The 128,803-nt window shown below is 60.0% G+C and overlaps 4 protein-coding genes, 3 long non-coding RNA genes and 1 other non-coding gene across 20 annotated transcripts in view; 5 read left to right on the plus strand and 3 right to left on the minus strand.

Annotated features, from left to right (window-relative positions):
* Positions 1-7,492: 7,492 nt before the first annotated feature.
* Positions 7,493-10,764, minus strand: GRINA (glutamate ionotropic receptor NMDA type subunit associated protein 1). Its single transcript, XM_031439854.2, has 7 exons — positions 10,631-10,764; positions 9,294-9,651; positions 9,097-9,209; positions 8,826-9,026; positions 8,561-8,689; positions 8,320-8,463; positions 7,493-8,238 (listed from the first exon to the last, which is right to left on the minus strand). Exons 2-7 carry the CDS (start codon positions 9,625-9,627, stop codon positions 8,089-8,091), a joined length of 1,071 nt encoding a protein of 356 aa, XP_031295714.1. The 5' UTR covers positions 9,628-9,651; positions 10,631-10,764; the 3' UTR covers positions 7,493-8,088.
* Positions 10,765-12,039: 1,275 nt separating this feature from the next.
* Positions 12,040-20,025, plus strand: PARP10 (poly(ADP-ribose) polymerase family member 10). The gene is made up of 12 exons (XM_031439851.2): positions 12,040-12,180; positions 12,663-12,724; positions 12,855-13,039; positions 13,121-13,375; positions 13,448-13,684; positions 13,769-14,397; positions 14,513-14,734; positions 14,859-14,955; positions 15,167-15,877; positions 15,980-16,113; positions 19,232-19,406; positions 19,482-20,025. The coding sequence occupies exons 1-12, from the start codon at positions 12,055-12,057 to the stop codon at positions 19,826-19,828; spliced, it is 3,180 nt and encodes a 1,059-aa protein (XP_031295711.1). The 5' UTR covers positions 12,040-12,054; the 3' UTR covers positions 19,829-20,025.
* Positions 20,026-20,500: 475 nt separating this feature from the next.
* PLEC (plectin) lies at positions 20,501-76,590 on the plus strand. Of its 10 annotated transcripts, none has more exons than XM_064476731.1 (33): positions 20,501-20,603; positions 21,846-22,044; positions 52,914-52,975; positions 53,411-53,500; positions 54,340-54,417; positions 54,500-54,592; positions 55,472-55,638; positions 56,244-56,359; positions 56,436-56,542; positions 56,628-56,747; positions 56,819-56,914; positions 57,079-57,206; positions 57,452-57,545; positions 58,081-58,235; positions 58,317-58,587; positions 58,671-58,748; positions 58,834-58,995; positions 59,168-59,272; positions 59,392-59,487; positions 59,726-59,851; positions 60,997-61,149; positions 61,228-61,382; positions 61,466-61,592; positions 61,680-61,863; positions 61,941-62,098; positions 62,191-62,369; positions 63,506-63,644; positions 63,749-64,105; positions 64,184-64,267; positions 64,452-64,556; positions 64,664-64,762; positions 65,701-69,081; positions 69,175-76,590. In XM_064476731.1, the coding sequence occupies exons 2-33, from the start codon at positions 21,852-21,854 to the stop codon at positions 75,391-75,393; spliced, it is 13,677 nt and encodes a 4,558-aa protein (XP_064332801.1). In that variant the 5' UTR covers positions 20,501-20,603; positions 21,846-21,851; the 3' UTR covers positions 75,394-76,590. The 10 variants fall into 10 exon arrangements, with proteins under 10 accessions (XP_064332801.1, XP_064332810.1, XP_064332806.1 ...); XM_064476735.1 differs by lacking the exons at positions 20,501-20,603; positions 21,846-22,044 and adding exons at positions 37,967-38,002; positions 51,073-51,148; XM_064476740.1 differs by lacking the exon at positions 65,701-69,081 and having other exon boundaries at positions 20,502-20,603.
* A 26,672-nt stretch (positions 76,591-103,262) lies between these two features.
* On the minus strand, positions 103,263-109,012 carry LOC116148984 (uncharacterized). Its single transcript, XR_004132630.2, has 4 exons — positions 105,056-109,012; positions 104,518-104,606; positions 104,279-104,397; positions 103,263-103,433 (listed from the first exon to the last, which is right to left on the minus strand). It is a non-coding gene; the product is annotated as an uncharacterized LOC116148984 (long non-coding RNA).
* A 1,107-nt stretch (positions 109,013-110,119) lies between these two features.
* LOC135318706 (uncharacterized) lies at positions 110,120-111,231 on the plus strand. The gene is made up of 3 exons (XR_010376989.1): positions 110,120-110,634; positions 110,725-110,847; positions 111,078-111,231. It is a non-coding gene; the product is annotated as an uncharacterized LOC135318706 (long non-coding RNA).
* A 269-nt stretch (positions 111,232-111,500) lies between these two features.
* LOC116148982 (uncharacterized) lies at positions 111,501-112,505 on the plus strand. The gene is made up of 3 exons (XR_010376988.1): positions 111,501-111,585; positions 112,122-112,284; positions 112,370-112,505. It is a non-coding gene; the product is annotated as an uncharacterized LOC116148982 (transcript).
* LOC135318705 (uncharacterized) lies at positions 112,294-119,694 on the minus strand. 4 transcript variants are annotated; one of them, XR_010376984.1, is made up of 4 exons: positions 119,297-119,674; positions 116,102-118,584; positions 112,912-113,914; positions 112,294-112,567 (listed from the first exon to the last, which is right to left on the minus strand). It is a non-coding gene; the product is annotated as an uncharacterized LOC135318705 (long non-coding RNA). The 4 variants fall into 4 exon arrangements; XR_010376987.1 differs by lacking the exon at positions 112,294-112,567 and adding an exon at positions 118,890-119,070 and having other exon boundaries at positions 113,538-113,914; positions 119,297-119,673; XR_010376985.1 differs by lacking the exon at positions 112,294-112,567 and adding an exon at positions 118,890-119,197 and having other exon boundaries at positions 113,538-113,914; positions 119,297-119,673.
* Positions 119,695-119,727: 33 nt separating this feature from the next.
* EPPK1 (epiplakin 1) overlaps positions 119,728-128,803 on the plus strand; it is an 11,749-nt gene continuing 2,673 nt past the window's right edge. Inside the window, exons 1-2 of the mRNA XM_064476741.1 lie at positions 119,728-119,934; positions 121,968-128,800. Of these exons, the coding sequence (XP_064332811.1) occupies positions 122,021-128,800 (6,780 nt within the window). The 5' untranslated portion in view covers positions 119,728-119,934; positions 121,968-122,020. The remainder of the gene's footprint in view (positions 119,935-121,967; positions 128,801-128,803) is intronic.

Genomic DNA, 128,803 nt, shown 5'->3' on the forward strand with positions numbered 1-128,803 from the left:
TTTTTTAAATGTTCTGTGCTTTTCATGTCTTATATGAGAAATCTGCCAACTCTAGGGCTATGAAGATACTCACCTAAATTTTTATCTAGAAGTCTTTAAAATTTTAGCTTTTACATTTATGTCCATGATCCATTTCAAGTTAATTTTTGTGTATAATGTGAGGAGATAGTTGAGGTTCTTCCTCTTTTTCTTAAAAAAATTTTTTTTTACTTATTTTAATTTATTTATTATTGTGTTTTTGTTTGTTCGTCATTGTTGTTGTTGTTTGGCAGGGGAGATAATTAGGTTTATTTTTAATGGAGGTACTGGGGATTGAACCCAGGACCTCATGCATGCTAAGCATGTCCTCTACCACTTGAGCTATACCCTGCCCCTATCTTTTTCTTTAATATTGATATCTAATTGCTCCATTACCATTTGTTTGAAGAAATATGTGTATGTCTATTTCTGGATTCTCTCTTCTGTTCCGCTGATCTATATGTCCCCACTTATGACAATATCACACTGTCTTTTTTTTTTTTTTCACACTGTCTTGATTATCTTGAAATCAAGTCCTTCAACTTTGTTCTGCTTTTTCAAAATCGTTTTGGCTTTTCTAAGTCTTTTGCATTTCCACATAAATTTTAAGGTGTTTTGTCAGTGTCTACAATAAAGCCTGCTAGGATTTTGATTGGGATTGTGTTGAATTTCCAGACCGATTTGGAAAGAATTGACATCACTATTGAGTCTGATTCATGAATATGGTACATCTGACCATTTATTTAAGTCTTTAAAAATCTCTCTCAGAAATGTTTTGTAGTTTTTAGTGGACATGCATTGCACATATTTTGTTAAATTTACCCTGTGAAGAAGAGTTAACATAGCAGGACGGAGACTGCTTGCTATCCTTAGAAATGTCTGCTTGGCCCTTGGTTGTCATCTGGGAATTTGATTTCAGGAGAGTTCCCACAATTCTCAGAACTGATGAACTGATAAGAATGGCTCACTGTGCCTGAACTATTGATTCAAACAATGTGCCGAGCTTCTGAGTTCCTTCTGAGAGTCTGGAATTTTGGTACATGCTAGGCAGAGGGTGCCTACATCACCAGCCCCTATAAGACCCTTGGGCACTGAGTCTCTATGAAGCTTCCTTGATAGACAGCATTGCACACGTGTAGTCACAACTCATTGGTCCAGGAATTACATTCATCCTGTGTGACTCCACAGGGAGAAGACTCTTGGAAGTTTGCGCCTGGTTCTCTTCAGGTTTGCCCCAAGTCTTTTTTCTGTGCTGATTTTGCTTTATATCCTTTCTCTGCAAGAAGTCAGAGGCTGGAGCAGGAATTTATGCTGAATCTGTGAGTCCTCCTAATGAACTGTCAAACCTGGGAGTGGCTTTAAGGAGCCTCTGCCACAATCCCTAAGCATTTTATGGTTTTTTTTATGTGTATACAGTTTAATTTTTCATGTTTGTAGCTGTATATAGTTTATGATTTGTTATTGTTGACCTTGTATCCATGACCTCGTCAAAGTCATTTGTTATTTCAAGTAGATTTTTGGTAGATTTCTTACGATTTTCTATGTACATGATCACGTTGCTATAAACAAACATGACTTTTTTTTCTTGCCCTATCGTACTGGCTAGGGCCTCCTAGTAACATCATTGCTGTTGTTTTTGAGAAAAGTGGGCAGACGTCTTTATTTTTGGGGGTGGGGGCAGGTTGTGCTTTCTCGGTGGGCAGTCCGCTTCCTCTTGGCCATCACAGGCTTCTGGCCGCACAGGATGGCGCTGGCCTTGCGCAGAGCAGGGCGGTACTTGGTCTTGCAGATCGCTGCAGGATGCAGCAGAGGGTGGCCCAGCATCCTTGTTGTCGGTGGTCAAAGTGTAGGATCTCCGCTTCCTGACAACTATGCTGCTGGCCGTCTTGCAGTGAGGCAGCCTGTCCTAGGGGAAGGTGTTTTGGGGCTGCAGGTCTGCTTGTTCCTCTTGCTCAGGAGGCCGCAGCGCTTCTGCAAGACCATCCGTGGCTGATGCGGGCAGAAAAGGCACCTGTGTCCAAATGTCCTCTTTTTATAAGGACACTGGTCGTATTGGATTAGGCGCCCACCTTACTCCAGTATGACCATATCTTAGTTAATTACATCTGCAATGACCTAATTTCCAAATAAGGTGACATGATAAGGTACTGGGGATTAGGACTTCAACATTTGAATTTGGGGGGCTCAGCTCATAATACTGGGATCATAAAACAAATTGGAGGATTTCAGCACTTAGTCTATCCTTTTTGTGTTGACTTTGGTAGATTGTGGGTTGATGTCTTACTGATTTGGGGAAATTTTCAGGCATTATCTCTCAGACATTCGTCCCACATTCTTCCTCTCTTCCCATTCTGGGACTCTATATGTATGTATTTTTTACCTTCCTGTCACCTGTTTTACTTTTTTCTCTATTCACTCTCTTTTTCTTTGTGAGTTTGAACATTTTCTGTTGACTTTTCAGTTCACTAATCCTTTCCTCTAACCTGTCTAATCTGCTCTTAAAGCCACTTATGGAATGAACTTTTAGTTTCAGTTAATTGTATTTTTTCATTCAAGATGCTGTTTGATTCTTTTCATACAATCTAATTCTCTGGGAAATCACTGTATAATCATCCATGTTTCTCCATTTCCCTGTGCATTTTCCTTAACATATTAACATATTTATTTTAAAGTCATTTCTTGCTATCTCCAATCTTTGAGTCACTTCTAGGTCTGTTTCTGTCATCTTACTTTTTCTCTTGGTTTTCGGTTATATAGTCCTGGATTTTGAAATGCCTAGCACTTTCTAATTGACAAGTTGTGTATTAAAAACCAAAGAGGTTCTGGATGCTGCTGCCTTCTTCCAGAAAGGTAGGGTCGGGCAGACAGAGTGGGGCGGAGGTGAGTCAAGTCTGGGCTGTGGTTTGGGTGAGGCTCTGTGCTTGGGCTCCCGGGTGGAGGCTTCTGGCCATTGATGGAGAGCCTGGGGTCTCTCCCCGGCTCCTTTCCCTGGTGGGTCCTGAGTGCTGGTTCTTGTGTCTTCAGCACACCCTCTCCAAACCCCACAGCTTCCCTCACAGTGCGGGACTCCCCTCACAATTACCTCTTGCATTCTGGCTCAGCTATGCATATTTACAAGTTGAAAAGTATTTTGTCTAGCAATCTTATGTGTTAACAGTGGGAGTCAGGATCCCAGGTTGGTCAGTCCCTGGTCTTGATCGTGAGTCCTCTGAAGGAGTTTAAACAGGCACATGCCATCATTGCTTCGTCTGTGGTGCTGAGGATGGGTTGGGTCTGCTCAGAGATGACCATGGCCTTGATTTCAGACAAGGGCATAGAAGTGGGAGTCATTGGTAAGCTAGAACCTGAAATGCACCAGTTGGGGTAGAGAGGAGGGTTCTGAAACTGGTGCTCAAGTCCTCCCAGAACCAGGGAGCTGCTGGGTTATAGAGCAAAGCCAGAGGGGGATGAAAGAGAGGAGAGGGCGCAGGCTTCAGAGGAGGAAGTTACTGCCCAAGAGCCCAAACTTCTTGAAAGGAGGCAAGGGAGGAGACGTGGACAGTGCTGTGAAGTGGGTCCAGAGGGGTAAGAGGATGTGGGGATAAGAAGCCTGTAGCAGTGAAGATGGGGGCTGAGGAGTTGGAGTGTATGTGGTTAGGGGGTGGATTGTTTGCATCTGGGGCATTCTGAAAGGTCTCCAGTGCCCGACAAGCCTGACACCAAGAAGACATTTAAGAACGTAGAGTGTTTTGGTGGCGGACGGGCTGAGCCATCCTGCTGCCCGGGATGCAGTGTCTGGGCCCTGATGGGGAAGGGGCGCTTTGGGAGTGACAGCACTGGCACCCGGACTGCCGTCAGGGCCTTCCCATCCACACGCCCTCTACCCCAGGCCAGGCCCTCTGTGCCACCCCGTCACTGTAGTCCTTGCTGGTTGTCCTGCTTTTACTCAAACCACTCCCAGGCTGAAAGATTCCAGTGGTTCATCACTGCCTGCAGAAGAGAGTTCAGACTCTTGAGCTTTGCATCCACAGCTGTCCACTCGCAGCGCTCCCACACCTCTTCTTCCTCCCACCTGGCTCCGGGAGCGCCTCCCGCTGATGTTGGGACTGAGCCAAAGTCCCAAAGCCCGCAGCGTCCTCTGCGCCCAGTCCTGGGGCAGCTCGTGCTGCATACGGTTCATCCATTCACTCTGCGTTTGACCTCGATGGCATGCCCCTTTCTGGGCTGGGTGCTGGCTCGTGGTAAAATGCAAAGGTCACAATCCCTGCTCTGAAGGAACTCCAGGTCCCTGGCAGTCAGAGGGCAGGTGGCAGGGGCACCTGTGGGTTGGCCGTCCTGTCCTGGCCGCTCACTGGGTTTCCAGCAGGCACCACCCATAGTGCTGCTCTGCAGGGCAGGGAGTGTGACGGAGGCTTTGTGCCTTTTAATGTTCATGACAGGAATGGGCTTAATGAGTACTCATGTATGTAAGCATTTTTTATTGTAGAATAAATTGGTCTTCCTTGGCCTTAGTGTAGTGAGCTGTGTCAAGCTCTAGTGGAAGCCCGCTGGATCCCTGCGGGTAAACAGGTCGGGCTTGCCGCTAGTTGTGGCAAGGGGGACGCATGCCACGGAGCCACCAGGTTCACAGGAAAGGCTGGGAAGGATGTCCTGTGGGACTTTGCTGACTCGGGGGAATTGGGGCAGGTTTAATGAAGCAGTGCTTTCCTGGGGATTAGATGCTGTCAAGAAGTGGGGTCCTTCTGTGACGAGTATCTTAACACATCTTCCTTGGAAGGAGGAAGGATCAGGGGCCAGCTAAAGCTGTCCATTATGAAGAGATGAGGCAGGACAGGGCGCACACGGCAGGTCTTTATGGCTTAGACAATGCCCACGTTTCGTCTGTGTTCAGACATTATCATGGAGGGGTCTTTTTCTGTGGACCCATCCCAGTCACAGAGGGGCCTTATGCTGGTCTTGTGTGAAACTGTGTATGTTCTCAACAAGAAAACATGAGGGCTTGTATCTGAGAGTGCTAGGCTGGCTCCTACCACACCAGGGCCTAGCTGATAGGACCACGGGCCTTGTCTGACGCCGGTCTTAGGGCAAACTGTGTCTTTGCTGAACAGGAGAACACCAGGGCCTGTATCTGAGAGTGCCAGGCTGACTCCTACCACACCAGGAGGTGTAGGACTGGCTGATAGCACCGGGCCAGCTCCCGGACGGTGGGGGCTGCTTCTTTCTGCACCTGAATTATCTCTGTGGCTGACCTCACAACTGCTGTGGCTCCACTGGGCTTTGTGGGTACCTTCCACACACTCATCCGCCCAGTCAGATCATAAGCTGCCCCTTCTCCTTCCTGGATTGGACATGGCGGACGGCAGGTGGACTCCTGCCCACCTCACCTGGGCCCACCCTGACCATAGGCTGCCCCAGGCCGAGCCCCCTTGCAGCTGCTCCGAGGTCTTCTCTTGACAGCTCCTTCTGCTTTCTTCACCTGTCTGCACCCACCCCTTCTCCTGGACGTTCTGTTGCTGGACTCCTCTTCCTGAACACAAACAAGCTGTGGCTCCTGCCAGGGTCCCCCTCACCTGCAGGACAGGCCCAAGCCCTCAAGGCCTGGCCTTCTATCTTGCAGCAGGGCCTCTGCTCTGCACCCCTAGCTTCCCCACCCCAGCCCTGGCCCTGGCCAACACCTCCAGACCCCAGTTGTCCGCCCCGGGAACCTCCCCCAGGGATTCGCTCAGCCTAGAATTTGTTCTCCTCAAGCTCCTGGAGGAGATGCTGTCCTAGCACGTTGCACGTGCCTTTTATTCTGGAGCTCCTTCTCCTGCCTCCACTGGGACTCTAGCCTCACGAACGCTCCGTGCTTCCTCCTCCGTGTGCAAGCCCCAGGGGTCTTCTCTGTGAGCTGACACTGACCAGGTGCCCCCATGCCTGAGTGCTTGCGGGCAGGGCGCCCTGGGTGAGGAACCGCACCTGCTCGAGAGGTGGGGGAGGGGAGCTGCACTGCCTGCCCGGTGCTCAGCATGTGAACGAAGCAGAGACTAAGGGTAGCGGTGCCAGGCCTAGCAGGCAAATGCCGCAAAGGGGAGGTGGACTCTAGGGAGGGCCCAGGCAGCCGGGAAGGCATTGCGCATCCCCTGGGGCAGTGGGGTGTGCCTCTGGCTCCAGCTGAGCAAGGTCAGGCCTTGGGTTGAGGGGCCAGGGGCCAGCCCAAGGCCAGCTGGAGCAGCCATCAGGGATGTGGACTTCATTCCGCCAGCAACCATCCAAGGGCCTTAAGCAGGCAGGTGGTGTGGTTAGTGGGTTGGAAGTGCACCTGGCAGTGGGCAGAGGGTGGTGGAGGTGAGCTGACAGGTGAGCACAAGGAGGCCTCAGGAGGCAGGGGAAGGTGGGCAGTGAGAGCTGGTGGGGCAGTATGAATGAGGGGAGAGAGGACAGATCCGTTTTTGGCCTGGGCCCAGGTTGGACACTACTGACGGAGAACACACAGGAGCAGCAGGTGCCGGGGAGGGACTTGGCTGTGGTGCCCATGGGCACGGGGGGTGCTGACTCACACGCCGGCTGTGGGTCCCTTCACAGATGCTGGGCTGCTAGCACCAGCTAAAGGAGTGGGTTGATGGGCTGGCGGGGAGGAGATGGGGTCCTGGGAGGGGGTTCTCAAGCCAAGCTAGCCACAGTGAGGAGTGTCCTCTGGGGCCAGGAGCTTAGAGGAGCTCAGGGCAGGGAGGTGCTCAGACTGCAGTGGAAGGGCTCTTTGCAGGGAGGCTGTGGATGTTACAGCTGGCTGGTTGAGTGAACATCTGAGAGCAAAGGTGGGTGGGTGAGGGCTCCAGAGCTGAGGCAGCAGAAGTCACAGGGGAGGACATGCAGAACAAGCTGAGGCTCAGGGCCATGGAAGGCTGGGGCCTGACTAGGCCAGAAGATGGTGCTGGAAGCAGGCCAGGCCCCAACTGGCCAAGCCCTCAGAGCCTCTGTCCAGCTCTTCACCGGGGGCTCCAGTCTGCAAGTTTCCCTGCTGGGGTTGGGGTGAGGAGGTGCAGAGGGCCATTGTCCACGTCAGGCCTGGGCCACGTGTCAGGTGCCGGCTGATGGGCTCCCTGGGGACCTTGCAGAGCCAGAGCAGCAGGACAGACCTGCCCTGGGGTGGTCAGTGACCTATACTGCTGCCTCTCAGGCCCGGGGCTGGAAGATGAAGGTCTCACAGGACCCTCCATCATGCTGTGCAGTTCCCAGGTGTGAGTGGCAGACATCATGTGACCCAGCCACCATGCTTAACCTCTGGGAGCCGCAGGGTCCCCAGCCATCAGCTGGGGATCCCAGCACTCGCTTCACAACATGGCTGGGAAGACTGTAAGAAGGGAGGTGGAAGTACAGCTGGAGAAATGTTAGCTCCTGTCGCCGACCTCCAGCCTGAGCCCCCGTCCCATCAACACCTGGTCCTACTGTCTTCATCACACTGTGAGGCTGAGACCCCTGCCCCCTCATGGAGGAAGTGGCAGTGACAAGGGAGTGATGAAGGGAACGGAGAGCACTGAAGGTCCCATTTATTGGAATTTTAAAGACAGCAGAACGAGAGGAAGGCGTCCTCCTCCCCTGAAATGTTCCCATCCTCTCTGCCCTCAGGGCTCAGCACAGGGATGAGACCCTCACCCTCAGGTCCCCCAGAGGACAGCGCTCCAGCGTGGGGGTGGGGAGGGGAAAGGGATGCTCTATGCCAGGCAGGAGAGCTGGGACAGGAGGGGAGACGTGCACCCTCACCTCTTGGCTCAATCCCTCTCCCCTGGGACCTGATGTTGCCCCCCCAGGCCCTGGGGTGGGCTGGCAGATGGGGCTCATGCAACAGTAAGTGGGCAGGAGGTGGCACGGAGGCCCAGCCCCGCTACCCTTTGGCGGGGTGGGAGGGCTAGGAGGGGCCATGCTGGCCACAGCGGGTCTGAACAGAGGCGTCTGCAGTATACACACAGGAGGGTTGGAGAAGGGTTCCCTCTGTCCCAGGCTGTGCACGGGTATCAGAGAGGGGAGGTACCGAGGAACGGCCACATCAGGGGCAGGGTCCAGGCCAAGCACGCCACCCGAGTGGGGCCCCACGTGAGCCAGGGGCTCAGGCTACTCCTTGGCGCGGCCAATGATAGTGAGGATGTACAGGAAAATGTTGATGATGTCCGTATACAGGTTCAATGCGGCGAACACATACTCCTCCGGGCTCAGGGACAGCTGCTTGTTCCCCAGCAGCAGCTGGGTGTCCACTGCCAGGAACTGCGGATGACAGCACGGGGTGCTGAAGGACAAGCCCACCTGCCCAGCATCCTGCCCCGGGTGGCCCACCCCGTCACTCACGCAGGTGAAGAGCAGAGCGCCGAGCGAGGCATACACAATCTCCAGGATGCGGTTCCGGATGAAGATGCACAGGATGGCAAAGATGATCAGCACCACCATGCTCACCAGGAGCACGCCCATGCAAGAGGTGAAGTCGTAGCGCGTCTGAGGGCACAGGGAGGGACAGGAGACCCTGGGTGCCACACCCCCGGAGGCCTCTGGGCCCCCAGGGCTGGCAGCCCTGCCCTGGGGGGTCCCTCACCTGCATGGAGAAGATGACCACTGTGAAGCAGACGGTCGTGGTGATGCCTACGGCCATGATGACCGCCTCGGTGTCGTAGAAGCTGGCAATCATGCCCACCATGTAGGACAGACTGACGGTCAGGATGGACTGTGGGCAGACGTAGCCTTGAGTGTGGGGAGCCGCTGCCCCACTCCCACCCCTAGGCCCTCTGTGGCTCCAAAGAGGGAGAGTGTGTGGTGGGAAGGCTGGGCCCCAGGGGCTAAGGGCTCAGGTCTTGGGTTACCAGTGCAACGAGATTCCAGGGGTGCTTTCGCCGGAAGTCCCCACAGCAGCTAAGGACAATGAGGGAGATGAAGAAGACGGCATAGGAGACATAGTAGGTCCAGACATTCTCCCGGACAAAGCCCTTCACCTTCCCGACGAAGGTGAACACAGCTACGGTGGACAGAGTCACGGACAGCTGCAGGGTCAGCACCAGGAACACCTGGGGAGGGAGGCAGCTCAGAGCCCTGGCCAACGCAGCTGCCTGGGCCCTCCCCAGCCCCGCAGCCCACCTTCCGGATGAAGGCCTGGCGGATGCTCTTGTCATCCCAGTTGGTGGCAGGGAAGTCCTGGTTGTCGTAGTAGGATGGGGGCCCCTCCTCGTGGTAGGTCCCATGCTGAGGTGCTGAGGAGCAGGATGGGCTGGGTCAGTGCCACTCACTGGAGCCGGGAGCCCCTGCCCTCGCCCTACCCCTGCCCCACTACTCACAGCCAAGGTCCTGTGCCGGGAAGGCCTGTGGTTGTCCATAGGGGTTGGGGGGAAAGGGGCTCTGCGGATATGGCCCCTGAGGGTAGCCCCCTTGGGGGTAGGGGCCCTGAGGGTAGCCCCCTGGGGGATAGGGGTCCTGAGGGTAGCCCCCTTGGGGATAGGAGCTGGGGCCCTGGGGATACCCTGGCTGGCCATAGGGGGAAGGCTGGAATGGGGGCTGTGGGTAAGGGGCCCCAGGGTAGGGAGGCATGGAGGGCTGGGGCCCCACAGGATATCCAGGGTTGGGGGGAGGGTAGCTGTCCGCAGACACTAAGAAACTCTTTTCATGGGACATGGCCTCAGATTCTGCGGTCTTCCCCTAGAGGAGAGAGAGAGAACAGTTAGCCCTGCGGTGACATGAACAAGCCGGGCACCCCACCTGCTGCAGAGAACCAGGATGGAAGGAGAGGGATTCATGACCTTCGCCACAGGGCCATGGGGAGCCCAGGAAGAGGGGCCAGGAGAGGCGGGTGGGGACCGGGTGGCTGGGCGTGAGGGTTCAGAAGGGGGTCTCCAGGCCGACCCCAAAGATGGAGGAGGTGATGGACTAGGGGATGACTTTATCAGCCTCGGGATTTTTGGCTTCAGCTCTTTCTCACAAGCAACCGGAGGGGCTTTCTCACATCTGTTGACCTCTCCTGGGTCAGAGCTGCGCCCGGGTCTGGGCTGGTCTGGGCTGGGGGCGCGGTCGGGGAGGTGTGGGGGTGTGCCCAGACCCTCCTCTTCCATCCCGCCCCTTAAGCAGCTTTAAGGGGCCAGAGCCGGCGGCTATTTCTATCCCAGGAAATCCCCACGCCATCTGTGACCAGCTGGAGCCCTGAGCCCTCTCCAGGAGCCGGCCCGAGCGTCCCTCGCTCCCAGGGTGGGGGCAGCAGGCCTGGATCGGCTGCCGGGGTGCCTACCAGTGGGGCACGCCAGGAACAGCAGGTTGCGGGGGTGTGTGGGGGATGGAAGCGACAAGAGGGCGTGCGGGGGAACAAAGCAGACGTAGGGGCGAGGCGGTTGGTGGCGGTGGCCACCGAACCCCCACCGAGGGCCGGGTGGGTCCTCGGGCCGTTCGAGGGGCGCTCGAGCCGCAGAACCCGGCGTCGTCGCAGCGCGCCGCCCCCGCCCTCCCGCTCCTGACCGTCCGGCCCCCACCCCCGCCGCCGCCCGGGCCCCCGCGGGCCGCGCGCCGGGCCCGACCCACCGGCTGACCCCCCGCGGCTCCTCTCGGCTGCGAAGGGCCCTCGCGGGGGCGGCGGCAGCCGGCCAGCTGAGCCAGGAGACACGCTGCTGGCCTGGGGCTGGGGACTCACCACTCGCGGGGCGCCTCAGGACCCTGCGCACAGTGTCCGCTGCGCGGCCGCGCGGTCGACAGCCGCTGCGCCCACACCCGTGCCCGCGCCCGCGCCCGCACCCGCACCCGCACCCGCTCGGCGGCCAGCTCGGCTGGGCTGGCGCCTGCGGCTCGGGAGACGCAGCGGGGCCTTGTGACGGGGCGGGGCCTGGGGCGGGGCTGGCGGCGCAGGGGCGGGTCCGCGCGCTGGGCTCCGCAGAGAACGCGAGGCTGCTCCCGGACCGACTGTGCCTGATCTGGATTCCCTGCTGGCTTCTTTCCGACACACAGGCCCGAGCCCCGCGGTCCACACTTGGGCCCTGAGGGCTGTGGACCCCTGGAGGCTGATACCTAGCCTTGCCAGTTTGCTTAAGTGATTTGCTGAGTCTGATGAGCACCCTCCATCCTTCCTTGGCCTTAAAATCTTACTTTCCCTTTCAAACAAGTCTATCTCAAATCAAGAGACCTAACTGCTTAATTGCTGCACCCTCTCTATCAAACTAGTCCGAGCCCCTATTAGACCAATTCTCACTTGTTTTCATGACAGATCCACAAGATACAAGGGTGGCATTTCTAGCCCTGTTTCACTGCTAAGGGGCTGAGGCTTAGAGATGGCCCAGGAAAGTTAACTTTCCTCAGCTTCATGGGTCTTGAGGAAGTGCTAGCTGCCACAGTCAGGGACACCCCTACTGGGCTGTCTCCTGGAGCCCCTGCAGGAGTGTCTCCCCACCTGGGGCCTAGGGACCCTACTGGGAGGGTCTGCTGTGCCAGACAAGTGAGCATCAGGGATGCAGGGGGATGCAGCCAGACAGTGCTGGGGCCCTGTCAGTCCAGCCTGGCAGGACATCCAGAGGACCTTGGCTTTGCCACGGCCGGGGATCCAGCAGCTGCTGCTGCCACTTACAAGGCTCACTCTGCCCTCTTCTGGGGATGGACAGTAGGAGTGGGCAGGAGTGGCAGAGAGAGATCGGTTAAGAAGTTAGCGTCATGATTCAAGCGAGAGATGATGAAGGCTTGGACCAGGGTGGGAGCAGCCAAGGTGCTGGGTGTGCAGCTTGGGGTCAGGCTGGAGAGCTGCTCCGTCCCCTGGAGGAGCAGCAAGGGTGGAGGTCGGGTTTCAGTGGCTGAGCGGTAAGTGGGAGGTGGGAGAGCAGGAATGGGCACAACTCTGAAAGGCTGGATGCCACTGGAGGAGGAGCAAAGGGGGGATTAAGTGGCAGAGGGAGTGTGGGTTCTAAAGGTGCACCTGAGCGTGAGGGTCAGGACTGCCACAGGCCCTGTCTGCACCTCCATGTCCCCTTCTGCGATGAGGGGATTTGCTGCAGCAGGGCGTGTCAGCACAGTGCCTGCACCTTCTGGGGTTGGCCTTGGTGACAACTTTGACAACAACGACGACAACGCAGGATGGGACGGCTGGGCAGGTGCATGAATCAGAGAGAGAGCCACCGGGAAGGGAGTGCAGGAGGTGGAGGAAGGCTGTGCTGTGATGTTGAGAGAGCGAGGAAGCTGCTTGCCCTCCGTGCTCATGAGGTGGGAGTGGGTCACTTGCTAGCTGTTTAAGGGTGAGCACGGTTGCAGTTGTGAAGGTTGCTGGGGAGAGTGGAGAGCCTGCCCCAGCCAGGCTAGGCCTGGAGAGTCGAGGGGTCATGCTGCCTGCAGTGGTGGTGGTGGGGGGGTGGTAACAAAGAGGCTAGAGATCCTTGAAGTGGGGGCAGCGACTCGAGTCCCCTGCTGGATTTAGCAGGGACTGTGGTTGGACGTTTTGCGGTTCACAGGGGAGGGCCAGTAGGAGTGGAGAACTGCCAGGAGCCACTTTACCCACTCTACCAGCCGGTGGGCTGGGGTGGGACAGATGGTATTGGTGGGTTGGGCTGCGGGCTGAGGAACTGGGGGGTGGGGCTGGAAAGTTCTAGAGGAGGGGCCTGAGAATGGAAGTACCGAGAGGCAGGCACTCAGCCCCAATACCACAGGCCCCTCCCTCCAACACTTTCACTTTTGTTTTCCTGCCCCAGGCCTTCTGCTTCAGGGCCGGCGAGGGAGTCCTGGCTGACGGCGGCCCAGGTAGTGGGGGAGTGTAAGTGAGGGGATGTGGGACGCCCTTAATGACGAGGGGTGCCAGGAATGCCACCAAGGGGCCTGGAAGGGGCTGGGAGGGGTGAGGCAGGACTGTGGGACTGCTACCCTACCCGCTCTTCCGGCCCCAGGGCTGTGATGGGGGAGGCAGAAGCGGACGTGGGGGCAGCAGTGGAACTCAGCGGGCTGCCCCCTGACATCCCGGACGAGCTGCTCACACTTTACTTCGAGAATCGCCGAGGCTCTGGGGGAGGACCTGTGTTGAGTTGGCAAAGACTTGGCCTCGGGGGCATACTCACCTTTCGGGAGCCTGCAGGTGAGGGGACCGATGAAAAGGGGCAGTCTGGGCCCCCCACCCGCAGTCAGCCCTGACACCCCACTCTACCCCTGCCTGCAGACGCAGCAAGGGTCTTGGCCCAGGAGGCACACGTGCTTCAAGGTGCTCGACTGAGCCTGCGGCCGGCCCCACCACGCGCCCCGACACGCCTGCTGCTCCAAGGGCTGTCTCCTGGCACTGCACCCCAGCACCTGGAGCAGTATGTGCAAGCCCTTCTTTGTGCCACAGGGCACCTGGAGCAGCCCTGCCACAGCCTGGCTAGTCCCCGACCAGACCGGGCCCTGGTCCAGCTACCTGTGCCCCTTTCTGAGGCAGGTGAGAGGCAGGGTTGGGGCAGATGTGCCCGTTGGGGGAAATGCCCTGAGCTGACTCGCATCCTCCCCGCAGAAGTCTGTGTCCTGAAGGAGCGGGCCCGGGCCCTGGACCTGGATGGGGCGGAGGTGTCCCTGGCCTGGGTGCCCTGGGCCCGAGCCGTGCGTGTAGTGGAGAGCAGCCCCCCTGCAGACCTGCTGCTGCTGGAGCTGTACCTGGAGAATGAGCGCCGCAGTGGAGGCGGGGCCCTGGAAGGCGTGCGCAGCCTGCCTGGGGGCCTGGGCACCGTCGTCTCCTTCCAGCAATGGCAGGGTGAGTAGGGCTGCACAGACCCAGCCCAGCCCCCGCTGTCCCTCGGAGCCCTGACGGTCTTCTGGCCTTTTCCCTTCCTCCCAGCGGCTGAACGGGTGCTGCAGCAGGACCACTGGCTGCAGGGCTCCGAGCTGAGCCTCGTGCCCCACTACGATGTCCTGGAGCCTGAGGAGCTTGCCAAAGACATCAGTGGAGGGAACCACCTAGCCATGCTGGGGCCTGGGGCCACCGAGCATGCTCTCCTGGAGGCTGGAGGGCCAGTGAGGGCACAGAATTGTGCAGGGGACATGACACCGGGCTCTGAGGAGGCACCAGGGCGATCGGGAACCTCTCTGAGGGCAGGTCCTCTCCAGGACAGGTCCTCTCTGGGACAAGCCGGGCCAGTCAGCCTGGAGCCCATGGGGTATTCAGAACAGGAGGGGCCCCAGGTGAGCCTGGGGACTGTGGGGTCTCCAGAGCAGGCAGGGCTAGTGAGCCCGGGGCCTATGGGGTCTCCAGGCCCACTGGAGATTGCCATGGGGTCTCCAGGGCAGATGGGGTCGGGGAGCCTGGGGCCTGTGGGGTCGCCAGGGCAGGAGGGCCTGGTGGAGACGGTGCTGCTGATGGAGCCGGGAGCGGTGCGCTTCATGCAGCTCTACCACGAGGACCTTCTTGCTGGCCTGGGAGACGTTGCCCTCTTCCCACTTGAGGGACCAGATATGATTGGATTTCGGGTGAGTGACCCCTGACGATTCCTCCTTTGACCCTCCTCTCCTGCTGGGGGCTCTGGTTGCCTATCCTGTGCCCTAAACCTGAAAACTGCCCCCACCCCACCCTGTGGTCCTGCAGCTCTGTGGAGCCCTGGCACCGTGCCAGGCAGCCGAGGAGTTTCTGCAAAGTCTGCTGGGCAGCATTAGCTGTCACGTACTGAGCCTGAAGCACCCAGGCAGCGCCAGGTTCCTGCTGAGCCCAGAGGGGCAGAGCCTTCTTCAGGGGCTGGAGGCTCAGTTCCAGTGTGTCTTTGGGACAGAGCGTCTGAACAGGGCCGCCCTGGACACAGACCCTGGAGAGGTAGAGATGGAGCCCACTCCTGCCCGCCCCTTTTCACTCCTCAGCTCCTGGTACCTCCACCCTTGCTCAGAGGCCCCTGGGGCGGGGTATGCACCAGGTGAGCCCTGACACTCCCTCCCAACAGGCGGACCTCGCTGAGACCCTCCAGGCCCTCCCTGGCCACTCCCACACCCTGTGGCCTCCAGACAATATGGACAGTGACCAGGAGAACGTGAGCCTGGGTAGGGCTCCCTGAGGACACCAAGCACATCCTGTGGCCCTTTCTTGAGCTCATGGTTTGTCCTACTGCTCTGCAGTCCCACCTGTCTCGGTCTCGTGACCATATACCCTCTAAGGCCTCCTCCATCTTCCACCCATTCCTGGCTCGTCCTCTCTCTCAGCCCCACCCTGGCTGGGCTGGACCCCTGACCCAGTGCCTCTCCCTGCCCCCAGAGGAGGTCCAAGAGCTGCTGGCCACCCTGGAGGGCCTGGACGGGGAAGACTGGCTGCCGCTTGAGCTGGGAGAGAAGGAGTCTGAGGGGCAGCTGGAGGAAGCGACTCCCAGGGCTGGGGAGGGGCCCGTGGCCCCCAGCACTGGGGTGCCTGAGTTGCTGGAAGAGGAGGAAGAAGTGACTCCCAGGGCCGAGGAGGGGCCCGTGGCCCCCAGCACTGGGGCATCTGGGCGGCTGGAGGAGGAGGCTGCCCTGCAGCTGGCTCTTTACCGGTCACTGGAGCCACGAGGCCAGGTGGCTGAGCAGGAGGAGGCTGTCGCACTGCAGCGAGCCCTGGCCCTCTCCTTGTTGGAGCTACCCACCTTGGAGAAAGAAGAGGAGCTCCTGGATTCAGACTCTGGCGGCTGGGCCCAGCTGGTGGTGCATGCAGCCTTTGAGCAGGATATGGATGAGCTGAACCGAGCACTAGAGGCTGCCTTGGAGGGGCACCTCTGGGAGGAGACAGTGGGGCCCCAGGACTGTGTGCTGCCCGCAGAGCTGTGTGCCCGCTTGGAGCGGTGCCACGGCGTGAGTGTTGCCTGTCGCGGTGACTGCACCGTCCTCCGTGGCTTTGCGGCCCAGCCCACCCGTGCGGCCCGCCACTTAGCAGCACTGCTGGCTGGCCCCCAGGATCAGAGTTTGAGCTCTCTCTTGGTGGCTTCGGGGCCCCCTCGTGAGTCTGCCATCCAGACTGGGGGGTGGGGGTGGAGTGGGCCAGCTATTGGGGGCTGGTGCCCCAGGCATGGCCTCGACCCCCTTCCTCTCTGTGTGTCAGTGCCACAACAGAGGCTGAGGGAGTCCTTGGGCAGGCTGGAGTGTCTGGCTGAGAGCAGCAGCGAATTCCAGATGGTGGTACAAGCCTTCTACGACACCTTGGACGCACCCCCTGGCAGGATCCGCATTGTCCGGGTGAGTCCACACTCTGTCCTCCCAGCCTCTGGCCTCCCAGGCTCATGGCACCATTTCTGCTTTGCAGAACCTGGGGGCCATCAGCCTTACCTATGCTAGGGTCAGCTGGCCAGAAGCTGCCCAGCAGGCTGGAGGCTGTGGGGGACAGAGGAACACTGGGCCTCCCCAGCCCCGTTCCCCGCCTGAAATGTGTTGACAAGTCTGGGACAGGGAGGCGGAAGGCTGTAGAGGTTAGGGGGTCCCAGCACAGGACCCCACTTTGCCAGTGATAGCCAGATGGCCGTGGATAGCATGACCATCTCCATGCCACAGTTCCCGGCTCTGGAGCGTGGGGTGGTACTGCCATCTTGTGGCTACTATGAGGATTACTCATTCCGCGTACTGCCCCTCGCGCAATTCTCTGCACTCCTCTGCCTCCCACGGGGTGGGCTCCAGCAAGGGGGCCGCTGCAGGGAGGCAGCTTCCTCCTGCATTTTTACTTGCAAAATGTGGCAACTCTGAGTGTGGGTGTGTTTCAGGAAAGGCTGGGAACAACTGGTGAGGGGCCAAAGTGAAGCTCTGGGAACCCCAGGAGCTCCTGGCTGTCCAGGCAGGAAGGAAGAAGGGGCCAAAAGGAGGGGCTTGGGAGGCAGTGGGGGGACCCTGGAGGGCTGCAAGGCCCAGAGTTTCTGCACGGCCAACTGGAAGGAAGGACTGAGGAGGAGGCTGCGCCAGGCTGGTTTGCTGGCAAGCAAGTGTGAGGGCAGTGCCCAGTGACCAAGAGTAACTGGGAGGTGAGAGCAGGGACAAGTCTGAAGATGAGCTGGCCACGGAAGGAAGGAGGGGGATGAGAGCGGAGCTGGAGCAGAGTGCAGGGCTCAGTGCTCAGGACTAAGGGGAAAGAATCTCGGGGGGTGTGCTGGCCACAGACCGGCAGGAAGGAAGGGACAGTGGCAAGCTGGTGCCCTGTGCTGTGAAGGCAGGTGGCCCTCTTGACTCTACGCACAGAGTTGGGGGTGGGGGACGACTGAGCAGCAGCAGCAGAGACCTGGAGCTGGCCAGAATTGCAGAACCTCGGGCCTTTGCCAGACCTGGCCCAGTCAGCCACACCGCCACCACTTTCCTGGAGGTGGTCACTGTAATTTGCATGGAGTACTTTTCCTGCATTTCTGGACTTAGCAGCTGCCACTTTTGCACTTTGAGGAAGGAAGGACACACCAGTCATGCCCCACACTCTCGAGGTTCTGTTAGTCACATGAGTTTGATTCTTTGTGACTTTGTGCGGTACACTTGAGTCTTCTTTCCACGTAACAATTTTAGAGACCATTTCTTGCTTTTCTGCATGGAAGATGAGAATGGGCTTCCCTTCCCCTTCTTTCACCTCTTCCTCCCTTGTCCATTTCATAGTTTGGTCAGTGACATGATTTTTATGCTGGTAAGGTTGACAACAAATGTCACCTTCTAATCTGTAACTGTCATGAAGCTCTGTGCTGGGGCCAGAGGCTTTTGAAAATATAATGGTAATGAAAAATGTTTACCACTGGACCAGAGAGGAAAAAGGGAAATGAAATCCTAGCTATTAAAACCATGTTTCATGAAAAAGAATATTCTAGAATTCAAGGTCTAATGGCTCCTAATTTTGTTTACTTTCTTCATTTTTCCATGTGGTGCTTGGCTGCTGGGTTACTTGTGGTGACCCATCACCCTCTTGCATAGATTCCTTTTTTGTTTAGTAGGAGGATGTCCTTGAGTCAGTAGTAAACAACTTGGACTTTTAAATTTATTTGCCTTTTACAATTTGAGGTAATTTGCAACTATAATTTGATGTTAGTGTAATACTGTTTTTCAGACAAAAGATGCTATGTTTTTATGAAGACATTTCTGTTAACTTAAGCACAGCTGATTCTTGCATTTCTTAATCTGTCCTTATTTTTCCTCACTATTAATAATTTGGCTGGATATAGGGTCCAGGATCAAAATGTTTCCCTTCAGATCTTTGACAGACTTAACTCTTTTTCTTTAGTCTTTAACATTGTTTGTTTTTGGAAAGGTTAAAAAAATCATTCCGAGGTCTCTTAGCATCCAGTGTTGCTGGTGTGAAGCCCAGTATGAGAATGTGAGATTTTTTCCCCACATTTGTAAACTGATTTTGGGGCATGTGTGTGTAGTGTGTGTGTGTGTGTGTGTGTGTGTGTTTGTGTGTGTGTGTGTGTGTGTGTGTGTGTGTGTGTCTGGACACTTGTAGAGTTTTCTTTCACTTTGAAGTTTGAAGTTTTGCCAGCAGGTAGGTGCTGGGGCGTGCCTTCCCCATTGTCCTTGGTATTTTGTGGATCCTTTCCATCTGAAGATGCCACCTTCAGCTCAGGGAAACTGTCTCCCCTTAAGCCTTCACTTGCTCCCATCACCTGTGTGTCATCTTCTTGTGAGGCTCCTGTTACTCAGATGTTAGACCTCCTCTGTCCTCTCCCTGATCTGTCCTCTCACAGTTTCCAATCTTCTTTAGCTCTGCACGCTGAGTCACTTCCTGAACTCCATCTTCATTATCTTATTATTCGGCCTTCCACTGTATGCCGTGCAGCAATTCCATTCTTAATGTTAAGAACTTTCTAATTTTCAGACTGTTTCTTTTTCACTGGAGGTAGTCTTGTTTCATGGATATAATATTCTTTTGCATCCCTCTGAAGTGACTAGTTAGAATTTCTTGAGAAACTTTTTGGGTCCTGGAATCGACTCCTCCCCGGTGATCACAGGGTTGGTCACCTTGGTCTCCCCATCACTGAGAGGTGGGGGGAATCTCTGGGTGTGGGGAGTACAGTCCTGTGGGCAGTGCAGGCACGGAGCTCAGGTGAGTTCTGGTGAGTGGTTGGGTTGCCCACTTGCAGGCTTCCTTGGAAGGATCAGACTTCCCTGGAAGGGGCGGCTCCCTGGTCCCCCCCCAATGCTACCTGGCACCTCAGTAAGATGGCTGACACCCACCTAATGCCTGCTACTGGGCAGAGCATGACGGGAGCTGTGAGGTCTCCCCAGACCCTGAACTCCTCCAAGAGAGGCCTCTTGATTTCTGGGCACAGCTCTGTCCTATGGCCCAGGGGGTGTGGAGGGTCTCCAAACAGCCTGGCTCTGACCGTGGCCCCCCCAGGTGGAGCGCGTGCTGCACCCGCTGCTGCAGCAGCAGTACGAGCTGCATCGGGAGCGCCTGGAGCAGTGCTGCGACCGGCGCCCAGTCGAGCAGGTCCTGTACCACGGCACATCCGCGCCCACCGTCCCTGACATCTGCGCACACGGCTTCAACCGCAGCTTCTGCGGCCGCAACGGTGAGTCCTGGGGCCCCGCAGGAGCGTGGGGTCGGCCGAAGGAACCACACTAACCCCCGCCCATCCCGCCCGCAGGCACGCTCTACGGACAGGGCGTGTATTTTGCCAAGCGCGCCTCCCTGTCGGTGCAGGACCGCTACTCGCCCCCCAACGCTGAGGGCCACAAGGCGGTGTTCGTGGCTCGGGTGCTGACGGGCGACTACGGACAGGGCCACCGCGGGCTGCGGGCACCTCCGCTGCGCGCTCCGGGCCACGTGCTCCTGCGCTACGACAGCGCGGTGGACTGCCTCCGCCAGCCGAGCATCTTCGTCATCTTTCACGACACCCAGGCGCTGCCCACCCACCTCATCACATGCAAGCACATGTCCTGGTCTCCCACTGGAGAGCCCGCTAGGCACTTGGGCGACTCCCCAGCCACCTAACCCCGGAGACCCTCCCCTCGGCGCAGCCTCCGGCCTCCTCCTCCCCAGGCTCGGCTCTGCACCGCCCTCTCGCCCCCTCCATTGCCTGGGGACATCCCTGTGTCCTGCTGTGGTGCCTGTACGGGCGGTCGGACCAGGAGGTTTGGGGCTGTGATCCCCCCGGGGCCAGGTCCCTGCGTTGGCCGGCCCAACTACCAGGGGTGAGCAGCGTCCAGGATGAAGGTGGGCCGGCCCGACACCGCCCGCCTCGGCCCTACCTCGCCCGAGCTTGGGCGCGACTATGTCGTTTGAATAAACGTGTACGTGAAACTAGGCAGGGAGGCCTGCTGGAGTCCGGGTCCGACCTCTGTTTGCGGGGTGGGGAGCCTCGGCGTGGCTAGAGCCCGCTGCTACTTTGGGGCGGCCCTGGGCGGACGGCCGAGGCCGGACCCAGCGCGCACCCGAGTGACCCCACGTCGCCTTAGTGTCACGCACGCTCCCCTAACAACGTCTCCTTGCCGACCAGCCCGCCTTCTGCGCGCGGGGAGGGGGCCGTGCCCAGCGGTAGGGGTGCGCGCGGCGGGGGCGCTGTGGAGAAGTCGCGCTCGCGCTCCAGCCCCGCCACCTCGGTGAGCCCCCGGCTCCGCGCGCACTCGGGTGCCAGGACCGCACGGGCGGCGCTCGGTTTGGGGCCAGGGCGGGGTTCCGGGCTCGCCCCGCCCGCGCAGCCTGCGCAGCTCTCCCGGCAACGGCAGTCTGGCTGCAGCGGCCGAACCCAACTGAGCTGAGCCACCAGGCACGTAAGGCCGGGGCGAGAAAGGGAGGCGCGGCGAACGGGAGATGCGGGGTCGGGTCGGGGCTCTCCTGCCACAGGCATCCCGGAACTGGAGGCTGCGTCGTGGCCCATCCTCCCCAGGAGGGCACCACTTCTGGGCGCGGAGACTGCGGAACTGGACGGGCGGTGCCCCGGGTGTGGGCAGGAAAGGCTGCTGGGGAGGTGCGGCTGCCCGCCGGGCGCCGCGCGGGGGGCTGGATCAGAGGCGGCCTGCGGAGGAGCCGGTGGGAGGCGCGGCGGGGTGGCCCCCAGCTCGGTGCCCGCTGTCTCCTCCTCGCCCTTAGCCTGAGGGCAGAGGCACAGAGCCCACATTGTGCCCCCACGCCACCCCACCCTCGCCGGGACAGAGCCCCATTCACCTCCTGCACGCCAGCTCTGGTGGGGAGGGGGAGCCGAGGAGTGTGCACGCGTGGGTGTGGGTGCGCTTTGGCGGCCCGGCAGTGCGGGTGTGCGGCCGCACAGGGTGGGCTGCTGGAGGGGCGGCCAGGCTCCCTGTCAGTTGCCGCAGCACAGCTCCCGCGGCCCACGCCACTGCGGCTCCAGCTATTTATAGACTTCCACTGCGGAGACCAAGGTGGGACAGCGCTGGAGCTGGGGTGGGGTAAGGCTACAGGAGTCCGTTGGTTCAGACAGCTTGGAGGTACAGCCAGCGTTCAGGACGTGGGGTCTGGGTCCTTCCCTGAAGGCCGGGTGGCTCCCGATGGCCGAGCTTGCTGGCTGATTGAAGATTAGAGGAGACAGGGTCCAGGTGTGGCCTGGACGGATGAAGAGTGGGATCAGTGTCTTCTGATGGGGTGAACCCCTGGGGGACAGCGTGGAGGGGCCAGTATTTGGATGACTAAGAGAAGGGAGTGGAGATGAATGTTGGGGCTGGGTCGGGGTTGGTGGTGGTCAGTATCCTGGTGATAGACTGAAGGGAGTGAGGTCAATGTCTTGGAAGGGGTCACTGTGTGGGTGTCTGGGGCATGAGCAAGGAGGGAGTGAGGCCAACTGTGGATGAGGGGAAAGATCGTCAGTGTCTGGCTTGAAAGGGTGAGGGGGCTCCGCATGTGGATGAGGGGACATAAGAGAGGTGTAGGTGTCAGAGTCTAGGTGATAGTGTGGCTGGGGTGGGCTCAGGGGCTAGGTTCAGGATGTGATGGGTCAGTGTGCAGTATCTCCCCCATACACAGAGGTGTGACCCCCCTCCTTCTCCCTTTCCAGGAGGTCATGTCGGGCGAGGACCCCGAGGTTCGGGCAGTGGTCGAGGATGGCTCCAATGGAGGCAGTGGCTCGCCCAGCCCTGGGGACACACTGCCCTGGAACCTGGAAAAAACACAGCGGAGCCGGCGAGGCGGAGGCGGTCCCGGGGGGAATGGGAGTGTCTTGGACCCTGCCGAGCGAGCGGTCATCCGCATTGCAGGTAATACCAAAGGGCTTTGTCTGTCCAGTTCATAAGCACTTGCTGGTTGACCGAGCACCTGCTGTGTGCTCTGTGCAGGTATGAGAGACCCGAGAGGGGGCCTCTCCTGTCCCAGGTGATTGCCGACCCCACAGCGCCACCTGCTGGCTCCACCCGGTCAGCTGTATGAGGCCTGAGGTTGAACTTGCTGTGGGGCCACCATTGCAGGCCTCAGGACGAGGGTCCAGTGCCCAGGTGTGATGATGGCACTCCAGAGCACAGACCCCAGTCCATCAGCAAGGGCGGAATGATGATGAGGTGCCTGAGAGCCAGGCTGGCCCCTGCAGAAGGCTGAGAGGGTGGGCCGAGGCATGTGGGAAGAGGGCTGGAAGCCCAGTGCCAGGCGAGGATGGTGATGCGGGCAGCGAGGAACTTCGTGGGTGGAAGCACAGGCAACGGCTTGTGGGAACACAGGACAGCCGCTGTCTGCCCCACCCCCAGGGGCTCGTGGGGTCATGGCGGATGTCAAAGAACCAGGTTCTTTTTCACCCACGTGAAAGGGAACCCTGGACGTCCTCTCGCAGTCCTGGTTCTCCAGTGTCAGCCCCTGCTGGCAGGCGGCAGTGGTCTGCATGCGGCCGCGCCCGTGGCAGAGTGTGTGCATCTGATGACACTCCTAGTACTGAACCCTAGGCAGGGCTTCTGGTCACAGGGCGTGCAGCGTTTAGTTAGAGGAACACTGCCGCGCATTCCGGAAAGAGGCTATTTGCCAACTCTGGCGGACGGGGCAGAGGGCGGGTGGCTTTGCCAATATGATGAGTGGAAAAGAAATTTTTTTTTTAACCAAGCATTTTTTCTTCTGTAAATCCCCTATTTCAGTCCTTTTAATACATAGTTAAATTTCGTGTGTGTGTAAGGGTTTTATATTGAAGACACCAGCTCCGTCTCCCTTGTTGCAATGGCAGGGTTCTAAGGTGCGATGGAGGGAATGGGGGGAGGGGCGCGCCTGGGGCGGTAGGGTGGCCGGGGAGATCGAGGCTGGTGAGGGAGGGGTCCCCTGCAGGGCTGGGAGCCGGGCGAGGAGAATTCAGGCTGTTGGCAGGCCAGCGACCCGGGCGGGAGCGGGAAGTGGATGTGAGCCCACTGGGACCAGCGTGGGACCGAGACTCGGAGCATCAGAGCCCGCTCGGGCCAGCCAACGCCGGGAGGCGCCTGGGTGCGCGGCTGCAGCTCCCCTGGGCTCCGCGGGCCCCGCGCTCCGGCCCCGCCCCGCCCGTGGGGCATCCTGGGTGCGGGGCGGGGCGGGGGCGGCCCCTTTAAGCGGCGCGCCGGGCCTCAGGGACAGAGTGGCCGCCGGGGGCTGGAGGCCCGCTCAGCGCCGCAGCGCCCCGCCCGTCCCGCGCCCGCCGGCATGGCCGCCCGCCTGCCGCCCGGCCCGCCGCCCGACGAGCAGGACTTCATCCAGGCCTACGAGGAGGTGCGGGAGAAGTACAAAGGTACGGCGCCGCGGCTCCCGCCCACCCTGTGGGCTACCTGCCATCCGGCCGGCCCTGACAGATCCTCCAGCCTGACAGTCTGGCCTCTGACACCTTGTCCGTGGTGGCCGTCCGGATCAGAGCCCAACCCAGCGCCCCTGCCAGCCTCGCTCGACCCGCGAGGCCGCTGGCGCCCAAGGAAGAGGCAGCACGCTAGGCAGAGCCCTGTGGTCATGCCCTTAATAGGGCATCCTGCGGCCGGGTGGGTGGGGTGGGCCACTCTGGCCAAATGTCGTGTGTCCCGAGCCTATGCACGGCCAACACGTGGGTCAAGGCTGAGCTGTCCCCTGCCCCTCAGCTGGGTGCTTCCCCGAGGGGTGGGGATGGCTGCCACTGCCTGGCAGTGGGTCACATAGTTGCTGCCTCTCCTCACGTCCCCAAATTGGTGAGCACCTAGACTGCCACCCTTCCTTGGCAGGGACTCCTGTTACACCCCTTTCCTGTCCCCTGGGGAGCAGCTGTGGGCGTGGAGGGTCAGCACGCCCTCTTCCTCTTTAGAGGAGCCCACCCTGTGGCTTTGACAGCCCCTCTTGCCCTGCTCCACACCCCCTGGCCTGGGGCCTTGGGATCTGCCCAGGCGCTCACTGATGTCAGCTGCCCACAGCCCAGTTGCCTGGTCTCTGGACTATGAGCAGGCGTGGACGTAGCCCTGGCCACTGGCCCACAGAGGCTTAGGGGCCTGGGCGTGAGCTGCTAGAGGGGTCAAGGTGGGGCCCTGGGCAGAGCTGGCCCAGAGCAGATCTAGCTCCGCATGGCTGGTTATGCTGGCTCTGCCCCCCAAGGACAGTTCAGGGAGAGAGGTCCTGCTGGGGCCTTGCCTGGAGCCCTGGACAGTCGCTGTCCACCCACTGATCTCATGCAGTCAGGGCAGATTTCCCAGGGCCCAGGGCTCATCTCTGCTAGGCAGTCCTCCACTAACAGCTTTCACTGGGTCCCGGGCAGGGCGAATGCGCTGTATGGCTCTCCTTGTCAGTGCTGTGGCCGACCCGTTTGCCTCTGTGACTCGTGCACTTGGGCCAGGTAGAGACACTCCTGTGACAGTGGATCCTGAGCCTGACCACTGCACCTCCAGGGAGGGAGGGCACGTCTAGAGGGGACTCCACATGGCTGGCCAGGCCTTGGAGGCTCCATCTGGACAGGTCCAGGGCAGAGAAGCATCCGCCTACTTGGGCCACAGCTCTTCTGGCAAACCCTAGGACAGAACTGATTATGAACTGGCTGCTCTGGTGTAAGTGGGGACACCTTCACAGAATAAAAAGTGCTTTGTTCTAGAATCCTCTTTGGTCTGATCACGTCCAGGGCTCTGTGCGATTCCAGAGCCTGTCAGGGTATCACGCCGGTGTGCCCCGGCCTGTGGAGCTGTGTTCTTCTCTACTCCCTCCACTGAGAGGCCTACCTTGCAGGAGTGAGGCCTGACAGGACCCTGGGGCTTTCCCACCTCAGTGCCCCGTCCCAGCCCAGCTTCCCTGATGCCAGGGTTGGTGTCATCTGGCCCGTGTCTGCCTCCTGGGCTTGCCTGCTTCCTCCTGTGGAGGCCGGGCACCTGCCTGAGGTGGACCTGCTTGTGCCAGGGTGTGGCCGCCTGAGTTGTGGCCCTGGCCTGAGGGTGGCTGAGAGTGGTAGGAGAGCCGGTCCTGGGGTCTGCCGTGCAGCCAGGGTAGGGGAGGCTTCTGGGGCACCTTAAGTCTCTTCAGCTCCTGGCTTGAGCCAAGCGGATGGGTAGGGGGCTGTGCTGGGGCCACCGCCAAGACTCAGAAATGGCCCAGAGGAGGCCAGAAGGGGCCAGGTTATGGGCCACAGGCCTGACCACTGCAAGCCCCTTGGTCCTTCTGGAGGCCTGAGGCCCTGGTGGTCCATCCCTGGAGTGGAGGGCTACCCCCAGTGAGGGAGGGAGGTGGGGTTCCTAATTCAGCTGTTGAATGACTGCTGAGGGCTGGTCTGGGGGACTGGAGTTCCCTTCTCCTGGGGCCCAGCAAGCACTGGCAGGCTCTGCCCCCGGGGACCCCTGCCTAGCCCTTCACACCCACTCCTGGCCCATCACTGGGCCCATGCAGGGCTCTGGCTTCTGCCTCCTGGCTTCTTCCCTGTGCTGGCATTGCCCGCTAGCCCTGCCCTCGCCCTGCTCTCACTCACAGGATGCGCTTTCCCTGACTGCCTCCAAAATCTGGCCTCTTAGCCCCTCAGCCCAGTGGCCCTAAGCCCCCACCTCCGCAGGCCCTAGCCTACACACTTCACTCCGCAGCTCTCCCTCTGGAATTCCCCAACCCTCCCCACATGATCAGTGCTCTTCCCAGAACATTCTCAGTTTCCTGTCTGCCTGAGTCCCTTGCCCCTCCCCATCCTCCCTGCTTTCCCTGCAGGGTGGATTCCTGTGAGGCTAAAGGCCACTGGGGCCTGTGGCTGGAGAGCTCTGGTGTTCCATGGGTGGGGCCTCCCACGCTGAGGACTCTGTGGGCTGGTGGGGGTCTCCGGAACCTGGCCTGCGTCAGTTCAGAGAGACTGGGCCAAGGGAGCCTGGAGAGGCCTGGGGTCAGGTGTAGGAAGGCAGGGTTGGGGCAGGGGAGAGTCCAGAAGATGCAGGTGAGTGGGGCAGTGGGGGTAAGGGTGTGTGGTGAAGGAGTCCCCAGCCCCCATGGGAGGTGCTTTGTGCCTGGGGCCAGAGGCCTGTCCAGACAGACAAGGCATAAAATACAGGGCAGGGAGTGGGAGGGCCGGCCAGGAAGGCCTGGGTAGAGACTTCGAGGCTGTCCCATCTGGTCTGGGAGCAGGATGGCAACAGAGTCAGGTTGGGGGGACGGTGCGGAGGGCAGTGTTTGACGGTGCAGCCAAACCTGCTGTGGTGGTCCTGAGGGGGCAGTGGTGTGGAGAGGGGAGGGCAGAGGTGAGTACCGCCGGTGAGAGGGTGGGATGGCTGTGGGCCAGGTCCTCCAGGTAGGTGTTAGAGTGGGGAGCCTGCAGGAGGTGCCCACCTGGGAGACCTGCCCCGGTCTAGAGGAGCAGGGGCTGGAGAGAGACAGGAGCCATGGTGGGCAGCGCCGGCGTTTCTGCGGGGCCTGCTGAGCACACGGAGCCGTGCTGCTTCAAGGCTCAGCCGCAGGGGCTTCCCCACCTCCCTGCCAGGCTGCGGCCTGCCCCATGCCACTGTGCCCGGCACCCTCCTCACGTGTCCCGCCCTCTGCTGTCCTGGACTCTGAGCCCAGTTATCTGTGACCCTGGCACTGGCCCCAGGCTCTCAGCAGCCTTTGCAGGGTGCTCGCATGGGTGACTGGGTGACAGCATGGGGTGGGGTGTCATCTTCAGTGGCCAGAGCTCAGCTAGCAGGATTGGAGGCTAGGGGTTATTTGGGGCTCTTTGTAGAGGGCTTTTGGTCTGTGTTTTTGGTCAATAGCAAAATGTGCTAAAAACAAACAGGCACTCTGGAAGTATATAAAGAAAAAAGGTGGGTCACACCTCTGGCCCCTAGTCTTGAGGCTGGGGTTACCACAGTGCATGCGTGTGTGTGTGTGTGTGTGTGTGTGTGTGTGTGTGTGAGAGAGAGAGAGACAGAGAGAGAACTGAATGGTTTTTAGCTATTAATAGACTTGTGAAATCATCACCACAATCGATTTCAGAACATTTGCATCATGCCCCTGGCCAACACTGATCTACTTTAGGTCTCAATGGATTTGCCTGCACTGGACATTTCATATAAATGGAATCAAACAGTTTTGTGTCTGGCTTCTTTCACTCAGCATGTTGTCAAGGCTCACGCATGTCCTGGTGTACTACATCAGTACTTCATTCCTTCTTGTGGTGGGATAATAAATACTCCATGGTATGGATAGACTACATTTTGTTTATCTTTTTTATGTTTCATGTTTACGTTTGCATGAGTTGATGGGTATTTGGGTTGTTTCCACCTTTTGTCTATTTTGAATAATGCTGCTTGAACACCTGTGTGCACGTGTCTGTGTGGATGTGTGTTTCCCTCTCTCGGGCCCAAGGCCAGGAGTGGAATTGCTGGAGCATGTGCGAACCTTACATTTACCTGTTTGGAGAGCTGCCAGGTAGTCTTCCAGAGCAGCTGCACCTTCTGCAGCCCCATGATTGTGGATAAGGTTTCCAATTTCTCCACATCCGCACCAACACTTATTATCATCTGCTTTTTTGATGATAGACATTTACTCCTAGTGGGTGTGAAGTGTTCTCTCTTGATTTTGATTTGCATTTCTGTTGGCTAATGACGTTGAGCATTTTTGGTACATATTGGCTGTTTGTATGTCTTCTTTTGAGGAATGAATATCTAGAGGTTTTATCCATTTTTAAATTGGGTTTTTATCTTTTTATTATTGAGTTTTAAGTGTTATTTATGAATTCTAGATACAAATTGCTTATCAGATAGGTGCTTTACAAAAAATATTCTTCGATTCTGTAGATTGTCTTTTTATTTTTTGATGGTTTCCTTCAGAGCACAGGTTTTCGTTATGGCGAATCCAATGTGTCTGTTTTTTCTTGGTTGATTGTGCTTTGGTGTCGTATCTAGGAAACTATTGCCTATTCCGAAGTCATGAAGATTTATGTCTATGTTTTCTTCCAAGAGTTTTATGATTTTAGCTCTTACATTTAGGTCTTTGATCTGTTTTGAATTAATTTTTGAGTATGGTGTGAGGTAGGGGTCCAGCTTTATTCTTTTGCTTGTGGATGTCCAGTTGTCCCAGGGACATTTGTTGAAAAGATTTTTTTTCCTCCATTGAATGGTCTGGGCACCCTCATGCTTTTTAATGGGTACTAAATATTCCACTACATGGAAGTACCTCAGTTTATTTATCTGGTCCCTTTACATGGAAACTTGGGCTTATTGTTAAAAATGATTGTATTTCTAAATTGCCTTCCAGCATCGATGAGCTAGCAGATGCAAGGCAAACTAGGCCCAATGCCTTGCCTGGTGGTTGGTAAGTCTAGTGTGTTTTAATTTGAGTTTTTTGATTATTAATTAAAGTGAGCATCATTTATAGTTACTGTTTGTACGTTTTCTTTCATGAGTTCCCTGTTCCAAAGCATTGCTTGTTTCTCTACAGGGTGTTTTGTTTGCTTTTGAATTAGCAGAGCTCTTTATATATTATGAATATTAACTTCCTTGTCTATTATCAATGTTTCAAATTTTTCTCTCAGTTTGTTACTTTTTTAAAGTAAATTTTTAGCTGAAATATAACATTCCTACAGAAATTATACATATACAGCTTAGTTAAAACTCAGAGTTGCCTAGTAACCAGCACCTAGATCATGAAACAGCTGTTTTGCCTCTTAGAAGTTCCCCAGGGTCACCTGCCACTTAATTCCATGATGTCCTTGCCCACATGCACTTTTAAGTTCACCAGCCTCTTATTTTACGGCTCTGGAGTTCTGTGTCCTGCTGAGACCTTCTTCCAGTTCTGGTGCGTGTTTCTGTTTTCTAACATCTTTGTCTTTAATCCATCTGGGATTTGTTCTGGGTTGAGGTGTGTGGGACACTCGGGGTGTCATGCCCAGGGTCTGGACATAGATCAGTGGGTGACAGAGAGGATTTTAAATATCTCCCAACCCACCAAACGCAGCTCCCTGAGGGCAGGGTCCACGTCCTGCTGCATCTCTGTTCTGTGGTTTGCAAATGAGCCAACAGATGGGCGGGAAGGTGGACCCCGAGCCAGACCCTTGCAGAAACCCTGACCGGGCGTGAAGTCCTGTAGGGGGCCCCAGAGAAGGTGCTGAGGACAGACCCAGTGGCGGTGACAGTGGGGCCTGGGAGCAGCAGGGGGAGGGTGGCACCTCTGCAAGGAGGTCAGTGGGAGAATAGGAGCCCGGCCCTGGGGGGAGTGCACTGGGGCCGACTGTGAGACCCGTGTGCAGGTGGCGATGCCGAGATGCTGGGAAATGCCAGGCAGAGCTGGGGAGACCAGGCTGGGGACAGTGCTTTGGGGCCTTTGCTAGGAAGAGAAGAGGCCTGAGCTCTGAGCCGGAGGAAGCCAGGGAAGCAGAGCAGGGGGCTGGGGCAGGGGCAGAGCCATGCCTGGGGTCTGGGCACAGGGAAGGGGAAGCTGCGCTGAATCAGGAGATGGCTGCCTGGGCAGGAGCTCTCGAGTGGGATGAGGCCCTTGGTGTGCCTGGCTTGGTAGTGAGGGACGTCAAGGACCCTGGTGAGACCTGTTGGGGGGGCGTGGTCAGATGGGAGGTGCTGAGAGTGTGGGGGGTGAGAGGGGAGGTGTGAGACTGTGGGGTGTCGAGGGCGTGTGAGAGGGAAGCTGCCCCCCAGGGCGGAGTGGCAACACGGAGGCCACACTGTCAGCAGAGCGCCTGGCCCCAGGGCTGGTTATGTTCATCTCCTCTCCCGGCCTCTGGAGGTCCTTGGCCTGTAGCTGTGTCACTGCAGTCTCTGCCTCTGGTGTCAGCATGGCCTACTCCCCTGTCTTCTCCTCTGTCTCCTGTAAGGACACTTACGATTGATTTAGGGTCTCCCCTAAATCTAATCCCTTGCTCTGAGGTTAGTAACCCTGGACGACCTCACCTCAAGATTCTTAACTTAATTGCAACCACAAAGACCTTGCTTCCAAAAAAAGTAACATTCTTGGTTCTAAGGATTTGGAGGTAGACAAGTATTTTTGGAGCCACCATTCAACCCAATGCAGTCTGCCCTCTGGCCCCCTAAAATTCATGTCTGTCATGTGCAAGATACATTCACCCCATCCCAGCATCCCCCAAAGTCTTGATCCATTACAGCAAGGAAGCTAAGTCCAAAATCTCACCTCAATCTTACCAGTGCCAGAGCCCCATGTCTCATCTAAATTGTCTAAATCAGGTATAGATGGGACTCTGGGTATTGGCCCACCCTGGGACAAAATTTCTTTCCATTTGTGGGCTTGAGAAACTAGAAAGCACATTTTGTACTTCCAAAACACAATGGTGGGACAGGCATGACAGACACCCCCATTCCGAAAGGGGGAAATGGAAGGAAATAAGCAGGCCGACAGCCCCATGCGAGCTGGAGGCCCAGCAGGGCGGCTTCCGTTGAGTCAAGGGCCTCAGCACAGCTCTGTGGCTGTACAGCTTCGCTCTGCCAGCCTCGGCCTCTGCGCCCATGGCTCCATGCTGGGGCCAAAGCTCTGCCCTTGGAGTCATTCTCCCTAATTGTTTGGGCAGGTAACATGTGCCTGAAGCTCTGTTCCCCCATTTCCTGCATGTAGAGCCCCAGAATTCCAACAGCTCTCCTTCATTTCGTCCTGTGTCTATCCTCTGCCATCCGAGCTGGCAGTGCTTCTGCTGATCCTACATTCTCATAAGCTGTGTGGGTCTCCCGTGTGTGCCACAGGAATCTGTGTCATTGGGTAAGAGGTGTCCCTGCACAGCTCTTTGGGATGCGCCCTCTCCACCCCTTATTTATGCTCAGATGGCTGAGTGGGTCTGTGAGTCAGACGCCAGATCTCTTCAGTGGAAGCTTGTCCAGTCACATCCTTGGCTTTCTCTCCAGAACATGCTTTCCTAACAGTGAGTCTCCCCACATAGCCCCTTCTGCCATCAGAATAGGCTGTGAATTTTCCAGATCATCATGCTAGTTCCTTTTTTGTTAAACAGTTCCTCCCACAAGTTATGTCTTTCCTCCTGCACTTTACTGTAAGGAACAGGAAAAACCCAAGTCACACCTTCCACATTTTGCTTGGAAATCTCCTCAGCTAAAGATCCAGGTTCATCACTGATAAATCCTGCTTTCCATCCAGCAGTGGAATGCAGTTCAGCCAACGCCTTTAACACCCGCATTTCCACCAGCAGCCTGTTCAAGGCATTCTAGGCCTTTCCTGTCACACTCCTCAAAATTCTCCAGCCTCTGTCCATTGCCCAGTTCCAAAACCAGTTCCACACTTTCAGATGTTTGTCGCAATAGTACTCTGTTCCCAGTAACAAAATCTTTATTAACTTCCTGTGTCTGCCAAACAAATGACCACAAACAGGCGGTCTAAAACGACAGAAATCTATTCGCTCACAGTCTGGAGGCCAGAAGGCCAAAATCAAGGTGTTGGCATGGCTGTCCTTTCTCTGAAGGCTCTAGAGGGGAGCCGTCCTGCCTCTCCCAGCCCCTGGCAGTGTTGGTGCTCCTTGGTCTGTGGCTGCATCTCTCCTGTCTCTGCCCCATCTTCACACGGCTTTTCCTCTGGGTATCTCTTCTGTCGCTCATAAGGACACTCATCGTTATATTTTAAGTACCAGCCAGATATTTCAGACGACCTCATCATGACACCCTTAACTTAATCACATCTGCCAAGACCCTATTTCCAAATAAGGTCACGGTCACAGTTGCCAGGGACTGTATCTTTTGGGGGCCACTGTTCAGGGCAGTCCCTCCAAGTTGCCCTGCCCAGGTTGACTGATGTAAAACTGCCATATCTTTTTGTCTTGTGCTTGTTGTTTTTAAAAAATGTGCGATCTTTTATAGTGTAAATTAATTTACTTACAACTTTGTGATTTAGTGTTATGGCGTATTTTAGATACATGTAACTTCTTTTTACTTAATGTTACAGCAAACACATCTTTCTATGACATTAATTTACAGTATAATATTCTTTTATATGATAATCATATCCCACTTAAATGAATCTCTCATGGAACATTAAGTTTGTTTTTGTTTTTTGATATTGGAAACTGCTACACTGAACAGCTTTGTACTGGGATCCTTGTGCACCTATGATGGTTGTTAGAAATTAAATTTGTGGGTCAAACAGCATGCAGAATTTAAGCTCTAGCGACACCAAGGTGCCATTTCTCACCTACTAGATTGGCGAAGACCCAGAAACCTGGATCTCTGGATTGTATTGGTGAAAGTGTGGGAACCAGGCCAATGGAAGTGTCTATCAGATCTAAGAACGCAGTGTGCGTGTCAGAACAGGGGCGGCTGCCACCCACCCGAGTGCCCACTCCGGTGACAGGCCTCCCAGGGCAGGTGTGGCTGCGCTCCACGGCGCAGACCTCCGAGTGTGGGGTGATGGAAAACAGAGGGTCTGAACAGTGCGCGTGAGGCATCACTTTTTGTGTTAAAAGAGGGAAAACCAAGAATCTTGTTTGTATTTACTTGGTTTTCCATAAAGAAATTCCACGAGAACAGACAGGAGGCCAGTACTGACTGACAGTGATTGCCAGACTGTGTGTGGCAGGGCGGGGAGAGGAACTTTTCACTGTCTGCTCAGGGGCTGAGTCAGGTGAATATTTCCTATTCAAACACAGTATTTAAAGAAAGTTTCTAAGATGTGTGCTAGGGGTTACAGCAGCACCCGAAAGGGCTCGCTCCCTAACCTGCCCAGCAGCCAGTGTTATGGTCTCAAACCAGCGACAGAACCCCGCCGGTCTGAGACACAGTCACGCGAGGGAGTAGGCGAGGCAATTACTAACCGGGCCGGCGGGCGGCCCGGCGCTGCCTCGGTGCCAGAGGCCGGCTCCCGCCCTGGGGGCGCTGTGGCGGGCGCGGGGCCTTGGCGTGGGGGGCGCCTCCTGCCCGCGCGCCTGCGGGGCTTTCTGCACTGAAGCGCTGGCGGATTTTCATTTGTCTTATTCCCGAGTAGTTTGTATCTTGCATTGCCAGTGAAGGGTGTTTCGCCATCACATCCTCCTAGCTCCTCGTTAGCCTGTAAGATCTCTCGGGTCTTTGAGAAGGGTGCGTGCCGCCACCACTTCCCTGAGCTCTCGCTGGTTCTGGCGGGCGGGCAGCGCAGTCGGTCTGGCCCAGGGGGCAGAGACGAGCGGCCGGGAGCGCCCTGCGCGTCCTGAGCTGCCCCCAGAGCCGTGCTCGGACGGCCCCCTTCCCCCTCACACACCCTGGGCCGACCTCTGTGAAGAAGACTGAGCCCAGAGGCTGGCCAGGGCGGGAGTGGGTTTAGGAAGTGTCCTGAGACACCATGCTGAGCCTCACAGCCCTGCCTCTGTTGCCGCTGAAGGCACACCTGCTGTCTCTGCTTCCCACACTCCTGTCCCTACTGTGCCAGGTTCTGTGGGGCTGGTGGGGAGGACCCTGGAGGGTGTCACCATTGGACTCAGAGGGATGTCTGTTCCCACGTTAACGATGTACCGCCAGCCCTCTGTATCTGAGGACTTTAGCCTCAGATAGAAATGCTTGGGCGGGAGGATTCCAGAAAGTTTCAAAAAGCAAAACTTGAATTTGCCCTGCGTGCTCAAAGGCCACTATTCACATAACATTTACATTATACTTACAACTATGTACGCAGCGTTGACACTGTGCCAGGTTATATGCAAATACTTCTCCAGTTTATCTAAGGGACTTGAGCATCCCAGGATTTCGGTATTGCCTGGGGTCTGAGAACCAGTTCCTCTCAGATACTGAGGGATGTCTGTACTGCCTTTCCTAGTCGCTGGACCACTTTTTAAAAATCAGAAATGCTGGTGGGTTTTTATCCAATGAGTTGTCAGCATTTTTGAGATCAACATACCAGTCTTCTCCTTTAATCTGTTGATGAAGTGAACCTCTGTTAACAGAGCTCCCGGGAAGTACCTCATCCTTGAACTGCAAGACACCTTTGTGTCCAGGCCTGGGGTGCAGGGACGATTAGACAGCGCTCCAGAGGCCCAGACAAGCGTCCCTGCCTTAGAGGGCACTGTCCTTGCTGGGAGGAAACCACAGGGTTCTGTGCAGCAGGACAAGGCAGGACAGGAGGGGACTCGCCCCGAGGCAGCAGGGGTGGCCGCAGGGCTGGGGCAGGACCTGACGAATGAGTGAGAGTCCTCGACTGCTTTACACAGAGCCCCTGGAGGCGGAGGGCAGTGCGGTCCTGGAGGGGAAAAGGGTGGCGGTGGGGACCGCGGGGAGAGGATAGGCTTGAGAGATATCTGGGGGCCTCCCAATGGATGGAACATGGGGGTGGGACCCAGGACCCCTCCCCAAAGTCTCCAGGTGACACCTGGTAACGGTGCTGTTTTTGACCTGGGCTGCAGCGAGGCAGAGCTGGACAGGGCCCCAGAGGGCAACCTCTGTGCCTCCCGGCCTTCACCAGGACCCCCTGGAGCCTAGGTGGCTCCCCACCCCGGCCATGTGTTGGACCTGTGTGTGGTGAGGCTGCACACGGCAACTGTTCTGGCTGAATTCATGCTGTCGGTGCCCAGTGGCTGCCCAGATGGAGCAATGTTCTACCCTAGCCTGGCAGCTTCCCCAGAGGTCAAGGCTGATGCTGAGCTGAGGCTGAGGGGCGAGGCCTGGTGGTGCAGGGGAGCTGGCCCCGTGTTCCCATTGCAGGGGAGCTACTTGTCAGAGGGGACATCATCTGTGGGCATAGTCTGTCGTGGGGTTTCACTGGGCCTGGACTCCCTGGGTGACTGATAGGGCCCTATGTGGAAGGTGTCTGCTGGCAGAGCCTACAGCTTGCTGTCCTGTGTCGCCTGTCCAGGATCACCCAGATCACCTGCCCATCAGGCACTAGTGGGCTCCAACAGGGCAGCTGCCCCGGGAGCTGGGCATGGGTCTGAAGCTGGGGAGCACCAGCTTGGAGGCAGGCAGGGCCTTGGGAGCAGTGGGACAATCTGAATGGTGGGTGAGGGGTGTGGGGGCAGGGACCCGTCCTAAGGGTCACACCTGCCAGGGCCTCAGGGGGCTTGTGAGGAGGAGGGCTTTCCCAGACAGATGGGCTGGGAAACGGGAAGGCCCTGGCTGTGGTGTGAGGCTGAGCTTGGGTTCCAGGGACCACGAGGGCATGAGATGCCTCCTGGAATTTGTAGAAAGCTTTGAGACGGTTCTGCCTGGCCCAGGGTGTGAGTCCTTGGCCTGGGTGACCTGACAGGGCCCCAGCTGGGCGTGGGGAAGCTGTGCTGGGTTAGACCACCTGCCCTCTTGAGGACCCTGGGGTTAGACCTTCTGGGCAGCGAGGCTGTGAAAGCTGAGGTCTGGAGGGAGGGCTGCGGCCTTTGCTTCTCACCCACCGGAGCCTCACTGCCCACATCTCTTGCCCCCAGGCCCTTGTCCGTGGCAGTCTGAGGGACCTCCCTGGCCCAGTGTGACCCCCCCCCCCCACGGCTCTGTCTCCAGCCTCCCTCCCCACCTCCTTTGGGATTGGCCAGACTCCTTTTCTGTCTACTTTGGGACTTTGTGTGTGTATCCATCTTCCTTTGCTGTCTAGCTGCAACCTGTCCTTCCACTCCGCCTTGGCTGCCCTGTCCTCGAGGAAGCCTGCTCTGAGAAGAAACCAGGGAACAGGCTCAGTGTGTCCTGTGGAGTCTGTTTAGGGGCTGTGGCCATGCCCACCTCCCAGGCCTCAACTCGTGGCTGCAGTTTGGGGCAGACTGGGCAGGACAGGCTGAGGGCCTTTTCACTGGGCCTTCCAGCTGCCACTCCTCCACAAGCCCCTGTCTGCGAGTGGCTGCAAGTGACTGCAGTGAGTGGCCTGATTGAGGGGCCAATTAAGGGCTTGGGACATTCCTTCTCTGTCCTGCATGGTTCTGAAAAGTTAGGAAAAGCCACCTAATTGTGCCTGACCCCTGTGTTACCCCATTACTTGCTTTCTGCTCTCACCTTTTCAGTAGCTTAAAATTGGGATCTTATAAAATTCAGTTATATGCAGTTTGAAAACTAGAACAAGCACCGAGTTTTTCGTGCAGGTGAGTTTTCCTATAGCTTTTAGATCTGTTTGTTTAACTATCAGTTTCACTTGAGTTTTTTTTTTTTTTTAACAGGGGGAGGTAATTATGTGTATTTATTTATTTTAATGGAGGTAGGTAGTGGGGATTGAACCCAGGACCTTGTGCATGCTAAGCATGCGCTCTGCCACTGAGCTACACCCTCCCTCCTCTCTTGAGGTTTAATGAGGAAGTGCTGTTCAGTCACAGGCTGAATTTAGGTTCATCTGGAAGTAGCTAATAAAAAAGTAAATAGGAATTTGGGTGAAAGGAATCCCAAAGTCCTGTGTTAACTTCTCACATTACTATTCGCCCCAGGCTTGCTACTGTTCTTTCCTGAGGCCTGCCTGTGCCCTAGATGGGTTGAGTCCTGAGAAGGGCAGGGATGGGGTGTGAGGGCCTCCAGAGCAGCCAGGCCTTGAGCCCATGTGGGGCTGCACCTGCTTCTTTGTTCATCAGGCTGAGCCTGTACCTGTGGGCACTGCTGGCTTCGCCCCTGTGCCGTCCTAATGTCCTGCCCACAGTCCAGACCTGACACAGTGGGCCTGCCTGCAGAAAGGTGCGGGTGCCTGAAGGAGGCGGCCTGGCTGGGCAGGGTGTGGGTCCCAAGAGACCAGGAGGGGCCTTGGGGTGAGGATGGAGAAAGGATTTGGGAAGTGGGCCTGGCGGAGACTGAGGCTGTCAGCACAGGGGATTGGGGTGGAATGGGAGGGTCCAGTCCTGGGGCCAACGTGGACGTGGTGTGTGCCGAGGTGTGCGCAAGGTTTGCGCATCTGTTTATGGCTTCCTGTAGTACCACGAGTGAGGCAGTGCTGGTCCCACTGGGCAGCGCTGCGCTGACCCTCTACCCAAGGAGCAGGCAGTGGCCAGGAGGCTGATCCTGTCAGCAGTAGAGGTGGCACTGCAAGGGGACCCTGCAAGGTGCTGGGCCTGGCCAGGTGGTGGCAGGTGGACAGACTGGAAGGTGGAGCCACCAAGACCTGCGGGGCTGGCCATGGGGATGATGACCACAGAGTGTTAGCCTGAACCACTGGGTGTTAAATGGTGGTGAATCCGCAAAGCTGGGAAGACAAGAGCATCCCAAGACAAGCCTGGTGGGGATTTCCTCAGTGGGAGAGGCCGAGGCTGGGGTGACACTGGATGTGTCATCTTGGGAGTCAGGGAGTACAGGGTATCTTTGAGTCACAAGATGGAATGAGGTGACCCAGAGGAGCATGTGTGGAAGAAGGCCCCCAGCTGAGGCAAGAGGCCACAAGGCAGAGACAACGAATGGGGCATGGAAGGTGGGGAAGTGAATAGTGGTGAGGAAGGAGCCTCCAGCCTCTGCCCTGGTGGGATCCACCTTCCCTCCTCACCCAGGGTGCTGGTTGAGGAGGTCTCGGAGAGGCCCAGACGGGTGGGTGTCTCCCGCAGGGAGTGAGTAGCCATGGCTTCGAGTTCAGGGAAGCCACGTGCACGAAGCAGCCAGGAGGGAGACCGGTGGGGGGTACTGTGGGGTGGGGTGGGCCCAGCCTGGTGGCCTGGCAGTCTGGCTGGAGTTAGCGGGGTCAGGCGCCAGGGAGAGGGGGTGGGGAAGGATGGGCACTGTGTACCAGGGACACGAGCATGCGCTGGCCGGCCTTGCCCTGCGCATTGATCAGCTGAAGCCCCGCCCCGGCCGGCAAGGACCGCCCCGCGCCTCCCAGCTCCTCCCCCAGGCTGCGGCTCTGGCCTGGGCAGTGCAGTGCGGGGCTGCACTCTGCGTGGCGGCCGCCGTGGCCCTCAGTCCGGCGGAGACAGAGACATGGACCCCTCGCGAGCTATCCAGCATGAGATCAGCTCCCTCAAAGGTGCGGGCTGGGGACGGGCCCCGAGCCGGGGAAGTGTGGGGGCGCGGACCAGGCAGTGACCTCTGGCTGGGTGCAGGCCTTGCAGGGCAGCGGTCAGGAGCTGCCACCCCAGGGGCAGCTTTGGGAGTGAGGAGTTGGAGCCGCAGAAGACCCCAGGCCCATGCCCCGCCAGGACTCCACCTGGTGCGGGGTCTGCCCGGGGCTGGCAGGAAGGCTACTCCAGCTGCAGCCCTGCAGCCCTGCAGCGAGTGTCTGCTGCGGCTTCGGGGGGGGCGGGGGGCGGGGCGGAAGTGGGAGGGTGCCTCTGGAACCGGTCGGCCCCTTCTCTTCTCTTGGACTCTGCAGAGCCCCCGCCCCGCTTGCCGACCTGCCCCGCAGCGTCCAGGGGACGGGTCAGGGCCTTGGGGATCTCTGTGGGGAGGCGCCAGGCGGGCTGGCCCCGGGCAAGTCCACACTGCGGCTCTTTGTTCTGGGATGGGGTGCTGGGGGCTGCCGTAAGGCCCCAACTGGTTGCCCTGGAAACCTGGAGGGGCCTCGAATCCGCGGGAGGGGGCCGCCCTGTCCGCCTGCCCCAGCCCTCCCAGTGCTGAATCAGCAGCTGCGGCGGCGGTGCCCGCAGGGTGGGGGCAGGGCAGAAAGGGACGTTCTCCCAGCCCTGGGACCTGGGGGGCGCCCGAACCCGGGGCGCGGGGGTGGGGGTGGGGCTGTGGGATGTGCGCTGGAGCTGGCCTGGCCGGCGGGAACATCTTGCTCCAGGCTCCTCCCTGCTCCTTCCCTCATCCCCCGAGGGCAGGCTGGGGAGGGAGGAGGATTTCCCCCGGGCCCCGCCCCCTTCCTTGGGCGTCCCAAATTGCAGCCTTCTGCCGGGCATGGCTTGGGGAATGACAGGGCTGAGTGGGTTGGCCAAAGACCCGTGCAAGCCCGCGCAGGAGGAATAGAGAGCTTAGTCCCAGTGTTTGAGGGCCCTAGGTGTGGCTTGGAATCCTTTTGGGAGGGGGACATGCTTTGAGGTCAGAGCTGGAAAATGTGCATGAATGTATGGGGCGGCTAGGAGGGACAGGAGGTCAGTGTGGGGCTGTGAGGCGGGAGGCGAGGAGCGCAGGAGGGCTGACGGAAAGGCCAGGAGTGGGCTTTCCGTGGGCACAGGCTGAGAAGGGCCACTGGCCTGAGCTCTGGCCTGAATCCACGACTGATGTGGTTCCTGAAGCCACAGTCCTGGTGGCCGGCAGGGTCCGCAGGCGCTGCTAGGCTGAGGGGGCGTGGCCGCTGCCCGCTCGCGCAGCCTGCGGTGCGTTTTCCCTGAGCCGGCGCCCCACCCTCCCGAGCTGGTGTCCCTGGGGGCTGGCTCCCTTCCCGCCGGGCTGGCTGTAGGGGACGAGTGGAGGGAGAGTGGCGCCGCAGAGGGCTGGCGGGTAGGGCTGTGGGAACAGTTGGCTGTGCCTGCAGTTTCCTTTGCCACAACTCCGCGTGTGCATGCGTGTGTGCGTGTGTTGGGGGCTGGCTCTGCGGTGTCATGGCAACGGCCTCATAAACCCGCCCCCACGCGCTGCCTGTTGGCCGCCTGCCCGCCGGCGCCTCCCACCTCAGGATTCCCCCCCTCGCCCCGTCCTATTTATAATCAGTTCCCGGGTTAGCAGTGCATGGTGGGAATGGGTGTGTCGGCTTAGGGGGAGGCGGGAGAACGCGGGTCCAGGTGTGGGTCGGCCCAGCAGGAAGCAGGAGAGCGGGCTGTTGGATGGGATGGGGAGGCACAGGGTGTCCACGGCTGGAGCCTCATCTGTGAGGGCCTGGGGGTGACTGCTGGGTGTGGCTGGGCAGGCTCCAGGGTCCTCATGTGGGCCCCTGACCACTTGGGCCCCGACCCCCTTCTGGGGTGGTGCTCCTTTCCCCTGCTTCTGCCCAGCCAGCCCACAGGCAGGCTCTCAGGCCGCCCCGGGTGGGGCGCCTCGTGGCAGCAGGGGCGCCAGGCCCAGGGTGGCAGAGACTTGGTGACTTTGGTTCCCCGTGACAGACAAGAGTTTCTGGGCTCCTGCGGGAGCTGGCCTGGGGTGGTGGTGGATGGTGGCCCCACTCAGAGCCCCCCACCCTGTGCCCTACTCAGGGTGCTTGGGCTTGCAGTGGGCTCCACATTCCTGGGCCACCCTGGATCTGGAGTGGCATGGGAAGTGTTAAATAGCACCGTCTGGGTCTGGCATTTGGAGGTGGGGGCTCTGTTCCTCTGCCTGCTTGATGGACAGCAGCCAGTGGTGCCCTGCCCATGTGCTATAGCAGCTGTCCCTGCCACTCCCCTCAGACCCCTGCCCCCCAAGACCCCAGCTCCCTCCTCAGGCCCCTGCCCCCCAAGACCCCAGCTGCCTCCTCAGATCTCTGCCCCCCAAGACCCCAGCTGCCTCCTCAGGCCCCTGCCCCCCAAGACCCCAGCTGCCTCCTCAGACCCCTGCCCCCCAAGACCCCAGCTCCCTCCTCAGATCTCTGCCCCCCAAGACCCCAGCTGCCTCCTCAGGCCCCTGCCCCCCAAGACCCCAGCTGCCTCCTCAGGCCCCTGCCCCCCAAGACCCCAGCTCCCTCCTCAGACCCCTGCCCCCCCAAGACCCCAGCTCTCCGCAGACCTCAAGTGCCCCCTTCTGCCACTCCCGCCATGGCCCAGCACCCTCTTCAGGCCCTTGTGAATCCATGGGGCCCTGAGACCACAACCCTGAATTGGGTTCCCAGTGTAAGGACCCCCTCCTGCCCTCTGCTCCCAGCTTCCCTTCTGCCCTTCTGCCACCCTCTTAGGTTCTTGGCCCACGGCCACTCCCGTCCCCCTCCGCCTAGTCTTGGGAGCCTTGAAGGAAGTGTTTAGAAACTGATGTAATTTCTGACGTGGAGCTGCAGGGCCGTGGGCCTGGGAGGGGAGGGGACTGCCTTGGGGGTGGCCGTGGCTGTGAGGTGCCCCCCAGTCTGTAAGGGGCCCCCTTGGCTGTGGGTGGGAGGGGCCGCCCATGCTGCTGAGTCAGAGGGGGCTGGCCTGGGCGTCCTGAGGGGAGGGCCGGCAGGAGGCTCCCGCCAGCGGTGGGCAGGCCCAGTGCCGGCAGGAATCCACGGAGCCAGAGAGCCGGGCGCCTGCGAGCCACAAACCCGGAGCCCGCGCCCTCGAGCTCAGCGCACAGCCTGCCTGCCCCGTCGGCCCTGTTGCACCTTGTGCCGTGGGCACCTCCTCGGGCCTCCTCCCTGTGCCCCGCCCGCTGCCCTCGACTCACCGGCAGCCATGGTGGCTGGCATGCTCATGCCGCTGGACCAGCTGAGGGCCATTTACGAGGTGCTCTTCCGAGAGGGTGTGATGGTGGCCAAGAAGGACCGGCGGCCCTGCAGCCTGCACCCCCACGTGCCAGGCGTCACCAACCTGCAGGTCATGCGTGCCATGGCCTCCCTGCGGGCGCGGGGCCTGGTACGGGAGACTTTTGCCTGGCGCCACTTTTACTGGTACCTCACCAACGAGGGCATTGCTCACTTGCGCCAGTACCTGCACCTGCCACCGGAGATCGTGCCTGCCTCTCTGCAGCGTGTGCGCCGCCCTGTCGCCATGGTGATGCCTGCGCGCCGCACCCCCCACATGCAGGCCATACAGGGTTCCCTGGGATGCCCGCCCAAGCAGGGGCCATTGCCAGCTGAGGACCCTGCCCGTGAGGAGCGGTGGGTCTACCGCCGGAAGGAGCCTGAGGAGAGGGCATCTGAGTCCCCTGTGGTGCCTGCCACCACCACAGGGACTCTGGCGAGGCCTGGCCCGGAGCCTGCCCCAGCCACAGGTAGCTGTGTCCTGGCCCCAGAATGGGGGATGGGAGGGGCTGCTGGGGCGGGGCGGGGGGTGTGTTTGCCTGGGCTTGGTGGGCTGGGGTGGCCAGCGAGTGTGCAAGAGCTTTGCTCCCGCCAGCAGGTGGCGTGCTCTCTGCCTGGGCGCAGGGCGCTCTGGTCAGTTGATCCACATGGCTCCTCCTCCTGGCTTGAGGACCTTGGGGTGGGTAGGCCAAGGAGGAGCCCATCGTCAGGCACACCCCGGGGCTAGGGGTGGGGCTTGCAGTGCCTGGACTGGCAGGACCAGCTGTTAGCACAGCCCTGCCCCGCACCAGCTGGGCCCTCTCCCAGCGCTGCCCGCATCCTGTGCCCTGCTTACCTCTCTCCCTGCCCCAGTGACTTGTCTGCCCTGAGGCCCTCTCTGCTTGAGGTGGGAGCCTGCAGAGGAGGTGCTGGGTGGGCCACGGGTGCAGCTGCTTTCCAGCAGTGTGGGTGACTGCCTGACCTTTCTGAGCCTTGAGTCTGTCCGGTGGGGATGATGACATGCTCCCGTGGTTGTGGTGTAGGTGTGATATTGCAACTGGGTGCTTGGGGGCTTGTGGTTGGTGGTGGCCTAAAGGGCAGCCCTGGGTCGGGGAGAAGAGCAGACCCTAGATAGGAGCATTAGCCGCTGGGCAGGAGGCCAGGCCATGGCGGGTGCTGGGCCCAGCCTGGGGTCTACATAGGTCCTTCCCAATGGGAGCAGGGTCCCAGAGGATGGAACGGGTCCTGCTGTCCCAGGGGAGGCCAGCAGCCGCTTGCTGTGCCCCTGCTCTGGGACATCCCTCTGTCCCTAAGCACCTGTGCTGCAGGACCCAGGTTGGCAGACAACCAGTGTCCCATGTCGCTTGAGGCTCACACTTCTTGTGCTTCTGGAGCTTGCTGGCCTGGGTGTTGACGTGGGGCCATCTGTCCCCAGCACAGGGCAGGCCTGGCCCCTGCCTCCATCTTTGTGTCTCACTGCCTGGGGAGGAGCTTGGTCTCAGAGGGGTGCAAGGGGGCCTGGGGTGAGGCCAGAAGGGTGGATAGGAGCAGCTTGCAGGGAGACTGAATGGGGTTGGGGAGCCAGGGGCAGGCCCAGGTGCTGAGTGGCAGCCTTACCTCTGGTCTGGTCTGGGTTGGACCCACTAGGGCTAAGCTGTGGGAGCCTATCTGGGAGGATCAGTGAGGCTGTGGGGTCGAGGGACAGCCTCAGGCTCACCACGTGACCTCTCCAGCTCCTGTCGGTGGGGCGACAGTTTCTCCCACAAAGAGACAAGAGTGCCTGGCCAGGTGCCTGACCTTCGCCTCGCTGCTGCCCCTGCGCCCCTCAGTGGTTTGGCCGGCCAGCCCTCTCCCCCTTCTTGGGTCAAGGGTGTGGTGAGTTTGAGCCCCTCCCTCCTTTTCTCTCCTTCTTCCTTGTCTGTGGCCAGGCTGGGCAGGCAGTTGGCTGCAAGCCAGGAGGGGGACTGGGTGTGGCTGCAGTGGGCAGAGGGGAGGGCACCCCCCAGCCCTGACGGAGGTGACTCAGTCTTCCCTTCCTGGCCACAGCCGCCAGTGGCGGCTCAGAGTTTCCAACAGGAAATCAGCTCCAGCTCCAGGCTGAGTCAGGGCCTGCGGGTGTGGGCCCCCCCCCCCTTCCCCTCAGGGACCCGAGCGCCCCTCTCGGCACAGGAGGACGCCCAGGTGCCTTGGGTGCTGGGTGTGTCACAGGGATGTGTCCCTGTCTGCAGGGGTCATGATGGCTCCACACTCCGGCTAGGGATGTTCTAATGACGTTTAGAGCCCACGACTTCTCAGAGGTTTTACAATCCTCGAGTAACAGGCCACACAGACTCCTTCCTTCCCCACAGCATCGCCCGTCCAGTCAGTTTGCAGAGGGGCCAGGCCAGGAGTGTGAGGGACCAGCTGCACTGCTCATCAGAATGGCCTCGGTCACGTGGGCTGCCCTGGTTGGGGAGCCGCGGACACTGCAGGGCACTGAGTTGGGCCTGCTGCACCTCGGTCCCCACCGTGAGGCCCCACCCCCTCCCTGTGCCCCAGTGGTCTGCTCATCCATGTGGGAAGGTGACCACCATGTGTCCAGCCACATACCAGCCAGACCCAGCCAGGCACTGAGTTGGGCCTGCTGCACCTCGGTCCCCACCGTGAGGCCCCACCCCCTCCCTGTGCCCCAGTGGTCTGCTCATCCATGTGGGAAGGTGACCACCATGTGTCCAGCCACATACCAGCCAGACCCAGACTGCGTCTCTGGCTGGGAGCCTCCAGATCTGGGCATGAACTGGATGGAGAGGGAGCAGTCAGGAAGGGCCCCTTTGAGGAGGTGCTCTGAGATGAGCCCTGACTGATGAAGACTCAGCCGGGAGCCACTCAGCAGGGAGAGGCCAGGTGGGGGGAGGGCGAGGAACTTCGGGCTACTTTGTGTGATGGAAAGCCAGTAGATTGAGTTTCTATATGTGAATTTCACTTACCTTTTAAGTAGTAATGATTTGCCTGGCTCAAAATTTGGAATGAACCTAAACACCCGTAGAGAAACGGTGGCAACTGCAAGCCCTCAGCACGTGTGCTCCAGCGGCGTCTTTTATGCATCAGGGGCAGGTGGCCTTTGGGGCTTTGCTTCTCCTGACCACGAGGCGCTCTGGACTTTCCCACACGGCTTGTCCACAGGGCCCGTGGCGTCAGCGCCCGGAGCTGCCCCGCTCTTCCCATGGCTGCAGGGAGCCCCGCACGCAATGGGACGTGTGGGTCCAGCCAGCCCTGTGACAGCCCCTAGCTCTGTACTTGGCTTGTCTGCGGGGAACCTGCGGCGCCCTGATGGGCTTCTAAGCGGGCTGTGGCGGGGTGAGGTCTGCCTGCCACCGGGCCCTGCAGCGGCTGGCTGGGACGCGCCCCGGGGAGGCGCGCAGAGGCCGGGACAGGGCAGAGGGGTGTCGAAGGTGTGTTTTCCAGGGCAGATGGCCGCCTCCAGGCTGGCTGCGGTGGGTGTGGCAGGGATGGGGCTGAGGGAACCAGGGGCCTGGAGGGGCCAGGGAGGGGCGGGCCGGTGGGGCCCTCGGGGTGGGCTGGGCAGGGCAGGCACAGTGGAGAAGACCGCTGGCCCTGAGGGCTGTGCCTGATGGCCCTGGGATTGCAGGCTAGCTGGTCTACTCACCCCCCGGGCTGGTCTGACCCGTCGGTCCGCTGGGCTTCGGTTCTGCTCAGTTTGCTGACTAAGGGGTGGCTGTGAGGAGGAGCCACATCTCCCAGAGCTGGGTGGGGAGGCCAAGGCTCCAGCGAGCCCTCCCTCTGCCTCCCACCCCTTCCCTCCTTCCTGCATTCCCTTCCTTTCCTCTCTGCTTGCTCTTGGAGCTGCCTGGCCCGTGGGCGGCCGCCATGGACAGGTACAGCATGGAGGAGCTGATTCAGCTGGGCCAAGGTAGGGCAGGGCTGGGCAGGGGGCTGCAGGGGTGCAGGAGGGAGGGGTGGAGGCCTCCAGCTGGGGCCGGGCTGGGCTCTCCCAGTCAGCGTGTGTCTAGGGCCCTGGAGACGCCAAACTTAGGGATGCAGGGAAGAGCAGGGCTCTCTCTCAGAGATGCCAGGGGGCGTGTCTGAGTGGGATGGAGGCGTCTGGGAGCGGCAGGCCCTGCCCTCTGTGGGGTGGTGGAACACTGCTGTCACCCAAGAGGGGCACTCAACTCCAGGGGCTGGTCCTCCCCCTGCTGTTAGAGTCCCTGGCTCCTTTGAGGCTTCCCCAGCCCAGTCCCAGCCTCCAGAGCTGGCCAGTGCAGGCCAGTTTCCTTCAGAATTGAGCTTCTGAAGCACGAGGTTGGTGGGCAGGAAGCTTGGGTGGGCTCCATCCCTTCAGCCCTCCACGCCTCCACGCCTCCTCATTGCCTTGGTCTCCCCACATGGGCCAGGGTACCCCTTCCCTGGTGGTCAGAGGCCAAGCATGGTTTGCTGTGCTTTGCTGCAGGCTGACAGCACACTCCAGACAGACCTCCTGGGCTGACATCACAGCCTTGTGTGGCCGCAGGCGAGCTCCCCTTTCTGTGCCTTAGTTTCCCCATCTGTACAACGGATAATAGCATGGGACTTACTACATAGTGCTCTCTGAGGATTAAAATAGAGTGGAGCTTGACCTGTGGAAGTGCTACAAAATTGGGTATAAACCCGAACACCCTGCCTGCTAGTGCCTGGGGGTCCAGGCTGCTGGGAGGAGAGGAGCAGGGTTGTGACCCCAGCACGTCCTGTTTTCTGAGTGTACTGGGGCCAGGTTAGTCCAGGATGGGACGTGGGCCTGCTTGCTGCCAGGGACCTTGGCCCCACATGTTCTGCCAGCCAGCGGCTGTGGGGTTCTGGAGTGGGGCCAGGGCAGACACCAGTAGTGTCCTGGGTAGGCGCTCACGTGGCCCAGCCAGATTTGGGGCCGCCTAGGTCTCTGGCCTGAGGTGTGACCTTGGGGAGTCTGTCCCATCCCTCTGGGCCAGGTGTTGTGTTTGGTGAATTGTGCGGGGGGGGGCCCCGTGCCCGTGTGGCCTTTGCAAGTGCACACCCCACAGAGTGGGCCGGGCGGGCTGTGCCCCATTCCATGGGGACATGAGCCCCAGGCTCTGAGTGCCAGTGCCAGGCCTTGTTCTGAGGGGGACCCTGACGCCAGGAGGCTTCTTATTGTCAGAATCCTCCGTGGGAGCCTGTGGGGAGCGTCGGGCAGCGCCTCCCAGTCAGACAGGGCTCCGGCAAAGGCTGCGGGCCCCGGTGCCCTCCCTCCGCACGTCATGTTCTAAGTCTGGACAAGTGACGGGCCTTGCTTGCCCTCCACGGGTATTTATATCCCCGGGCCCCCTGCCCACCCTCCCCTCCCCCACAGACACAGGCACTGCTGCTGACAGCAGCACCGCTGTGCCCTCCTCCCCGGCGCCACTGCCACTGCCCGGCTTGCTGCGCCTCCGAGGGGCCTGTGACCACACCCGCTCCCTGTTGGACCCCTGGGCTCCTGCCACTGTCCCCAATGAAGATTGTGCCGGGTAGGTGGGGCAGCCTTTGAAATCCTTGTGAGAGCCCAGCTGGGGCGACGGGCAGGGGGCTCGGTCCTTCCCCCCCCACCCCCCGGCTCCCTGCTTTCCGGGCCCCTCCCTCCTGTTGTCCTACGTGGGGGGCTTTGGGATTCCGGGGCAGCTCGGCTCACTCATCTTTGAGAGCTGTTGGGTCAGCTGCACGCCCCTAGGCCAGCAAGGGCTGGGGCCCTGGCATGCATCCCCTCGGCGCTGGCAGCTGTCACCAGAGGGCACCCTTGGAGGCAGAATGGGGTGCTCAGGCAGCACGGTCACCCTCCTGGTGGGGTGGGGGTGGGGGTGGGGTGGGGGAAGACTGTGCTGAGGCTGCCCAGGCTGTGCTGGGGGGGGCCGTGGCTTGCCCAGGCTTCCCCACAGGCCCCTCCTCCCAGCGGGTGTGGCCCTGGGTAAGCAGGGGTTAAGGCTCCAGCTAACCTTGAGCGTGACAGCTCTGCTGCTGGGACAGCTGAGCGGGCACCGTGGGAGGCGGGTGGGGAGCGCCTACTGGCCGGGAGGGGGGAGGGCGGGAGCACAGTTGTGCAGCAGTGCAGCGGACGACGGACTTGTCTCTGGGCCGACAGTGTGGTAGGGCGGTCCTGCAGGCGGGGCGGTCCTTGGTCCCGGGCATCCCCCACCCGCCCTCCACTCGGGGAGGGAGGGGTTCAGCCGGCCTCACACAGCCGTTCTGAAGGGCGGCTCCGCCTGCTCTGATCCAGAGCCATGGAGCCCTCGGGCAGCCTATTCCCTTCCCTGGTGGTCGTGGGCCATGTTGTCACCCTGGCCGCTGTGTGGCACTGGCGCAGGGGGCGCCGGCGGGTGCAGGATGAGCAAGGTAAGGCCGCTGGTGGCTACCACCTGGGCTGCTGCCACCAGCTGCCACCCCAGGCTGGGGGCTGGGGGCGGGGCGGGCAAGGGGCCGCCTCTCTCCCGCCCCTATATTTCCCTATGCCCTCCCCTTCCTGTCCCTGAGCGAAGCACTGGCACACGGTCCCCCCCTTCCCTGGGGCAGGACCAGGGCTCTGTGGCTCCATCAGCCTGGAGCCCCCTACTGGGAAGAGGTGTGAAGGAAGGAGAGGCTGGAGTGGACCTCCGGATGGGGGTTGGGGGAATGGGCAACAAGGGAGGCACCTCTCTAGCTGTCAGGGACCAGGTGAGCACAGGTGACTGTCAGTACGGAAACCACAGCTGGCAGGTGCAGAACGGGTGTCCTGGGGCAGGTCGTAGTAGAGCTCCTCACCAGGACCAGGGTGTGGCCGGGCCTGGGCAGAGCCTCCCTGCCCACTGCAGAGGGTGAGGCAGGTGCCTGAGCACCCCGGGCCAGGACCCAGGAACGCCTCCAGATGGGTAGCCAGGCTATGCTCTGCCCTCCCCCTGCTCCGGGTCACCCACTCTGGGCTACAGCCCTTGGCAGCTGTGCCCAGCCCAGGACCGGGTGGGGCCTGCCTCTGCTCAAGTGAATGAGCTGGAGTGGGTAGCAATGGGGATCGGGGTTCTGGCCAGAGGGGCTGCCCCAATGAGGACATGCAGACTGTGCTTGGGTCTGCACTGGGCATACCCTGGGGTGTGGGAGTTTCCAGGGCTGCCCCCAGCAGGCCTGCTCAGTCTTGGCCTGGGTGCCAGGCCTGCTGAACATGTGGTGTGAGTCAGGACGGGGCTTCTAGGCGTGGCTTTGGGGGCTGGGAAGTAGCTGGTGACTCAGCTGCAGGGACGTTCAATAAAGTGCAAGGGCCAGGGCTTCTCCCCTCTGGTTGGGCCCTCCCTCCCTCCTTCAGCTTGGTTTTGTACCCTGTTCCCATGTGAGGAAGGGGCTCCCCTGTGGCCGCTGTCCTGGCCTGCTCCCTGTCCCTTCTGCCCTCGGTGCCCCTGGAGGCTTTGGCGGCTGTTCTGTTCTTGGCTGTTCTCAGCCCCCTGGTGGCACCACCCTTCTGCTCGCACCACCTCCCACCTCCCGCCAGTCCTGCTGCGAGCGTTGTCCCCTATATGTCAGTCCTGGGAGCTCCCAGGCCTCTTTGTCCTCCAGAGCAGCCTCCCTCTGCCCCCAGTCCCCCAGGCCAAGCTAGATCCTTTCCCTCCAAGTAGGGGCGCGGCTTGTAGGCCCACACTGGGCGGGGCGCCCGCCAGGGGCAGGTTTTTCGCGTCCGGGCTGAGCGCCCGAGGCCGGCTGCGGTGGCGGCAGCAGCGGGGGAGGCTGTGCAGTGCACAGCGTCGGCCTCGCAGCGTGGGCTGGAAGGCAGACACGCCGCGCTGTCCTGTTTGCTGTCCTCGTGGGCAAACCCCAGGGCACCCAGGCTCATGGCTGCCACTGGCACACGGGGGGCGGGAGTCGCTTTTGAGGCGCAGAAGGAGGTTGTGCTGGATCGGCCGTGCTGGCTGGATGGGGGCTGCGAGCAGGCCCGCAGGGGCTACCTCTACCGGCAGCTGTGCTGCGTAGGTGGGTGCAGCAGGAGGGGCGATGGCTGGAGGGGGCGCCAGTCTCCGCAGGGAAAAGCCGCCTGCGCTGGAAGGGGGCGGGGCCCGGCCCAGGTGCAGCCCCGCCCCCAGGCTCTGTTCCGGAAACACCTGGGGAGGAAGGCAGGGTGAGGTCTCCTCTGCCCCTTTGTTCCCCCTGGAGCAGGGGGAGGGGGAGGGGCGGGGTGGCTTGGGCATCGGCCTTGGTTTCCGTGCAACGGCCGGTTGGCAGTCGGGATGTGTGCGGAGGGAGGGAGGGCCTGAGGGCGGGTCTCCAGGCCCTCGGCCGCCCTGGCAGCCGCAGCGGGGTCCCCTTCTCGATTGGCCAGCTTCCTGCCCGGGAGCGCCTTCATTGGTTGTGGGGCCTCCAGCCTTAGTTTCCATATCTGTAAAAGGGGCAGCTATACTCTTCAGAGAGTCATGGACAACTCTAGGTTACACTGAGCTGGTGGTCAGGGGTCAGGCAGATGTGCCCGAGCATCAGTGCTGGGGTCAGGCAGATGTGTCCGGGCATCAGTGCTGGGGGGAATGCCCTGGGAAGGCCGACGGAGAGGGCAGCAGTATGGCCTGCTGGGGCACACGGGGCTGGGCCAGCCTGTTTTGTCTGCTGGTTTGAGGGCCTGAATAGGATGGACAGGGAAGGGGATATCCACAGCTAGGGACAAGGGACTGGCAGGCAAGGCTGGGAGGGAGGGGCTGTGGAGGTGGGGGGAGAGGATGAGCTCTGAGACCCTGGGAAGAGCTCAGAGGAGGAGGCACCAGAGGCTGGAGGGCTTCCAGGGGGATGGTGCTGCCGGAGCTGGGCTTGGGAGGTGGTGAACTCCACACAGGACAGCGAGACGGCATCTTTGGAGGGCCCTCAGTGGCAGGGAGAAAGCTGGAGAAGCAGCTTGGGCTGGGGCCTGGGCTGGGGGCTCACCCGTCTTGGATGTCAGGCCCTGGTGCCTCCAGGTTATAGCTTCTCCTGGAGTTCCCTGCTCCCAGCTCCTGATTCATCCCCAGGGGCCTCTGGTGTCTTTGCCCTCACCAGAATGACACCCCTACCCCTGCAGGTAGGGACCCCATCTCCCTGTTACTGCTGGACTAGCCCAGAGCCTGCATTCAGCAGGTGCTCAATTACAGGCTTTTTGAACTGCTAAGATGGGGGATCTTCGGGAGAAGGCATTTCTGCAGGCTCCAGACCTGGGGAGGGGCAGGTGGGTGTGCTGAGGTGAGACATTCCTGGTGTGCACTGTACTGGGAGCGCTAGCAGACGTGGGGCGAGATTTGGATTGTGGAGCACCTCTGGACAGTGAAGAGCTGACATCTGGCGGGGGCTGGTAGGGCCTCTGCAGACCCGGCCTGGAAGGTAGAGCAGGTTCAGAGTCTGAGGTTGGGGCCCCAGGGGGATCTCCAGAGGTGGGGGGAGGGGTGTGAGACACTTGGCAGCCCCAGAAGTCTGTTTGGCTGTGCCCCAGGCCTGGGGATGGTGGGGTATAACCAGCTGGGCCTGGCTTGGCAACCCTACCCTGCGGGGTTTGGGCGCCCTCCCGTGGCCACAGAGGGGCAGCAGGGCTGAGGGTGGGGTGAGCTTTTCCCGGAACAGAAGCCTGAAGGCACTGGGGAAGGGGGAGGGGCGGCGGCTCACAGCTGGATCCCATCAAGCCGGATTCTCCAACTGGAAAATTCTGTGGTCAGGGCGGTGCATTCTTTCCTGCGGTGGTCGGGCAGCTGGGCAGTCCCTGTGGGGCCGTGGGCAACTGTGTCCGAGACTGGAGAGAGCCAGGCAGCACCCCTGTGCCCTTTGTCTTTCCACCTTTACAGCCCTGGATCGCGGCTATCTGTGAGCCCCACCCGACTGTAAACAGCCCGCCGCCCATCCTGCCCCCACTGCCCCCAGGTGCGGCTTCCTTGTCTGTGAGTCACCGTGCCTGGGCCCCCTCCCCATCCCTGACTCACTGGCTGGGCCCCCTCTAGGTGCTCCCCACTGGCCCCAGCGCCCCCCCCCCCAACGTGGAGCAGAGTTCCTGCAGCTCAGGGCTGAGCGGTCCTGCCCAGTGAGTCAGCGCTCAGCTATGTGCCCCCTCCTGCCCTGCCGTGTGCTCTGCCTTCAGATGGGGCACTGCTCCAGGACTGGCTTGGTGGGCAGCCTGGGAAAGGCCTGCCCGGCCCTGGACCACGGTGGAGCCTAGCAGGGTGTAGGGGCTGGGTGTAGGGCATGGATTATGAGGAGGGGTGATTTAGGGGGTCTGCGAGGAAAGGATGGGCAGTTGCCCCCAAGTCCCTCAGCTTGGGGGACCCTCCTAGAGCTCCTTTGGTAGGTAAGGTGGACCGGCTGAGGGGCAGCCTTGGGCCCAGCCACACTCAGGCACCCTCCCTGTAGTGAAGGCCTCCTCTGGAGTGGCCATGTGAATGGCATGTGGTTTCCTGTGGTCCTGGCACTGGTCTGTGTGCAGTGAGGTGCCGGGTCGCCTCCAACCTCCAGGTTCCCCCCCCCACCCCACCAGGGGTTTCAGCAGGCAGAGTGGGTGAGGAAACCCCTGGGTTTCCTGTTTCTGCCCCGGTGTGGGTGTGGCTGTGGGGGAGGGGCTGCCTCACTGGAGGGGGTGGGCAGGGCAGGGTGGGGCTCCCGTGGGCGGGGACAGCCACTGGGGAGTTGGGCGGGTAGGGAGTGGCCACACCAACCAGGCTCCGAGCTGAGCCGAGCTGAGCCCAGCCTGCCACCGCCACCGCCGAGCGAGTGCTGTTGCGGCGCCAGCCTCAGCCGCCTGTGTGCACGCGGGGCACAGGACGCAGCACCTGGGGGCCGAGGGACAGAGCGCTGAAAAAGGGCAGGGACAGCACCATGTCTCAGCACCGGCTCCGCGTGCCCGAGCCTGAGGGCCTGGGTCCCAAGAGAACCAGCTCGGAGGACAACCTCTACCTGGCTGTGCTCAGGGCCTCAGAGGGCAAGAAAGGTAGCGGGCACTCCTTGCTGGGCCAGGCAGGCATGAGGCAGGAAGGGCCTAGTCCTGCGGCAGGAAGCCTGGCCCTGGGCGGGGGTGGGGCCCAAACGCTGAGGGTCTGAATTTGGGGACAGACTCTGAGACAAGCGCTGGGGGTGTGGGCGGTGTGCTGTCCTGGCCCAGGTGCTGAGTTGCCAGGGCGGGCAGTGGGCAGCAAACTCTGCCCACACAAAGAGGGCTGGCCTATGTTGGTGAGGCTGGTAGTGGCCTCTGGGCCTTGGGTATAGGGCTTTGGTCTGGGGGGGCGCCCACTGCCTGTTGAGAGAACAGAGCTTCCCCCTCACCACATCCCTGCCCAGTCCTGGGTCCTGGCCTGGAACGTCTACCCAGGTCCCCCGAGAGGCACCATGTGTGGGGGTGGGGCAGGTTGGGACTTGCCAGCCACTCTGGGTGCGGCTGGCAGCTCCAGACCCTCCCCTCTTGGGAGGGAGACAATAGAGGGATGAGCGGTGGGCACCTCGTGTGCCCAGCCCCTCCCCTCCCAGCCAGGGCTGACTGGGTCCCCGGTCTCTGCCAGTCTGGTGGGGTAGGGACCAGGAGACTGGGTCTCAGTGTGTGGTGCTGAGGTCTTCTTCAGGTCACTGCCTGCATGGTGGTCACCTCTTGGAGGCTCTCTGGGCTTTTCCCAGGCCCCAGGTAACCTGGCCTTGTTTCTCCCAGATGAGCGGGACCGCGTGCAGAAGAAAACCTTCACCAAGTGGGTCAACAAACACCTCATCAAGGTTGGTGGTGTGTGTGCACATGGGCGTGTGTGTGCACGCACTTGGCTTCAGGGGCTGAGGAGATCGTGGATGGGGGCGGAGGAGGGTGTCCCTGGCCCTCCAGCTTGAGCAAAGGTCCCCACCCCTCCTGCCACCCACCTGCTCTCGATCACCCTTCGCTGTCCTGAGAGCTAACCTTTCACCTCTGAAACCTGTCATTTTCTGTCCTCTTCCTCCCCACGCTCGCTCCTGTCTCCTGCCTCCTGTCTTTTTCCTCCTCCTCCTCGTCTCTCCCGGTCTCTGTGTAGCACTGGAGGGCAGAGGTAGGTGACTCCGTGGGGGTGGGCGTGTTCTGTGGGCCTCCTGCCTTATGCCCTCTGGGGTCAGTGCCCGCCCTGCTCCAGGGCCTGTTGGTTCTAGGGACCTGCAGCCAGCCCAGCCCCTCTGTCCCTGCAGGCCCAGAGGCACATCAGTGACTTGTACGAAGACCTCCGTGATGGCCACAACCTCATCTCTCTCCTGGAGGTGCTCTCAGGGGACAGCCTGGTACGTCTGCCCGCCCGCCCGCCCCCTCCGTGGCCCCGCCTGCCTTCCCTCCTTGGGGTCTTTCCCACGTGCCTGCTCCATGTTCAGCCTGGCCTCACCCCCTACTGCGTGCATCTCCTGGTCTAGAGTGTCGGGCCTCGCCTGGGAGTGGCCCTCAGCCCTGTGCCGTGGGCACTTGGCCCTGCCACTCTCCGTGCTGGAGCCTTTACACAGTAACCTCATGCTCTGCTCTGCTTTGGTTTCTCTGCTGCTTGGACTCTGAACTTTGACCTCTGCCCTTTACCTTTTGCCCTGCTCTGGCCCGGCAGCCAAGAGAGCGGGACGTAATCAGGAGCTCGCGCCTGGTGAGTGGTTGTGCCCGCTGGCCACGCGGCAGGTGGGCTCCCTGAGGCCACGAGCCCAGCCCACCCGGGGCTGACGGCCCATGCAGCCCCGCCTGCACCTGGTACGCGGGAGGGCAGATGACCCCGCATCGAGCCGCCTGCTGTCCTGCCTGCTGCACTGCCTGAGACTGGGCAGGAGGACCCCCTCCCCCAAAGCCACTGCCCTCCACCCGGGGCTTCCTGGCTATTGTCTCCTCCCCACCCCCTCCTTCCTTCCCTGAAGCCTGGCCGTTGGACTTTCCAAGCCCCTGCTGGGCCTGGCCTCCGGGCCAGTGGCCCGCCTTTCCCAGCTGGGGTGGGTAGACAGGGACACAGAAGGGGCTGCTGCCCCAGTGGGGAAGACACTCGTTCAATCGCTATAGATGCCTTGGGGTTCTGAGCTTGGGCGGGGCTGCAGGCGTCGGCCAGGCTGTGCCCTGGCTCTGGAGATGCTGACCAGCCTGCCTCCTCTCACAGCCCCGGGAGAAGGGGAGGATGCGCTTCCACAAGCTGCAGAACGTTCAGATCGCCCTGGACTATCTCCGGCACCGCCAGGTAAGGCTGCCCTCTTGGCCACAGGCCCCTCGCCCCCTTCCCTGCTGGCTTGCGGGTGTGACTGAGGACAGCTTGCTCGCAGGTGAAGCTGGTGAACATCAGGAACGATGACATCGCTGACGGCAACCCCAAGCTGACCCTCGGCCTGATCTGGACGATCATCCTGCACTTCCAGGTAGAGTGGCCTGGGCATCCTTTCAGAACCTTGCTGCCAGCCAGCGCCCCAGCCCTGTGCTAGCTCCATGGCCTGAGGGTGCAGGCCTCTCTCTGGGGCCTGCCTATCCCGTGCCCTCTGGCCCTGGCTGGGCAGGGCCTGCAAAGCCTCCGTACAGAAGAATGCATTCCCTGCTCGCTCCTGGTGCAGCCGCCTGCCCTGGGGAAGGTTCTGGAGAAGCACCCTCTGCACTGGCTGACTCACCCACTGCCCGCCCAGCAGCACAGGAAGCCACAAATCTGAGAGCTGGGCAGGCAGAGCCTGGTTGGCACGACAGCTGAGTCACACAGGCGGGCGGGCCGACAGACAGACAGATAGCCAGGGACAGGCAGGCGGGTGAACAGACAGCAAGACAGCTAGGCAGACCCGGGCCTGAAGGATCCGACTGGGCCAGTGCTGTGGCCCTGCATGCCCCATCCCCAGAGACCCGCCCCGCCCCTCCTAACAGCCTTGTCTATGCTTGGGGCCTCTGAGCACGCTCTGGTGCTCTGGTGCTCTGGTGCCTGCCGCTGCTCTCCCGCGCCCACCCTCCCCCAACTCTGACCCATGGCTGCCTCGGGGATGCTGGGTGTGCCCCAGGCCCAGGGAGCCCAGGGCACCCACCCTGTGGCAGCCGTGGGGGCCGGAGGTCTGACATTCCATGCCAGCTGCCGCCTGGAGCGGCCTGGGCTTGTGACGCTAACGTGTGGCGAGTTCCAGCAGCCCCCTGGACGTGGGAGGGGCCCCCGTGGGCCCCGCTCTTCTCAACTGGCTGGGTGGCTCCCGTGTGCCCAGACTGGGCACCAGGCAGGGTAGGTGGCCATGGCTGAGCTCCTGCCTTCTGCCCACTGTGTGGGGCAGATCTCAGACATCCAGGTGAGCGGGCAGTCGGAGGACATGACGGCCAAGGAGAAGCTGCTGCTGTGGTCCCAGCGCATGGTGGAGGGCTACCAAGGCCTGCGCTGTGACAACTTCACCTCCAGCTGGCGCGATGGCCGCCTCTTCAACGCCATCATCCACCGGCACAAGTATGAGGCCCAGGCGCGGGGAGGAGCTGAGGGTCAGGGGCTCCCTGCAGCTCCTCAGCTGGGCACCTTCAAACATGTCGGGGCAAAGAGTGTGCCAAGGAGGCGTCTGCTGAGGATGGGAACCCACTGCCCGCGGGGATGGGTACCAGTGCCAGCCTGCCCAGCCCTACCACACCTTTCCTGCCTCCTCCTGGGCCCTTCCAGAGGCAGCGCTGGCTTCCACAGAGCCGAGAACAGTGGGCTGCTGGTTCTCACAGCTGTGAGCGTCTGCTTCATGTGGAGGCCCTGGAAGGGGACTGGGTGGCTGGGCCACGGTGGGGTCAGCCTTCAGGGGATCTCAGCCCCCACCCAGGACCTGAAGTCTGGTGGGCAGGGTGGCTTGGGGAGCCCAGGCTGACCAGCACACCCCCTGGGCCCCTGCCCACTGTAGGCCCTTTGAGCTCCTGGGGAGCAGGGGTCCCGGCTTACACAGTGCCTGCACATGGGCTGCCTATGTGGGCAGGACTGGGCGCCAGGGTGAGTGTGGGGTTGGGGTCTGTGTGTGGGGATCTCCCTGCTCCTGTGCCGCCCCCTCCCTGCCTACCCACCTGCCCCTTTGCCCGTAGGCCTATGCTTATCGACATGAACAAGGTGTATCGTCAGACCAACCTGGAGAACCTGGACCAGGCCTTTTCCGTGGCAGAGCGGGATCTGGGGGTGACCCGGCTCCTGGACCCTGAGGGTACGTGCCTCTGCCCTTCCTCCCTCTCCCATCCCAGCCACTTGCCGGGGCCCCTCTGACCCCACCTCGCCCGCAGACGTGGACGTCCCTCAGCCCGACGAGAAGTCCATCATCACCTACGTCTCGTCCTTGTATGATGCCATGCCCCGTGTGCCTGACGTGCAGGACGGGGTGAAGGCCAACGTGAGTGCTGGCCAGCAGGCCCCGGCGGGGTGGGGCGGGGGGGAGGCCCTGATGGCCCCTGACGGCCCCTTGCCCACCCGCCCAGGAGCTGCAGCTGCGCTGGCAGGAGTACCGGGAGCTGGTGGTGCTGCTGCTGCAGTGGGTCCGGCAGCACACAGCTGCCTTCGAGGAGCGCCGCTTCCCTTCCAGCTTCGAGGAGATCGAGGTGGGCTTACCTGCTCAGCCAGGGCCCTGTGCCCACTGTGGTGGCCCCTCCTAACAGCCTTGTCCTCACAGATCTTGTGGTGCCAGTTCCTGAAGTTTAAGGAGACAGAGCTTCCAGCCAAGGAGGCGGATAAGAACCGGTCCAAGGGTATCTTCCAGTCCTTGGAGGTGAGCAGGGTGCACAGGAACCCACGGCCTGGGGGTGTCCCTTGAGCAAGCTTGGCCTGGCCTCACTACTGAGCTGGGACCAGGGCTGTTTCAGGTTGGGTGGGCTGAGGTCCTGGGTAGCTTGGCACTCCCACCCCTCTGCTGAACGAGGCGCCTTTCCACAGGGGGCAGTACAAGCAGGCCAGCTCAAGGTGCCCCCGGGCTACCACCCACTGGATGTGGAAAAGGAGTGGGGCAAGCTGCACGTGGCTATCCTGGAGCGGGAGAAGCAGCTCCGCAGCGAGTTTGAGAGGTGGGCGGGTGCAGGCGGTGGTGGGGGGTGGGGCCCCGCCTGGGCAGGGAAGCCGCCCGCCCGAGGGTGAGTCACTGCCTGGGGAGGAAATCCCCCCCCAGGCTGGGAAACCCACACTTGGGCCAGCTCAGCTGTGGGCCACAGCCCGGCGGGGAGGCCCGGGGCAGGAGGGAGCTGTGCTTTGTGGCGGGGGGCCTGGAGACCTGACCCACTCACAGTGGGTCCTGTGGTGCTCTGGGCTGCAGGCTGGAGTGTCTTCAGCGTATCGTCAGCAAACTGCAGATGGAGGCCGGGCTGTGCGAGGAGCAGTTGAACCAGGCCGACGCCCTACTGCAGTCGGTGAGGCTGGGGAAGAGGGGGTGCCTGGGCAGGGAAGCTGGAGGGAGGGAGGTGGGAGGAGCCCTGAACCTGCCACACCCTGCAGCCTGCGCCCGCTCCTCCCTCTTGGCCTGCAGCCAGCTGTGACCGCTAGCTCTGGGCAGAGCCAGCTCCTGGGCACCAGGCCCGCCCTGAGCTGCTTTCTGTTGGGAGGGTGGTAGGGAGGGACCCAGACCCCCTGGGGCCCAACACAGGCAAGACTGCATTGGCCTGGCCAGGGGCTCTCTTAAGGTGAACTTCTAGTGGTGGGTGGTGGAGGACAAGGCACGGGAACTGTGGACAAGGCCATGAAGCATCTGGCTCCTGGGACCTAGTGGAGACCTTTGGACTTAATCCCGGTTACCCCGCAGGGTGGAGGGCTGGGGTTTGACCAGAAGCTTCAGAAAGATGCAGGGTGCTGGGTGGGGAAGGAAAGGGAAAGGCGGTGGGGGAGCCCTCTGCAGGTGGGTGGGAGGTGGGCCTGGCCAGTCCCTGAGTCAGGGCGACCACCTTGCAGGATGTCCGGCTGCTGGCTACAGGCAAGGCACCACAGCGAGCGGGCGAGGTGGAGCGGGACCTGGACAAGGCGGACGGCATGATCCGGCTGCTGTTTAACGATGTGCAGACCCTCAAGGATGGGCGGCACCCGCAGGGCGAGCAGATGTATCGCAGGTGGGTGCACCCTCCTTCAGGGCCTAGGGAGGGCAGCCCAGCCCCACTGACCCTCCTGACTCCTGCCTGTGCTGTGCGCAGGGTGTACCGCCTGCACGAGCGCCTGGTGGCCATCCGCACTGAGTACAACCTGCGTCTGCGGAGCGCACCAAGGCACCCCGAGCTTGAGGACGCCACGCTGCGCTACCTGCAGGACCTGCTGGCCTGGGTGGGGGAGAACCAGCGCCGGGTGGACAGCGCCGAGTGGGGCGTGGACCTGCCCAGCGTGGAGGCGCAGCTGGGCAGCCACCGCGGCCTGCACCAGTCCATCGAGGAGTTCCGGGCCAAGATCGAGCGGGCGCGAACTGACGAGGTGAGCGGGTGTCGGTGCTTTGGGCAGCAGGCGTGGGCCAGGGCCTGGCCCCCACAGGCCTCACGCCTCCTCGCCTCCCGCAGGGCCAGCTCTCCCCGGCTACCCGGGGCGCCTACCGAGACTGCCTAGGTCGGCTGGACCTGCAGTATGCCAAGCTGCTAGTGAGTCGGGGGCCAGGCGGGAAGCTGGGGCAGGCGTGCGGGGCTGTGGTGGCTGACACACGCCCCCCTGCCCGCCCGCCCACAGAACTCCTCCAAGGCCCGCCTCAGGTCCCTAGAGAGCCTGCATGGCTTTGTGGCAGCTGCCACCAAGGAGCTGATGTGGCTGAGCGAGAAGGAGGACGAGGAGGTGGGCTTCGACTGGAGCGAGCGCAGCACCAACACGGCCGCCAAGAAGGACAGCTACTCGGTGAGGCGGGCGGCTGGCTCTCCAGGCCTTTCCATGACCACCCCCCTCCCAGGTCGGAGCCCCTCAGGGTGGCGGCTCTGGTCCATCTCCAGGCCTCCAGCGGGTGTTTGGTGGGAGACAGGCAGACCCATGGGCCTGACCCTGTCCCTGAGACCCACTGCCTCCGTGTCAGGCCCTGATGCGCGAGCTGGAGCTGAAAGAAAAGAAAATCAAGGAGATCCAGAACACCGGCGACCGCCTGCTTCGGGAAGACCACCCCGCCCGGCCCACAGTGGAGGTGGGGCGGGGTTGCTGGGGGCCCCTGGACCCCCAGGGTGGGGCAGGGCGGGGCTGCAGGGGGACCTTCCGGACCCCCACGGAGGCGCAGGGCTTACGAGCACGTGTGCCGTGCTGCAGTCCTTCCAGGCAGCCCTGCAGACACAGTGGAGCTGGATGCTGCAGCTGTGCTGCTGCGTGGAGGCGCACCTGAAGGAGAACACCGCCTACTTCCAGGTGAGAGCTCAGCCCGCCCTGCTCAGCCGCAGTGCCCTTGAGGAGCCTGCAGCCGCGGTCCCAGCGCCACGGCCGCTCTGTCCGTGCGGCTGCGGGCAGGCCGCCGTGTACTCTGTGCTACTGACCTTGTACCAGAATCCCCCCCGCCATCGGGCCCAGCCCCTCAAGCCCATCTTGGGGCGGCTCTGGCCAGAGCTTCGGGCCGTTGGCCTAGGGTGACCCCTTCCTGCTGCCCCAGTTCTTCTCAGACGTGCGGGAGGCTGAAGAGCAGCTGCGGAAGCTGCAGGAGACGCTGCGCAGGAAGTACACCTGCGATCGCTCCATCACCGTCACTCGTCTTGAGGACCTGCTGCAGGATGCCCAGGTGAGCCAGCTGCCAGCCTCTGCTGGGCCCAGGGCTCTGCAGCCCAATGAGAGGCAGGTGCTGAGGCCCAGACCCTCATGGACTGTGGGGATGGAGTGGGCAGTGGGGTCCAAGGGCTGGGTGGAGCACTGGGGGAGGCTGGCTTGGAGTCTGGGCTGCACTGATGCTCTGGAAAGGTCCCTCTGGAGGTAGGGGTCTAAAGGGGCCGGCAGCAGTTGGAGGAGACATGATAGGGCTCGGAGGTCAGTGCAGACGGGCAGGGGTGTGGGAGAACTGAGAGGTTATGAGCAGGGTCCTGGAGCAGGGGCAGGCAGCTGGCTAGAGCTGGTGTGAGCCCCAACCCTTGGAGCCCCCGGACTGAACAGAGGCCTGAGTCAGCTGCTCTGTTGCCAGCCCTTTCACTGTAGGGGGTCCACCAGCATCTTGGGCCTGACAAAGTCTGGGGCAGGCACAGTCTGAAGGGCTGAGGAGGGCAGAGAGGCCACTGAGTGTGGTACTCAGGTGCCCTGGGGCAGGGGTGGGGGCACCCAGGAGGGCTCCAGGGCCTTCTGGCAGTGCTTGGCAGAGTGGTGGAGGTGGGAGGAGGCTGGAAGGCTCTGCTGGCTGGGAAATCCTGTGGTCAGGAGTTGGGGTCAGTGAAGCCCGGGGGGGGGTGTCCAGGAGGCCCCCTCATGTGCAGCATTGGCTTGGGAGAGGGCGGAAGAGGTGCAGGTAGCTTCTAGGTGGACTCCAACTTGCAGCTTTACACAGTCCTAGGTGTGGTTTGGCCTCTCAGAGCGGCTGGATGGGAGGAGGTGGGGAACCTTCCTCAGCAGGACAAGGGAGGGCAGAGGGAAGAGGACACTTTGGGGCCGGAGTGCAGCCGGGGTCCCGCCCCTGAAGGACGCAGTGTGTGACCTGGGGGGCAGGGGGAGGGTGCTCAGTCCCAACTAGGAAGGAAGGAGGGTCAGTGGGATCTGTTGAGGTCCAAGCCCTAGGGGCTCGTCCCAGCCAAGTGCTCAGCCCCACTGCGTCCCAGAGGCAGTGCGAAGGACCCCCTGATTTCAGGGCATTGGTGAGGGGTGCCTGGGGTGGGCTTGGGGGCCTGTGAAGACACTCGGTGTCTCATGCTGGGTGATGGTCTCTGACCCACCTCTGCCTTGCAGGATGAGAAGGACCAGCTGAACGAGTACAGGGGGCACCTCTCAGGCCTGGCCAAGCGGGCCAAGGCCATCGTGCAGCTAAAGCCCCGCAGCCCAGCCCACCCTGTGCGGGGCCACATACCGCTGCTGGCCGTGTGCGATTACAAGCAGGTGGAGGTGAGGCCTGGCCAGGTGGGCTGGGCCCGGGAGGTGGGGCGTGGTGTGGCCATGCCGTGACCGCTCTGGCTGCCGTAGGTGACCGTGCACAAGGGTGATGCGTGCCAACTGGTGGGCCCTGCGCAGCCGTTCCACTGGAAGGTGCTCAGCAGCTCTGGTGGCGAGGCCGCCGTGCCCTCCGTGTGCTTTCTCATACCCCCACCCAACCAGGAGGCCCAGGAGGCCATCGCCAGGTGAGTGATCTTGGTCTGGAGACCGGAGTGGGTGGCGTTGGGTAGGTGCCCAGACGCCTCTAACCCTGCCCCTGATCTGCCAGGCTGGAGGCTCAGCACCAGGCCTTGGTTGCGTTGTGGCATCAGCTGCACACGGACATGAAGAGCCTTCTAGCCTGGCAGAGCCTCAGCCGCGATGTGCAGCTCATCCGCTCCTGGTCGCTGGTCACGGTATGACTGCCCTGCAGGGCCCTCTGGGCGGGGCGGGGTGGGAGTGTCTTCCTGCAGCCAGTGCTCAGCCCTCGTGCCCCGCCACAGTTCCGCACACTGAAGCCAGAGGAACAACGCCAAGCCTTGCGCAGCCTGGAGCTGCACTACCAGGCCTTCCTGCGGGACAGCCAGGACGCTGGTGGCTTCGGGCCCGAGGACCGGCTGCAGGCCGAGCGCGAGTATGGATCCTGCAGCCGCCATTACCAGCAGCTGCTGCAGAGCCTGGAGCAGGGTAGGCGGCGGCGGCGGCAGCCTGGTGCAGGTGGGAGGCCCCGGCCGGGTGGTGTGTGAGTGGGCCGTGTTCCCCAGGCGAGCAGGAGGAGTCCCGCTGTCAGCGCTGCATCTCCGAGCTCAAAGACATCCGGCTCCAGCTGGAGGCCTGTGAGACGCGCACCGTGCACCGCCTGCGCCTGCCACTGGACAAGGAGCCCGCGCGGGAATGTGCCCAGCGCATCGCAGAGCAGCAGGCAGGCCCCGCCCCACCCCACCCCCCGGGTTCCAGGGGTGCTGTGTGTGGGGCTTGCAGGGTCAGCTTACATCCTCCTCCATCTCTCTTCAGAAAGCACAGGCTGAGGTGGAGGGGCTGGGCAAGGGGGTCGCCCGCCTCTCTGCTGAGGCCGAGAAGGTCCTGGCCTTGCCTGAGCCGTCACCCGCTGCCCCAACTCTACGCTCAGAGCTGGAGCTGACCCTGGGCAAGTTGGAGCAGGTCCGCAGCCTGTCTGCCATTTACCTGGAGAAGTGAGTGCGCCTGTCTGCGGTGGGAGGGCTCACAGCAGAGCTGAGGGGGACAGGCTGAGGGGCAGGGGAATGGGGGCACCAAGGTGGGGTCTGCTGAGGGATCTGGGCAAGGGACGGTGGGCATGGGCCAGGGTGGGCATCTGGGAGGTGGTGGGAGGAGTTCAGTCCTGACCTGCCCTGATAGCAGGTCTCCCTGATGACTGGACATGGGGTAAGAAGGGTTGTGGTGGCGTGGGAGGAGTGATTGGTGGGACCCTGCTTGTGGGACCAGGCAGTCAGGAGGTAGGGGGTGTCACTAAGGTGTTAAAGGCGGCTGGGCAGAGGGGAGGGCCGGGGCCCCATGGCAGAGAGGTCAGAAGAGTGGGAGCTGCTAAAAGGGGAGGTGGCCTGTGGCTGGCAAGGTTCAGACCAGGGGCTTGGCCACACTGGGACACTGGCAACCTCAAGAGGGCACTTCTTGGCTGAAGGTGGGGGTTAAGCCCTGCAGAGGGTGGTGGGGTGGGCAGTTGGTGAGACCGTAGAGGGCGATCCCCTCCCCAGCAGGCCCTTCTGGCCCCAGTGCCCCTGGGGAATGCAGAGTCCTCATCAGGGCCCCTTCCCCTCCCTGCGCCCACCCCCGACACGGGCGCCTCTTCTGTCCCTGCACTTCACTTTAATGAGGATGTGCAGAGATCATCAAAGACCTCCTTCAAAAGCTAAGCGAGAACTCCTCCACCCTCTCCCCGCAGCCCCACCCTGGCCCACCCTCCAACGGCCTGGCCTTCCTCAGGTAGACTGTTACCCACCCTTTCATCACACGGCCCCAGCTGCTAGGAAGGAGTGTCCCTGTCAGGCATGTCGTGTCCCCATCACCCAACCTTGGGGCTGGCAGGCTGATGGGGGATTCTCCTGCCACAGGGCCTTGGAGCTCGCTGCTCCCCTGGCCAGCACAGCCTCCCTCCAGGACTCGGGCTGGAGCTGGAGCACCCCTATGGCCAGGGGGTCCCCAGCCACCTTCTGCCTATGCCAAAGGTTCTTCTGCCTGAAGCCCATGACCAGAGGGGTCAGCTGGTCACCAGGGCTTTGGTTCCACTGTGTTAGGCTGGCTGCTCCCAGCCCATCTCCCACCCCAGCTCTGAGCCCTAGTCTTCCCCCAGGCTCAAGACCATCAGCCTGGTGATCCGCAGCACACAGGGGGCTGAGGACGTGCTCAAGGCCCACGAAGAGCAGCTCAAGGAGGCCCAGGCTGTGCCTGCCGCCCTCCCAGAGCTTGAGGCCACCAAAGCTGCGCTGAAGGTACTGCTGCCAGGCCTGTGCTTTGCCGTGACAGCCGGAAGGCATTGGGGCTCAGCAGCAGGGGCCTTGGGCTGAAACAGCATCCTCTCCTCTGGTCCCAACAGAAGCTGCGGGCCCAGGCGGAGGCACAGCAGCCTGTGTTTGATGCCCTGCGGGACGAGCTGCGGGGGGCACAGGAGGTGGGTGAGCGGCTGCAGCAGCGGCATGGCGAGCGGGACGTGGAGGTGGAACGCTGGCGTGAGCGGGTCACCCAGCTGCTTGAGCGCTGGCAGGCCGTGCTGTCCCAGACTGACGTGCGGCAGCGCGAGCTTGAGCAGCTGGGCCGCCAGCTGCGCTACTACCGTGAGAGCGCAGACCCGCTGGACTCCTGGCTGCAAGACGCCAAGCGGCGGCAGGAGCAGATCCAGGCCGTGCCGTTGGCCAACAGCCGGGCTGTGCGAGAGCAGCTGCGGCAGGAGAAGGTGGGCCTGGGCGGGGTAGGCAGGAGTGGGGCGGGGTGGAGCTGCACCCTATGGCTGCTGACCACCCTGCCCTCCCAGGCGCTGCTGGAGGAGATTGAGCGCCACGGGGAGAAGGTGGAGGAGTGCCAGAGGTTCGCAAAGCAGTACATCAACGCCATCAAGGTGAGGCTCTGTGGCCTGCTGCCACCCTCTAGCAGGCCGTGTTCTAGGGAGGATGTGTGGACGGTGGGCCTGGGACCTCAGGGCACCCCCCCCCCCCATCCAGGCTATGCTGGGAAAGTCTGTGGGCAGCTTCAGGGGCAGGGTGGGAGGGCAGAGCTGGTGGCCAACCAGTGCATCCCTACAGGACTACGAGCTCCAGCTGGTCACATACAAGGCACAACTTGAGCCAGTGGCTTCCCCAGCCAAGAAGCCCAAGGTCCAGTCTGGGTCCGAGAGTGTCATCCAGGAGGTGAGGCTGAGGGGCAGGGCTGGCCAGTGGTTCTAGCCTACACTGGGCCTGGTGGGCCCTGGGCAGGGGCAGGGCTGACTCTGAGTGCCTCCCCCCCCCCTCCCCAGTATGTGGACCTGCGTACCCGTTACAGTGAGCTGACCACACTTACAAGCCAATACATCAAGTTCATCAGTGAAACTCTGCGGCGCATGGAGGAGGAGGAGGTACGGCCCACAAGGGTGGGGAGGCTGTCCTGCTGCCCGCCCCGTCCCAGACTTAGCTCCCAGGAGCCCATCTGAGACCACTTGGCACAGCTCTTCCCACTCACCTCCTGCCTGGTGCTGCCAGCTCCCCTCCCCTGCAGCACGGCCTGCCCCCAGGCTCTCCTCCCCTGTGGTCTGCCCTACTTGGCCTGATGCTGCACTGCTCTCCCTTGGTGGCTGGCACCTCTTTGTCTTCATGTTGGCACGTGCCCCCCACCGGGCGTCCCCCTGGCTCTCTCGTGTACGTTCCTCTTTGAGATTCTGTGTTGGCCTCTTCACTTGGTCACTTGCTTTGGAAGCACTTGGGGTTACTGGGTGTTGGGGGCTGGAGAGGGGTGTCTCAAGGTGCTTTGGTGAGGCAGGGTACCTACCAGTCCTAGTCTGGCCTACCAGCAGCCTCCTCTCTGCTCAGAGCTGCAGGCTGAGTCCTTCTGAGCTAGCTCGGATCATCACTGATGTCCCATGCTGGCCACTCCCCCGCCCCGCCACCTTGCTGGGTCAGGGAGAGGGGCCATGTGGCTGGAGCCAGGTCGTTGGGTGCTCAGCAGTGCGCAGGCAGGGCTGTGCGGTGGGCGCGGCTCGCAGGTCCTGCGAACTCCCTGCTTTGCTCTCTCTCTTTCTCCCCCTGTCCGTCTGTCTCCGTCGCCTGTCTGCGGGAAGAGGGGAGGACACCTGGGTCTCCTTCCCTGGGCTGGTGAGCACTGTGGGGCCAGGCTGCGCTCGCTGCCTTGAGTGCCCTGGGCGGGTGCACGCGGTCTCCTTCGGACGGGCCGTGACCTCTGTTCTCCCATGACCCCCGCACCGTGTTGTCAGTGAACTGTGGTGGCGCCGTGTCACGTGAGCGCCCCGCCTGCTCACCGCTCTCTCTGGTTCTCTCCCTCTCTCTGCCACGGCCGCAGAGGCTGGCTGAGCAGCAGCGGGCAGAGGAGCGGGAGCGCCTGGCTGAGGTGGAGGCCGCTCTGGAGAAGCAGCGGCAGCTAGCCGAGGCGCACGCCCAGGCGAAGGCACAGGCCGAGAGGGAGGCGCAGGAACTACAGCAGCGCATGCAGGAGGAGGTGGCGCGCCGGGAGGAGGTGGCGGTGGACGCGCAGCAGCAGAAGCGCAGCATCCAGGAGGAGCTGCAGCATCTGCGGCAGAGCTCAGAGGCGGAGATCCAGGCCAAGGCCCGGCAGGTGGAGGCAGCTGAACGCAGCCGCCTGCGCATCGAGGAGGAAATCCGCGTGGTGCGCCTCCAGCTGGAGGCGACTGAGCGCCAGCGCGGCGGGGCTGAGGGTGAGCTGCAGGCACTGCGTGCACGCGCGGAGGAGGCCGAGGCGCAGAAGCGGCAGGCCCAGGAGGAGGCGGAGCGCCTGCGGCGGCAGGTGCAAGATGAGACCCAGCGCAAGCGGCGGGCGGAGGCCGAGCTGGCCCTGCGCGTGCAGGCGGAGGCCGAGGCAGCTCGTGAAAAGCAGCGGGCCCTGCAGGCGCTGGAGGAGCTGCGGCTGCAGGCCGAGGAGGCGGAGCGGCGCCTGCGGCAGGCTGAGGCAGAACGCGCACGCCAGGTGCAGGTAGCCCTGGAGACCGCGCAGCGCAGCGCGGAGGCAGAGCTGCAGAGCAAGCACGCCTCTTTCGCGGAGAAGACGGCGCAGCTAGAGCGCACCCTGGAGGAAGAGCACGTAACCGTTGTGCAGCTGCGGGAGGAGGCCATGCGGCGGGCGCAGCAGCAGGCCGAGGCCGAGCGCGCCCGCGAGGAGGCCGAGAGGGAGCTGGAGCGCTGGCAGCTGAAGGCCAACGAGGCGCTGCGGCTGCGGCTGCAAGCCGAGGAGGTGGCGCAGCAGAAGAGCCTGGCTCAGGCCGAGGCTGAGAAGCAGAAGGAAGAGGCGGAGCGGGAGGCGCGACGTCGTGGAAAGGCGGAGGAGCAGGCCGTGCGGCAGCGAGAGCTGGCTGAGCAGGAGCTGGAGAAGCAGCGGCAGCTGGCGGAGGGCACCGCGCAGCAGCGCCTGGCAGCGGAGCAGGAGCTGATCCGGCTGCGGGCCGAGACGGAGCAGGGGGAGCAGCAGCGGCAGCTGCTGGAGGAGGAGATGGCGCGCCAGCAGCGTGAGGCGGCCGCGGCCACACAGAAGCGCCAGGAGCTGGAGGCCGAGCTGGCCAAGGTGCGGGCTGAGATGGAGGTGCTACTGGCCAGCAAGGCGCGAGCGGAGGAGGAGTCACGCTCCACCAGCGAGAAGTCCAAGCAGAGGCTGGAGGCTGAGGCCGGCCGGTTCCGCGAGCTGGCAGAGGAGGCCGCCCGCCTGCGTGCCCTGGCGGAAGAGGCCAAGCGGCAGCGGCAGCTGGCCGAGGAGGATGCGGCGCGGCAGCGTGCGGAGGCAGAGCGGGTGCTTGCCGAGAAGCTGGCCGCCATCAGCGAGGCCACACGGCTCAAGACTGAGGCGGAGATCGCACTCAAGGAGAAGGAGGCGGAGAATGAGCGCCTGCGGCGGCTGGCGGAAGACGAAGCCTTTCAGCGGCGGCGATTGGAGGAGCAGGCGGCCCAGCACAAGGCGGACATCGAGGAGCGGCTGGCGCAGCTGCGCAAGGCATCAGAGACCGAGCTGGAGCGCCAGAAGGGGCTGGTGGAGGACACGCTGCGGCAGCGGCGGCAGGTGGAGGAGGAGATTCTGGCCCTCAAGGCGAGCTTCGAGAAGGCAGCCGCTGGCAAGGCTGAGCTGGAGCTGGAGCTTGGGCGCATCCGCGGCAACGCTGAGGACACGCTGCGCAGCAAGGAGCAGGCGGAGCTGGAGGCCGCGCGGCAGCGGCAACTGGCGGCAGAGGAAGAGCGGCGGCGCCGCGAGGCTGAGGAGCGTGTGCAGAAGAGCCTGGCGGCCGAGGAGGAGGCCGCGCGGCAGCGGAAGGCCGCACTGGAGGAGGTGGAGCGGCTCAAGTCCAAGGTGGAGGAGGCGCGGCGCCTCCGCGAGCGAGCGGAGCAGGAGTCCGCTCGGCAGCTGCAGCTGGCCCAGGAGGCCGCCCAGAAGCGGCTGCAGGCAGAGGAGAAGGCACACGCTTTCGCGGTGCAGCAGAAGGAGCAGGAGCTGCAGCAGACCCTGCAGCAAGAGCAGAGCGTGCTGGAGCGGCTGCGCGGCGAGGCCGAGGCGGCCCGGCGCGCGGCGGAGGAGGCGGAGGAGGCGCGGGAGCGGGCGGAGCGCGAGGCGACACAGTCCCGGCGGCAGGTGGAGGAAGCAGAGCGGCTGAAGCAGGCGGCGGAGGAGCAGGCCCAGGCGCAGGCCCAGGCGCAGGCCGCAGCGGAGAAGCTGCGCAAGGAAGCCGAGCAGGAGGCGGCGCGGCGGGCCCAAGCGGAGCAGGCGGCCCTGCGGCAGAAGCAGGTGGCTGACGCCGAGATGGAGAAGCACAAGAAGTTCGCCGAGCAGACACTTCGGCAGAAGGCGCAGGTGGAGCAGGAGCTGACGGCGCTGCGGCTGCAGCTGGAGGAGACCGACCACCAGAAAAACATCCTGGACGAGGAGCTGCAGCGGCTGAAGGCAGAGGTGACGGAGGCGGCCCGCCAGCGCAGCCAGGTGGAGGAGGAGCTGTTCTCCGTGCGCGTGCAGATGGAGGAGCTGGGCAAACTCAAGGCCCGCATCGAGGCGGAGAACCGCGCGCTCGTCCTGCGCGACAAGGACAACACGCAGCGCCTGCTTCAGGAAGAGGCCGAGAAGATGAAGCAGGTGGCAGAAGAGGCCGCGCGGCTGACAGTGGCGGCCCAGGAGGCGGCGCGGCTGCGGCAGCTGGCAGAGGAGGACCTGGCGCAGCAGCGGGCTCTGGCGGAGAAGATGCTCAAGGAGAAGATGCAGGCAGTGCAGGAGGCCACCCAGCTGAAGGCGGAGGCAGAGCTGCTGCAGCAGCAGAAGGAGCTCGCCCAGGAGCAGGCACGGCGGCTGCAGGAGGACAAAGAGCAGATGGCACAGCAGCTGGCACAGGAGACGCAGGGCTTCCAGCGGACCCTGGAGACGGAGCGGCAGCGGCAGCTGGAGATGAGCGCTGAGGCTGAGCGGCTCAGGCTGCGCGTGGCCGAGATGAGCCGGGCCCAGGCTCGAGCCGAGGGGGATGCTCAGCGCTTCCGGAAGCAGGCTGAGGAGATCGGCGAGAGGTTATACCGCACAGAGCTCGCCACGCAGGAGAAGGTGACGTTGGTGCAGACGCTTGAGACCCAGCGGCAGCAGAGCGACCAGGACGCCGAGCGCCTGCGGGAGGCCATCGCAGAGCTGGAACGCGAGAAGGACAAGCTCAAGCAGGAGGCTGAGCTGCTGCAGCTCAAGTCCGAGGAGGTACCTCCCCACCTGCGGGCGGGGTCTGCTCAGGTGGGAGGCGGGTGCTCCCAGGCCCCTGACCTCTCTGACCGCCCCCTTCCTCCCTGACAGATGCAGACAGTGCAGCAGGAGCAGCTGCTGCAGGAGACGCAGGCCCTACGGCAGAGCTTCCTCTCCGAGAAGGACAGCCTGCTGCAGCGCGAACGCTTCATTGAGCAGGAGAAGGCCAAGCTGGAGCAGCTATTCCAGGAGGAGGTGGCCAAGGCGCAGAAGCTACGTGAGGAGCAGCAGCGGCAGCAGCAGCAGATGGAGCAGGAGAAGCAGCAGCTTGTCGCCAGCATGGAGGAGGCCCGGCGGCAGCAGCGCGAGGCGGAGGAGGGCGTGCGGCGCAAGCAGGAGGAACTGCAGCGCCTGGAGGAGCAGCGGCAGCAGCAGGAGAAGCTGTTGGCCGAGGAGAACCAGAGGCTGCGTGAGCGGCTGCAGCACCTGGAGGAGGAGCACCGGGCAGCGCTGGCACACTCGGAAGAGGTGCCTGCCTCGCAGGCCGCGGCCACAAAGGCCCTGCCCAATGGCCGAGATGCACTGGATGGCCCAGCCACAGAGGCAGAGCCCGAGCACGCCTTCGATGGCCTGCGGCAGAAGGTGCCGGCCCAGCAGCTGCAGGAGGTGGGCATTCTGAGTGCAGAGGAGCTGCAGCGGCTGGTGCAGGGCCGCACCACTGTGGCTGAGCTCGAGCAGCGGGAGGACGTGCGCTGTTACCTGCAGGGCCGCAGCAGCATCGCGGGGTTGCTGCTGCAGCCTTCCAACGAGAAACTGAGTGTCTACGCGGCCCTGCGGAGGCAGCTGCTGAGCCCAGGCACAGCCCTTATCCTGCTTGAGGCCCAGGCGGCTTCAGGCTTCCTCCTGGACCCTGTGCGGAACAGGCAGCTGACCGTCAACGAGGCCGTGAAGGAGGGCGTCGTGGGCCCTGAGCTTCATCACAAGTTGCTGTCAGCCGAGCGTGCTGTCACCGGCTACAAGGACCCCTACACCGGGGAGCAGATCTCCCTGTTCCAGGCCATGAAGAAGGACCTGATCGTCAGGGAGCACGGCATCCGCCTGCTGGAGGCCCAGATTGCCACGGGCGGCGTCATCGACCCGGTGCACAGCCACCGCGTGCCTGTGGACGTGGCCTTCCAGCGCGGTTACTTCGACGAGGAGATGAGCCGCGTCCTGGAGGACCCCAGCGACGACACCAAGGGCTTCTTCGACCCCAACACACATGAGAACCTCACCTACAAGCAGCTGCTGGAGCGCTGCGTGGAGGACCCTGAGACGGGCCTGCGGCTCCTGCCACTCACAGATCAGGCTGCCAAGGGTGGTGAGCTGGTCTACACTGACTCGGAAGCCCGGGACGTGTTCGAGAAAGCCACTGTGTCTGCACCATTTGGCAAGTTCCAGGGCAGAACGGTGACCATCTGGGAGCTCATCAACTCCGAGTACTTCACGGCGGAGCAGCGGCGGGACCTGCTCCGGCAGTTCCGCACAGGCAAGGTCACGGTGGAGAAGATCATCAAGATCGTCATCACGGTGGTCGAGGAGCACGAGCAGAGGGGCCAGCTCTGCTTCCAGGGCCTGCGCGCCCTGGTCCCCGCTGCTGAGCTGCTCGAGAGCCGGGTGATTGACCGTGACCTCTACTGCCAACTGCAGCAGGGCAAGCGCTCAGTACAGGAAGTAGCCGAGGTGGATGCAGTGCGGCGGGCCCTGCGGGGCTCCAGCGTTATAGCGGGCGTGTGGCTGGAGGAGGCGGGTCAGAAGCTGAGCATCTACGAGGCCCTGAGGAAAGACCTCCTGCCGCCAGAGGCGGCTGTGGCCCTGCTGGAGGCGCAGGCCGGCACCGGGCACGTCGTGGACCCCACCACGAGCGCCCGGCTGACTGTGGCGGAGGCAGTGCGTGCCGGCCTGGTGGGGCCCGAGCTGCACGAGAAGCTGCTGTTGGCTGAGAGGGCCGTGACGGGCTACAAGGACCCATACTCGGGGCAGAATGTGTCCCTGTTCCAGGCCCTGAAGAAGGGCCTCATTCCCAGGGAGCAGGGCCTGCGTCTGCTGGACGCCCAGCTGTCCACTGGCGGCATCGTGGATCCCAGCAAGAGCCACCGAGTGCCCCTGGATGTCGCCTATGCCCGGGGCTACCTGGATGAGGAGACCAATACAGCCCTTTCCGCACCCGAGGGCGATGCCAAGACCTACTTCGACCCCAGTGCCCAAGAGCCGGTCACCTACGGCCAGCTCCAGCAGCGGTGCCGCCCCGACCAGCTGACGGGGCTGAGCCTGCTGCCACTCTCGGAGGAGGCTGCCAGGGCCCGGCAGCAGGAGCTCTACTCCGAACTCCAGGCCCGTGAGGCCTTCCAGAAGGCCACTGTTGATGTCCCCGTGGGCAGCTTCCAGGGCAGGACGGTGACAGTGTGGGAGCTCATCAGCTCTGAGTACTTCTCTGCGGAGCAGCGGCGGGAGCTGCTGCGGCAGTTCCGCACGGGCAAGGTCACTGTGGAGAAGATCATCAAGATCCTCATCACCATCGTGGAGGAGGTGGAGACTGTGCGGCGGGAGAGGCTCTCTTTCAGTGGCCTCCGCGCCCCGGTGCTGGCCAGCGAGCTCCTGGCTGCCAGGGTCCTCAGCAGGGACCAGTTTGAGCAACTCAAGGACGGCAAAATATCAGTCAAGGACCTGTTGGAGGTGGACTCTGTGCATTCACTCCTCCAGGGCAGTGGCTGCCTCGCTGGCATCTACCTAGAGGACTCCAAGGAGAAGGTGACCATCTACGAGGCCATGCGGCGCGGCCTGCTCAGGCCCAGCACGGCCACTCTCCTGCTCGAGGCCCAGGCAGCCACTGGCTTTCTGGTGGACCCTGTGCGGAACCAGCGCTTGTATGTCCACGAGGCTGTGAAGGCTGGCGTGGTGGGCCCTGAGCTGCATGAGAAACTGCTGTCAGCTGAGAAGGCTGTGACGGGTTACAAGGACCCCTACACCGGGGAGCAGATCTCCCTGTTCCAGGCCATGAAAAAGGGCCTGGTCCTCAGGGAGCACGGCATCCGCCTGCTAGAGGCCCAGATCGCTACAGGCGGCATCATCGACCCGGTGCACAGCCACCGCCTGCCTGTGGACGTGGCCTTCCAGCGCGGCTACTTCGACAAGGAGATGAGCCGCATCCTGGAGGACCCCAGCGATGACACCAAGGGTTTCTATGACCCCAACACACACGAGAACCTCACGTACAAGCAGCTGCTGGAGCGCTGCGTGGAGGACCCTGAGACGGGCCTGCAGCTCCTGCCACTGAAAGGGGCGGAGAAGGCAGAGGTAGTGGAGACCACGCGGGTGTACACTGAGGAGGAGACCCGGAGGGCCTTCGAGGAGACACAGATCGACATCCCCGGGGGCGGCATCCACGGGGGCTCCACCATGTCCCTGTGGGAGGTGATGCAGTCGGACCTGATCCCCGAGGAGCAGCGGGCCCAGCTGATGGCTGACTTCCAGGCCGGCCGCATGACCAAGGAGCGCATGATCATCATCATCATCGAGATCATCGAGAAGACCGAGATCGTCCGCCAGCAGCACCTGGCTTCCTATGACTACGTCCGCCGCCGCCTCACCGCCGAGGACCTGTATGAGGCCCGGCTCATATCCCGCGAGTCCTACAGCCTGCTCCGGGAGGGCACCAGGAGCCTCCGTGAGGTGCTCGAGGCTGAGTCCGCCTGGCACTACCTCTACGGCACGGGTTGTGTGGCCGGCGTCTACCTGCCTGGATCCAGGCAGACCCTGACCGTCTACCAGGCCCTCAAGAAGGGGCTGCTGAGTGCCGAGGTAGCCCGCCTGCTGCTGGAGGCTCAGGCGGCCACAGGCTTCCTCCTGGATCCAGTGAAGGGCGACCGGCTGACCGTGGATGAGGCCGTGCGAAAGGGCCTGGTGGGCCCCGAGCTGCACGACCGGCTGCTGTCGGCTGAGCGGGCTGTGACCGGCTACCGTGACCCCTACACAGAGCAAACCATCTCGCTCTTCCAGGCCATGAAGAAGGACCTGATCCCCGCCGAGGAGGCCTTGCGGCTGCTGGACGCTCAGCTGGCCACCGGCGGCATCGTGGACCCGCGCCTGGGCTTCCACCTCCCGCTGGAGGTGGCCTACCAGCGCGGCTACCTCAACAAGGACACGTACGACCAGCTGTCGGAGCCCAGCGAGGTGCGCAGCTACCTGGACCCCTCCACGGATGAGCGCCTCAGCTACACGCAGCTGCTCCGGCGGTGCCGCCGCGATGAGGGCAGCGGCCTGCTCCTCCTGCCGCTCTCAGACGCCCGCAAGCTGACCTTCCGCGGCCTGCGCAAGCAGATCACAGTGGAGGAGCTGGTGCGCTCACATGTCATGGACGAGGCCACGGCGCTGCGGCTGCAGGAGGGCCTGACCTCCATCGAGGAGGTCTCCAAGAACCTGCAGAAGTTCCTCGAGGGCACCAGCAGCATCGCTGGCGTGCTCGTTGACGCCACCAAGGAGCGCCTGTCGGTGTACCAGGCCATGAAAAAGGGCATCATCCGCCCGGGCACAGCCTTCGAGCTCCTGGAGGCGCAGGCAGCCACCGGCTACGTCATCGACCCCATCAAGGGGCTCAAGCTGACTGTGGAGGAGGCTGTGCGCATGGGCATCGTGGGCCCCGAGTTCAAAGACAAGCTGCTGTCGGCTGAGCGCGCCGTCACTGGCTACAAGGACCCCTACTCCGGGAAGCTCATCTCACTCTTCCAAGCCATGAAGAAGGGCCTGATCCTGAAGGACCATGGCATCCGCCTGCTCGAGGCCCAGATCGCCACAGGTGGAATCATCGACCCCGAGGAGAGCCACCGCCTGCCTGTGGACGTGGCTTACCAGCGTGGCCTCTTTGACGAGGAGATGAATGAGATCCTGGCCGACCCCTCAGACGACACCAAGGGTTTCTTTGACCCCAACACAGAGGAGAACCTCACCTACCTGCAGCTGATAGAGCGCTGCGTCACCGACCCCCAGACGGGGCTGCGGCTCCTGCCGCTAAAGGAGAAGAAGCGGGAGCGGAAGACGTCTTCCAAGTCCTCGGTGCGCAAGCGGCGTGTGGTCATCGTGGACCCGGAGACGGGCAAGGAGATGTCGGTGTACGAGGCCTACCGCAAGGGCCTCATCGACCACCAGACCTACCTGGAGCTGTCCGAGCAGGAGTGCGAGTGGGAGGAGATCACCATCTCCTCCTCGGATGGCGTGGTCAAGTCAATGATCATTGACCGCCGCTCGGGCCGCCAGTACGACATCGACGAGGCCATTGCCAAGAGCCTCATCGACCGCTCAGCGCTGGACCAGTACCGTGCTGGCACGCTCTCTATCACCGAGTTCGCGGACATGCTCTCGGGCAACGCCGGCGGCTTCCGGTCCCGCTCGTCCTCCGTGGGATCCTCCTCCTCCTACCCCATCAGCCCCGCCGTCTCCAGGCCCCAGCTGGCCTCCTGGTCTGACCCCACCGAGGAGACAGGCCCCGTGGCCGGCATCCTGGACACAGAGACGCTGGAGAAGGTGTCCATCACGGAGGCCATGCACCGCAACCTGGTGGACAACATCACTGGGCAGCGGCTGCTGGAGGCACAGGCCTGCACTGGGGGCATCATCGACCCCAGCACTGGCGAGCGCTTCCCCGTCACCGACGCCGTCAACAAGGGCCTGGTGGACAAGATCATGGTGGACCGCATCAACTTGGCCCAGAAGGCTTTCTGCGGCTTTGAGGACCCACGCACCAAGACCAAGATGTCAGCCGCCCAGGCCCTGAAGAAGGGCTGGCTCTACTATGAGGCGGGGCAGCGCTTCCTTGAGGTGCAGTACCTGACGGGTGGCCTCATCGAGCCTGATGCGCCGGGCCGCGTGCCCCTGGAGGATGCCCTGCAGCGCGGCACCGTGGACGCCCGCACTGCCCAGAAGCTGCGCGACGTCAGCGCATACTCCAAGTACCTCACCTGCCCCAAGACCAAGCTCAAGATCTCCTACAAGGACGCACTGGACCGCAGCATGGTGGAGGAGGGCACGGGCCTGCGGCTGCTGGAGGCCGCCACCCAGTCCAGCAAGGGCTACTACAGCCCCTACAGCGTCAGTGGCTCCGGCTCCACGGCCGGCTCACGCTCCGGCTCGCGCTCCGGCTCCCGGGCCGGCTCCCGCCGCGGCAGCTTCGATGCCACCGGCTCCGGCTTCTCCATGACCTTCTCGTCCTCGTCCTACTCCTCCTCGGGCTACGGCCGCCGCTACGCCCCAGGGCCCACGCCCTCCCTGGGGGGCCCCGCGTCTGCGGTGGCCTGACCCCCGCCTGTACCCCGCCTCCCGCTTTGCATGTGGCCAGGCTTCCCGCCCAGGCGCTGGGGTCTTTCTTAAGTGTTTAAAGATGTCTTCCTCCCAAGCGGTGCCTAGAGTTTAACCAAAAAGACCAGACTAACATATTAATGTATACCTGCTGTCCCGACAGCCTCTCTCTTGGATGGGGCCAGTCCAGCCCCACTGACCACCTCACCCCATACCCTCCAGGTCTTTCTGCTCCTCTTTACCTGCCACTCACCACAGCCAGGTGCCTTGGAGGGTGCAGAGCTGGGTCTCCAGCTCAGCCCTCCCATTTCCCCAGGGGGCTTCTGTCTGGGCGAGGTTCCCCCAGCCCCAGAGACCAGCCTCCCGACGTCCAGCCACCAGTCCTACCTGCTCCAGGCCTTGCTAGTGGCAGGGCTCTCAGGGCCAGCGTTTTCTCCTGTTTCCAGGACTGACCTGCTCTCTCAGTGGGCCTTGCTGGGGAGAGAAGGAATCTTGGGTCAGCCATCTCTTCTAGCCTGCCCAGAGAAGCCCCTTCCCCACGGGAAGGTGAGGGTCCGGTCTGCAGAACCAGCTGACCCGAGCCAGGCACCAGCCTGTTCCCAGCTCCTGTAAGACTTCGGGCTCCATTCCCAGCCCCCAGCCACCTACACTCTCTCCCCAGACCCCAGGCCTTTGGCTTCAGCCTTCCAGCCTCAGCCCCCTAGTAAGTGCCTTCTGTGTCCCCCTTGGCACCCAGGCCCCAAGGACCCAGACCTGGGGCGGGAGACAGACCCTCCTGGTGAAAGCTCACTGCTGTCCCCGCCCCTGGGCGTCTGGGCTGGGTGTAGCGGGGCTTCTGCAGGCCTTTTCTCCCCCCTGGGCCTGTGTCCCCTGGAGCCTGTGGACCCCCACCCTGGAGTGCTGCCTGCCTGTCTCTCCCAGAACTCCTCCGCCCCTTTGCTGGGCCCAGGGCTGCCGCCTGGGCCGTCTGTGCTGACCAGGGCAGCCGAGCACGGGGCTGCTGCTCCTGCCCCACCCAGCCCCTGGCCCTGGTGGTGTCCACCCGCCCCTACCTCTGACTGAGCTTTGCATGTCCCACTAACCCCGGCAGGCGGTGGGTGGAGGTGCCAGGCTTCCGTCTGCCTCTGTGAGGGCAGAACACTAACCTGACCATGGTGGGCCTGCGGCGCCCACCCCAATAAAAGCAATTCCAACCTCCCTGTGGGTCCTGCCTCGGTTTTTTGCCCTGAGGTCAGGCATGTGTTGGGGTAGGGTTGCTGCTGCCACCCCAGACTCTGAGCTGGGCCACTGTGTCCCGGCCAGGGTCAGGAGAGCACGGCCAGAGGCCACACGTCTCGGGCCAGAACAGCCCAGACTGAGCGACCCAGGGCAGAGGGCAGTGGGGGGCTGCTCCTGGCCATCCCCCAGCCCCTGCTAAGTCCAGGTGATCACCTGTCACTGTGCACAGCCCCGCAGTCTGGGTTTGTGGTTGGCACTTACGTCGGAGGAGGGGGACTTACATGCCCATCAGTCGGTCATTGGCTGTGCCTCGCCCCAGCCGTGTGGAGCGAGCAGTGTGGCTTCCTGGGTAAGTTGGTCCGTGTCAGCCAAGGGTTGCCCTCCAGAGAAGGATGCAGCCGGGAGCCTGAGCGGAGGCTGGCGGCTGAGGCGTTAGCATGTCTGCTGCAGCCTGCCTCTCCCGCTCCGGGCCCCTGCTCCTTCAGTCTAATTTATTCCAGCTTCTCCAGGATCCTTTCTGGGAAATTTTTCGAGAGGTGAGTGGGGCAAACTGCCCTGCGCTGAGCCTCTGGTCCCAAGGCCACAAGGCCCTGCCTGGAGTATGTCTCCCTGTTTTGCCCCAGTAAGGTGGTCTCATTCCTGGGGGTCTGAGTCCTGGTTTCCAAGTCCTTGTCAGACTCTGCCCTCTTGCCCACTTGCAGTAAAACTGGGTGTGGAAGTGCTGAGATGTCCCAGGGCAGGAGCTCCACCTCCACATGACGATCAGGGTCGTCCCTGCTCGGGTGGTGACCGCTTGGGCTGCTGGTCTACTGCAATGTGGCTCCGACGTGACCAGGTAGCGGCTGTGGCTGTGAGTTGGGTAGGACACTCCCCTGGTGCCCCAGATGGCAGCGTTTTCCTCCGTGACCAAGACCATGCGGTTCTCACAGCCTGACGTCGCAGGGACAGAAAGCACCCATTCCCCGGAGGGTCCCAGGGATTGTGGTGAGTGGGCCATGTCTGCTTCTACTCTGTGGTTTCCAGACCCTTGGTCCACCTCCTGGGGTCACTGACTCAAGGTCACGCCCACATCCAGAAGGACACGGTATCATCTGCTTCCTTACGAGGCTCTCCAACATTCTGCCAGGCCAGCAGTTTCTGTAGGCTGTGGTGTGCTGTGGTCCCGGACCCCTGCTGCACCCCCTTGCCAGGAGGGAGCAGTCCAAGTTCCCAGGGGATGTTTTGCAGGAACCCGTATGTAGATGAAGACTTGCAGACAGCTGAGCTAAAGTGATGGATTTCCCTCCGAGTTGCTGGTTGGTCTCGCCTCTGGGGTCTCTCTTGCTGGGAGACTGACGTGCACCAGTGAGAGGAGCTCGGCCAGCCTGGGATGGGGGCCGTGTTGTCAGCCCGTGCTTGGCCCCATCTCTGTGCAGGGCTACCCCGGTCATGTGAGCATGGGGTGGCCAGGGTCCACTGACCAAGTCATGTGGTCCAGGGGTGGCTCAGCACCTCCTCTGCACGGTTTTCCCGGTGAACATGGGCACATGATACAAGACCCCACTCCCCCTGCCCCCCCAGCACCTACTTCCCCTGGTCTTGCCGAGAGTCTGCCCCTCTCAGGCCCTGAGCAGCCAGCTGGACCGCGCCTCTTGGCTGCTCCTGCTCTGTACAGGGGGGATGACCCAGGGTGCTGCAGAAGCTCTTGGCCAGGGGTCTCCCTCTGCCGTCTGGGCAGCCCCGAGTGGAGCCGTGTCTGTGCAGCCGACACCCCAGGCCCGCCCTCAGGCCCAGACATCATTCTCCTCCATCTCCTTGTCAAGGGGACCCGCTGCAAGGCCGTGCTGCAGCACTAGTGATGTCGGTGTGTGGGCCACCTGCTCGTGCAGCCTGTGAGCCTGAGCGCAGGCGTCTGCCCCCCCTCAACTTAGACCCTCACTGAGCCTAGCGACCTCAGGGCTGGGTGGGTCTGAGTGCCAGGAGCACGCCAGGACCTTGTCCTTGAGTCTGCATGTGCTCCGTCCTCACCTCAGCTGGCGTCTGTGCTGCAGCTCCCGCGTGGGCCTGGCCAGAGGCCCCACGTCACGTTCTTACCCCTGCCACAGGCCTGTCTGGTGCACGGATCCGTGGGGCATGTGTCCACAGTGGCAGGACACTCTGCACTGCAGCCTCACCGGCCACTGTGCTATGTCTCTTTCCAAGCCCCACTTGGGCCTGGAAGCCTCCCTGTCATCCAGTAAAGGGACTGAGGCCAGTCACATCCCCTAGAGTGCGACACACTCCGTCTGGCCCAGAGGGGCCGCCAGGCACAGTGCTTCCTTCTGCAGCAGAGAACGCAGGGCTCCAGACTGGTCCTTTGTGGTGGAGAGGGTGTCCTACAGTGCCCAGAACCAGAGGGACCAGTCCCTGAGCCTTGGCTCAGCGTGTAGCCCGCGCTCCAGAGCGCGGGCATCCATGTGTCTGACCAGCACAGGCAGAATACTTGCCACTTCCTCCTGGTGGGGCCTGACGACTGCGCCCTTGTCGGTAAGTGGGCGGCGTGTGTTCTGCGCTTTGCTCAGACTCTGACTGCGCAGGGGGCCTGACAGAGCCCAGAGCGAAGTGTGAGCGTGTAGGTTGCCCTCCTGACGCAGGCGCACGCCACTCCTGACCTCCACCAGTGGGAAAAGAAAACCTTTGCCAACGATCAGAGGCCGTGCTAGTCTGTTCTAGGAAGGATTCGAGCAGTTCCTGCAGGGGCCTGACCTGTGAACTAAAGGGAAGATGAGGCCATCACCCTTGCCTTCCTCAGTGGCTGAAGTGTTGTGATCCAGCCCTTTCAGTGGGATGCAGTGTTTTACTCGTTTTGCTGGCTGGAGAGGGGAGGCGTCTGCCACACTTCTGTTTGGTCTTACCCACTACAGGTTCTCATTCTATAGCCAAAAGACCAGTGTGAGGATTCTGCCAGCTGTTAGGTGTGTCCCTGCCAATTATATATGGATGGGCTCTGAGGTGACTGCCCGCTGGCTCTGTGGACCCACTGGATCCTCTGTAGGGGGAAACAGGCCAGGACCACGTTTGCTGCCGAGTCCCGGCATTCCCCACTCAAAGAGGCGTCTGAGTTGGCGCTCTGGGTCCCCAGGGGCCAGTGCCAGCTCAGACGCTGACCTAGGTGTGCCCCTGTCCCCGGTGTCCAGGGTGCAGACTTGTGACTGTAGGTCCTTCTAGAGAAGGCCTTGGAGAAGCCCTGTCTGCGCTCGTGGTGCTTGCACGGGGCTCTAAGGTCTTGCGGCGCGCGGGCTCGGGGTCTGAGCGCCAGCTCAGGCAGGCGGCAGGCGATTCTTCTTCTGCTGGTACGGCTGCGGCGGCTGGCCTCGGCCCTAGCCTCCATTTTAGCATTTCTTTTGCTTCTGTGCAGTGAACTAGCAGTCTTCAAAGTGGCCAGGTCCTGGCCGCGCCAGGACCAGGGAGCTGGAGGGCGCAAGTTCTTGCCTCGCCTTAGACCTATTGAATTAGGGATTCTGGGGCTGGGGTCCAGCAGCCCATGTTTTCAGAAGCCATCAAGGTGCCTGCCACATGCTGGGCTGGAGAAGAACCACTGTGGTCAGCAAGCCCCTTGCCAGCCACCCACCTGGGTTACCCCTCAGAACACAGTGTGCTGCAAGCCAACTTCACACATCCTTGTGGTCAGGTGCTCTGGCTGCCATGACACATACCATAGAACAGGGGCTCAGATGACAGAAATTCACTTCTTAGTTCTGGAAGCTAGAAGTCTGCGATCAAATTGTCAGCAGGGCTGGTTGCTCCTGAGGCCTCTCTCCTGGGTGAGTGGATGACCGTCTCCTCCCCATGTCCTCACGTGGTCGTCCCTCAATGTGTGTCTGTGTCCTCATCTCCTCTTCATATAAGGGCACCAGTCAGACTGGATTAGGGCCACCCACTCTTGTGAACGTGTGACGTTAATCACCTCTTTAAAGACCCCATCTCCAAAAACAGTCCCATTCTGAGGTCCTGGGGACAGCATATGGATTTGGGGACACAACGTTTGGCCCACACACCTCCCCGATAATAGTGCCCTCCCCACCACCTGCATGCCACATGTCACCAAGTGACGCGCTGAGCGAATGCAGGGCTAACGACAGCCCCCACCCCACCCCCAACACCTGAGATGAGCCCGTCTGTGGAGGATTCTTCCTGGGACCACACCTGGCGCCACCTGGATCAGGTCAGTTCCCCAGAAGCAGAGCCCTAGATGGAGATTCAGGTGCACCTGGTTCATGGAGGGTGTGCTGTCAGGAAAGGGTGTGAGAAAAGCACATTTGAGAGACGAAGCTGCTGGGCAAAGGCTGGGTAGCCTGAGCCCACGGGGCCGCAGGAGAGTGGATTTCACCTCAGCAGTCTCCAGTGACCAGGGGTCTGGGCTGGGGCTCCCCACATCAGTCAGCCATGGACCACGGGCTGCCCTGGGGCAGGGCAGGTAGCCCCCAGGTGCTGCGAGTGAGAGGCCCTCTGCCCAGGGCGCTGCGCAAGTCTACAGCAACTGGGGGATAAGACGCCAACCCCAGGTAGGACTTGAGGGGGTCACCAACTGCACCTGCCTTGACAGTGACAATTCCACAGTAGCAGCAGCAGGACAGGCCTAGATGTCTGGAAAGCCCTCCAGCCAGAAAATCTCCCGGGTGAAAGCTAACAAGTACCTTTGCAGATACCGCAGGTCACAAGAAAGGGAAGGGGATCCTCGGGGGTGAAGAATGAAGCGGGACTTCGGTGTGGCGGCTGGCACTTCCCTGAGGAGTTTGCTGACCCTAGAAACCCAAAGCCTTAGTTTTAACGGATCCCCAGGAGCAGGAGCCAAGCCTTGGAGCAAAGCAGAAACTACATAAAACCCGAATCCTTAACGGGCTCTGCTTAGTGAAAATGTGGGCTAGAAACCCCACCACTGGCAGATGTGGACAGAAAGGAAACTCACTGGATTCTGTCTGGGCTCTGCAGAAGCTTCCACTGGACATTTGTAACCTCAGGTGTTCCCCCGTCGGTCCTTGGGAAGCCTGTGCAGAGAAACTAAGTCAACATGGACCCAGATGGATTATGGCCTGGTCCCCGGTGTAAGCTAACAGTCTTCTCCGGATGTTCTGCCCGCAAGGCCTCACAGGATTCCCAGAGATAAAACCAGTCTTTCAAACATGAACTCACAATTCAAAATTATGAGACAAGTGAAAACAAGCCATTATGAACAAGTCGGTATAAACAAAAGCAGAATCAGAACCCAAAGGACGTAGGGTATTGGAATTATTCAATAAAGAATACAGAGTAAGTTTGTTGAAAATGATTAGGACATGAAAGAGAAATTTTAGAATAAGAATAAATTTAGAAATAAGATTCCATCTAAAAATCCCAAGAAGATTGTAAAGTTATTTAGTAGAACTTCTGGAAATAAAACATACAACATTTAAAACTCCATGGATTGATTCAACAGCAGACGGGACACAGTTGAAGAATAGTAAATTGGAAGATAGATCTAATAAATTACTCAGAATCTATCCTGGAGACATGAGAAGGGAAATACAGACGAGAGGATAAGAGACAGCATGTAACAAGATAGTCCAACGTTGGTCTAATCAGAGTTCCAGAAGAAGAACCTCGAGGAAATAGAGAATTTTTGAAGAAATAATAGCTGATAATCATTTTCCAAATTGATGAAAAACATGACTCATTATGTCCAAAAGTCACAATAAAGTTCAACCATGGTAAATGTATCCATATCAAAATACACCACAGCAAAATTACACAAACCTGGGACAAAGAGAAAAAATTTTAGAGCGGCCAGAGAGAAAAGACAGATAATCTACAAAACAATGGCATTTAAACTGGAGCAGGCATCTCATTAGCAAAAGTGGAAGCTTCTTAAAGTGTGGTCCATGCATCAGAAGCTTGGGCATCGTCCTGGAGCTTTTGGAAATGCAGGGTCCTGGGGCCACAGCCTGCATTATGACAGCACCTGCACATTGATGCTACTTTAAAATACACTTTAGAATAGTTTAGAATTTACAGAAAAATAGTGGTCATACCGAGTTCCCAAATACCCCATACTCAGTTTTTCCTAGTAATCTAGTAATACGGTAAATTTGTCACAGTTAATGATGCAATACATTATTATTGACTAAAATCCATATTTTCTTCTTACTACTATTTTTAACCCAGTGTTCTTTTCCTATTACAGGATTTCATCCTGGATACCACATTACATTCAGTCACCATATTACCTTAGTCACCATGTTACCTCTTGGCTGTGACAGTTTCTCGAACTGTTTTTGATAACCTTGACAGTTTTGAGGAGGACTGGTCAGGTATTTTCCCACACTGATGCTTGAGAAGCACGAAGATAAATTTATGCTAAGCTTTACCATTTAAGAAATAGGGTGAATAAAGATGTCCACTTTTCCCACTTCTAGTCAGCATTCTGTTGGAGATTCTAGCTAGGGCAATAAGGCAAGAAAATGAAATAAAAGGCTGCACGATTGGAAAGGTAGCGGTAAAACTATCTCTATTTGCAAATGACATGATTTTATATATAGAAATCTTAAGAAATCGACTAAAAAACTATGAAAGCCAATAAACAAGTTCAGCAAGTTTGCAGGATACAAGAGCAATATATAAAAAACAATTATGTTTCTATACATTTGCAAAGAACAATCTGAAAATTAAGAGAAGAATTTCATTTAAATAGTATCCAAAAGAATAAACTTGGGAACAAATTTAACAAAAGATATGCAAAACATATATGCTGAAAATGCAAAGCACTGTTAAACAATTAAAGAACTAAATAAATGAAAAGACATCTCATGTGTATGGATTGGAAAAGTTAATATTGTTCAGATAACAGTACTCCCAAAATTGATCTACAAATTCAATCCCAATAAAAATTCCAGTTAGATTCTTTTCAGAAATTGGCAAGTCAGTCCTAAAACTCACATGGATATTGAGGAATTCAGAATAGTCAAAACAATCTAGACATAAGTTGCAGTGACTTTTTTTGAACCAGCTCCTAAAGTGACGGAAATAAAAACAAAAATAGAACGTATGGGACCTAATTAAGCTTAAATGCTTTTGCACAGCAAAGCAAACCATAAACAAAACAAAAAGTCAACCCACAGAATGGGAGAAAATATTTGCAAATGACATGACTGACAAGACCTAATTTCTAAAATATACAAACGACTCATATAGCTTAATATTAAACAAACAAACAAACAAACAAACCCAATTAAAAGATGAGCAGAAGACCTAAAAAGACATTTCTCCAAAGACATCCAGATGGCCAACAGACACATGAAAAGATGCTCAGTATTGCTAGTTATTAGGGAAATGAAAATCAAAACTACAATTAGGTATCACCTCACACCAGTCAGAATGGTCATCATTAAAAAGTCTACAAATAATAAATACTGGGGAGGGTGTGGAGAAAAAGGAACTTTTGAACACTGTTGGTGGGAATGTAAATTGGTGCAGCCACTATGTAGGACAGTCAGGAGGTTCCTTAAAAAACTAAAAATAGACTCATTGTATGACCCAGCAATCCCACGTCTGGGCATATGTCCAGAGAAAACTCTGATTCAAAAAGACACCTGCACCCCCACGTTCACAGCAGCACTAGTTACAACAGCCAAGACATGGAAACAGCCTCAATGTCCATCGACAGAAGCCTGGATAAGGAAGATGCTGTAAGTATGTATACAATGGAACACTACTCAGCCATAAAAAAAGAATGGAATAATGCCACCTGCAGCAACATGGATGGGCCTGGAGAGTGTTGTGCTAAGTGAAGTAAGTCAGTCAGAGAAAGACAAATATCATGTGCTATCACTTATATGTGGAGTCTAAAAAGTGATACAAGTGAACTTATTTGCAAAACAGAAACAGGCTCACAGACAGAAAACAAACTAAGGTTACCAAAGGGGAAAAGAGGGGGAGAGAGATAAATCAGGAGTTTGGGGTTAGTAGACACATACTACTAAATATAAAAGACATAGACAACAAGGATCTACTGTAGAGCACAGGAGACTATACTGCATATCCTGCAGCAACCTATAGTGGAAAAGAATATGAAAAGGAACATATGTATGTGCATGTCTGACTGAATCATGCTCTACACCAGAAACAGACACAACATTATAAACTGACTGTACTCCGATTTAAAAAAATAGTAATAAAATAAATCTTCAGGGGAAAAAATAGGCCAAGGAGCTCAGTAGATATCTCCGCAAAGAAGACGTACCCACGGCTGAGTGGCACGTGGAAAGAGGCGTAATGCCGCCAGCCAACAGGGAAACGCGACTCGGACTGCACCAGACACCGCTTCGCAGCCAGCAGGACAGCTGTGATAAAAGGGCAGGCGGTAACGGGAGAGGACGTGGAGAGACTGGAACGTCGCTGGTGAAGATGTAAAGTGTGGGAACAGCTTTGGACATCAACAGTTTCTGTCCGTTTTTCAAAAGTTAAACGTAAAGTTACAGTGTGCCCCAGCAACACCACTGCTAGGTGTCTACCCAAGATAAGTGGAAACATATGTCTGCACAAACCCTGTCCACAGATGCACACAGCTGCGTTACTCATAACAGTCAGAAAGTAGAAACATGCCACACGCCCACCAACTGATGGTGGATAAGTAAAATGTACTATATCCACACGATGGAAAATTGTTTAGCTGAAAAAGGGTACCGCTACATGCTGCAGCACAGGTGAGCCCTGGGAAGATGCTAGGGGAAAGCCATGGAAGGCCTCCTACTGGCTGACTCCGTGTGTGAGGAGTGTCTCGCACAGAGAGGCCTGCAAGCACGGGAGGCCGGCTGCTGCTCACGGGGGCTGGGGCGGGGGTGGCCGCCAGGTGGCGCAGGGCTTCTTTCGGCGGCGCGGTGGGTGTCCTAAAGCTGCCTGTGGCGCTGGCTTCACGCGTCTGTGAGAGTGCTGAAGACCATCGGATCCCACTCTTTCAATGGGTGCGTCACAAAGCATGTGAAAGGCATCTCAGTAAAGCTGTTATTTTTAAAAAGAAACCATTTCCAGGGGCTGGGGGGAGGAAGAGGAGTGACTGTTGATGGCTGTGGGGTTTCTGCTTGGGGGGATGAAAAATTTCTGCAACTACATGGTGGTGATGGTTGCACAAGATTGTGAACATACTTAATGCCACTGATTATACACTTAAAATAGTTAAAATGACATTTTATGTGAATTTTACCACAATTTTTAAAAAAGATTTAAAAAGTAATGGGGTGAAATAATACTTTTTGAAAGACAAAATCTATGACGATGTAACACCAAGGGATTCTCGCCAAAGACCCTCCCACAGGTTATGTCAGGAAAAAAGAAAAAACCTTAGAAAGATGATCTGACATTGAAGAAGAGAGTTAGCAAATAAACTGGCAAATATGTGGGCTTGAGAACCAGTTAATCTCAAACCTTTGGTCTCAGGACAACTTTACAGGTTTAAAAATTACTGAGAACCACAGGAGTTTTGATGATGTGGGTTCTATCTATCAATGTTTACCATATTGGAAATAAAAAGCCGAGAGAAAGCTAAAAACAATTAACTCATTACCTATTAATATAAGTAACATTTTAAGTAAAATAGAACAGCATTTTCTGTGTGACCTCCTGGGAGTGTTCCCTCTCATTCTTTTGAGTGTTTGTTCCCCAGCCTCAGGCAGGTGCCTCGCGCGCGCGCTCCCCGCCCGGCGCCCAGCGGGGTGACTGTGAGAAGGCCGGCGCGGCTACGTCAATACCACGCGAAATGGGCTTCAAAGAGTTTCGCAGGGGTAGGGAGGCTTATTTCGTAACAGCAAAGCAGCCAATTCATCAAGAGGGCACAAAAATCTAATTTTTATGCGCCTGATAGCATTGCTTCAAAATACACAAAGCCAAAAACAGTAGAAATGTAAGGGGTGGGGGAGGGCAGAGCTTGGTGGTGGAGCACGTGCTCAGAGGGCACAAGGTCCTGGGTTCAGTTCCCAGTACCTCCTCTAAAAATAAATAAACCTAATCACCCCCACCGAAAAAGTAAATAAAATAATAAAGTGATACATAAATAAATAAAAATTTAAAACCCATAAAACTCATAAAAGAAGAAAGAAATGCACGAGGAAATTGAAAACCCACGTTTATAGTAGGTTTCCCCACCCTCCTCAGTAAATAGGCACAGTGGGCGAGACGGCAGAGCCCTTGACTAGCCAGCCCCTCAGCCTCCGAGCAAGTTGGCATTTACAGGACTCGCCACCCGACGATGTGTGCGCACGTAACGCTCACTAACGTAGATCCCACGGTGGGCCGTAAGACACGTCTTGAGAGCTTTCCAACGATTCAGGCATACCAAATGCGTTGTCTGACACAATGGAATTAGATCAGTGACAGAAAAAAAGAAATCTGTAAAGTCTCCAAATATTCGGAAACTAAATAGTAAGCTTCTAAATAATTCATGGATCAAAAATTTAAAAGAGAAATTAGAGAGTATTTCAAACTGAATGAAAATAAAAATACAACATGTCAAAGTTGAGAGGTGCACTGAAGCAGTCTCGGAGATATGCTTAGAGCATGAAGCACCTGCATGAGGAAAGAAGGGCGGCCTAGAAGCAAGGACCTCCGCTGCTGCCTGGTGGAACTAGGGAAGGAAGAGGAAATGCAACTCAGAGCAAGAAGAACAGAAACAACAAAGATCAGGGTAGGAATTAATGGAATGGACTGGAAAACAGAAAAGCAACAAGGAACAGGGAAGAATCAATGACACTGAAAGTTGTTTTTGAGACAGTAACATGAATAAATACCTAGAAAACTAACCAAGAGAAAAAGAGAGAAGATAAAAATGACCAGTGTCAGGAGGGAGAGAAGTGCCATCAGCACAGATGTTAGAAACAGAAAAAGGGAACATTATGAACAAGATTCTACCAATGAACGCAACAGCTGGCCAACAGACACAGCTTTCCTGAAAGATGAGAGCTACCAAACTTCACCCGAGAGGCAGATGGCCTAAGCTGCCCTGTGTCCATGGGAACCTGGTTTCGTGGTTCAAAATCCTTCCCACAAAACGAGCTCTAGGCCCGGATGGCTTCACTGGGGTGTTCCACCAAAATAGTACCAGTTCTACACAAACTCTCCCAGAAAATCGAGGAGGAAGGAGTTTTATTAACCAGAAGGAGGGCATCTGTGAAAGCTGGCAGCTCACATCGTACTAAACGGCGAGGGGCCGGGGACAAGGCAGCGTGGTGCTGAGGTTCTGGCCGGTGTCAGGAAGGGAGAGCCCAGCAGATACATACGAGGAATCCATCTTGCGAAGGAAGAAGTAGCAGTGCCTCACTCACCAGTGATGTGGTCTTCTGTGCAGGAAATGTGAGAGTCCGCGGAAAAGCTACTAGAAATACCAAATGAGGCCAGCAAAGCTGTGGGACCCGAGACCGAGACACAGAGGTCAGTCTTATTTCTGTATTAACAAACGATCAGAAACTGAAACTTAAAAGATCGTTTAAAAAATAGCATCGAAAGTATGACATAGGGGTAATTCTGACAAAAGGTGTTTAAGACTTGAACACTGAAAACTACAAAACACTGCTGAGCAAAAGTAAGCAACTAAATCAACGGAGAGATAGACCTTGTTCACAGATTGGAAAACTCAGCATTGGTTACTTTTGTTTAGTTTGTGTGTGTTTTCAGAACACTCAACACAACAAGGTCCTGCTGTGCAGCGTGGGGAACTGTATTCAGTATCTTGTAATAACCCGTTATGGAAAAGAATCTGAAAAGATACATGTATTTTTTCCGTATGTGCGTATGTATACTGAATCACTGCTGTGCACCTGAAAGTCGCACAACACTGTAAATCAAATACACTTCAGTCAAAGAAACCGAAGCACTCAACGCGAGAGCTACTCTCTTAACAATTTTGTGCCTGCACGTGATAGCAGTGTTGCCTTGGGGCAAGATGTACAGAAGTTCTCCAGAATTTATGCATCTAGAAACCGAGGCGTCGTACCCACTGAACGAGTCCCCAGTGGCCCTCCCGCAGCCCCAGCAACCACCACTGCTTCTTAAATCTCGTCTGGTCCAGAGCCGTCATCTAGCAACTCCCCTTATGTTCTTGACATGGACTTGCTGAGGAACAGGGCAGGTGTTCTGCAGAGCGTCCTGCCTTCTGACTTTTCTCATTGCTTCCTCAGGCTGTTCTGTGATTTGTGCCTTTACCCGTCTGGATTTCCTGCACACTAGCAATAGATCTGAAGACTCACTCAGATTCTGGTGCAACATTCTGGACAAAAACACTCCACGCTGCATCACGTCAGAAGGCACGAGGGGGCTGGCTGTCCCCCTTGTAGGGACAGTTTTAGAACTTCAGTTCAACCAAAACACGCTGGCATCTACCACAGTGCCGGGTATTTATCCAGCAGAGAGAAGTGTCTCCATGCAAAGACTTGGCTTTTCATAGCAGCTCTGTCTGTAATGACCAAAAACTGGAGGGTAACCAATCAAATGGCCATCGACAGGTTCACCAGCAGGTATGGCCACACCCTGGGACACAGCTAAGCAATGACAAGAAATGAGCTATTGACAACCACAACCACACGGATGAATCTCGAAATAATTATACTGAATGAAAGGACCCAGACAACAAAAGAGTACATATTGTTTGATCCCATTTATATACAATTCTAGAAAATGCAAACTAATCTGCAGTGACGCAGTCAGCCAGGGGTGCGGGGTGGGTGGTGCCGGAGGAGACGCAGGGGGCCTGGGGAACAGGGGTGGTGACGGCCTCACAGTACACCCCTCTGGGGGAACTTGTTTAAAAACAATCCCTGTGGTGCCGTGTTTTCAGGAGCAGGTCTCAACAGTGAGAAGCCCTCCACGTGCTCAGGGGGGCATGACCCGTTTGCCGCATTCTTGGCCGGAGGGTCAAGTTGGCAGTAAACCAAGTAACACAAGTTACTTCCAACGGGTGAGATGTTCGTGCACTGGAATGAGCAGAGGCTAAAACGAACAGGAAAAGGTGCGACGTGGAACATCAGGCACCAGCAGCACATAAGATGGAGAACGCAGCCTGAGTTAAAACCCCGTCACGCCCTTGTGGTTTCAGGACGAGCGCAGGTTTTATTGACTGTGGACTTTGTTGAACATTCACTTTGTTAAAAATGTAAGGAGAAACCATTAAGAGAACAGAAATGCAGTGGTCAGAGTAACTGAGGAGGCTTCAGCGAAGGGATCATTACCGAGCGGAAGCTGTGGGTGGGTAGGGATGTGCTTCTGCCCGTCCTCCCACGTCGCGCACCCGGGCTGGGAACCCCTGACCCCGTTCTGCCAGGACAGGTTCTCTTTTCCTTGTTTCCGGCGCGGTTCGTCTGCTGTTTATTTGCCTGGCTGTGGAGTCCCCAAGTGATGACTTAGTGTTTCAAATTTTATTGTCAAAACAGCTGAACCTAGCCAGGGAGCACATGGTGCTGGAAAGTTCTGGAGCCGGTGCTGGTCGCACTCGAGCTGCCTGCGGGCACAGCCTGGCCAGGGAGATGGTCAGGCACCGCAGACGGCTGGGCTCTCAGTGCTGGGCACAGGCTGAAATGTGGCCAGAAATTTTGGTGAGTGTCCATCGATCAGGGACTGTGGCAGTGCAGGCCTCTGGCATGAAATGAGCCTGTTGGTCCTGGGCTGGGGCACTAAGGGGATGTGCTCACTGCGGCAGAGAGCCTGGCCTGGGTGGGTGGGTGGGGGGTGGCCAGGCAGGAGGCAGCTTCACACACCCACATAGCACCATGTCCATTGTCTCTCAGTGGCAGCCCCAGTACAGGTGGGGCCCCCCTGGCAGCACTGGCATGTCCTGCTTGTTGGTGGGCAGGCAGGACCCCGGTGTCCTGTCCCCCAGGCTCTCAGCCCCATCCCGTTTGTCCTCCAGGGTCCAGGGACAGCACAGTCCCCAGGCTCCTCCCCAGGCTCAGCATGAATGGGACATCCTGGTTTTCCAGGGCCTCAGCCAATTTGAGCTGACCTCTGAGTTCAGCGCATATCACAGCTCCCCAGCAGTCCCCACCCTGTAACCAGCTGTACGTATGTTGGGCCCTGGACTGGTGGGGTGAGGAGGGAGTAAGGACCAGCTCTCCTATCGAGCAGAGAGGCTGTCCGCTGCTGTGACTACAACTGCCTGGGGCCGAGGGCAGGAGTCCCTGGAGGAGGCCTGGCCTCCTTGAGCCTTTCCTCTGGGCTCTAGGACCCAATGGCATCACAGCTCCCATCTCCACAGGGTCCAGGAGATGGTGTCTGTTCTGTGGTACGAGGAAGCATCACCACACCAGACATGGGCCCCCAGATCCAGAACAACAGCAGCTGATCTTAGTGGCCTCCTCAGGGCCTGGCCCCTGTGATCTCTCGAGAAGTGGCGTTTTGCTCTGGTATCCTCTCCGAATGTGAGGCTTTACATATTAGAGATGTGTTTGAAAGATGAGACCACCTGTGTATCAACAGAGAAAGTAGCTGCTTAAATCCATGAGTTAAAAAAGTGTGAATTGCTCATCGTTAGAAAATATGGGGAATCAACTTAGTACATGTATTTTTTAAAGTTGAGAAGTAAAGGGAAAGAACCCTGCACTGGAAGCTAGCAGAGAAGGAAGCTCGAGGAATCTATCTCCCCTCCTGGGCAGCTCACTGGCAACACATGTCTGATGGAACTATTATGGAACCATGGAGTCTATTGAAGGCTTGCAACTTCTGGGGGAAGAGTTGAATGGTAAATTGTGGTAAATTTCAGTTAACTTCAGCTCTTATCACAGTAGCAGCTGCCCACCCCCTACCTCCAACCTCGTGCAGGCAGACGTGCAGGCTTGCACATGGCTTGTGGGAGCCAGTGGGCAAAAAAGGACCCTGTCCTCCAAATACTGAGGATCTGTGCTTGGATCACTGTTTGTGCCTTCTGACCGTGGAGGGGCAGACAGAGGGTGGAGGCTACTGTTGGACCTCCCTGCATTGTTGTAAGTCCCTCCCTCTCTAGTTGGCACCCTTCCCCCTTGCTTCATTTTTCTCTTTTCCCCTCCTTGAGAGCCAAACATTAAAGACTAGGACATTCAACAGCAACTGCATCTATGAGGAGAATTAGAAAGTGACCACGCATGCCCAGAGGAGGCACAGGCTCAGAGAAGACCTGAGAAGACCTTACACTGGTCCTTGGCACAGAGACCATCTAAAAATAGTAAGAAGAATAATTAAAAAAAAAAACAAAACAACAACAACAACAAAAAAAGAACAGCAAACCCCGGGGAAGGGTGACAACCTGATTTCCAGAAATAACATACTATCAGATTCAAATGTCTAGTTTTCAATGGAAAACTCACAGAACATACAAAGAATAGGAAAGTATGGACCATTCAAAGGGGACAAAAAAATCAGCTGTCCCTGAAAAAGACCTGATGGCAGATATACTAGATGAAAACTTGAAAGCAGTTATCTTAATGATGCTCAGAGAACTAAAGAAAGATGTAGAGAATGTCAAGAAAATGATGTATAAATTTTAAAACTGGAAATAGCAACAAAGAGATAGAAAACCTAAAGAGAAACCAAAAGAAATTATGGAGCTGCAAAGTACAATAATTGAAATGAAAAAATCAGTAGATGAATTCAAAGGCAACTTTGAGCAGGCAGAAGAAAGAATTGGTGAATTGAAGATAGGACACTGGACATTGTCATCTTTCAGGAATAGAAAGAAAAAAGATTGAAGTGAACAGAGCCTGAGAGAGTTGTGGGACACCATGCAGACCAACACACGCATTGTGGGAGTCCCAAGAGGGGAAAAGAAAGAGGGACAGAGAGACTATTTCAAGAAATAATGGCTGAAAACTTCCTAATTTGATGAGAGACATGAATATAAACACTTAAGAAGATTAGTGAACTCTAAGTTAAGATGAACTCAAAGACACCCACACTGAGACTTAATAAAATCAAACTTTCAAAAGCCAGAAACACAAAGAGGATGTTAAAAGCAGCAAGAGAGAAGTGACTCATCACATGCAAGGGATCCTCAGTAGGACAACCAGCAGATTCCTCATGAGAAACTTTGGAGGACAGAAGGCAGTGGGCAGGTATGTTCAAAGTGCTAAGAGTGAGGGAGAAGCTGAGGATTCCCAGACAAACACAAGCTGAGACAGTCAGTCACCACTAGACTTGCCTCACAAGAAATGGTCAAGGCTGAGACGAAAGGGTGCATCGACAGAATACATGAACATCCCACGTGGTTATCAAAATTGGTGCAAAGAGGGCATTGGACAAAAAATTAACATCCTTTCGTGATAAAAACACTCAACAGAAGTAGCAGAAGAGAACTACCTCAACATAGTAAAAGCCAGGTATGAAAACCCCACAGCAAGCACAGTGTTCAGTGGTGAAGGACCGAAGCTTCTCATTTCAGATCAGAACAAGACAAGGATGTCTCCTTCGTTATTTCTATTCGACATAGTACCAGGCGCTCCAGCCGGAGCAATTAGACGAAAGAAAGAAATACAGGGCGGCCAAATTGGAAAGGAAGAAGCAAAATGATTCTGTTCACAGGTGATATGATCTGATACGTAGAAAAACCTAAAATCTCACTCGAAAATCAGTTATAACTAAAAAAAAATAAACTCATCAGTGAAGCAGGAAAAAGCCTGCTCACAAAAACCAGCTGCATTTCTATGTGCCCATAACAACATTCTGAAAAGGAAATTTAAAAGCAACTTCATCCACAATAGCAAGAATAAGAGAATACTTAGGAATTAACCCAGGAGGTGAAAGGCTTGTACAATGAAAATTAAAATAATTGCTGGGAAAAAAAAGGAAGACATAAATAAATGGAAACACATCCATGGTCATGTGTTGGAAGGCTTAATGTTACGAAGATGTCAGTACTACCCAAAGTGATCGATAGATTCAACGCCGTCCCTATCAAAGCCCCTATGGCAATTTTTGTGGAAATAGAAAAACCCATCCTAAAGTCATAGATAGAATCTCAAGGGAGCTCCAAAAGCCAGAATGATCTTGAAAGAGAAGAGCAAAGCTGGAGCACTCACGTACCCTGATTTCAAAACGTACTATGAAGCTACTGCAATCAAAACAGTATCATACTGGTGTAGAGACAGACGTGTAGGCCAAAGGAATGGAACAGACAGCCCAGAAATAAACCCACATATATGATAAAATGATTTTTCCTGAGGGTGCCAAGACTATTCAATGAAGAATGGACAGCCTTTTCAACAAATGGTGCTGGGAAAACTGGGTGTCCACATGCAAAAGAATGAAGTTGGACACTTACCTCACACCATGTACAAAACTGACTCAAAATGGATCAAATATTTAGTTTTAAGGCCTAAAACTATAAAACACTTAGAATAAAACAGAATAAAAAATGTACAACTTTAGATTTGTCAGCAGCTTCTTAGTTATGACACCAAAGGCACAGGCAACAAATGAAAAAACAGACAAATTGGACTTAGTGAAAAGTTAACCTTTTGTTTATTGAAATGCACCATCCAAAAAAGCACCCACAGAATGAGAAAAACATTTGCAAATCATATAGCTGGAAAGTGATTAATGTTCAGAATATGTAAAGAACTCCTAAAACTCAACAACAAAACAAACAACCCAATTCAACAACGGGCAAAGGACTTGAGCAGACAGTTCTCTGAAGAAGATGCACGAATGGCCAGTGAGAACACAAAGGACGCTCAGCGTCACCGGTCATCAGGGAAACGCAAGCCAGAACCTCAGTGAGGTAGCTCCTCACAGTCCCCGGGCGGCTGCCGTCAGAAGAGCAGGAACAGCAAGTGCTGGCGAGGGGCTGCAGTCCCTGGAACGCTTGTGCGCTGCTGGCGGGAGTGTGAAATGGTGCGGCTGATGCAGAAAACAGGCTGGTGGTTCCTAAGAAAGTTAAAAATTGATATAATTATCCTATGATCCAGCAGTTCCAGTTCTGGACCTACACCCAAAAGAACGGAAATCAAGGACTCAAAGGGACGTTTGTACCGTGTTCATAGCAGCATCGTTCACAATAGTGGGAACACGACAGCCACCGAGTGCCCGTCGATGGGTGAGCGGGCAAGCAAACGTGGTCTGTGCGCACGATGGGAGGTCAGACAGCACAGCCTCAGAAAGGGAGGCTGTGACGGCCGAGGCTGTGGCACGGATGAGGCTGGCGGGTACTGTGCTCCGTGGCACGGCCGGTCACAGAGAGACCGGTAGCATGTGGCTCCACTTACACGAGGCACTTCGAGTCAGAGTCACAGAGGCGGGATGGGCAGCTTGTCACCGGGGGCTGGGGAGGCAAGAAGGGAGAGTTGCTGTTTAATGGAGATCATTTCTGTTTTACAACATGAAAAGAATCATGGTCATGAATGTATTTAATGCCACATAACTGTACACTTTTAAAAAATGGTGAAGATGATAAAATTAATGACATGTATATTTTACCTCAATAGCAAAAAAGGAAAAAAAGGAAACAATTACGAAAAATTGGAAACAACTTTAATATCCAAGAATTGGATAATTATTGAATGAATTATTAAATTGAAAAAAAGAATCAGGCACCTCTCCAGCCTTTGCTGTGCGAACTGCTGAAGCAACAGCAGGAGGGGAGCTCCTGTCCACAGGGACGGGCCAGCCAGCGAACAGCCTGGGGCCACGGGTGACAGTGCTGCCGTCCTGCGAGACACCGTGGCCACCCCAGGCCTCCTGACGGAAGCCCACGCTCCTGGCAGACTTGCCAGAAACCCAGCTGATTTCACCACAGTCCCATTCTGGTCCATTTCAGAGCCTTCTGGGGGGCGTCTCCCACACACACAGCCAGGGCGCTGCCCAGAGGGGCACAGGCAAGGGTCTGCCCAGGAGGGGGGGGCCGCGAGCCAGGGGGAGAAGGAGGCGGAAGCCGGGGGGCGCCGGGGAGCCTTCTTCCCCACCAGCCTTCGCTCTCCGCACGCCGGCCGAGGGCCTGGCCTGAGGACCTGGGTGGGGCTGTGTCTGCCTGGAGGGAAGAAAGCCACTGGCCGTCTGGCCGTCCTCTGTCCCCCTCTCTCTCCACAGAGGCTCAGGCCAGGCAGGAGGAGGGTGGCCTGCTCTCCCCGAGCGGCTCAGGGAGCACCCCCTTGAAGCAGGCACCGCGCTGTCACCTTCTCGTTCAGGCAGTGGTCCTTATTCCATTGCCATGTGTTTCGGCTGCGGCTCCGTGGCCCCCGGCAACGTTGGTGTCAAAGGTGGGTGTTTACTGCGAGGTCCCCACCAGATGGCAGCAGTGTCTCATTCTACCCAGACGCGGTCTCTCACCGCAGTCTTCTGGCAGGAGGAAGGGAGTGTGGTGCTTGGTCTGGGAGGCCCCACCGCCGCTCCCAAGGAGGACGCAGTCCGGACCAGAGGGCCTGACGGCCTGGCGGTGTCTGAAGCGGCCTGTGCTTCCCGGCGCACGGGCTGGCCGGGTGGAGCTGACCAGCGAGTGTCGGAGGGCGTCCCCCCGGGGACGCCAAACTTGGGACAGCGGTCTTGAAACCAGTCCTCCTCAAACACAGATTTCTAGTCCCCAAACAGCAGGCACGGGCAGGAAGCCTTCCTCCAGACAGCGTGAGCGTTAAACATCTAGAGCCGGATTACTTCATAATCTATGATTCTCAAAAGATTATGTGTTTTGCTTTTATCTCAACCTCTTTGGGCGTTAAAAAAATCAACTGATGAAGACTTACCTTAGCAAGCACGAAAATGGGATTTGCACACCGGTAATAATATTGAGCGTTACTTTTGTTTAAGTTTGAAAAAGATAACCTATGCTATGGCATAGATGCTATGTGAAAAAAATGTACGCTGTGTACCGTGGTCGGCGGCTCATACACAGGCCCCTCCCATTTAATGTGAGGAACAGCCTCCTAAGAATCAGACAATCTCCACAAAAATGCCAGGAGTGTAAGTGGGAAGAATTATAAAGTAACTGAAAACCGGTGAAACACACCCGTGCAAGGCACACGCGTACAAGAGTGTGGAAGGTGCTAAGCACATTGCTTCCCGCGCGGTGACGGCCGGGCTGCGAGGAAGCCGGCCCTGTGCCCACGCCGGCGCAGGCTGCCCCTCGGGCTCCCCAGAACACCCTCACCCGAGCACGGCCGTCCAGCCACCGGGCCTGGGGTCGGGCCCAAGAGCTTCCTCGCATGTTCTTTAAAGTTCCCTTACTGATGTGCTTGCCTTGAGGGGATGTAACTCTAAAATGTTCCTGTATAAATGTTGCTGAAGAGAGAACGGATACACGCATTCTGTGACGTTAGGTCCTGGTAGCCCTGAGGTGTTTAACGGCAGAAATGTCACCTTGTAGGTGTTCTGTGGGCGAGGCAACTTCTAGGGTCCGGAAGACCCTCCAAGCAGCTGTCCACGTGGAACAAGGTGAGTGGTTTCCATCTGGCAGAAGTCACAGTGTCGTTTCACAGCGCGACGCCAGGTCGCTTATGCAGGAACCAGTCCTCACGGCAGATGGTGCTGCTCATCACGTAGGACGAGCACAAGGCTGCACAACTAAAGCTACGGCAGGTGGGGTCTGCGCGATGGTTCTGAGTGAGGTGACCGTGCGGCCCCTAGAGCTGTCCCCACTCCGCCCCATCCAGTGCGTGGCTGACGGCACTGCCCCCGCCTTGTGGTCAGGTGGGACCGGGGGACCCGAGTTGGCCAGTGAGGTATGAGAGGAAGGGTCGGGGGACATCCTCACACCAGAGCACTTAGCTCCCAGCGTGAGGCCTTCCGCAGTTCTCTTCTGTGAAGCCGGGCCGGCAGCAACGCTACGGGTCCTGAAGTGCAGGTGGCAGAGCAGAGCTTCCAGCAACGTCTGCCGTGTGACGTGAGTGAGAGCAAGCTTCCGAAAGGGGCCAGGAAGCGACACCGGTCTCCATAAACCAATGGCAGGGAAAACAACGTGGTATAGACACACGTGGGAATGCTGGTCAGCTTTTGAAAAGAATGGAGTTCTGATATACGCTACAACATAGCTGAGCCTTCCGGTCATTTTGCTGTGCGGAATAAGCCAGACACAGGGGGACAAGCCCTGCCTGAGTCCACCCACGCGAGGTTCCTGGGGTAGTTAAAGTCCTGGAGGCGCAACGTGGAACGGTGCTTACCAGGGGCCGCAGGACAGGGCATGAGGACTGACTGTCTGATGCGGACAGAGTTTCTGCATAGGACGATACAAAAAATTCTGGAGATGGATGGTGGCAACGGCTGCACAACACTGCGAATGTGCCACTGAGCTTGGCATTTAAAAACGGTAAAAGTGGTAAATTTTATATTACGCATATTGTAACACAAAGAAAAAGTTAAGGAATCAAGTAGAAATTACGGAGTTGAAAAGTACAACCATGGAAATAAAAAGTTCACTCAAGGGGCTCAGCAGAAGCACCAGTGAACTTGAAGGTAGGTCAGCACAGGTGGTCTAGTCTGAGAAGCAGAGAGAAAAAGAGAGACAGTGAACAGCACTTCAGAGACCTGTCAGGCACGGCTGAGTGACCCAAACCCTCATCACAGGAGTCCCAGGAGAGGGGGCAGGCGAAGAGGCAGGAAGACTATTTGAAGAAGTAAAGGCCAAAATGTGCCAGATTTCACGAAAAACATGAATCTGCATACCAAGAGGCTCGATGATCTCCAAGCGGGCAAATTTGAAGAGATCCGCACCTGCTTACACATAAATTCAGCTGCTGAAGGCCAAACACAGAGAACCTTGAAAGCAGCAAAACAAGGTACTCATCACATACACGAACTTCTCAATCAGCCTAACACCCAGTCTCTCATCAGAAAAGACGCGGCCCAGAGGGCAGTGGGACGACGCGGTCGAAAGCTGGAAGGTGTGAAAGCGTAGCGCAGGAATCCTGTCCTAGCAAAGCCGCCCTCCAAAAGCGGAAAGCGGTCAGGATGCTCGTGGACAAACAGGAACTAGAAGACTCTGTAGGAGTGAGAAGCGCCAAAGGCGGTCCTTCAGCCTCACGGCCGCCGAAGGAGTCCACAGCACCAGTACGGGCGGGCGCACAGGTGCGTACGGGAGGCGCTGTAAACGCAGTTTTTGTTTGTAATGGCTGTTTCTTCCTAACTGACTGAAAATGCAGCTACGTAAAGCAGTCCTTACACATCTACGTCGCCATTCACGGCGCACATAAATGTGTAACTTGATAATAAACATGAAGCAGGTGAACCACAGGGACAGGAAGTGGGTCCGCGGTGTCCAGGGGCTGGAGAGCGACTGTTGAAAGGTATGGGGTTTCTTTTGGGAACGATGAAAATAGTGTGGAATTAGATGGTGGTGATCGTTGCTCAACCTTGTGATATGCTCAAAAAAACCCAAACAAACATTCAATTGTACACTTTAAGGGAGTGAATCCTATGATATGTGAATTACATTTTGAGGGAGAGAGACGCTTAGACGAGAGTGGGTTGGTTTGCAAGTAGGATGAAGAGAGAGGAGACTGTAGCTTCAGAGGAGAGACACCCGTCCCTCGGCCCTGAACAGGGACACTTTGAGTGACAGGCACCTGCCTGTTGCTTCTCAGCCTTAAATCAAGGATTAAGTCAAGGATAGTGCCACACACCCATGGTTAATCCCTCATGGATTAAGCAGGCATCTAGTTAATCCTTTCGAGTAACAACATGGCCCAAGGAAGAGACTAAAGGTCCTCGACTAGACTGAAGTCATCACAAATAAGCCAAGAAAAGCAGACGGACTCTGCAAAGCAATGTGGATCAGATCTTCCAAGTCTGTCTAGAAGATGTTCCAGGGCCGGGTGCTGGCCTGTGGATCTGACTGGAATTAGACCAATGAGAAACCCATTAGTTTTATTTTTTTTAAAGCATTATAGTGGAGAATTTGAACACATACTGAAGTAGACAGGACAGAATAAAGAAGTCTCACTTATCCAAAGCAGCTTCAACAATTAGGAACTCGTGGCCACCTATGGGCCCTGGACCCCCGCCTTCCCCACACCCACCGTCAGCACGCACTCACCAAAGACAAGGGCTCTTGGACGGAGAGACAGTCACAACACCTTGTTATGCACAGGTAGCAGTAGCTTCAAATAATCAGCTCCCTTGCGTCTCTAAGCCCCTGCCCCCGAGCAGCACACAGACGGGAGCCACGAACACGTGTGGGGACAGGACCACTGTACGACAGGTTGAGTTCTGGGCCATTGCCCTGGAATTGCCCCCTGCAAACCGCAGTGTGGGTTTATGGAGCCAGGACGGGGCAGGGAGGGGTTGAACCTCAGGCAGGGTCAGGTCCACCGGGCTCCCCTCTGCGATGGGGCGTCTGACTCAGGACCCCTTGGACTTCCAAACTGCCACCCGCTGAAGGGCAGTGGGGGAGGATCTGGGGGCCTGGGATGCTGGCCTGGAAACGGAGGCTGCCCTGCAGAGGCCAGGCCTGCCTCCTCCACCCCACAAGCTGGGCTGCCCTCCTCTCTGAAGCCAGGCCCAGGGCGCTCGGCTGTCCATCTCTGTGTCTTAGGAGATGCATCTGTGCCTAAGGGTCTGTTGCCTTTTTGTCACATAAACAATGACATCGTTTGCCAGTAACCTGGGTTGCGTCCGTGTCTTGGCAATTGTAGATAATGCTGTTCTGAACATTAGGGTGCCGGTATCTTTTTGAATTAGTGGTTTTGTTTTCTTCAGATATATACCCAGGAGTGGAACTGCCGGGTCACATGGTAAGTCTGTTTTCAGGTTTTTGAGGACCCTCTGTACTGTTTCCACAGTGGCTGCACCGGTTTACCAGCCAGCGGCACAGAGCCTAAGGCAGAGTCACCAACACCGAAGGCCGGCCAGCTAAAGTAAGCACACCTGGGGGAGAACAAGGGCCGCGACCAGCAACAGAGGCAAGAAGCAGGTTCGTTTTGGGAGAAGAACCAAAGGCAAGTGTTGTGCATGGACAGCAGGGCGGGTGGAATCCAGGAGGTGGGGCCGGAGCGGCCGGCGCAGCCGCGTGGCAGAGGCCAGAGCAATGCCTGGCGGTGGCCGTGGCACAAAACCCCAGCGCTGGGGCCGGGGCAGCAGGAGGTGCTTGTGGAGAGACCACGGAGCTCCATCTCCAGTGTCACAGGGAGAGGTGAGGGCTCTCCACCCCACCGCGGCGCTGACCTCGCCCATCCTGGGGAGTTTCAGTGGCAAGGGGAGGGCGGCCCAGGCCCCGTGGACCCCACGCTTACCCCTTGCGGGGGCACTCTGGGAGAAGCACACTTGGGCAGGTGGCCCTCAGGTCTGGAGGCCCAGGGGCAGCTGGTCAGCCCAGGCCTGTGCAGCGTCGGCCCCCCAGGGGCGGGTGTGTGGGGTCAGGACTCTGGTCTGTCGCTGACTGCCGTGGGGGCCGCTGTCGGGGCAGTGGAGGGGTCAGGGCGCAGTGAGGGCAGAGACCGCTCCCTGCCCAGGCTGCAGCCACCCGCCACCTCTCCAGCGGCTTCTGGGGTTCTCAGTTGGTGGTTCCTGGAAACCACCCTTCCCTTCTTTCGGGAGTTTCTCCAGGGTTGATTTTGGGGGAGGGGTCAGCAGCCCCTTGGGGCAGGCGAAGTTGCTTAAGGATGTGAGCAGCCCCTGCCCTGAGGGGCGAGTGATGGGGGATGAAGGCAACTGGAAGGGCCCAGAGCCGGTTCTCAGCGGGCTTGGTGGGTGGAGAAGGCAGGGAAAGTCACCCCTGCAGCCTGGCCAGTCTGCCCTCCCCTCCGCCTGTGCTGGAGGCCCCCCAGGCTCCCTGTGGCTGGCTTGTCAGCCAGAAGACCCCCAAACCAAGGTAGGCAGGCAGTCCCCAGAGCCTCACTTGATGGGGTGAGAACCCAGGACCAGCTGCAGCAGCCCTGCTTCTGCCCCAGGCCTGGGCCCCTTGATTTCAGGGGTGCGGGGGAGCCCCGAGGGAGGGCAGCACAAGGACGCCCTCCACGTCCTCTGCCCACCGTCCAGAGGGCCCAGGGAGGAGGGAAGAGGCCCACGCTGGGCGATGGTTAGGTGCTGGCCTGAGCAAACACTAGTTCCCGGACCTGAGCGCTTCCTGGGGTCACCGGGCAGGGGAGGCTGGTGAGATCGGGTGGTGCATTAACGTCCTGGGGCTGCTGGAACCAGTACCAGCAACTGGGCATCCCCCGACAGCCTCCAACAGGGACACCGCCCTTGGCGCCCCTAGTCCCGCAGCTGCCAGCCCTGTCCTCCGCCTCGGTTGTCGTGGGTTTTCCCCGTGCGTCTCTAATTCCTCGTAAGGATGCTGGTCCCCTTGGGTTAGGGCACTCCCTACTCCGTACTCAACTTAATAAACGACGTCTGCAACATTATTTCAAATAAGGTCACACTCTGAGGTCTGGGGGTTAGGACTTCAACACATTTGGGGGAGACACAATTCGGCCCATTGTCACCTGTGGGTGACCCTTCAGGCGGTGGGCCCAGTGGGCTCGTGGGCCAGATGGGTCATGACTCCCGTCCCAGAGTGGGTCTAATGACATCGGCGCCCCTGCCACTGGCCTGAGCCAAGGGTGAAAACCCCCTTCAATCCTTCAGCATTGCAGCTGCACCAGAAGTGGTGGCCTTGGACAGTGACCGGAGACTGTTGGGGGCTTAATCGGGCGTCTCCAAGAACACTTCTGGAACACCGCAGACAGAGCCCAGGGCCAGGAGACTCTCCTCTCCTTCCAGTACCTAAGCAGATCCAGGACTGTCCCCTCCGCCAGGGCTGGGGGCCCCTCATGCCCCTCCTGAGGACCAGCTCCTGGAGGCTCGGGACACGCAAGCTCGCGCGGGGTTGAGCAGGGCCCTCACACGGCAGGGTTGCTGCTCCGTGGCTCCTGCCTGCTGGCTCCATGCCACGCTCCCCTTCCCCTCCGCAGACCTGGGGGTCCTCCCGAACAAAGAGCACATTCAGGGCCCCTTTTGCGCTTTTCCAGTGCAAACGCAAACAACACAAACACGTCCTTCCTCCGGCTAGTGGGCTGAGTGGCGGCCCTACAGTGTCGTGCTCCATCCTAATCCCTGCTGCCTGCGGCCGTGGCCTCATTTGGGAGAAGCGTCTTTGCAGCGTAAATCGATTAAGGGTCTGGAGATGAGGCCATCCTGGATTATCTGGTGGGCATTAAATCCAAGGACAGGTGTCACTTAAGAAACCCACAGAGGTGAGCAGAGGAGAGGCCACGTGAAGACTGAAGATGGAGGCGGAGACAGAGGGACACGGCCACGACCCAGGGGCGCTGGGAGCCCCCTGAGCTGGAAGCGGCAGGAGGCACCTCCACCAGAGCCTCCTGGAGGACTCCCTGACTTTGGACTTCTGGCCCTCGGATCTGTGAGAGGACAGATTTTGGTCGTCTTAGGCTCCAGGTTTGTGGCCACGTGTTGTGACGGCCCCCGGAGTGAAAACGCCCTCTGTCCTTCATAAGAAGCGCAGCGGTCAGGCTGCTGGGCCTCGGCTCTCTTCTCAGGGACCACAGGTGGAGGTCTCTCCACAGCTTGCCGAGTCTCCTGGCCTTTCCACAACTGCCTGGTGTTTGGTGCTGTGGACAAACTGTGGTTCTCAATCAGCCCCCATTGATGTCTGAAGCATCTCAGATCTCCTGCCCTCACCAGCCAGGTGGCACTGAGTAACCCCAAATAAAGGCTTTGCTTAAACGCACAGGTGCACCTGCAGGGAAATCCCCAGAATCAGCTACGACCACAGCCAGATCACTTGTGATTTTGCTCAACACTGCCATGTGGGCCCTCATAGGGTTATTCCATTTCACACCCTGGGAGAGACACAGCTGGAAGGAGATTGCCTTTTGCCCCTTGGCCTTCCTCTTCTTCACTTTTGGTGTGTAGATGTGACAGCTGGAGCCCCGGCAGCCTTCTTCTGATCACGAGGATTGAAGCTGCAGCCAAGAATGACAGATGAGAAACACAGATGGAGCCTGGGTCACAGGTAACTTTGAGGAGCAGTGTGCCAGTCTCAGACGGCCCCCCATGGGCTCATTTCAGGGAGAGGATAAACTCCCTACTGTATATAAACCACTGTTCTATTAGTTAGTGGCCAGACCTAGGAGACATGATCTGGGTGAGTTTCTTTGGAGGCTGTCACCACTCCCTGGCCCACAGTCTTGGAATCCCCCATCCAGCCATTACTCAGCCCTCTGGGGCAAGGTCTCCCCTCTGCTCACCCAGCACTCCCACCTCCCTGACCTGAGGGAAGGCAGATCCTGGGAGCCCTCTGGACAAAGATGAGTCCTTCGCATGAAGCACGGTGGGGGAGGCGGGGCAGGGCCTCAGGGCAGTGATGGGAGCCGACTGAAACCACGGCCTCAGCTCGGTGGTGTTTTGATCTCGACCTCTGTGCCTGGGTCTCATTTCTTAATTAGCTTCCACTCAAAAGAAGGGGAGATGTAATTCCTCATCACTGGGAGCCCTGGTGCTTACCACGAGCCTAACCAGCAGATTTGTCCTGGGGCCTGGGAGCAGGTGGCCTCCCCCAAGGAGTGAGGGGCCCCACCGCCCTGCACCCTGTGTCTGCCCCAAGGCCACACTGCTCTGGAAGCAGCTGGGGGCCCTAAGCAAAAAGACAATTTGTTGGGAGGACAATGGGGGGGCCTACTGAATTGTAGGGGCTGGGGAAGGAGCCTGGGGAGGTGGAGACCAGAGGTGGCCCCAGAAGTGAGAGCCAGGGATGGCAGTGGACCCTCCGTGGTGGCCACAGTGCCACCAGCCATGTGCCTTTGCTCACCTGGGACCAGGTCCTCCAGGCCCAGGGTCCAGCAGAGAAGCTGACAGTCCAGGCCCAAACCACATGCAGAAGGTGACGTCCAGGCAGGGGAGACTGGAGCTGGTGGGCTCCCTCATCCACTGTGGGGGTGGGGGACAGTCAGGGGAAGGGGCTAGGCACCAAGCAGCGACACGTGAGCCACGCTCCAGACGAGCACCTGCCCTTGGGCCCCCAGTGGAAGCGGGTTCAGCTCACTTTACCCAAGGGTCTCCACGCCTGATTGGACACACTGATTCAGCCTGGCACCTTGGTGACGTCTGGGGATACGGTGGCAGAAGTGACAGAGCGTCTGCAGCGAGGGAGAAAGACTTCAAGCAAAGTGCTGTGAAACGAGGGCCGCTTCCTCCCCGAGAACCGCGTCTGGCTGTGGTGCGCGTGTCCCACGGGGAGGAAACCCTGCCCTGGGCTGGCTCCTGGGAACGGAGCCCAAGGCAGGGATCTGGGTGAAAGCGATTTGTCAGAAAAGGCAGTGGGGGTGGGGAAGAGGGGCCGGAGGGGCCTGTCCTGTGAATTCTGGGGCAACAGACCCATCCTGCAGGGAACTCAGGAGGCAGCGAGGCCACCCCCAGGGTCTCCATCAGGGGCTGGGGGCCGGAGGATGGCCCTTGCCCTGAGCAGTCACTGACGGAGGGCTGCCCAGGGGACTGCAGTTTACAGGCACTCTGGTCTGGTCTCACAGGCCGAGCAGGCTTGGGAGCCCAAGGGCCGAGCTCTGACAGCAGGTGCGAGGGTGCTCACCGTGCCCACGTGCGAGCGGAGGAGCCGGGGGTTTGGCGGAAACTTGGCTCATCTCCTTGCCTCCCGTGTTCAGTTCACCCCTTGCCCACTCACAACTGTGGCTGGTGTGATTTCTGAGAAAAAACCAGAACTCACAAGAGCAGGGTTAGAGGCGAGCCACAGCCCTGAGGCTGCATTTGACTGCAGCACCCTAACTGACCCTTATCTTCCCCTCCGTCCCGCATTCCCATCTGCTTACCACTGGCCTGGGGGCCTGCCGGGCGGGGGACCAGACCTCTGAGGCTCTGAGCCCCTGGCTGCCACCCGTGCCTGCTTGTGTGGGGGCTGTGCTTGCCACGGACGGGCCCAGAGCACCGGTCACCCTGAGGGCCCTCTAAGCTGCAGGTGCGCTCCTCAGCCCAGCCTCCCTGAGATGGTCCTCAGGCCCAGCTGCTCCCAACACAGTGGTAACTCCTTTCCTTGCCTGCTGGTCTGTGTGGAGCCCAAAAGACCAGGGGCGTCTGGTAGCTGTCAGCGTGGTGGAACCCCGACTGTCTGCAAGCAGACTCCCCCTGGAGCCAGGGCCTCTGGCCCTTCAGAGCCTGAAGTGAGGGTGGAAGACCCGACTCCCAGGAGGGCCGTGAGGAGAGCCCGGCCCCCAGACCCACGTGACCGAGCTGGAGGGGTGGAGAGTGGGTGTGCGTCGAGACCCACACCTGGCCGCAGAACAGCGCCCAGCCTCGGGGTGGGAGCGCTGAGCTCCCCTTGGCTGTGTGTCCCGGCGGTGGCTCCCCCACCTCCGGGCTGCCGGCTGCTGCGCTATGAAGGCGACTGTTGTGGTGTCTGCTTTGCCATGCACTGGGCTCCTTGGTTTGAAGTTATCTTACGGAGGGGACTCTGGGACCCAGGAGTGCATTCTTTTCCAGGCTTCGTGCAGTTTCCATTGTCTCGAGGCGAAGAACAGCGCACCTGTGTCTCACGCAGGCGGTCTACCCTCCCGCCCCGTCCCCATCTGACCCTCGGGACCCCGGGCACTGCCGCACACAGAGCACTGCACTGGTCCTCTACCACGAGGACGCCGTGGTGGTGGGACCGAGTGGCACTCTGCTTGATCCATCTGGACGCCCCCCTGTCCAGGGCTGGAGAGAGCCCAACAGAGGTGAGCAGGGAGGCGCTGCAGACACGAGGAATGGCAGGTGTGCGAATGCCACGCGGGAGTGGAGGGGTGGCGCTCAGGGCGCGTGGCAAAGAGAGGGACGCAGAAGGGCTGTCGGCCTCTAAGAGCCTGCTGAAGACTTAGGTCCTCACCCAGGGTGACAAGGAGCCCCACCGCCCAGTGGCTGAGGAGGGGCTGGGCAGCCGCAGCGTCAGCGGCCCATCTGTTGGACGTCAGACGTGCTCGGGGTGGACTCAGGGCTCCCTCTGGTGCTGCCTCGCACTCTGAAGCCACAGGAAGCTCTTAGATTCTGTAGCTTTAGGCATCTGACTGGTAGGACCTCGGCCACGAACACAGGTGTGCAGGTGTGACGGCGCTGGCCTTGGGCCCTAGGTTTGTGCCCTTGAGCCCCAGCCCCGACTCGAGACGCAGTCACCTCTTCCCAGGGGACCAGCCCTCGAGGTGATTGCCCAGCTCTCCTGGATCCCAGCCCCAGCAGGCCCAGGTCAGCTTCCCACGGTCGGCCCCCCAGTCCACCAGCACCTTTCCTCCCTTCCCTGGTAGGTGCGCGCCACTCCTGCCCTCCTCTGGAAACTGCCCCTGCTTCCGGCCAGGGCATCAGGGTACTGTCTGCATCCCCAGCTCCAGGGATGAGCAGGGTGACGGTTCACGGAGGTGCGGTGTGCCAGTCCCCTGGGGCTGCCGTAACAAGGGACCACAAACTGGGCAGCTTAAAACAACAGGAATGTGTTTGCTCTCAGTTCTGGAGGCCAGATGTCTGAATCGAGGTGTTGGTAGGGCCTCCCTCTCTGAACCCTTCCTGCCTCTTCCAGCTTCTGGCATTGGCTGCCAGCCCCTGGTGCTCCTCGGCCTGCAGACGCGTCACTCCAGTCTCTGCCACCGTCATCCCTGGGCATTTGCCCCTACACAGCGTGCTCACATGGCTCTCGGAGGGCTCCAGTTGTTGGCTTACAGCCCAGCCTACTGACCTCACCCTAGCTTGATCGCATCATCTGCAAAAGTCCAAATAAAGTCAGACTCACGGGTACTGGGGTTAGGATTTCAACATATCTTTTCTGTGGGCACAAGTCAACCCACAACAGCTGGTCAGCCAATGACAGTCAATGAAAGCCAATGTGACTTTTCCAGAACTTCTGGGAGAGAGGCAAGCGCGTCCCTCTTTCCTGCTCTGATGACGTGAGCCTAGGCTGACAGCTGTGCCACATGTGGCCTGAGGATGTAGCCAAATGGCAGAAAGTAATGCCGAGAGGAAGGAAAATAAGCCGTGTGAAGGTTTGATCCCTGGATGGAGCTGTTCCTGAAGGAGCACTGCCCCGGTCTTCTCATACCTGTGAGCTGCAAATCCCCTTTTCTGCCTAAACCACCTTCTCAAGTCTTCTGTCACCAGCAATCAGAACAAAGTCAGTGGATGAGAAACTGGTACAAGGAACAGGCTTTGCAAGGTGTGGCCTGAGTCCAAGTAGGGCGGGAGGCGTGGAGGCCTCTCCCCTCCCCCAGGAAACTGGTGAGAAGCTCGGCCAGGCAAGGAGCAGAGCGCTGTACCTCCCACCCCACCCTGCCCCGCCGCCCTGTGTTTGTTTCACGTAGTGAGAGGCTGGGTCAAGGGCGGGGGCAGGTGGGGAAAGTCAGACACAGCCCTCCAGGGGGTGACCAGCAGCAAGGCCCAAGGCCAGCAAAGAGATTCTGGGAGCCATTCAGTGCCCAGGCAACCCCCAAGCCACGTGCTGAGGTGGTCAGCTCTGCGGTGCTGCCCACGGGAGGGGCACTTCCCTACATGACAGCAGGTCAGAGGAATGCGCAGTGAGGCACAGGCCATGGGGCGGCAGGCATCATGGCTGCTTCTGTCCAAGGGGGATGTAATGTGTGCCCCCTTGGCAGAAGCCCCAGCCTGGCTCAGGTGGTCCTTTCTCTCCGGCTCAGCCTTGGCCACAGAGAGTACAGCCTGGGTGTGGCCACATACCCCTCTCCCTGCCTGTCCTGGACCACCACTCACTGAGGGGTAGGAGCTGGTGCAGGCAGGGCTGGGCTGTCCTTAGCCCAGGTCGGGTGGGACTAGGCCCCAGCTTGTGCAAAGGCCCAGGGGCAGCACAGAGAAGGGGCCCTGGGACAGACAGCACACACAGCTGTGGGCGCTAGCAAACCTCTGTCTGCCGTGTGAGTGAGCGGGAGTGTGGGTGGGGCCACCGGGCTCAGGGCCTGCCAGTCCACATTGCTCAGTTATGCTATGGGGGCCCCAGTGTGGACAGAGGGCCACACAGGGGGCCCAAGCTGCCAAAATGAGTGAGATTGTCCATGGGGCTGCTGGGCAGTGTTACTGTCCTCGTTGAGGAGGAGCTGGGCTCAGCCCAGGACCTGGGTCCCAGGTGCCTGATGAGAAAGGTTGGAGGTTTCCCCAAACCTGCTCCTAGGACCTCCCAGGCCTCTGGTCTCCCACTTCTCAGTCACAGGTCCTCGGCCAGTCCTGTGGCGCCTCGAACGGAAGTCTGACCCAGCCCTGTCCTGCCTTGGACAGAAGGATGCACGCATGGACCAGGTGTCAGGGGCTGGAGCACCTACTTGCCCCCTCCCCATGGGAGGCTTGGAGAAGAGTGAGGAGAAGGGGCCGGAGGGGGCCCTGTGAGGACACCCTGGCAGCTGGTGGGCAAGAGGGGGGGTCTGTGTGCTGGGTGGGGCAGGCCTGGGGGTGGGGGCTGAGACCGGAGCAGGAAGGGCAGGGTGGGCTGTGCTGGAGTGTGGGACAGTGAGCCCCTCCCAGCAGAGACGCCTGGTGCGCAGAAGCGTCCGCCAGCCTGCCCCGGCCTGTCCGCCCACCCCACCCAACACTTTCTGATGGAAAGTTCCCAGGGCAACAGCAGCACAAACCCCGTGGAAAAGACAAGTCTGGGCAGGTGAGTGGTCACAGGCTGGGGCAGGAGGGCCCCGGGCCTCCCAGGGTACTACCTGCAGACAGCTGAGGGCATCAGGCCAATCCCCCAGGCTCCCCCAAAAGGCTAGGATCCCCTCCCTTGCAGACCTGACCTCTGGCACCCCCTCCCCAGGCAGGGCCAGCTCCTGGGAGGGCCCGGGGCCCAGTATGGCGTGGACATGGGAAAGTCCCTGGCTTGCCTGCCGGACACAGCCTACTCCTTGGTAGAAGCCAGCGTCGGGTGAAGGAATGAGTAGGTGAGTGAAGGAATGAAGGAACCGGCCCACACACGTGCCTGCCTGACCACCCCACCACAAAGCACGTTAGGGAACCGTGAGCCAGCAGGAGTCCGGGAGCCCCGCTGTAGGGAGTCACCCCCTCGTCCAGCAGGCCTGTGAAAAGAGCTTCCAGGCTGGAGGCAGGGGTAGCTAAGTCCAGGCCGGGTGTGGCCAAGGTCTGTGTTTCCCAAAAGCAAGAGCCAGCCAGTGTGGGATGTGGGGAAGCCTTGGTGGGGGGTCCAGGCCCTGAGTGGGGGCTGGCTGGGGGAGGAGGGGTGGCCTGTGAAGGCCACGTGGAAGTTGGGGAAGATGCAGCCCAGGAGTCTCGGGGCCTGCCTGAGGCTGCAGAGGAGGAGACGGTGGAACCCAGGGATGGTTCTGCAGCCTCTGGCTCACTGATCCAGCCAGAGGGGCTCCCTGAAGAGTGTGCTCCATGCCCTATTTCCCCCGATCCCCCATCCCCGGCCCCACAGCAGTGCAGGGAGGCTGGACAGGGCCTGGGTGGGTAGTGAGAGGCCCCGGCCTCTGTCCGCTGTGCAGGGGACTTGGGGGGAGGGGGGAGGCTCCAGCACTGCAGCCCCTTCCCCAGCCCCTCCCCCACCCTCATGGCTGAGGCCGGGGACCCGTTTCCCAGGAAACAGGTGGCGGGTGGGAGACCAGGCTAAGAGAAGAGTGCTGGGCTGGCGGCTGGGCCGCTCGCTGGGCCTTGGGCTGTGGTTGGCCAAGCTGTGTGGAGAGGGAGGGCTGGGGCAGGCACACGTGGCAGAGGCGGCAGTGGCTGCCTCGACCATGCAGACTCTTAAGGGCAGGAGCCACTAGGAGTGACACTCGGCGGTAAGTCCACAGGGGACCCCAGCCCCAGCTCGTGTGCAGCAGTGTGTGAGGGGCCGGGTGAGTTGGGGCTCCACCACCCTGCCGTGAGTCCCCCTGTCCTGCCACAGCAGAACGCCCTCCGTATCCTGCCCTCCTGCAGGCTGCATGGTGCCCCAGCTGCCATGGGAAACCCGGTCTCGCGACTGGGCTGCCTGGGGGAGGGAAGGAGGCGCGCCGGGGCCAGCCCGAGGGCCCAAGTGGGCCCCTCCCTGCCGGCAGATCCCTGGGGCCAGCCCGCACCAGGGATCTCCTGGGCCCGCTGGCGACCCGTGCCGTGGAGGTGACAGAGGTGACAGAAGTGACAGAGACGGTGGTGACAGAGGCTGTGGAAGTGGGACCCGTCCAGCCAGGAAGTCAGCCAGCCCTGGTGAGGCAGGGCAGTCCCAGGGTGGGGTGAAGGTCAGGGCTCAGCACCCCACAGCCCCAGCCCCCCGACGGAAGTGCATCCCTGTTGTAGGCATCCCCAGGGCCCCTGGACACTACTCGCAGCTGGCTGGAAGGCATGGAGGAGCTTCAGGCCTCACAGGGACCCCTGGCCCCTGACGTCACGGTGGCTGTGGCCCAGCTGCGGGAGCAGAAGGTACAGGGTGTGCGGGGCAGGGCCGGGTGGGCCCCTGGCACCCGCGAGTCCTCCGTTGAGCCTTAGGCTGAGCCACTGGCACACAGGGAAGGCCTGCAGACCCTCTCCAGGGCAGCAGGTGGGGAAGGATTGCAGGCTCGGGGAAGGGAAGGCCCCCAGAAGGGGCAGTGCTGGGGGCTGGGCGAAGGGTGGCAGCACCCTTCGCCCAGCCCCATGCCCATGCCCGGTAGCTCCTCCGGCGCCTGCTGGAGGAGAGGGCGCTCCAGGTGGAGTTGAGGCTGCAGGAGGCGCAGAGCCCTGGACAGCTGCGGGCCCGGTGGGATGGCCTGGTGCAGCGGGCAGAGGCCAGGTGAGGCTGTAGGGGCTGGGCGGATGGTGCTGGTGCAGGAGCGCACCACTGACTGCCCTGTCTGCTTCCCAGGTGGGGGCTCCTGGAGCAGCTGGTCCCCGCGGCGCGGAGCTTCGAGGTGGCCCATAGCGCCCTCTTGGCTCTGCTGACCCCAGGCGAGCAGCTCCTGGCTGAGCTGTGGCAGGACCAGCTGGGGCCTGAGGGCTGCAAGGGGGCTGTGCAGCGCCTGCAGGTATGGCCCAGGGACCAGGGCGGGCCCGGGGGCTGGCACGGGGCTCAGTGGGCATGTGTTCACAGGGTGTGTGCGAGGGGGCTGCGGCCCGGACAGAAGGCCTGGAGAGGGCCCTGGAAGCTGGCCAAAGGCTGGCAGAGCTGCTCGCGGGTGAGTGGTGAGTGGAATGAGCAAGGCAGACAGCACTCGATCTCACGTTTGGGGACCCCCGGAAAAGCCCCTCCCCAGTCCCTCCACCCCTGCCTTGGGGCACAGTCATGCTGCCACCTCAGCCCCCAAGTGTGAGTCCCTCTTGGCGCCCACGTCTCTGACCACAGCCCCCACCCCCCGGCGCCGGCTGCAGAGGACGAAGCTCTGCTGGTGAGGGGACAGCTGCAGCGGCTCCGGGAGCGGGTGAGGCTGACCGGAGAAGGCGCTGCCCGCGCCCGGCAGAAGCTGCTGCAGGACCTGGGGACAGGGTCCTCTGAGCCCTCGCCCCTGACAAGCCCGGCAGCCCAGCTGGAACCAAAGGGGGCAGCCTCTGAACATCGAGGGCTCGAGAACCAAGAGCAAGTGTCTGGGCCTGCTTGGCCCTCCCCACCCCCAGGCTGCAGGAGGGGCTCCACCCTGCCCCGTCCTCTCTGACCATGGAGCAGGGGTGGCTGGGGTGGGTGTGGTGGGGGCTGCCTGAGACAATGCTGCTCTCCCCACAAGCTGAGTGCCTGGCTGGCACCCTGGACGGAGGCCCCTGGCCAGGCGGTAGTGGACACAGCGTCCATTCAGGAACCAAACCCCCCACCGGGTCCCGTGAAACCTACAGGGGTCACTGTAGAGAAAATGCGAGGCCTGGCCTCAGAGGTGGGCTCAGGGACCCCAGGTGTGTAGGCAGCCAGGGCTGGGTGGGGTGGGGGCAGGGTGCTGTGACCAAGCTGTGGTCTCAGGGTGCTCCTGTCTCTCCTCAGCTGTGTTCCGGAAAGAGGTGGAGCTTCTGGGAGGGTGCTGGTCAGAGGCTCAGAAGCAGGACACTAGGCTGAAGGCTATACGGGGTCCGGTGGAGCTGGCGGCCAGTGAGGAGGGGCTGCAACCTGAGGGCAGCTGGGCCCAAGCTTTGCAGGTGCCTCAGGAGACTGGGAGGATGGGGGACAGCTGGTCCTGGAGTCCTGTGGGAGGAGAAGGGTGACCACAGAGAAGGCTACCTGCAGGCGGTGCAGGTGCAGAGGAGCCCTGCTCCCTTGGGGGTGAAGATGGTGCGTCAGGGAGGTGGACAGCTGAGCGGCAGAGTTGACCAGAGGGGTTTCTGAGGCAATTTCCTGACTTGGCTCCCAGCCCCCAAGCAACCTCGAGTCCCCATGACGAGGCTGCCCTGCTCTCCAGGGGGTCAGGGCCAGAGGTCCAGGTACATCTGGCCAGCCAAGGACAGTACCTCTAGGGACAGCACTACCCAGCCTCTAAGCTGTGCTGGGTAGGGACACAGAGGACCAAGGGGTCTGGACACAGCTTCTACCTCCTCTGTCAAGGGGCGCTCCCAGCTAGGACCATAGTGCTGCTCATGATTCCTGCTTAGGAGTTACTGGGAAGAAAATACCTGTTTAGAGCAAAATATAAAGAAGTTTAGTTCTCAGGTAGAGATTGGGCATCTCTTCTGGTTTACTGCCACCTCCTGACCCAGCCTGGGAGCCAAGGCTCTGCCTTCCTCCCCTTCCTCCTCCTCCCATAACCTGGGAGAAGCTGGGGCTTGCACGGGGCAGGTTCAGGGTTTTCCTCCTGCCCTGAAGTCCAGCTCCCCTGCCAGGTTTAGCTCTCGGATTCGGGACTGCTATGCGTGCGGCTCCTGAAGGAGCCCCACAGGCAGGCCAGGCGGCTGTGGAGGCTGGAGGCGCTGGGGCGAGGCTCCGCAGGGCAGGGAGGGCTCCTGTTGAGGGCGAGGAGTGAGAATCTGCCCAGGCTCTCTGCTGCAGACTCCAGCGCGCCTTCTTCCTGTCCCTTCACATCAGCTTTCTCTGTCTGTCTGTGTCCTAATCTCTCCTTTCTGCAAGGACACTGATCAGAGCCCATCCTACTGTCATGCGCCTTGCCTTAACCAATTCTGTCTGCAGTGACTGTATTTCCAAATAAGGTCACCTTCTGAGGAGTTTGGGGGTTAGGACTTTAATACATGAATTCAGGGGGACACAATTCAACCCAGAATAGGGAGCCCCCTGCTGGCTCTTTAGGCGTTTCCTTCCCCCAGCCCTGAGTGCCCAGCACAATGGTGCCAGCTGAGCAGAGGCTGTGTTCCCCCACTGACCTGCCCTGAGGCCAGGTCATGGCAGAGCCTTCCTGCCGTGCTGGCTGGGCTAGTGTGTGCCACGCCTCCTTTGCTTCTGGAGGGACCAGCCTCAGGCACTAGTTGGAGGGGTTGGAGGGTTCAGGATGTGGCAGGCACCCAGGAGGAGGGCAGAGGCACTGGCCCTCTCGGAGGCAGGCAGTTGACATGGCTCCTCTGATGACAGGTTTTCCCGTGGGAGCTGTGGGGAGAGTGGACCCTGTCAGCATCTTTGCTGTGGAGGGAACCAGCCCTACCAGGAAGGGCCACCGGCAGGGGCACCTGCCACCTGGGCCTGCTGCTGGAGCCGCAGGGCTGCCGGGCTATGGCGTCCAGCTCCACAACAGAGAGGTCAGCCTGCCACCCTGCACCCTGCCCCCTGCCCACCCTACTCCTGCCCGGCCCTGCCCCTGCTCACTGCCGCCCACCTCTGCACTAGGCCGCGCGTCCTGGAGGGGACGGTGATGCTGGCTGCCCCACGCTTTGCGGAGGAGCTGCTTACGCTGCCCACCAGGCTGAGCCAGGCAGAGCCCCACGGGCCCAAGCCAGGGCCTGTGGCCAGGGGCTGTGGCCGGCACAGCCACCTTCTGGACCAGGCTGGGGTCGTCATGATGGCACTGCTCCCGGGGGTCCTCAGGCCCCCCTCCTTGCACCAGGACTCTGAGTGCCCCTCTGACCTGCAGGTGCTCTGGGGGAAGGAGGGCAGCCTGCAGGGGCTCTGGGTGCCCAGTGGCCACTCAGGCAGGGACACCAGTCTAGGGGCCGGGGGTGGCAGGTCAAGCAGTGGGCAGGATGGGGCATGGGGGGGGGCTCACCTCATCAGCCTCCCTACACCCCCCACCTACACCAACTCCCTGAGGCTCCTCTCTGCTCCCGCCCTGCTGTGCAGGTGGTGCAGGCCCGGGGCTGGGGGCTAGAGGAGTGGCCTGTGGCCCTGGGGGCTGCTGGGCTGAAGCCCTGGACCAGAGCTCCAGGGAAGGCCCTGACTCTGAGGGACCCTGGCCAGGGACAGCCTGAGGACCTCAGGAGCAGGACAGTCACCCGGGCGTCCCTGGGAGGGCTCCTGGAAGACCTGAGCTGGAGACCACCACAGGGAGTGGGAGCCACACGGAGAGGAGCCGGAGGGACGAGGACCAGTGGGCATGACGTGGGGAGGGGCAGCCACGCACAGCCCCCCACCTCGTGCAGGTGAGCGGTGGGCACACCCGGGCACAGAGAGAGATCCAGGCCCAGCCAGTCTCACACTGCCTTCTCACAGCGAGGAGCTGGCACGCACACGGGTTTCATGGCTCGGTGGCCATGCTGCCTGCAATGGCTTGGCCACAGGCAGCACCAGCCCGCCTCCCAGCAGAACATTGTGGACAGTGGCCAGTGGTCCGGTGAGCAGGGCAGGGGATGGATGCAGTTGCCCTGACCCATCTTGGGGGAATGTGGGCCCATACCAGAGCTCTTTACTCTGTTGGGGTCAGGGCTCCCCAGCGGCCAGCAGCAGCCACACAGTATGGCCAGTGTGGCGGATGTGGACAGGGACAAGGACACAGGTGGCCAAAGGACGGCTCAGGGTCCAGGAAGCCTCAGTAAGCAGGTGTGCACATGGGCTTGGGTGGGAGTGAGGGCAGAGCTGTGGTAACTGACCCCACACCCTCCACCCCAGAAGCCCGGACCCCCACCCCCTGTGCCTGCGCAGGTGTCTCGAGGTGCTCTCATGGTCCGTGTCGGAGGTGGCTGGGTGGCCCTGGATGAGTATCTGGTCAAGTATGACCCAGGCAGAGGTGAGGGCTGGGGGAGAGGAGAGTCTAAGTCCCCAGGGCCCCAACTGGGGGCAGAGGAGGAAAGGTCTTGGGCCCTGACCTTGGGGGACAAGGGGGTACCTGCTCGACCCTCTCCACCTGGGATCTCTGGGCAGCAAAAGGGAGGACCAACCAGAAGATCCATGAGCGATTCCTATCATGGGCTGTGGCCCCCAGCCTGCCAGCCCCTGCGGTTGTGCCTGAAAGGCTCTGGGCCTCCATCCTCTGCACCACCGGGAGCCCCCTATCCCGGAAGGTGGGTGCTCGGATGGGCATATGAGAGAGGGCCAAGGCTCTCCCGGGTGGACAGAAACCTCCTCTGAGCCCAGGTGGAGGGGCTGGACCCATGGGGTAAGGCCTGGTCATCTCTTCAGACAGACTGGAAGTGTGCTGGGATCAGAGACCCCATCTCTTCCACGCCCAAGGCTGAGTAGGGGCACAGTGTCACGGAAGGGACCCCTGAGGACTCCCTGGCTCTGCTGACTTGGGACTATGCAGCAGCCAGCCGGCTCCAGGGCAGAGGGCAGACCTGGCGGAGGGAGGGGAAGCGGGTCAGGGTCAGTGCCTGCTCTATGGCCTCCCTCGGGCAATAAAGTCACCTTTTGGAAAACGAAACCACCGCTGGCAGGTCCCCATTTCCCTTGCAAACTCCATTCAAAGGCCGTCAGGGCGGGCAGGACGCACCCGACCGCCTGCGTTCCTTCGCGGTGACTCTAGGGGAGGGGTCGAAAGGGGCAGGGGTAGAACTGAGAGGACCCTGCTCCTCCGCAGCAGCCACCTCCGGCCCTGGGGGTGATCGCAGACCCCCAGCCAGCCGAGGGGCGTGCGCCTGGGGCGCTGGCCAGGCCCGAGTGGGATTCCCGGTACCTGCCCGCCCCGCCCGGTTCCAGGGCACCCCTGCGGGTTCACAGCCCCACTTGCCGCCCACCGCCCCCAGATCAGGGCGTGGCCGCCGAGGGGAGGGGCAGCCGAGGGGAGGGGCCTGAGTGGGTTTAAACCAGGAGGCGCCGGGCGCAGGCGGAAGAGCGAAGCGAGGAACTGCGTTCGGAACGATGGGGGCTCAGTCCAGGCAGGTGGGACACCCAGGCCGCGGCCTTGAGGGGGCGGCCCCAGAGCAAATCTGAAACTCCTGCGCCGGCGCTCGGCCCGGGGCCTGCGGAGGCTGGGGTGGGGGCGCAAGGCGCCCGGAGGTGGCCGGGGGTTCTGGGCCCAGGCAGGCTGAGGCCCGGGCTGAGCGCGGCTGCTGCGGCTCGGCTCCCTGCCTACTAGCGCCGGTGAGCGAGGGTGCTGGCAGCCACCCCCAGGCTTGGGACACAGGTGGGAAAAGTGGCTCCCCGCAGGGGCGCGGGCGAGGTGGCTCACGGAGGTGGGGTCTCGCTTGCCCAGCGGTTTTCCGGCTGGACTGGTGCGCCGTCCTGGGTGGGGCCCTCCAGGTCCGACTTCTCCCTGCCTGCCCGCCCCCTGCCCTGCAGAGCGGGAAGGAGGAGGGGACATGTGCAGCAGCTGCGAGCCAGAGCACCTGGGGCGCAAGGCAATTAGGCTGACAAACTGAGAAAGTGGGTCCGCTCCTGGCCGCCTCGCGTCGGGCGACGGAGGCCGGCGCTCACCCGCCGAGGGAGTTGCCCGCTGAGGGGGGTGGGGCACAGGGACCAACTCCAGACCCTTGGGAGGTGGAGGTGGGAGGGGCTCTGCCCGCCAGGCCCCACCCTTCGTGGGTCGGCTTTCTCTCTTACCTGCCCATCACCCCAAGTTTCTCTCAGGTTACCAACCTTTGCCCGCAGAGCAGGCGGGCGGAATCTTTCTGATGCTGCCCCAAGGTGGAGCAAGGGCCATGGTCACTGCCTCCCTGTGTGGGCCTGAGGCAGCCTGGCCATCTGGCTCTGTTCTTATCTGGCTCAGGTGGACAACCAGACAACCCCCGCCCTGCTCCCAGCCCAGATGGAGTTGGGGGCCTGCCCTTTAGGGCAGATGGCACCCCCTCCCAAGGGATGCGGATCCACCCTCCTCAGGAATTGCCGCCCCACCCTTTGTCACCGGGGTCCACCTTAGGTGGGGCCACTCCCAGGAAGCCACAGGAGGGACCCGCCTTCCTTCTCAAATTTCCTTTATGGTCCTGGGAAATCTGTTCCGCCTCCCTCCCTCCCCAAGCCAGGAGGCCACCAGCCCCTTTGGCCACACAGCAGTGCCACTTCTGCTAGTGGCCACCTGCCTGGGACACCTATGTTTTGGCTTCTATGAGATTGGGCTTGCCTGGGTTCCCTACCCCCCCAGGTCCCAGACGCCCCTCACATGTCCTGGTCTGTCTCTCCGAAGCTTCAGACCCCTGTGTCCAGCTGCTTCTCCAGGGTCCCCACTTCAGACTCAAGGCACCTGCCCCCAGAACAGTTCCCGTGTCCTGCCTGGTCCAGGACCAGGCAGGCTCGTACCTGGTCCAAGGTCACCGCTGACCAAACCGGCGGTGTCCCAGCTGCATCCGGCTTGCTCCTGGGCACGGGCCTCTCCTAGCCCCTGCCCCTGCCCCCTGCCCCCTGCCCTCAGGCCCTCCCGCACCCAGCCCCTCCCTCCCACGAATCCCTTTTGTGTAGGGCCTGAGCCTCCTGCTCACTGAGCTTATGCCAACTGCTCCGGTTTTCCTGTCCAGGCGCAGCTGCTCCCCAGCACAGCACGGCACCTCTGGGCTCTGGGCAGGCTGCCCATGTCCAGCCAAGGGCCACCCATGTCCAGCCAACAGCCACCCACAGCTGTGCCCACTCGTCTGCTCCTGCAGCCCCTGTGGCCCAGAATCCATTGCCCACTTTGCTGGGTAGTGAAGGGCCTCTCTTCCCTCACACCTTGGTTCCCTGCCAGACGTCAGGTGACTGGCTCACTGCTGCAGCCACCCTGGTGGCAGCGCTGTTACCTGGTGCTCCTGCCGAGACCAAGGCAAGGCTCCCTCTGGCTCCCAAACCCTCTGAAAGCAACCCTGGCACAAAGGTAGCTTTACAAAGGAAGCACCGGTCTCCGGGGGAAGGCGGGCAGCTCAGCACACGTCCAGGCCCGTTTCCAGAAGGGCAGCCTGACACGGTCTTGGCAGGGGTAGTGCCTGCAGAAGGGAGGAGAGGAGGCAGATGGCAAAGGGACATGCTGGCCTGTGGTGCCATGTCACCCACTCCTGGGAGGAGATCAGGGCAGCCCTGCATCCACCACAGTCACGCTGTGTCCTGGAACCCTGCTCCCAGGCATCCCCTCCCCCGACTCTCCCTGGGAAACGTAGGAGAAAGGGAGCAGGATGGGCCCCAGCCCTTGCCACCACCGCCGCGGGTCTCGGGCGCACCGGGCACTTGTGGGCTTCTCTGTGATCCCCACCGTCACTCCTCTCACTCCCCCGCACCCGACACGTGTGCTCACCCTGGTGGGAGCAGCCCCTCATCCCTGAGGCTGCCTCTCAGGCCAGGGTGGCTGCACCTATCCATTTGCTGTCAGAACCAGGCAGGGAAGGGTCTGCGTGGGCCCCCTGGGCACAGCCCCCCTCCTCCTGTGGTCAGGTCAGCTCCCCTGCTGGGCAGGTCCCTCCTCTGGCCTCTTGGTCCTGGACTCAAGGAGCCAGAAGGCCCTGGTAGAGGCAGTGGCCTTCAGCTCAGTGGGACTGTTGCTGTGTCCCCCGGCAGAAGCAGTCTTCCTTGGGGCCTAGGACGTCCAACCCACTGACCCTGGAGCTGCAGAACAGGACAAGGAGCCTGGGCTCCGGTGGGTCACTGGGTGGGTGGGGAGGCATGCCTGCTCCCATCCCTGGTCCCTGGACCCGTGTAGCCTACCTGTGGGACAGAGCACTGGCACTTCCTGGAGTAGCATGTCCCGCGGCCAGGGGCCGCCTGTGAGCCTCCAGCAGCCTCCTGTAGCGCCTCAGCCTGCCCTGTGTGCACCGGAGCCTCTCCCCTGGCCACCACGAGGCCCCAGGGGTCCAGCTGGTCACTCAAAGCCTTTTGGGATCTTTTCCAAAGCCTGGGTCTTCACAACTCTGCTCTTTCCCCATCCGATGCCCTCGTCCCCATCCTCTCAAAGGCCTAATGTCTTGCCCTGAGGGCACCTGCCCTGTGAGGCCTGCTCACCTCAGCAAAGCTGAATAATTGTGGTGCTTCCTGGAGTCCAGCTGGTGGTGGTGGTGGCGGTGGCGGTGGCGGTGGCGGTGGCGGCAGCGGCGGCGGCCCCTCCAAAGCCCCGCCTCCGTGTCTGCCCGGTCCTGGCACTAACTCTGAGCCAGGGATCAGCTGCAGGAGGCTTGGGCCCAGCCTCTGGACAGGGAAGGGAGGGAGCAGGGTTTTGCCAGGGGTCTCAGCAGGCAGCCCCAGGGCTGTGAGTGCCCTAAGTGCAGCCCAGGAAGCGGGACTTTGGGCGAGGCAGCTCACGCCGAGGGAGCAACAGTGAGGGCTGTGTGCTGAGTGTCCCCCGTGAGGTGAGGCTGAGTCCTGCCATCCTGAATGGGGTCTGGGCAGCATCTTAAAGTGTTCATCCTGCCAAGCCTGTGTGCCCTTGGCCCTGGCTTCATGCTGACAGCAGGGGCCGCTGCCCCCTGCACAGCCCCAGCCACTGAGGTCTCCCCAGGGAGGTCTCAGCTCCCTGCCCTGTATTCACTGCTGACCCACTGCTCCAGAGGCTGGGGGTCAGCGGGGAGGACTGGCCCGTGCACTGTGAGGCCACAGCCACAGATGCAAGATGGGCTGGAAAATGAGCACCTATCGTGTGGCCAGCCATGGGAAGAAAGGGGCCTTGGGAGGGGTTAGGGTTCAGGCTCTGCAGAGTGGGCAGGGGTAGCTGCCCATAGCTTGTGGCTGTGGGGGTGCCATGTAGCTTGAGGCTCCCTGTGAGACTGCTGGGCACCGGTGTCCAGGAGACAGCTGGACATGTGGCTCCGCACCTCCAGGACAGGCTGCAGTCAGCATTGCTCTCTGATTTAATGGGGAAACGGAGACGGAGCAGAACCCTCTCACCAGGGAGAAGGGTCCCCATGCCCCATGACCCGGAGGTTGGGGCAGTCAAATCCAAAATGCATTTGTTGAGTTTGGCAGCTGGAGTCTGAGGTTAACGCAGCAAGAGCTTTGGAGTGGGGGCGAGGGCAAGCGGGGCCTGAGCCCTCTCCCCCGACCCCACACAGGGTGTGGGAGTCCCAGGAGTGGCTCTGGGGAGCCTGTTGGGAGGCGAGGACAGGTGTGGACAGGCGCCCGAGCCGACTCCTGTGCCAGCAGGGGATGAGGTGTAGACTGGGACCAGGGGCTGCGGGTGTGGTTCTGTGGAAACAAGGTGTGGACTGATTCCCGGGGCTGGGGCGGGAACAGTTACCACAGCCTGGGCAGCTTCGAACAACAGAAACTTAATTTTCCCACAGTTGAGAGGCCAGAATCTGAAATCAATGCTTCTGGCATTTGATGGCGATGCTGGATTCCATGGCTCCAGTCCACTTCTGCCAGCTGGGTACTCTCCCAGCCTCTGTCTTCCTCTGAGGAGACAGTCACATTGGAACAAGGCCCTCCCTACTCTAGTGTGACCTCACCTTAACTTAGTTGTATCGCAAAGACCCTGTTTCCAAATAAGATCACAGTCATAGGTACTGGACGTTAGGACTCCGACGTGTCTTTTGGGAGACGTGATCTAACCCAGCATAGAAGGGATCAGGCCAGAAGGTAGCGGAGGCTGACATGCAGTTGCAGTAGGGGGCCGGAGGGTAGGCTCCTGTCAGCGCTGCTCAGAGATTCAGGGCACACAGCTGTCTGCCCAGCCCTTAGCTCCTGGCAGGACCCGCACATAGGCACTGAGTCTGGTCACCCAGGGCCCCAAGGCCCAATGTGGGCACAGAGAGGCTATCGCCTAGTGGGCACGGGGCCAGGGTGGGTAGAGGGGGACACAAGGCCAGGCTGAGGTGGGAGACCTTAAGGGATCAGAGGGCAGGGATCTGGCTGAAGCCCAGTGGGGATCTGGGAGGGAGCAGAGGCCGGAACAGTGGTGGGTCCAAGTGGAGGACCCTGGGAACAGGAGGGAGAGCACCAAGGTGGTGCTGGTGTCCGCGAATCCTTGGAGGCCACTCAAGGGGTGGCGGGGCCTTTGGGGAGCCAGGACGAGGGCCAGTGGTTGGGAGATGTGGGCGCTGAGGCCCAAGTTGTTGGAGGGAGCCACAGCCCAGGGGGCCAGGGCTGAGCCCCTGCACCAGGACCCTGGGGGGAGGAGGCAAGGGTGTGGGACTGAGGTGGAGGCCAGAGGAAGGCCTACAGGTGAAAACAGAGGCTGTGCTTCCCCAGAGGCTACCCTGTGCTTACAGGGTCCCTCCTGGGACCTGCAGGGCAAAGGGAGGGACCGAACTGGATGCCAAGCCTCCTGATCCAGGAGGGCCCAGGCGGCGGGTCCGGGGCCTGGAGTTGACCCCCAGCCTAGGCCTTCCCTCCCACCCGCCCTACCATCACAGGAACCCTAACAGCACCTTCCTGTCCCCTGCAGGGAGCGCACAGTGGACCTCGATTGAGTGAGTTCTGCATGACTTATCAGGCACCATGAACAGCCACGCCTCTCCTCCTCTTGACGTCTTGGTCACCAGTAACACTGAGCCAGCCATTGTCCCCAAGACCACAAAGGCCACACTGGGAGCTGGCATCCACTCTGGGCCTCAGACCAAGGCAGTCATGTCTGCCCAGGCCCAGAGCATCGCTGGGGTGTATGTGGAGGCCTCGGGCCAGGTCCATAGTCTCTACGCTGCCATGAAGCAGGGGGTCCTGCCCTTTGGGCTCGGGCTGGCTCTGCTGGAGGCCCAGGCGGCCACTGGGGGCCTGGTGGGCCCCGCCCAGGGCCGGCCGCTGCCTGTGTCTGAGGCCCTGCAGCAGGGCTTAGTGGGCCTGGAGCTGAAGGAGAGGCTGCTGGCCGCTGAGCGTGCGGTCACTGGCTACCCTGACCCCTATGGGGGTGGGAGGCTGGCCCTTTTCCAGGCCATTGGGAAGGAGGTGGTGGACAGGGCACTGGGGTGGAACTGGCTGGAGGCCCAGCTGGCCACTGGGGGTCTGGTGGATCCCACCCAGGGTGTGCGTGTGGCCCCTGAGTTGGCCTGCCAGCAGGGCCTCCTGGACCAGGAGGCGTGGCACGTCCTGTCAGAGTCTGGGCCCGACTCGGGTGCCCCAGGCTTCCTGGACCCCAACACGCTAGAGCAGCTGCCGTACCGCGAGCTGCTGGGGAGGTGTGTGCGGGCCCCCAGCACGGGGCTGGCCCTGCTGCCCCTCAAGACCACTTTCCGCACCCTAAGTGGAGCGGTGAGCTTGGCCGAGCTGCTGGAGGTGGGGGTCCTGGATGAGGGGACAGCCCGAGGCCTGCGGGAGGGCAGGCTGGCAGTGCCGGATGTGAGCACCCGCGCTGAGGTGCAGCGCTACCTGCAGGGCACAGGTGGTGTGGCAGGGGTGGTCCTGCTGCCTGCAGGCCTCAAGAAGAGCTTCTTCCAGGCTGTTGCCGAGCACCTGCTCCCCATGGGCGCCACATTCCCGCTGCTGGAGGCTCAGGCTGCCACCGGCACGCTGGTGGACCCAGCTACTGGCCGGCACCTATGGGTGGATGAGGCAGTCAGGGCAGGCCTGGTGGGCCCAGAGCTCCACAGGCAGCTCCTGGCGGCAGAGCAGGCAGTGACAGGGTACCATGACCCCTTCACTGGCACCCGCATCCCCCTCTTCCAGGCCATGAAGAAGGAGCTGGTGGACAGGCCTCTGGCGCTGAGGCTCCTGGATGCCCAGTTGGCCACAGGTGGGCTTGTGTGTCCTGCCCGCAGGCTCCGGCTGCCCTTGGAGGCTGCCCTGCGCTTTGGTTGCCTGGACAAAAAGACGCAGCAGTGTCTCCTGCTGGCCACTGGCTTTTCAGACCCTGGCACACAGGAAGGCCTCAGCTACGGGCAGCTGCTTGCCCGCTGTGTCACCGACCCAGAGACGGGGCTGGCCTTCCTGCCCGTCTTAGTGGGGAGCTTTGGAGAGGAGCCGCAGGGACCCCAGTTCATTGAGCACAGCACCCGGCAGGCCCTGAGTGCTGCTGTGGCCACCATCTCCGTGGGCAAATTCCAGGGCCGGCCTGTGTCGCTCTGGGAGCTGCTCTTCTCTGAGGCAGTCCCCGTGGAACAGAGGGTGGCGCTGAGCCAGCAGCACAGGGATGGGACCCTCTCGGTGGAGGAGCTGGGAGCTGTGCTGAGGGCCACCCTCGAGCAGGCTGCAGCCACCTCCAGGAACACTTTTGCTGGGCTGAGGGTCCCCGTGACTCCAGGAGAGCTGCTGACAGCGGAGATCATCAACCAAGACACGTACGAGCAGCTGGAACGAGGACAGACCACAGCACAGGACGTGGGCAGCCTGGACTCCGTGCAGAGGTACTTGCAAGGCACTGGCTGTGTGGCCGGCCTGCTGCTGCCTGGATCCCAGGAGCAGCTCAGTGTCCATGAGGCTTGTAGGAGGGGACTCCTCAGACCCGGCACAGCCCTTATCCTCCTAGAGGCACAGGCAGCCACGGGCTTCATTATCGATCCCAAAGAAAACAAGAAGTATTCAGTGGAAGAGGCGCTGAGGGCTGGTGTCATCGGGCCCAGTGTGTATGCAAAGCTGCTGTCAGCCGAGCGCGCTGTCACCGGCTACAGTGACCCCTACACGGGGGAGCGGATCTCCCTGTTCCAGGCCATGAAGAAGGGCCTGATTGTCAGGGAGCATGGCATCCGCCTGCTGGAGGCCCAGATCGCCACGGGCGGCATCATCGACCCGGTGCACAGCCACCGTGTGCCAGTGGATGTGGCCTTCCAGCGCGGCTACTTTGACCAGACGCTGAAGTTGATTTTGGCAGACCCTAGCGACGACACCAAGGGCTTCTTCGACCCCAACACGCATGAGAACCTCACCTACATGCAGCTGCTGGAGCGCTGCGTGCGCGACCCCAACACAGGGCTCCACCTGCTGCCACTCACGCGCACGCGGCCTCAGCTGGTGGATGGCACCACCAGGCAAGCCCTCCAGAGCCTGCTGCTGTCAGTGAGGCACGGGCGGTTCCGGGGACAGAGGGTTTCCGCCTGGGAGCTGATCAACTCGGAATGTTTCAGTGAGGATAGGAGGCGGAGGCTCCTGAAGGACTACCGGCTGCACAAGGTCTCACTGGAGCAAGTCTCAAAGCTGCTGGAGAGAGAAATGGAGAGGTGGGCAGATATCATGCTGCCCACGCTGCGGGGCCAGGTTACTGCCTACCAGCTCCTGGAGGCCCACATCATTGACCAGGAGCTCCTGGACCAGGTGCTGTCGGGGGCAGTGAGCCCTGAGGCTCTGCTTTGCATGGACAGTGTCCGCAGGTATCTGCGTGGCTCGGGGGCCGTGGGTGGTGTGATGCTGCAGCCCTCCAACCAGCGTCTCAGCCTCTACCAGGCCATGAAGCAGAAGCTGCTGGGGCCAGGGGTGGCCCTGGCCCTGCTGGAGGCCCAGGCAGCCACTGGGGCTATTACTGACCCCTGCAGTCTGGAGACTATGTCTGTGGGCGAGGCCGTGCGCAGGGAGCTGGTGGGGCCAGAGCTCTACAGCAGGCTGAGACAGGCCGAGGACACTGTCACCGGCCTTAGAGATCCCTTCTCTGGGGAACGAGTGTCCCTTTTCCAGGCCATGAAGAAGGGTCTTGTCTCTGTGGAGCAGGCTGTCCGCCTCCTGGAGGCCCAAGTGGCCACGGGAGGGGTCATTGACCCCAGAGACCACCACCACCTCCCAATGCCCGTGGCCACACAGCGTGGCTGTATTGACCAGGACATGGAGGTGGCTTTGTCTAGCTCTGAGACCTTCCCCACGCTGGATGGCCGGGGACACACCAGCTACGCCCAGCTTCTGGAGCAGTGTGTAAGGGACGAGGCGTCCGGCCTGTACCTCCTGCCCCTGCCGGAAGATGCTCCTGCGATCCCCACGGACAAGCAAGTACAGGAGACCCTAAAGTCCACTCAGGGGACTGAGGACGGCATGTCCCTCTGGGAGCTGCTGGGCTCCTGCCACTTCACTGAGGAGCAGCGGAGGGGCCTCCTAGAGGACTTCAGGGTGGGGAGGACCACGGCGCAGCAGTTGCGGGCAGCCGTGCAGAGGTGGGTGCAGGAGGCGGAGCTCCTGGAGCGGGCCCGCATCACCCTGCCTGGCCCGCGGGGCAGGGTGCCCGCCGTCTGGCTGCTGCACGCCGGTGTCATCACCCGGGAGACCCTGGAGGCGCTGGTCCAGGGTGCGTGGTCGCCTCCTGAGGTCGCTGAGCAGCCCGCTGTGCGGGCCTGCTTGTGGGGCACAGGCTGCGTGGCTGGGGTGCTGCTGCCGCGCTCGGGCGCCAAAGTGAGCATTGCCCAGGCCATGGAGGACAGCCTCCTGCCCGCTGGCCTGGGTCAGAGACTGCTGGAGGCCCAGGTGGCATCTGGCTCTCTCATTGACCCTCTGACCAGCCAGAGACTGTCGGTGGAAGATGCAATCAAGGCCGGCCTTGTGCCTGGGACGTTGAGTGAGCAGCTCCAGCAGGTGGAGAGGGCAGTGGCCGGGTACACGGACCCCTGCTCGGGGGGCTCCCTCTCCCTGTGGCAGGCTGTGGAGAAAGGGCTCATGCCCCAGAGCGAGGGCTTCCCCCTCCTGCAGGCACAGCTGGCCACAGGGGGTGCAGTGGACCCCGTCCACGGGGTGCACCTGCCCGAGGCGGCAGCCTGCAGACTTGGCCTCCTGGACGAGCAGACGAGCAGGGTGCTGACCTCACCAGATGAGGACAACAAGTTCTTCTTTGACCCCAGCACGCGGGACAAGGTGACATACGGGCAACTCAAGGAGCGCTGTGTTCCAGATGCTGACACCGGCCTGTGGCTGCTGCCGCTCCCTGAGGACACGGCACTAGAGTGGGACGAGCACACGGCAGTGGCCCTGAGGGCCATGAAGGTGCCTGTCAGCACAGGGAGGTTCAGAGGCCTCAGCATGTCCCTCTGGGACCTGCTGCACTCAGAGTATGTCAGTGTCCACAGGCGGCGGGAGCTGGCAGCACTCTGCCAGTCTGGGAGGGCCACAGCACTGCGGCAGGTGGTCAGCGCAGTCACCGCCCTGGTGGAGGCCTCAGAGCGGCAGCCCTCGCAGGCCGCCTTCAGAGGGCTCCGGAAACAGGTGTCGGCCAGGGACCTGTTCAGGTCCCAGCTGATTGACAAAAAGACATTGCATGACCTGAATGAGGGGAGGAAGACGGTGCAGGAGGTGACGGAGATGGACAGCGTGAAGCGCTTCTTGGAAGGAGGCAACTTCATAGCCGGGGTCCTTCTCCAGGACACAAAGGAGAGGATGAGCATCTCAGAGGCCCTGAGGAGACACGTTCTGCGGCCCGGCACGGCACTGGTGCTGCTGGAGGCACAGGCGGCCACTGGCTTCCTCATCGACCCCTTGGAGAACCGGAAGCTGACTGTGCAGGAGGCATTCGAGGCTGGGATGTTCGGCAAGGAAACCTACCAGAAGCTGCTGTCGGCCGAGCGCGCCGTCACCGGCTACACCGACCCCTACACCGGGGAGCAGATCTCCCTGTTCCAGGCCATGAAGAAGGGCCTGATCGTCAGGGAGCACGGCATCCGCCTGCTGGAGGCCCAGATCGCCACGGGCGGCGTCATCGACCCGGTGCACAGCCACCGCGTGCCTATGGACGTGGCCTTCCAGCGCGGCTACTTCGACGAGGAGATGAGCCGCGTCCTGGAGGACCCCAGCGATGACACCAGGGGCTTCTTCGACCCCAACACGCACGAGAACCTCACCTACATGCAGCTGCTGGAGCGCTGCGTGCGCGACCCCGACACGGGGCTCTACCTGCTGCAAGTTGTAAAGAAAGGAGAGGCATACGTGTATATCGATGAAGCCACGAAGCAAGTTCTGCAATCCAAAACAACCACAATGCGTGTGGGGCGGTTTGCCAATCAGATGGTCTCCTTCTGGGACCTGCTGACCTCTCAGTACTTCACTGAGGACAGGAAGAGAGAGCTTGTCCAAGCATACAGAGCCCGGAACGTGAGCCTGGAGCAGTTGCTGGAGATCATCGTCACGACGGTCAAAGAAACAGAAAAGCAAAACCAGGTGATCAAGGTGGCAGCCATTGGTGGGGAGGTGACAGCTGCAGAGTTATTCAACTCAGGAATCATCGATAAAAAGACCCTGGATACGCTGCACCCAGGGGACAGTGGGGGGCAGGCCCTCCGCAACCTGGAGCCTGTAAAGGCCTACCTGGATGGCAGGGGCTGCATTGCCGGTGTGACCACACCATCCACCCAGGAGGTCCTGAGCATGTACGAGGCCGGCAGGAAAGGACTCGTGCCAGCAGCGTTCGTGGCTCACCTACTAGAGGCACAGGCGGCCACAGGGTTCATGCTGGACCCCTACAGCCACCAGAGGCTCTCTGTGGATGAGGCTGTGGCTGCTGGCCTGGTGGGCGAAGACCTGCAGGAAAGGCTCCTGATCGCCGAGAAGGCCGCCAGAGGATATGTGGACCCAGTGACAGGACACACGATCTCCCTGTTCCAGGCCATGAGGAGAAAGCTGGTGGCACAGGAGTGGGCGCTCAGGCTGCTGGAGGTGCAGGTGGCCACGGGGGGCGTCGTGGACCCGCTGCACCACCACCGGCTTCCGCTGGACGCCGCCTACAGACGAGGCTGTCTACACCCAGACACCTACCCGCTCGTTGCAGATCCAAAGGGCATGAATAAAAGATATGTAGACCCCAACACACAGGAGAAGGTGACGTACCAGGAGCTGCAGGAGAGGAGCCAGCAGGAAGAGGCAACGGGCTGGGCCCTGTTCCCTGTACTTCTTACTGGACAGCACTGCACATATATTGACGACGCCACCATCAGAGCTCTCCAGGCCCAGCAAGTGGAGGTCACTGTGGGGAGGTTTAAGGGCCAGAGACCATCGGTCTGGGAATTGCTGAATTCAGAATATGTGACAGAAGAGAAGAAGCGTGAGTTAGTTGTAAAATACAAAAGAGACACAGCACATGCACTAGAAGCGGTAGTGACTGTTATCTTCGAAATAATTCATGAGACGGAAAAGAATAGAAAACAGCTCTGGTTCAGAGGGATCAGGAGACAAATCACTGCTGCCGAGCTCTGCGCTGCAGGTGTCCTCAGTGAGGCGACGCTGGGGGCCTTAGAGGAAGGGAGGACCACTGCAGACGATGTGACACAGGACGAAGGAGTCAGGCGCTACCTGGAGGGGACCAGCTGCATAGCCGGCGTGCTGGTGCCCGCCAGGGACGAGCCCGGGCGCCAGGAGAAGATGAGCATCTACCAGGCCATGTGGAAGGGCGTC

Source organism: Camelus dromedarius, chromosome 20 (genome assembly GCF_036321535.1).
Source record: "Camelus dromedarius isolate mCamDro1 chromosome 20, mCamDro1.pat, whole genome shotgun sequence".
NCBI lineage: Eukaryota > Metazoa > Chordata > Mammalia > Artiodactyla > Camelidae > Camelus > Camelus dromedarius.

Coding starts and splice junctions, on each gene's coding strand:
- GRINA (XM_031439854.2), bottom strand. CDS start 9,627: ATGTCCCATGAAAAGAGTTTCTTAGTGTCTGCGGACAGCTACCCTCCC. Junction 9,210..9,293: donor CCCGGCACAGGACCTTGGCT/GTGAGTAGTGGG, acceptor CCTGCTCCTCAG/CACCTCAGCATGGGACCTAC. Junction 9,027..9,096: donor GCCAGGCCTTCATCCGGAAG/GTGGGCTGCGGG, acceptor CTCCCTCCCCAG/GTGTTCCTGGTGCTGACCCT.
- PARP10 (XM_031439851.2), top strand. CDS start 12,055: ATGGGACGGCTGGGCAGGTGCATGAATCAGAGAGAGAGCCACCGGGAA. Junction 13,040..13,120: donor CACCTTTCGGGAGCCTGCAG/GTGAGGGGACCG, acceptor CCCTGCCTGCAG/ACGCAGCAAGGGTCTTGGCC. Junction 15,878..15,979: donor GGTGGCTTCGGGGCCCCCTC/GTGAGTCTGCCA, acceptor TCTGTGTGTCAG/TGCCACAACAGAGGCTGAGG.
- PLEC (XM_031439847.2), top strand. CDS start 41,250: ATGGTGGCTGGCATGCTCATGCCGCTGGACCAGCTGAGGGCCATTTAC. Junction 57,546..58,080: donor CCGACGCCCTACTGCAGTCG/GTGAGGCTGGGG, acceptor ACCACCTTGCAG/GATGTCCGGCTGCTGGCTAC. Junction 61,150..61,227: donor GCGATTACAAGCAGGTGGAG/GTGAGGCCTGGC, acceptor TGGCTGCCGTAG/GTGACCGTGCACAAGGGTGA.